Source organism: Halichoeres trimaculatus, unplaced genomic scaffold (genome assembly GCF_033239565.1).
Source record: "Halichoeres trimaculatus isolate MK-OKI-2021-1 unplaced genomic scaffold, fHalTri1.1 fHalTri1_scaffold_14, whole genome shotgun sequence".
NCBI classification, from domain to species: Eukaryota; Metazoa; Chordata; class Actinopteri; order Labriformes; family Labridae; genus Halichoeres; species Halichoeres trimaculatus.
In genome coordinates, this window is record NW_027437192.1 from 29,913,700 (window position 1) to 30,038,553 (window position 124,854).

Consider the following 124,854-nt stretch of genomic DNA (forward strand, 5'->3'; position numbering starts at 1 on the left):
TTTTGGGTTCAATCACGGGTCCAGCTGCGCGTAGTCTTATGTGTTGAGACTAGAACATAATAGAATGTACTTTATTAATCCTCAAAGGGAACTTCCGAGTCTCAGCAGCAATACAAAAAGTATATATTGCACAATTCCAATAATATATAAGAATAATATAATAGGTGTCAACTAGAAATAAAAGTCCATCAGAGACGACAGCTTGTCCATCATTCTCCAGTCAGCCTCCACCTCCACAGGGTTCAGGACTGAGCTTCTTCACCAGTCTGTTCAGTCTTGCTCTCCTGTATCTGGTCCACTTGCAGAAGATGAAATCCCTCTCATGTGGATTTGGTGTTTGGTGTTAGCTCATTTAGCTATTTCTGAGAATAGCTTGATGCTACTCTCGTACTGGGTTAGCACGGCTAGCTCGTCATATTGGAGATTAAATTCCCCATAACCATGGATAGAAGGACAGGTCTACGTCGTCTCCTCTTAGCTTCGCTCGCCTCCTTCTCCTCAGCCTGCAGGGAACTTCAGACCTAGCATCAGTTAGCATGGACATGCTACAGGCTACTGAAGTCTTCAGTATTTGAAAAACAAAGAAAGAAAGAAAAAAAGAAAAAAAACTTGGACAAGGTTTCAAATTATGTGTGTTGGAGTATTCTCAGGATAAGAACGCAGGCTGCTTTTAACGGCTTGTTCAGGAAGTCACACAAGAACTCAACAGGACCAACAATGTCTAAAACAAAACAAAAGAAAGTGTTATATCAGCCTTTTTTGTTTTCGTTTTTTTTTTTTTTCATTTGAAAAAAAAAACAGTAAACTGACATTTGATCTTATGGATTTTCAGTAATATATGACCCAAAATGCAGTATTTTTAATGTCAAATGGATTTTAATGTATGACTGAATCAGTGTGTAGACATATGAATAAGCTTAAACAACAAATTCATCTTTATTTTCAATCAAAAATATTTTTCAAATGCAAGGTGAAGTTTGAAGAACCCTAGTGCATTTCTACCAGGAAATATTCACAAGGACCAACCAATACATCAACACTTTAAAGGACTTTGTGTAAAGGTGAGTGTGATGCTGCTTCTAAGTACATGCTACAGGTCCCTTGCACTTATACCACATTGACAAAAATAATGGTATCGATAGAATAAAGGTGCAGCCTCAGAGTAAGAACAGGAACACTCATATCTTTCTCTGAATCTCTTGTGCCTAATGTCTTTAATTTATGTGCAGTTTACATTCAGTGCATTGCCTTGTCCTGTTTAACAAATATTCTTAAAAATTCTAAATAAAGTTCATTTGACACGTTATTCACCTGTGGCTGCTCAAACCTGTGAATTATTGTCTTAATTTTTAGGGACTTACAAACTTCACTTACAAACTGCATAAGGCCCCTTTAATAATACACTTTTTGTATCATAGTGCAAAACTCAGGATTACTCACCCATGCTCTTATATAAGTGCTCAGACTTAATCATATATGCACATTACACATTTGACTGTAAATTAATTAGCTTACATGACTGTTCCTGTATCTTAGAATCATGAAACATGTTGACTCACATCAGGAGCCTTGCAACATAGATTGGAGCAATATACTTAGTGTAAAACCTAACAGGGGTTACAGTCAGGTGACCAGGTGCTTACAAGCCACATGTGGGACAAGGAGCATAAGTGTCTGGGACAACGCTAAAACATAGGCTAAATGTTTAAATAATTTCAGTCTAACTCTTACACATAGAAACACATGTATTCACTCAAAAAAGGAACATTGGTGTTTGTTCAATCAGCATAAATAAAACATGTAGCTTCTACTAGATTATTTCATGTTCAGTGGTTAAACATGATCAAAACATGTTGTTTCAGCATGATGTGCAAAATTGTGAAAACAACAAAATCACTTTATGTTAACTCAACCTAATTGGTTTAGGTAGGAATCCCATCTGCAACACCTCTCCAGAGCAGGAGGTGGCAGTAATGTGCAATAGGCCTTATTCATCAGAGAGCAGAGCCAGAGGATAACACTGTAAAAAAAAGTCTGTCAATCAGTTGAAGTGATGTAATTTTTTTAATCAATCCAACTCAATATTTAAGTTAAGGTTTCCAATGTATTTTTGTGGTCCATATCAACATGAAATTCTGTATTGCTACAAGTAATAATAGAAGTAGTTGGACCAACTTAAATTATTTAACATGGGTTTAGTTGTGATCTCTTAAGAAATTTGAGTAAAACCTACTATGTGTATTTGAGTTACAACAACGAATGTTATTAATTTGAAATAACTTAAAGATAACATGTACATTAAGATTAAATAAATTATCTAGATCTAGATAAAGATATTGTGTGCAACTGCTAAAATTAATAAAATTGGGTAATTCAACAACAACAACAAAAAAAAAATCAGTGAACTGATAAAAAGAAGCAGTTTGCCCAACTTAAATTAATTGCTTCAATCAGTAACACCTAAATTAATCAAGTTCTTTGAAATGAAATTAACATATTCAATTAACACAACTTAATAAGTCAAATTAATTAAATATTTTAATTCTTCTCAAATCAATATTTTGCATTAATCCAACATAAAATTTTTTAGTTGTTTCAACTCAATAATCTGCGAAACCCAAAAGGAAAAACCATGGGTGAGGAGGGAACACTGTGGATATGAGACCCTGATGCACATTAAGATACCACGCAGGGACAGTGTGTCTGTGCTCCATTGCATGGACCAGCTGCCTGTCTGTGGTCCACTGTGCTGGCTAGCTGTCTGTCTGTCTGTCTGGCTGTCTGTGCTCCACAGTACAGGCTGCTTGGCTGTGCCCCATGGCATTGGCTACCTGGCTGTGCTCCACGGCATAGGCTGCTTATCCTGGCTGCCTGGCCATCTGTGCTCCATGGCATAGGCTGCTTGTCCTGGCTGCACGGCCATCTGTGCTCCACTACAGTGAGGGCTCCAATTAAAATACTCTCTCAGTAATGGTAAAGTTGAATATAACTGAAGACAAAACCCAGTTAGTCATTTCTGATCATAATTTCAGCCCATCAACACATCTCATTTATTAAAATATAAAATATTAAACATGCTTCAAGGTACACAGTCCATGCCACAGGGCACAGACAGCAGGTCCATGCCATGTGGAGCATGGAAAACCAGTGCCCTTGGCCGGTTAACATCTTACTGTACAGCTGAGTCTAATATCCACTGCACTCCCTCCTCACTCATGGTTTGGAATGAGTCAATTCGATAACTCAATATAATTTAGTTCAATGAACATGGATTTAGTTGTGATCTCTTAAGAAATTTGAGTAAAATCTACTATGTGTATTTGAGTTACAACAACGAATGATATTAATTTGAAATAACTTAAAGATCACATGTCGTTAAGATTAAATAAATTATCTAGATCTAGATAAAGATATTGCGTGCAACTGCTAAAATTAATAAAATTGGGTAAATTCAACAAAACATTTTTTTCAGTGTTGAGACCAAACTAATAAGTGTGAATAACAGCAATCTGATTTGATTCCACACAGTTTACACGTTTGTTTTTGTTTTCCACATTTTTCCCAATTCATGAAACAAGGCAAGACTGACAACATTTTAACCTTCTGAGCGAGCCGTTTCTTAAAGGTTTTACATCATGCCACGTGTCGCTTCTCATCATACTCATCTCCTTGCGTGGTGGAGAAATCAACTGATCAAGTTCCTGTAACACTCACTGTGAATCACCCTGCACTGGTTTTAACCTTCAGTAAACATGTTCCCATGGCTGCTTCATGTGGAGAGCTAAGGTGATACCAGACGCTACAAATAGATCTTTGTTGTGTAATTTGCACAGCCAATGCTTTGATCCCCACATCAACTGGATTTTGTTTTTCAACCGGAGTTTTCCATCCATCAGGCCAAATAGTACCAGGCTGTCCATTAAGGTGCTTTTCACATTAGGGGGCGTCACCTTATGCATTGCTGTAATTGGTAACCCAGGATCTTGTGCACTGGAAAATATTCTGTGTTAATTTTCTTAATGTGACATTTTTCTGTAATTAATGAATCAGTCCTAATTAACACATTAAAGTCCCAGCCCTAATTTAAATACATCCACATCTTTTGGATTGGTTTTAACTACTCTGCCAATGATTAGGTTAGGCTCTGCTGTTCCAAGGTACTTCCCCATAATCCCACAGATTCAGGGATTTCTACAACATATGAGTGTGTCGAGGTTTGGAAATCTACTCATAATTAATCTAAACCTCCTCCATTGTTACTTAATATCCCTGTTGATATGGGAAAGCAGAACACCTTTTTTGTTTTTGCACAGATATCTTGAAGTTAAGGGTGAGTCTTATCATCAAACTAGGGAAAGGAGTTTGATAATTTGTCAACTAAATATGGGTCACATTCTTGTCTTGTCTTGTCTTGTCCTTCTCCTTCTCCTCGGCCCTTAAAACAGAGGGCCAAGGAGAAGGAGTAAAACAACATCTCTTAGAAACAAGATGTCACCCGATTACTGCTACGTCATCACCCCTAGACGCTTGCTGGCTGTTGTAGACAGAGCGACTGTTTATTCATTTCCAAACCAAACACATTTTTGCAAAGTGATGGTAAACTGATGTCAGATGAGGGTGACAAACCCACAGCAAACAGACTTTACTATGATGTACTGCATTGCATGAGTGAGGAGACAGCTAAGTTATAAAACATTAAGGTACTCAGAAGCTATAGTATGCTTCTGAATACCGTGGCCTTCGCTTTTTCATAGCTTATGTAGCTGATGCAGCTCCTGAATGCAGCCTATCTGTCCAATTGTTCATGAAACACAGCCCACTGCAGTGAAGTCCATCCACTGCGAACCTGTCACCGTGGTCTGACCTTGGTGTGGCCGTTATTAGCTATAGCTGTAGCTAAGGCTATAGCAGCAATAGGCAGATCATTATAACAAGTGATTTTAAAATAAAATCAACCGTTCAAACCATGGCTAATATTAATGTGAAGTAGCAAAGGATTAAATATCTGTTATTATATCTGTTATAAAACGGTTGCTAGGCGCTACCCAAGTAGCTGCCTGTTGCAGCAGCTCTCTCGTCTTTGTCCGTTTCTTGTAATTTTTTCGTCTCTTTTTCGTCATCTTTGTATTTGGAGTGGATCATCACTTTGTATGGTTCATCGTCGATCACGGACACCAAACTTTTTGTGGCTTTGGCGGTATTTTACTACTTTTCTCCTGTGTTTGTCTGGAGATCCTACATGTAACCATGGCTGCATTGTTTACATGCGAAATTAGCTATTAGCAGCCTGTAGCATGTCAATGCTAACTAGTGTAGGGCTTGATGATTTCCCTCAAGCTGAGGAGGAGGCTGGTTCTCGGATGTGAGCTGGGAGGTGACGACGTGGACCTGTCCTTCCATCCATCGTTGTTGGGAACGTGGGATCTCGCTCCAGGGGATGGATGAGCTAGCCGTGCTAACCCAGCGGCATTGTGCTGTTCACGGACGTGGCTGACGGAGCAGACATCGGATGCCGCGACACATCGGAGGAGCTTCGCCTGCTGTGAGCAAACAGGATCCAGGAGAAAGAGACTGAACAGACTTCTGGGGAGGCTCAGTCCTGGACCCTGTGGAGGTGGAGACTGGCTGGGATGGAGAGTGGTGGACGAGTGGTGGACGGGATGTCGTCATCTAATTTCTTATGGACCTTTTTGCACTTTCTATACTCTTTCTTACTTTTGTTTTCTTAAATGCTGCGGTGACTCCTGAATTTCCCCTCGGGGATAAATAAAGTATTTTCTATTCTATTCTATTCTATTCTATTCTATTCTATTCTATTCTATTAAATTTAAAAAATGATATGAAATTTGTCACACTCCTTGGTTTCAAGGGAGGTGTCAGTTTGGGACACCCCTTTACTATACGTTCACGTGCAAAACCAAGGGCTAAGGAGTAAGACGAGGGCCAAGGGGGAGAATTCGGATTAGCACTGATTTGATTTGTCAATCAAAAATGATAATGTTTTTTTTCTGTTTTTTCTTAAAACAGTGCATTTGAAAATATATGGATAATAATAATATTTACATTCTTGATTCAGGGGCTTGTACATTCAAGTGGATTAATCATTACAGAAAAATAGGAAAAGATTTTGGTAATGATCAATATACTCTTAATTTTGAGCAGCCGGGGCAATCACTTCACTCTGGGTGGTGGTTTAATACATGTGTTAAGCTCTGTACATGCAGGTATGGTAGATTATGCTAGTTTGCTTTAGTTAATTAGCAAACATCAACATATTTACCGAAGCCATGATTGAAAACATTTAATGTGCCTTTTTTTTTCTTGAGATACAAAGTTCATGACTTATTTCTGTTATGACTTTGAAAAAATGAAGCTCGTTTTTCAGAGATGAGTTGATAATTTTCAGGCAAGACTCAAATCAGTAGGTTGATGACAATCAGTCCCACTGGCAAATTGTCTTTGGAAAACAATCTTTATTTTTCTAAGTTAAGAAAAAACTGAAACTAGCTTGTCAATTTAAGAAAAAAAAGAGAACAACAGAAAGAAACTAATCCCAAGTAAAAGGAGAAAGTAAAATGTATTTAATCATGATCATTCTGCCTAAATCGACATTTGGGATGATACGAGCCTTAACCCGTTATGCCCCACTGGCAATAATTGTTGCCGAAGTGTATTACTGTCATCTTCTACTCACAGTAAAAAAAATCTCAATGTTACTGACTTTCCACTTATACACTAGTAGACAACTCAAACAAAGACTCTGGTTTATAAAAAATAGTTTCCAAGTGGTTCCTGTCACATGACATCACCTGCTTCCTGCTCCCTCTGGTGGAAAACATGGTGGATGCAAATCGTTGTGTAAAGAGCCAATTTTCTTGAATTTCTTAAGGTTTTTCCCCCAAACATATTGATAATTATTAATTAATTTAGGTCTCTAGTGTAACCCTCCACCAAAAAAAAATTGTACCTGGGATGAATATATTTTTGTTCATGGGCTTATTTCTGTGAATGGCAACAAAAGTTGCTGGTGGGCACATAGCTAGTAGCTAACTGAAGGAAAACATTTTCAGCAGCATTGTTCATAATTTATTTATTAGGTGCAATTTTCTTGACACACAAGTTGAGACACAGCCAATGCCCACACCTGCCCTTTGGGCATAAATGGGTTAATAAAACTGTTCTTTAAGTACTGTAGCAACCCTGTTAGGCTTTAATTATCATTCAACTAAAATTAAAAAAAAAAAAAAAAGTGATGGCTAAAAAGTGTTTGAAACATTTGCATCAGTGGGAAAGGTGAAGCTCCTCCAGTTGGAGAAGAGGATCAGCTGTTTTTAAACTTAGACTAATTGATGCTTTGCTCGGCAGAGTGGTCGCTGTGTGACATTTCGGATTCAGCTCCTCAGGCTCAGTTCAGTGATGTCAGATTTTAGACTTTTCAACTCTCCGAGCCCGGCCTGCACTCTCTCCCCCTCAGATGCACTCAGATTAGTTTTGACATTTCTCTCAGAGCAGCCGTTGTCGTCGTCAGCAGCAGCATCAGCAGCGGTGTTTAACCGTGTCTCCTGAATAGCTCTGGACAGCGTATCTGCTTGATGAGGAGATACTAATATGATAACAGACCACCCAAAATGAGGTACATCACTTACCAAAAGGCTTTCAGCTCAGTTGCATTACATGATACAGATCAGAGACATGGCATCCCCCTGCTGCTGTAATTATGCACCACAATGGTGCCAATGCATTTAAAGCAGGCCCATTATTACGACTGACAGTGGATCCGTCTCATCATCACTTATTCAGTGCAAGGCAATTTTCCAAGGCTTTCCCAGATGGTTGTCAATTTTATGCAAAAAGATAAAGAGATTCAGTTCAGCCAAGCTCAAACTGATATATCTTCCAGACATAGGGTGGAAAGGGAAAGTATGGGGTCCTGGTCTCATGTCTGCCTGACAAAGTGACAAAGAAAAATACATGTTTCTCAGATATATTTTTCAAGGAGGACGACAAAACATCCCAGCTGGCTTTTATAGAACCATTTATTCCACTTTAACATCGCCCACACTTTTAAGGGTCACTTAGGTTGCCTTAAAAGTGGCCATTAGCAGGGCTTTCAGAGACAGGGACCTCTTGTAGGAGGAGCACCACTTGATACAAAGAGCTTTCGTCTCCTGATCTGTCTGTCCAAATGCAGAGTTTCAGCACTAAAAACAAACATATCACGCAGGGTTAAATTAGAATGTGTCCAGATAACAAAGCGCGACTTGTTTTACATTCATTAACACCACAAGCATCAAGTGCATTCAGCACTCATGTTCAACAGCCTATTATTATTATAAGCACTTGCTCTCACAATAGGATGCTTGATGATTTGTATAAAAACCTGACAGTGAGTCTTGCTGTGCCATTCATGCACGTCTTCTCATTTTGCCAGCCTTACAACTGTGATTTGTTTGTTTGTTTGTTTTTCCACGGTTGCTTTTACTATTTGATTGGCCGTTTTTGAATCCATTTGTGTCAGACATGTTCGCCTAAAAGCCCATGATGAATAGGTTGGATCTGACCTGACTGAACCGCAGCCTCACAGAGTGTCAGTTGACTGACATCCAGTGCTGTGAACTAAAATGCACTTTCAGGAGTGTTATGGCTTTTCTCCTCTATCTTTTCTGAAGTTAATGGCTCAATTGATGCTGTTAAAACACTTTAAACTGTTAGCAGTTCAATTATGTTCTCTACATACATGCAGGCCTCATCTTCTGGTTCTTTTCAGAGTTATACACGTAAAACCTTTTTTTTCTTTGTTGGCAGATTTGACTTTGGTGTTGTCTGCAAAAACTTGACCATGTTTGGTCTGTGTTAGCTCTGCAATTCACTTGCGATTTCTGTTTGATCAGAATTTTTCCTTTAACTCTTAAATCCAATCACAGAACCTACATCAACAACCTTTTTTTTACTTTCGAATAACTATAAAAATTGGACACATCTTGTTTTAGAGTGATGGCAGAAAAACCTGCCCATGCTTTGGTTACCTCTTTTTTTTATCTGGTTGTCCTAATAAGTGTTTGGAAAATAACTTGTAAAAGGTAATAAGTCATAGTCATGGCTTGACATTATTTTTTTTGCTCACCAGCCACTGTGGCTAGTGGTTCCCCAGACTTACTAGCCACTCAGGATTTCCCCTAGCCACAATTTTGTTTTTGGATCATAATGTTTAAAATGATTAAAGTGAATGATGTCATGGTAAAGTTTACTTAAAATAGATTTACAACCTTTTCATTATGAACAAAACCAAGGAGGTGGTTGTGGACTACCGGAGGAGCAGGAGGTCCCCTGTCCTCGTCATCATCCAGGGGGAGGAAGTGGAGAGGGTGGACTCGTATCGATACCTTGGGGTCCACATCAACAATAAACTGGACTGGTCTCACAACACAGTTGCCCTCTTCAGGAAGGGACAGAGCAGACTGTTATTCCTGAGGAGACTCAGGTCGTTTGGCGTCTGCAGCAGACTCATGAAGACCTTCTACCAGTCTGTGATGACCAGCCCACTCTTCTTTGCGGGGGTGTGCTGGTGGGGTGGCCTCAAGACTGGTGAGGTCAACAGGCTTAACAAACTGGTGAAGAAGGCCCGTTCTGTTGTGGGACTTCAACTGGACACTCTGGAAAAAGGGAAATCATAGACAACTCCTCTCACCCTCTCCACAACAAGCTGTGGGACATGGGCAGCTCGTTCAGCCAGCGCATCATCCCACCCAAAAGCAGAACTGAGTGATTCAGGCGCTCTTTTGTGCCCACCGCCATCAGACTATTGAACAGCAGCAGAGGCCACAGTACATCATTGTACTGACCTCCACTAATCGATGTTTATGGCGATAATACACTGCTCTGCACTTTAATATTTAATATATACTGTGTACAACTGTATTGTTACGCTGTCAATGCTCTGTCAATACTATCTATACTCTGTTGCACTGTAATATTTACTGTAATTACTGTTTAAAACTCTAAATCACTTTAAATCACGGTCACTTTTTTGCCTTCTCTGCACTGCTCTGCATAACTCACTTGCCCTGAACTGTATTACATTATCCACTGCTGTGAATAGCTCACACTGTTGCTGCTACTGTATGGTCATTGCTTTCAATTTTGTTTTGTTTATTTCATGTTATCCTTGCTTTGTCCGAAACTAACTATGTGTAATTTTATTTTATTTTACTCCAATGCATGCTGCTACCCTTGTACCTGCCCTGTACTGCTGCAATACCTGAATTTCCCCTCTGGGGATCAATAAAGGATTATCTTATCTTATCTTATCTTATCTTATCTTATCTTATCTTATCTTATCTTATCATCTTATCTTATCTTTTCAAATGTAAATGACCCCGGTGCACACTCAAATCAAGACCACATAAATCAGGTATTCAGCTCTGAAATGGTTGTGTTCCTTTAATATGAAAATATGCAGACTATTAAGACAAAGTAATTAAAGGAGGAGTTTATTATTGTATTCAGTGAAAGTTGTGAAGGTTTAAGATTAAATGAAAAAAAAAAAACTAAATTGAAAAATCTAGCTAGAAACACTGTCTGCTTTAATGTTTATTTACATCAGTAATTTTTCAGTAATAAACTCATTACCATACTTAATGGACTACAAGTCACTTTGTAGTATAATCATGCATTTTTTGGGAGTCGTATCAGTCAAAAAAATGTGTCATGAAGCCGAAAACAATACTTATAAGTCACACTGGACAATAAGTTTCATTTATTTAAAATGATTGGGTTTGTTTACAGTATTTCCAGAGTGAGCTTTATAAATATAACTTTGATAAATATTTGTAAATTAGGAGGTTTAAATATTGTTCCTACAGCTCCTCCTATCTGTGACCAGATTCTCTTCTCTACATGTGCTTCTTGCTGTGTGAGTGTGAGCTTCAATGAGCTCCATCCTATAAATTCCCTCACCTTTAAAATGTTATAGAAGTTTTGGTGTTAGTTTGTGTCTTGAATCCCGGAATCTGTTTACAATAGAAAGCAAAAAAGACGCGAGTGAACTTTTAAATCATGTTATCACGTGCTGTCAGGCTGTCCAGGACGGAGGCTAGAGATTAAATCTGGGCGCTTGTCAGCTGAAGACTTTGCGAATGGACCAATGAGCTAGCACTGTGTCCAGGCAGTGCTCATGGGAGTTGTAGTGTCGTAGTCAAAAGGTGTAGTATTTCAGAAAGAGTTGAATTTTCATAGGTCTGTAATGTGTAACATTAGTGAATCCTGGTTATGTCCTGCCAGTTATCAACCAATCAGAGCTAACGTAACCTCACTCTTCATTTGTGAGTGAGAGGCCTCCAAAGATGATCCAAAAATGATGGCCTCCAAAGTGGAGGCCAGCATCTGTCACTCTGATCACCCACTTCACACCATCATAGTCCAGAGAATCAGCAGCAGGGCACGTCTTACCTCTGTGCGCTGCAGGACCGAGAGATACCGAAGATCGTTCCTCCCTGCAGCCATCAGAGTGTACAATTCTTTGCTTGGAAGAGAGCCCAAACAACTTGAATTTCCCTCCGGGGATCAATAAAGTATATCTTATCTTATCTTATCTTATCTTATCTTATCTTATCTTATCTTATCTTATCTTATCTTATCTTATTTTATTGATAGACTCTCAAGTTTGAACAGACCACTGCAGAATAACTGCTGACTGTGGGTTGGAATCAACATTAGCACAAACAGTTTTGCTCCCGTGTTAGCCTTTAGTTTGTGCTCTATCTGTCGCCTGTTTCTCTTTCTTCTGCTCTTCTGTCCTTTTTCTGTCTGACAGTTAGGCTCCAGTGTCCACCATCACTACAAAATTAATCATAGAAATTGTTTTCAGCAGAGAAAAACACAGATCTCTCTTCTCACTATTACACTTCATCATCCTGCATGGTGTCGCCATAGAGACTTAGACATGCTGTCAGTGTAGCAACCTGACCGAGAAGCTACAAAGTAGCATTTTAAAATAACTTTCATTGTCACTGATACAGTAGAGGGCATATATCTAGAAGGCAAACTTTTTAAGATCACTTAGAAACTCCTCACAGGGACTTTAAGTTGGCTCAGAAATAGAAAAATGTATGAAGCTACTTTGATCATGTAGTTGTAGCTTATCTTGCTACATTTCTGTGGATAAACCTTCAGTGTAGTGAAGCTTGATTCAACAGAGTAGCTTGTAGCTTTGCTCACTACACTTTCCAAGTAGCTTGTTGGAAGAGTGATTAACTGAGAAAAAGTAATAAATGATTGCATCTGTTCTTATCTTCTTTATTTAATTTACTTTATTTTTTTTCCTGTAATGTTGATATTTTGTTGAGATCCTACATGTAACCATGACTGCACTGTTTACATGCGAAATTAGCTGTTAGCAGCCTGTAGCATGTCAATGCTAACTAGTGTAGGGCTTGATGATTTCCCTCGAGCTGAGGAGGAGGGGGTGAGGACGACGTGCTGGTTCTCGAATGTGAGCTGGGAGGTGACGACGTGGACCTGTCCTTCCATCCATCGTTGTTGGGAACGTGGGATCTAGCCCCGGGGGATGGACGAGCTAGCTGTACTAACCCAGCGGCATCGTGCTGTTCACGGACGTGGCTGACGGAGCTGACATCGGACGCCGACCCCAAATTGGAGGAGCTTCGCCTGCTGTGAGCAGACAGGATCCAGGAGACAGAGACTGAACAGACTGCTGAAGAAGCTCAGTCCTGGACCCTGTGGAGGTGGAGACTGGCTGGGCTGGAGAGTGGTGGATGAGTGGTGGACGGGATGTCGTCATCTAATTTCTTATGGACCTTTTTGCACTTTCTATACTCTTTCTTACTTTTGTTTTCTTAAATGCTGCGATGACTCCTGAATTTCCCCTCGGGGATAAATAAAGTATTTTCTATTTCTATTTCTCTATTTTCTCGAATGACCATGAGCCAAACTTCAGGGCCTTTTTAAAACATGTGGTTTCTCTCATGATGGACTTCTTTAAAAGACATGATGATTTGTTACAACATCACACACTTCTCAATGGATGAATTAAATCACCATATTTTTAACGTTAAAAATGTCTGTGAAAGCTGCTAAGTTGAAAATAAACAACTCATCTGCAGGAATCTTTGAAATGTTTATTTTCATATCACTGCTCTCCTTGTGACTTCACAGACTGAGTTTCTTCTTTTTCTGGAACTTTACACACTGACACTGTCTCACAACACAGCAGGCTTCTCAAACATCTGCAAGTCTTCCAACCTCCACAGCTTGTCACAACAACTTTATTGGAAAATTTGTCTGAAATTTTGAGGATTTGAGGATTTTCAGAGGGAAGATAAGGACAAGGTGAGAAGTTCCTTCTGAAACACCAGAAGAAAAGACTCCTGGTGAAGGGAATACACCCCATCCCACGGACCCCAGTAGTAACAACATACATGAATTTCCCTCCGGGGATCAATAAAGTATATCTTATCTTATCTTATCTTATCTTACAGGGAGATGTGAGGAAGAGGAGTGCCACTAACGATGGAGACAGAGCTCAAAACAACCCAGGCACTACTCCTCAGGCATAGTTTTACACAGCAGTACACCTGAGGAGAGTCCCAGGACCCAGGGGTCCAAGAGCAAGGCGGGTGAGACCTCTTAAGTCCTAGAGAAGAGGTCAAAGAGCAGCTGCCCATTGCTCCCAAATAGTGTAATCCAACTGATTTTTTCCCTCGTCCTGTATGCCCAGCTTCAGCGAGTCCAGACTCAAAGACAGACGTGAGCACTAACGAGGACATTGCTCTGGTCAGCCGTGATTTTGGCAGAATCTCAAAAGAAGAGGAGATGATTTACAGATTGTCCTCCTAAGGAAAAAGGAGTAGATGTAAGCTGCAAATTCTGATCCCAAAACATTTAAATTTTTTTGTGATGCTAACAAAGATTGAGATAAGGGCTGGGAGATTATGTAAAGAATTCAAAATCACAGTTAAATGAACCTTTAACTTTGATTTCAGTGAATGCACGATTAACCTGCTCTGAATCAGTTTAACCTGAAAATATTTAGAAAAAATGGAAACAAGAAACTGAAATCAACGTGATATAATGAACAGTTAAATGTTTATCGATCATCTCTATTTTTTGGTGGACATCATCCTTGTTGTAGTGGGTACAAGCTGCTCACGTTGTGCTGACATTCCGTATTTCAGTTTTCCTCCATGAAGTCTTTGGTCTGAGGCCAGCAAAATCGAACCGTAGTTTAAAAGCAACTACATTATCTACGTGTGTCAATCAAACTATGCACTATGTTCCCGATCTCGCTAAGCTGTTTACCTCACATGAATCATAACAGTCCAATCTTGCGCTTACTGAGCTCACAATCCGATTTCTGAGTTTGCATGTAACCGTGCTGTGTGTAGCGGACTGGATGAGACAGTGTCATGTAGCTACTTCTTCTTTTTCTGCTGGTTTTCTGGCAGCCTTCATGCTTTGCAACATCTGGCTGCCTGTGGTTTACTTAAACAACCAGTAATGTATTTAAGGGGATGATGTATCAGTAGAAAGACGATAACATGGGGAAAAACCAAAACAACAGATACAGCAGCTAGAAGCTCTTAATGTTAGTTTTGAGTATTTTTTGATTAATCTCCCAGCCCTATGTGAAATAGATCTGAAAGTTTAAAGTTCTGTTCTGTTTTTTGTTTTGTAAGTACATCTGTGAAGAGGATGTGAACTGTGAGCGAGTGGTCAGTGTTTGAACCTTATTTTCAACAGAAGCTAAGATCTAAAAGATAAAAACTTTAACCACTGCCCTGTACTCTCAATTATACTGTAGATTTTCAAACACATGCAGACCATATTTTCAACTCTGTCTCTTAAAAATGATGTCTATTCCCCTCAGCACTTGAGAGCAGGTCATTCTGTCTCTAAGCTGCTGGATGCACTAAGAGATCCTTCACTTCCTCTGTCTTTGTTTGTTTTGTTGTAAATGTGCAACAAAAATGTGTACAACATCATCATCAAGGTGGCTTTTTTGTTAAAAATAACACATTGAATAAAAAAGGGGCTTCCTGGAGGAGCTAGAGGCAAAGGCGTGAAATATTTTTTGTGCATTGTTTTGTCCTGTGCAAGCTTCTGTTTTCATTTGTTTTGGTCAGTACCACAGCTGGAGAGTAGAATATGATACACTTTTAACAAGAATTTCTGATGATAGACTTAAAGAAATTCAAAATTTTTAAGATGAATTTTACTGGAATCCTGCAGCAATATTTGGTTCAATGTGAAAATATACCCCCCCCCGGTAGGCAGCATGTCAGCCGGATGCTGATAACCCCAACAGTTACATAATAGGGTGACACCATAGTGCGACACAGTGTGCCTTGCTAATAAATCCAATTAAGAAGCCAAAAGAAAACCATTTATGTATTTTCACAATTTTTCTGTGTCCATTGAGGAAACTGACCTCTTTTGACTTCTGTTGTGGCTGCACTTCTGTTTTGTTTTTTGCTTTGGTGTTGTGGCTTTTGCAAATCATGCAACACCTACCAGCCACCGCATATAATGGGCTAAAAACTAGTTCAGTAATTTACTTTTGATCTAATCGTCTTCACTCACTGTTTTTTACTCCATTTCTGCTTTTTGAATCATGTGATTTATCTGTGCAAGTGAAAAATGGAACCGCTTGGATAGAAACCATGTTTAAGAAGACACATTATTGCTAAATGAAGAAAATGTGTATTTTGAAGGATTTCATTAAGTGTTACCTCTACAAAGCTGTATTGATTGAAGCAGAAGTTAAAATAAGTACTGTCTTTACTGACTTTGTCTTTTACTCCATTTCTGCGTTTCTAACCATGTGTTTCTTTCTGGGAGTGGAAAATGGAACCGCTTGGATAAAAACTGTGCTTCAGAAGACACATTATTGGTAAATAAAGAAAATTAGCACTATGAAGGATTTCATGAGATGAAACCTCTACAAAGCGGTGTTGATTAGAGTAGAAGTTAAAATAAGTATTATCTCTACTGACTTTGTCTTTTACTCCATTTCTGCTTTTTTAAGCATGTGATTTATTTGTGGGAGTGGAAAATGGAACAAGAGAGACATAGGGACTTAGTCGGCGTCGGCAGTGATGTGGACGCTATACAGGTCCAACGTGGCGAAGGGAAAGTTGAGCCAGAAGGTGAGACTCTCAGTTCATCAGTCAATCTATGTTCTGGCAGTGGTCAGGTACTGAGGGCACTGGTCTTCACTGATGGCCAAGCTGCCCCGGGACACGGACCAGTGACAGTGTTACCCTCCACAGCTGAAAGTCACCCGCAATTGGCGGGTTGGCGGGTGTTTATGTCAGGCCCTGGTTAAAGGTTATAATTGTATAGGGGTTTAACAAATTATAAAAAGAGTTTAATTTTTAATGGAAAAATACAAATTTCAAATTCAATTAAAAAATTATTCAATAAAAAAAATAGATTCATTTTCAAAAGATCAAATTCCATTACACATCATGCTTCCCTCAAATTCAATATTTTAATTCAAATTCAGTTTTTGGTGGCACAAATATGACTTTATACCCGTTCTCTAAGAAATGTCTGTAATGTGTAACATTAGAGAATCCTGGTTATGTCCTGCCAGTCATCTACCAATCACAGCTAACGTAACCTCACTCTTCATTTCATTGATAGACTCTCAAGTTTGAACAGACCACTGCAGAATAACTGCTGACTGTGGGTTGGAATCAACATTATCACAAACAGTTTAGCTCTTGTGTTAGCCTTTAGCTCAGACTCTATCTCTCTCTTGTATATCTTCTTCTGCTCTCCTGTCCTTTTTCTGTCTGACAGTTAGGCTCCAGTGTCCACCATCACTACAAAATTAATCACAGGAATCATTTTCAGCGGAGAAAAACACAGATGTCTCTTCTCAGCTCTAAACTTCATCATCTGGCATGGTGTTGCCATGGAGACTTGGACATGCTCTGAGTGTAGCAACCCGATCAGGAAGCTACAAAGTAGCATTTTAACATAACTTTCATTGTCACTGATACAGTAGAGGGCATATATCTAGAAGAGAGACTTTTCAAGATCACTTAGAAACTCCTCACAGGGACTTTAAGTTGGTTCAGAAAAAGAAAAAAAAATGTTAAGGCTACTTTGATCATGTAGTTGTAGCTTATCTTGCTGCATTTCTGTGGATTAACCTTCAGTGTAGTGAAGCTTGATTTAACAGAGTAACTTGTAGCTTAGCTCACTACATTTTCCAAGTAGCTTGTTGTAAGAGTGATTAACTGAGAAAAAGTAATAAGCAATTGCATCTGTTCTTATCTTCTTTATTTAATTAACTCTATTTTGTTCCTGTAATGTTAATATTTTCTCAAATGACCATGAGCCAAACTTCAGGGCCTTTTTAAAACATGTGGTTTCTCTCATGATGGACTTCATCAAAGGACCTGATGATTTGATACAACATCACACACTTTTCAATGGTTGAATTAAATCACCATATTTTTAATGTTAAAAATGTCTGTGAGAGCTACAAAGTTGAAAATAAACAACTCATCTGCAGGAATCTTTGAAATGTTTATTTTCATATCACTGCTCTCCTTGTGACTTCACAGTCCAAGTTTCTTCTTTTTCTGGAACTTTACACACTGACACTGTCTCACAACACAGCAGGCTTCTCAAACATCTGCAAGTCTTCCAACCTCCACAGCTTGTCACAGCAACTTTATTGGACAATTTGTCTGAAATTTCGAGGATTTGAGGATTTTCAAAGTGAAGATAAGGACAAGGTGAGAAGTTCCTTCTGAAACACCAGAAGAAAAGACTCCTGGTGAAGGGAATACACCCCATCCCACTGACCCCAGTAGTAACAACATACAGGGAAATGAGAGAAAGAGGAGTGCGACTAATGATGGAGACAGAGCTCAAAAAATAGCCAGGCACTTCTCCTCACAGATCGTATTTTAAGGCAGTACACCTAAGGAGAGTCTCAGGACCCAGGGATCCTGGGACGGAGGTGAGTGAGACCTCTGAAGTCCTAGAGAAGAGGTCAAAGGGCAGCTGCCCATTGCTCCCAAATAGTGTAATCCAACTGTGTTTTACATCGTTCTGTATGCCCAGCTTCAGCGAGTCCAAACTCAAAGACAGACGCGAGCACTAACAAGAATGATGCTCCAGTCAGCCGTGATTTCACCAGCATCTCAAAAGAAGAGGAGATGATTTACAGATTGTTCTCCTCAGGAAAAAGGAGTACAAGTAAGCTGCAAATTCTGATCCCAAAACACTTATTTCTTCTTTATGATGTTAACAAAGATTGAGATAAGAGCTGGGTGATTATGGCAAAAATCAAAATCACAATTTAATGAAACGAAATAGATCTTAAAGTTGAAAGTTCTGTTCTGATTTTTGTTTTGTAAGTACATCTGTGAAGAGGATGTGAACTGTGAGCGAGTGGTCAGTGTTTGAACCTTATTTTCAACAGAAGCTAAGATCTAAAAGATAAAAACTTTAACCACTGCCCAGTACTCTCAGTTATACTGTAGATTTCCAAACACATGCAGACCATATTTTAAACTCTGTCTCTTAAAAATGATGTTTATTCCTGTCAGCACTTGAGAGCGGGTCTTTCTCTCTCTAAGCTGCTGGATGCACTAAGAGATCCTTCACTTCCTCTGTCTTTGTTTTGTTGTAAATGTGCAACAAAAATGTGTACAACATCATCCTCGAGGTGGCTTTTTTGCTAAAAAGAACACATTGAATAAAAAAAGGGGCTTCCTGAAGGAGCTAGAGGCAAAGGCGTGAAATATTTTTGTGCGTTGTTTTGTCCTGTGCAAGCTTCTGTTTTCATTAGTTTTGGTCAGTACCAAAGCTGAAGAGTAGAATATGATACACTTTTAACAAGAATTTCTGATGATAGACTTAAAGAAATTAAAAGTTTTAAGATGAATTTTACAGGAATCCTGCAGTATAATTCGGTTTTACGTGCAAATATGGTGTCCTGTAGGAGTCAGCCCATTTGCAAAAGCAACAACACGAAAACAAGCACAACAATATAAATGCAAGGACCCAACAGAAGTACAGCCACAATATAAATTCAGAGGTCAGTTATGCCAGTGTTCACTAAAAAAGTGAACGCCCCTTGTGTTTGGCGGCGTGTTAGCCGGATGCTGATAGCCACACCAGTTACATAATAGTGTAATGAAAATGATGGAAGTTGTAATTTTGTATCCACAAGCGGCAGACTGATGCATGACATGCTACCCATACTCAGCACCGGCGTGTACCGTGGTGAGCAGTATATGGTGTGTAGAGAGATAACTGACAACATAACATCCGTTATCTACAGCTAGGCTAACAATGGAGTTTAGGCTACGGTCACACATGCTACCCATACTCAGCACTGGCATGACATTATTCTTAATAATAATAATAATAATAATAATAAATTTTATTTGTATTGCCCTTTACATCAAAAGATCTCAAAGGGCTTCCAAGTAAAAAAAAAAAAAAAAAAAAAAAAAAAGACAGCATTTGCGAATGTGTGATTGTGATCTAAACTCCATTGTTAGCTCAGCTGTAGATAACAGATGTCATGTTGCCTATTTTTAGTAAACAGGATTACGGTAAAACGCAACATCAAACTAAACGAGTGTAGCTCTACATGCTCGCACTATACACCGTGTACTACTTGCTACTGCACACGGAGTGATTCTCGCTACACACCATGTACACAGAGTAGCACTCGCTATACACCATACACTGCTGCCGCGGTACACACTCGCTTCACGCCCTGTACTGCTCGATACTGTCTCTCACTACACAATGTGGCTAACACCAGGCTGCTAACATTACAACGTTACGTTCATGGCACCATTTACAAGAAAATAATAAAATACTTATAAAATTAAAAACCAAGTCACTTACTTATCCAACAGCAGCAAGGCAACATCTGTTTCTGCCCTCAGCCCAATTTCTGCCTTCAAGGCTCTTCACCGAGGAAAAGCCACGCCAATACAAATCCGCGTTTGCCTTCTCCGTCAGTCACTTTCCTTCTTCGCTAGCAATATTTCAGCCGAACATCCAGGCCTTTTTTTGTGGTAGGATCCACTCCTGGACTGTGTTTCGGCCATTTCTTTGGCTTCTCCGCCATGTCACTTCCTTGTTCTGCCTGCGCTCTGCTTGTTGCTACGAGACTTTTCACTCATCCTCCCCCTCCCTTCTTGTTGTGACGTAAAATGCGTAATTTCCTGCGCACCAGTACAGGAATGTCACCGGTCGACAAGCAACGCAAAAATTAAACATATTCAAAAATCCTGCGAGATGTTAAAGGAGCTGATCGGCTCAATCTGCATTGTGTCATCTCCTATAGTAGTGGCTTGGCTGAAACTGACATTCACGGACATGTAAAGTAACGCACTTTTAGTTTAAAAAAATGGTGAATGATTGTTAATTTATTAGCTTCAGCACTGATAAATATGGATATAATGCTAACATTATGATATGACTAAATAAAGCTAAATATAAAGCTGCGTTTCCACACAGTAGTCCCGTTTTGAGCTGTTCAGTTTGGTATGGGTTAGCTTAGTTAAGCTTGATCCTGTTTGTTTTTCAATAGCCAACTGTGCCCCCTTGTGGTTGGCGGTGTGTTAGCCGGATGCTGATAGCTGCACCAGTAACATTATAGTGTGAGGAAAAAGTGCAGCACAGTGTACCCTGCTAATAAATCCAATAAAGAAGACAAAAGAAAACCATTTATGTATTTTCACAATTTTTCTGTGTCCGTTGAGAAAACTGACCTCCTTTGACTTCTGTTGTGGCTGTACTTCTGTGTTGTTTTTGTTGTTTTTTTTTGCGTTGGTGTTGTGGCTTTTGCAATTCATGCAACACATACCAGCCACTGCATGTATAGGACTAAAAACTCGTTCAGTCATTTTTTTTTAATCTAATTGTCTTTAGTCATTTTTTCTTTTACTCCATTTCTGCAGTTTAAACCATGTGGTTCTTTTCTGGGAGTGAAAAAATGGAACCCCTTGGTGAAAACGGGTCTCAAGAAGACACATTGGTAAATAAAGAAAAATACGTATTTGGAAGGATTTCATTAAGTGTTACCTCTACAAAGCTGTATTGATAGAAGCAGAAGTTAAAAATAAGTATTTTCTTTACTGACTTTGTCTTTAACACCATTCCTGTGTTTTTACCCATGTGGTTCTTTTCTGGGAGTGAAAAAATGGAACTGCTTGGTGAAAACGGGGCTCAAGAAGACACATTGGTAAATAAAGAAAAAATATGTATTTTGAATGATTCCATCTACAAAGCTGTATTAATTAAAGCAAAGTTAAAATTAGTATTGTCCATACTGAACTTGTCTTTTACTCCATTTCTGCCTCTTGAAACCACGTGGTTTTTATTCTGGGAGTGGAAAATGGAACCACTTGGTGAAAACAGGGCTCAAGAAGACACATTGGTAATTAAAGAAAAAATAAATATTTTGAATGATTTCATGAACTGTAATCTCCACAAAGCTATATCAATTAAAGTAATAGTTTAAAAAGATATTGTCTTGAATCACTTTGTCTTTTACTCCATTTCTGCCTCTTGAAACCATGTGACTTATTTCTGGGAGTGGAGAAAGGAACCGCTTGGTTAAAATGGGGCCAAAGAAGACACAATGGTAAATTAGGAAAAATGTGTTTTTTGGAAGGATTTTATCAAGTGTCACCTCAACAAAGTTGTTTTGATTGAATCAGAAGTTAAAACAAGTATTGTCTCTACTGACTTTGTCTTTAACTCCATTTCAGCATTTTTAACCATGTGGTTCTTTTCTGGGAGTGAAAAAATGGAACCGCTTGGTGAAAACAGGGCTCAAGAAGACACATTGGTAAATAAAGAAAAATATGTATTTTGAACGATTTCATGAACTGTTCCCTCCACAAAGCTATATCAATTAAAGTCAAAGTTATAATAAGTAATGTCTCGACTAACTTTGTCTTTTACTCCATTTCCGTGTTTTTTTTTCTATCATGTGACCTATTTCTGGGAGTGGAGAATGGAACCGCTTGGTTAAAATGGGGCCCAAGAAGACACAATGGTAAATAAAGAAAAATATCTTTCGTGTGAGTGTCACCTCAACAAAGCTGTTTTGATTGAAGCAGAAGTTAAAATAAGTATTGTCTTCACTGACTAGGTCTTTAACTTCATTTCTGTCTTTTTAACCATGTGATTATTTTGTGCGAGTGGAAAATGGAACCCCTTGGTGAAAACGGGGCTCATAAAGACACATTGGTAAATGAAGAAAAATACATATTTTAAAGGATTCATGAAGTGTTACCTCTACAAAGTGTATTGATTAAAGCTGAAGTTTGTCTTTTATTCCATTTCTACTTTTTAAACCATGTGGTTTTTTTTCTGGGAGTGGAAAATGGAACCGCTGGCGAAAACGGGGCACAACAATACATATTGGTAAGTAAAGGAAAATTCATATTTTGAAATATTCCATAAAGTGTTACATCTAAAAAGCTGTACTGATTAAAGCAGATGTTAAAAAAGTATTGTCTTTACTGACTTTGTCTTTAACTCCATTTCTGCTTTTTAAACCATGTGGTTTTCTTTCTGAGAGTGGAAAATGGAACCACTGGCAAAAACGGGGCACAACAATACATATTGGTAAGTAAAGAAAATAACATATTTTGACATATTCCATGAAGTGTTACCTCTAAAAAGTTGTTTAAGTTAAAGTTGATGTAAAATATGTATTGTCTTTACTGACTTTGTCTTTAACTCCATTTCTACTCATTTCACCACGTGTTATTTTTCTGGGAGTGGAAAATGGAACCACTGGCGAAAACGGGGCACAACAATACATATTGGTATGTAAAGGAAAATACATATTTTGAAGGATTTCATGAAGTGTTACATCTACAAAGCTTTATAAGTTAAAGCATATGTTAAATATGTATTGTCTTTACTGACTTTGTCTTTTATTCCATTTCTACTTTTTTTAACCATGTGGTTTTTTTTTCTGAGAGTGGAAAATGGAACCGCTTGGTGAAAAGGAGCTCAAGGAGATGCAATGGTAAGAAGAGAAAAAAACATATATTGAACAAATTCATGAAGTGTTGCCTCAACAAAGCTTTAAAAGTTAAAGCAGATGTTCAAAAAGTACTGTCTTTACTGACTTTGTATTTTACTCCATTTCTGCTTTTTTAACCATGTGGGTTTTTTTTCTGAGAGTAGAAAATGGAACCGCTTGGTGAAAAGGAGCTCAAGGAGATGCAATGGTAAGAAGAGAAAAAAACATATATTGAACAAATTCATGAAGTGTTGCCTCAACAAAGCTTTAAAAGTTAAAGCAGATGTTAAAAAAGTAATGTCTCAACTGACTTTGTCTCTAACCCCATTTCTGCTTTTCAAATCATGTGATTTATTTGTGAGTGGAGAATGGAACTGCTTGGTGAAAACGGGGCTCAAGAAGACACATTGGTAAATAAAGAAAAATACATATTTTGAAGGATTCCATGAAGTGTTACCTCTACAAAGCTGTATTGATTAAAGCAGACGTTAAAATAGTATTGTCTTTACTGACTTTGTCTTTTACTCCATTTCTACTTTTTTTAACCATGTGTTATTTTTCTGAGAGTGGAAAATGGAACCGCTTGGTGAAAAGGAGCTCAAGGAGATGCAATGGTAAGAAGAGAAAAAAACATATATTGAACAAATTCATGAAGTGTTGCCTCAACAAAGCTTTATAAGTTAAAGCAGACGTTAAATATGTATTGTCTTTACTGACTTTGTCTTTTACTCCATTTCTGCTTTTTTAACCATGTGGTTTTTTTTCTGGGAGTGGAAAATGGAACCGCTGGCGAAAACGGGGCACAACAATACATATTGGTAAGTAAAGGAAAATACATATTTTGAAGGATTTCATGAAGTGTTACATCTACAAAGCTTTATAAGTTAAAGCAGATGTTAAAAAAGTACTGTCTTTACTGACTTTGTCTTTTACTCCATTTCTGCTTTTTTAACCATGTGGTTTTTTTTCTGGGAGTGGAAAATGGAACCACTGGCTAAAGGAGCTCAAGGAGATGCAATGGTAACAAGAGAAAAAAACGTATATTGAACAAATTCATGAAGTGTTGCCTCAACAAAGCTTTAAAAGTTAAAGCAGATGTTTAAAAAGTATTGTCTTTACTGACTTTGTCTTTTACTCCATTTCTGCTTTTTTAACCATGTGTTTTTTTTTCTGGGAGTGGAAAATGGAACCACTGGCTAAAGGAGCTCAAAGAGGTGCAATGGTAACAAGAGAAAAAAACGTAAATTTAAAAAATTCATGAAGTGTTACATCTACAAAGCTGTATAAGATAAAGCAGATGCTAAATATGTATTGTCTTTACTGACTTTGTCTTTTACTCCATTTCTACTCATTTCACCACATGTGACTTATTTCTGGGAGTGGAAAATGGAACCGCTGGCGAAAACGGGGCACAACAATACATATTGGTAAGTAAAGGAAAATTCATATTTTGAAATATTCCATAAAGTGTTACATCTAAAAAGCTGTACTGATTAAAGCAGATGTTAAAAAAGTATTGTCTTTACTGACTTTGTCTTTAACTCCATTTCTGCTTTTTAAACCATGTGGTTTTCTTTCTGAGAGTGGAAAATGGAACCACTGGCAAAAACGGGGCACAACAATACATATTGGTAAGTAAAGGAAATAACATATTTTGACATATTCCATGAAGTGTTACCTCTAAAAAGTTGTTTAAGTTAAAGTTGATGTAAAATATGTATTGTCTTTACTGACTTTGTCTTTAACTCCATTTCTACTCATTTCACCACGTGTTATTTTTCTGGGAGTGGAAAATGGAACCACTGGCGAAAACGGGGCACAACAATACATATTGGTATGTAAAGGAAAATACATATTTTGAAGGATTTCATGAAGTGTTACATCTACAAAGCTGTATAAGTTAAAGCATATGTTAAATATGTATTGTCTTTACTGACTTTGTCTTTTACTTCATTTCTGCTTTTTTTAACCATGTGGTTTTTTTTCTGGGAGTGGAAAATGGAACCACTGGCGAAAACGGGGCACAACAATACAGAATGGTAAGTAAAGAAAAATACATATTTTGAAGGATTCCATGAAGTGTTACATCTACAAAGCTTTATAAGTTAAAGCAGTTGTTAAAAAAGTACTGTCTTTACTGACTTTGTCTTTTACTCCATTTCTGCTTTTTTAACCACATGTGGTTTTTTTTTCTGGGAGTGGAAAATGGAACCACTGGCTAAAGGAGCTCAAAGAGGTGCAATGGTAACAAGAGAAAAAAACGTAAATTGAAAAAATTCATGAAGTGTTACATCTACAAAGCTGTATAAGATAAAGCAGATGCTAAATATGTATTGTCTTTACTGACTTTGTCTTTTACTCCATTTCTACTCATTTCACCACATGTGACTTATTTCTGGGAGTGGAAAATGGAACCGCTGGCGAAAACGGGGCACAACAATACAGATTGGTAAGTAAAGGAAAATTCATATTTTGAAATATTCCATAAAGTGTTACATCTAAAAAGCTGTACTGATTAAAGCAGATGTTAAAAAAGTATTGTCTTTACTGACTTTGTCTTTAACTCCATTTCTGCTTTTTAAACCATGTGGTTTTCTTTCTGAGAGTGGAAAATGGAACCACTGGCAAAAACGGGGCACAACAATACATATTGGTAAGTAAAGGAAATAACATATTTTGACATATTCCATGAAGTGTTACCTCTAAAAAGTTGTTTAAGTTAAAGTTGATGTAAAATATGTATTGTCTTTACTGACTTTGTCTTTAACTCCATTTCTACTCATTTCACCACGTGTTATTTTTCTGGGAGTGGAAAATGGAACCACTGGCGAAAACGGGGCACAACAATACATATTGGTATGTAAAGGAAAATACATATTTTGAAGGATTTCATGAAGTGTTACATCTACAAAGCTGTATAAGTTAAAGCATATGTTAAATATGTATTGTCTTTACTGACTTTGTCTTTTATTCCATTTCTACTTTTTTTAACCATGTGGTTTTTTTTTCTGAGAGTAGAAAATGGAACCGCTTGGTGAAAAGCAGCTCAAGGAGATGCAATGGTAAGAAGAGAAAAAAACATATATTGAACAAATTCATGAAGTGTTACCTCTACAAAGCTGTATTGATTAAAGCAGACGTTAAAAAAGTATTGTCTTTACTGACTTTGTCTTTTACTCCATTTCCATTTTTTTAACCATGTGTAATTTTTCTGAGAGTGGAAAATGGAACCGCTTGATGAAAAGGAGCTCAAGGAGATGCAATGGTAAGAAGAAAAAAAAACATATATTGAACAAATTCATGAAGTGTTGCCTCAACAAAGCTTTAAAAGTTAAAGCAGATGTTAAAAAAGTACTGTCTTTACTGACTTTGTCTTTTATTCCATTTCTACTTTTTAAACCATGTGGTTTTTTTTCTGGGAGTGGAAAATGGAACCGCTGGCGAAAACGGGGCACAACAATACATATTGGTAAGTAAAGGAAAATTCATATTTTGAAATATTCCATAAAGTGTTACATCTAAAAAGCTGTACTGATTAAAGCAGATGTTAAAAAAGTATTGTCTTTACTGACTTTGTCTTTAACTCCATTTCTGCTTTTTAAACCATGTGGTTTTCTTTCTGAGAGTGGAAAATGGAACCACTGGCAAAAACGGGGCACAACAATACATATTGGTAAGTAAAGAAAATAACATATTTTGACATATTCCATGAAGTGTTACCTCTAAAAAGTTGTTTAAGTTAAAGTTGATGTAAAATATGTATTGTCTTTACTGACTTTGTCTTTAACTCCATTTCTACTCATTTCACCACGTGTTATTTTTCTGGGAGTGGAAAATGGAACCACTGGCGAAAACGGGGCACAACAATACATATTGGTATGTAAAGGAAAATACATATTTTGAAGGATTTCATGAAGTGTTACATCTACAAAGCTGTATAAGTTAAAGCATATGTTAAATATGTATTGTCTTTACTGACTTTGTCTTTTATTCCATTTCTACTTTTTTTAACCATGTGGTTTTTTTTTCTGAGAGTGGAAAATGGAACCGCTTGGTGAAAAGGAGCTCAAGGAGATGCAATGGTAAGAAGAGAAAAAAACATATATTGAACAAATTCATGAAGTGTTGCCTCAACAAAGCTTTAAAAGTTAAAGCAGATGTTCAAAAAGTACTGTCTTTACTGACTTTGTATTTTACTCCATTTCTGCTTTTTTAACCATGTGGGTTTTTTTTCTGAGAGTAGAAAATGGAACCGCTTGGTGAAAAGGAGCTCAAGGAGATGCAATGGTAAGAAGAGAAAAAAACATATATTGAACAAATTCATGAAGTGTTGCCTCAACAAAGCTTTAAAAGTTAAAGCAGATGTTAAAAAAGTACTGTCTTTACTGACTTTGTCTTTAACTCCATTACTGCTTTTCATTTTCTTTTTTTCTGAGAGTGGAAAATGGAACCGCTTGGTGAAAAGGAGCTCAAGGAGATGCAATGGTAAGAAGAGAAAAATACGTATATTGAACAAATTCATGAAGTGTTACATCTACAAAGCTGTATTAATTAAAGCAGACGTTAAAAAAGTATTGTCTTTACTGACTTTGTCTTTTGTTTCATTTCTGCTTTTTTTAACCATGTGGTTTTTTTTCTGGGAGTGGAAAATGGAACCGCTGGCGAAAACGGGGCACAACAATACAGAATGGTAAGTAAAGGAAAATACATATTTTGAAGGATTTCATGAAGTGTTACATCTACAAAGCTTTATAAGTTAAAGCAGATGTTAAAAAAGTACTGTCTTTACTGACTTTGTCTTTTACTCCATTTCTGCTTTTTTAACCACATGTGGTTTTTTTTTCTGGGAGTGGAAAATGGAACCACTGGCTAAAGGAGCTCAAAGAGGTGCAATGGTAACAAGAGAAAAAAACGTAAATTGAAAAAATTCATGAAGTGTTACATCTACAAAGCTGTATAAGATAAAGTTGATGTAAAATATGTATTGTCTTTACTGACTTTGTCTTTTACTCCATTTCTACTCATTTCACCACATGTGACTTATTTCTAGGAGTGGAAAATGGAACCGCTGGCGAAAACGGGGCACAACAATACAGATTGGTAAGTAAAGGAAAATTCATATTTTGAAATATTCCATAAAGTGTTACATCTAAAAAGCTGTACTGATTAAAGCAGATGTTAAAAAAGTATTGTCTTTACTGACTTTGTCTTTAACTCCATTTCTGCTTTTTAAACCATGTGGTTTTCTTTCTGAGAGTGGAAAATGGAACCACTGGCAAAAACGGGGCACAACAATACATATTGGTAAGTAAAGGAAATAACATATTTTGACATATTCCATGAAGTGTTACCTCTAAAAAGTTGTTTAAGTTAAAGTTGATGTAAAATATGTATTGTCTTTACTGACTTTGTCTTTAACTCCATTTCTACTCATTTCACCACGTGTTATTTTTCTGGGAGTGGAAAATGGAACCACTGGCGAAAACGGGGCACAACAATACATATTGGTATGTAAAGGAAAATACATATTTTGAAGGATTTCATGAAGTGTTACATCTACAAAGCTGTATAAGTTAAAGCATATGTTAAATATGTATTGTCTTTACTGACTTTGTCTTTTACTCCATTTCTACTCATTTCACCACATGTGACTTATTTCTGGGAGTGGAAAATGGAACCGCTGGCGAAAACGGGGCACAACAATACAGATTGGTAAGTAAAGGAAAATTCATATTTTGAAATATTCCATAAAGTGTTACATCTAAAAAGCTGTACTGATTAAAGCAGATGTTAAAAAAGTATTGTCTTTACTGACTTTGTCTTTAACTCCATTTCTGCTTTTTAAACCATGTGGTTTTCTTTCTGAGAGTGGAAAATGGAACCACTGGCAAAAACGGGGCACAACAATACATATTGGTAAGTAAAGGAAATAACATATTTTGACATATTCCATGAAGTGTTACCTCTAAAAAGTTGTTTAAGTTAAAGTTGATGTAAAATATGTATTGTCTTTACTGACTTTGTCTTTAACTCCATTTCTACTCATTTCACCACGTGTTATTTTTCTGGGAGTGGAAAATGGAACCACTGGCGAAAACGGGGCACAACAATACATATTGGTATGTAAAGGAAAATACATATTTTGAAGGATTTCATGAAGTGTTACATCTACAAAGCTTTATAAGTTAAAGCAGATGTTAAAAAAGTACTGTCTTTACTGACTTTGTCTTTTACTCCATTTCTGCTTTTTTAACCACATGTGGTTTTTTTTTCTGGGAGTGGAAAATGGAACCACTGGCTAAAGGAGCTCAAAGAGGTGCAATGGTAACAAGAGAAAAAAACGTAAATTGAAAAAATTCATGAAGTGTTACATCTACAAAGCTGTATAAGATAAAGCAGATGCTAAATATGTATTGTCTTTACTGACTTTGTCTTTTACTCCATTTCTACTCATTTCACCACATGTGACTTATTTCTGGGAGTGGAAAATGGAACCGCTGGCGAAAACGGGGCACAACAATACAGATTGGTAAGTAAAGGAAAATTCATATTTTGAAATATTCCATAAAGTGTTACATCTAAAAAGCTGTACTGATTAAAGCAGATGTTAAAAAAGTATTGTCTTTACTGACTTTGTCTTTAACTCCATTTCTGCTTTTTAAACCATGTGGTTTTCTTTCTGAGAGTGGAAAATGGAACCACTGGCAAAAACGGGGCACAACAATACATATTGGTAAGTAAAGGAAATAACATATTTTGACATATTCCATGAAGTGTTACCTCTAAAAAGTTGTTTAAGTTAAAGTTGATGTAAAATATGTATTGTCTTTACTGACTTTGTCTTTAACTCCATTTCTACTCATTTCACCACGTGTTATTTTTCTGGGAGTGGAAAATGGAACCACTGGCGAAAACGGGGCACAACAATACATATTGGTATGTAAAGGAAAATACATATTTTGAAGGATTTCATGAAGTGTTACATCTACAAAGCTGTATAAGTTAAAGCATATGTTAAATATGTATTGTCTTTACTGACTTTGTCTTTTATTCCATTTCTACTTTTTTTAACCATGTGGTTTTTTTTTCTGAGAGTAGAAAATGGAACCGCTTGGTGAAAAGCAGCTCAAGGAGATGCAATGGTAAGAAGAGAAAAAAACATATATTGAACAAATTCATGAAGTGTTACCTCTACAAAGCTGTATTGATTAAAGCAGACGTTAAAAAAGTATTGTCTTTACTGACTTTGTCTTTTACTCCATTTCCATTTTTTTAACCATGTGTTATTTTTCTGAGAGTGGAAAATGGAACCGCTTGATGAAAAGGAGCTCAAGGAGATGCAATGGTAAGAAGAAAAAAAAACATATATTGAACAAATTCATGAAGTGTTGCCTCAACAAAGCTTTAAAAGTTAAAGCAGATGTTAAAAAAGTACTGTCTTTACTGACTTTGTCTTTTATTCCATTTCTACTTTTTAAACCATGTGGTTTTTTTTCTGGGAGTGGAAAATGGAACCGCTGGCGAAAACGGGGCACAACAATACATATTGGTAAGTAAAGGAAAATTCATATTTTGAAATATTCCATAAAGTGTTACATCTAAAAAGCTGTACTGATTAAAGCAGATGTTAAAAAAGTATTGTCTTTACTGACTTTGTCTTTAACTCCATTTCTGCTTTTTAAACCATGTGGTTTTCTTTCTGAGAGTGGAAAATGGAACCACTGGCAAAAACGGGGCACAACAATACATATTGGTAAGTAAAGAAAATAACATATTTTGACATATTCCATGAAGTGTTACCTCTAAAAAGTTGTTTAAGTTAAAGTTGATGTAAAATATGTATTGTCTTTACTGACTTTGTCTTTAACTCCATTTCTACTCATTTCACCACGTGTTATTTTTCTGGGAGTGGAAAATGGAACCACTGGCGAAAACGGGGCACAACAATACATATTGGTATGTAAAGGAAAATACATATTTTGAAGGATTTCATGAAGTGTTACATCTACAAAGCTGTATAAGTTAAAGCATATGTTAAATATGTATTGTCTTTACTGACTTTGTCTTTTATTCCATTTCTACTTTTTTTAACCATGTGGGTTTTTTTTCTGAGAGTGGAAAATGGAACCGCTTGGTGAAAAGGAGCTCAAGGAGATGCAATGGTAAGAAGAGAAAAAAACATATATTGAACAAATTCATGAAGTGTTGCCTCAACAAAGCTTTAAAAGTTAAAGCAGATGTTCAAAAAGTACTGTCTTTACTGACTTTGTATTTTACTCCATTTCTGCTTTTTTAACCATGTGGGTTTTTTTTCTGAGAGTAGAAAATGGAACCGCTTGGTGAAAAGCAGCTCAAGGAGATGCAATGGTAAGAAGAGAAAAAAACATATATTGAACAAATTCATGAAGTGTTACCTCTACAAAGCTGTATTGATTAAAGCAGACGTTAAAAAAGTATTGTCTTTACTGACTTTGTCTTTTATTCCATTTCTACTTTTTTTAACCATGTGTAATTTTTCTGAGAGTGGAAAATGGAACCGCTTGATGAAAAGGAGCTCAAGGAGATGCAATGGTAAGAAGAGAAAAAAACATATATTGAACAAATTCATGAAGTGTTGCCTCAACAAAGCTTTAAAAGTTAAAGCAGATGTTAAAAAAGTACTGTCTTTACTGACTTTGTCTTTTATTCCATTTCTACTTTTTAAACCATGTGGTTTTTTTTCTGGGAGTGGAAAATGGAACCACTGGCTAAAGGAGCTCAAGGAGGTGCAATGGTAACAAGAGAAAAAAACGTAAATTGAAAAAATTCATGAAGTGTTACATCTACAAAGCTGTATAAGATAAAGCAGATGCTAAATATGTATTGTCTTTACTGACTTTGTCTTTTATTCCATTTCTACTTTTTTTAACCATGTGGTTTTTTTTTCTGAGAGTGGAAAATGGAACCGCTTGGTGAAAAGGAGCTCAAGGAGATGCAATGGTAAGAAGAGAAAAAAACATATATTGAACAAATTCATGAAGTGTTGCCTCAACAAAGCTTTAAAAGTTAAAGCAGATGTTAAAAAAGTACTGTCTTTACTGACTTTGTATTTTACTCCATTTCTGCTTTTTTAACCATGTGGTTTTCTTTCTGGGAGTGGAAAGTGGAACCACTGGCGAAAACAGGGCACAACAAAACAGAATGGTAAGTAAAGAAAAATACATATTTTGAAGGATTTCATGAAGTGTTACCTCTACAAAGCTTTATAAGTTAAAGCAGATGTTAAATATGTATTGTCTTTACTGACTTTGTCTTTTACTCCATTTCTGCTTTTTTAACCATGTGGTTTTTTTTCTGGGAGTGGAAAATGGAACCACTGGCTAAAGGAGCTCAAGGAGATGCATTGGTAACGAGAGAAAAAAACGTAAATTGAAAAAATTCATGAAGTGTTACATCTACAGAGCTGTATAAGTTAAAGCAGATGCTAAATATGTATTGTCTTTACTGACTTTGTCTTTTACTCCATTTCTACTCATTTCACCACGTTATTTTTCTGGGAGTGGAAAATGGAACCGCTGGCGAAAACGGGGCACAACAATACATATTGGTAAGTAAAGGAAAATACATATTTTGAAGGATTTCATGAAGTGTTACATCTACAAAGCTTTATAAGTTAAAGCAGATGTTAAAAAAGTATTGTCTTTACTGACTTTGTCTTTAACTCCATTTCTGCTTTTCTAACCATGTGTTTTTTTTCTGGGAGTGGAAAATGGAACCACTGGCTAAAGAAGCTCAAGGAGATGCAATGGTAACAAGAGAAAAAATGTGTATTGAACAAATTCATGAAGTGTTACATCTACAAAGCTGTATAAGTTAAAGCAGATGCTAAATATGTATTGTCTTTACTGACTTTGTCTTTTACTCCATTTCTACTCATTTCACCACATGTTATTTTTCTGGGAGTGGAAAATGGAACCGCTGGCAAAAACGGGGCACAACAATACATATTGGTATGTAAAGGAAAATACATATTTTGAAGGATTTCATGAAGTGTTACATCTACAAAGCTGTATAAGTTAAAGCAGATGTAAAATATGTATTGTCTTTACTGGCTTTGTCTTTTATTCCATTTCTACTTTTTTTAACCATGTGGGTTTTTTTTTTCTGAGAGTGGAAAATGGAACCGCTTGGTGAAAAGGAGCTCAAGGAGATGCAATGGTAAGAAGAGAAAAAAACATACATTGAACAAATTCATGAAGTGTTGCCTCAACAAAGCTTTAAAAGTTAAAGCAGATGTTATAAAGTACTGTCTTTACTGACTTTGTATTTTACTCCATTTCTGCTTTTTTAACCATGTGGTTTTTTTTCTGGGAGTGGAAAATGGAACCACTGTTGAAAACGGGGCACAACAATACATATTGGTAAGTAAAGGAAAATACATATTTTGAAGGATTTCATGAAGTGTTACCTCTACAAAGCTTTATAAGTTAAAGCAGATGTTAAAAAAGTACTGTCTTTACTGACTTTGTCTTTTATTCCATTTCTACTTTTTAAACCATGTGGTTTTTTTTCTGGGAGTGGAAAATGGAACCACTGGCTAAAGGAGCTCAAGGAGGTGCAATGGTAACAAGAGAAAAAAACGTAAATTGAAAAAATTCATGAAGTGTTACATCTACAAAGCTGTATAAGATAAAGCAGATGCTAAATATGTATTGTCTTTACTGACTTTGTCTTTTACTCCATTTCTGCTTTTTTAACCATGTGTTTTTTTTTCTGGGAGTGGAAAATGGAACCGCTGGCAAAAACGGGGCACAACAATACATATTGGTAAGTAAAGAAAAATACATATTTTGAAGGATTCCATGAAGTGTTACCTCTAGAAAGATGTTTAAGTTAAAGCAGATGTAAAATATGTATTGTCTTTACTGACTTAGTCTTTTTCTCCATTTCTACTCATTTCACCACGTGTTATTTTTCTGGGAGTGGAAAATGGAACCACTGGCGAAAACGGGGCACAACAATACATATTGGTATGTAAAGGAAAATACATATTTTGAAGGATTCCATGAAGTGTTACATCTACAAAGCTGTATAAGTTAAAGCAGATGTTAAATATGTATTGTCTTTACTGACTTTGTCTTTTATTCCATTTCTACTTTTTTTAACCATGTGGTTTTTATTTCTGAGAGTGGAAAATGGAACCACTTGGTGAAAAGGAGCTCAAGGAGATGCAATGGTAACAAGAGAAAAAAACCTGAATTGAAAAAATTCATGAAGTGTTGCCTCAACAAAGCTTTAAAAGTTAAAGCAGATGTTATAAAGTACTGTTTTTACTGACTTTGTCTTTTACTCCATTTTTACTCATTTCACCACATGTTATTTTTCTGGGAGTGGAAAATGGAACGGCTGGCGAAAACGGGGCACAACAATACATATTGGTAAGTAAAGGAAAATACATATTTTGAAATATTCCATGCAGTGTTACCTCTACAAAGCTGTAGAAGTTAAAGCAGATGTTAAAAAAGTATTGTCTTTACTGACTTTGTCTTTAACTCCATTTCTGCTTTTTTAACCATGTGGTTTTCTTTCTGGGAGTGGAAAATGGAACCACTGGCGAAAACGAGGCACAGCAATACATATTGGTAAGTAAAGGAAAATACATATTTTGAAATATTCCATGAAGTGTTACCTCTAGAAAGCTGTTTAAGTTAAAGCAGATGTAAAATATGTATTGTCTTTACTGACTTTGTCTTTTACTCCATTTCTACTCATTTCACCACGTGTTATTTTTCTGGGAGTGGAAAAAGGAACCACTGGAGTAAAAGGGGCACAACAATACATATTGGTAAGAAAAGGAAAATACATATTTTGAAGGATTCCATGAAGTGTTACCTCTACAAATCTGTATTAGTTAAAGCAGATGTTAAAAAAGTATGGCCTTACTGACTTTGTCTTTTATTCCATTTCTGCTTTTTTAACAATGTGGTTTTCTTTCTGAGAGTGGAAAATGGAACCACTGGCGAAAACGGGGCACAACAATACATATTGATAAGTAAAGGAAAATACATATTTTGAAATATTCCATGAACTGTTACCTCTACAAAGCTGTATAAGTTAAAGCAGATGTTAAAAAAGTACTGTCTTTACTGACTTTGTCTTTTATTCCATTTCTACTTTTTAAACCATGTGGTTTTTTTTCTGGGAGTGGAAAATGGAACCACTGGCTAAAGGAGCTCAAGGAGATGCAATGGTAACAAGAGAAAAAAACGTATATTGAACAAATTCATGAACTGTTACCTCTACAAAGCTGTATGAGTTAAAGCAGATGTTAAAAAAGTACTGTCTTTACTGACTTTGTCCTTTACTCCATTTCTGCTTTTTTAACCATGTGGTTTTTTTTCTGGGAGTGGAAAATGGAACCACTGGCGAAAACGGGGCACAACAATACATATTGGTAAGTTAAGAAAAATACATATTTTGAAGAATTCCATGAACTGTTACCTCTACAAAGCTGTATTGATTAAAGAAGACGTTAAAAAAGTATTGTCTTTACTGACCTTGTCTTTAACTCCATTTCTGCTTTTCATTTTCTTTTTTTCTGGGAGTGGAAAATGGAACCGCTTGGTGAAAAGGAGCTCAGAAGATGCAATGGTAAGAAGAGAAAAATACGTATATTGAACAAATTCATGAAGTGTTGCCTCAACAAAGCTGTATAAGTTAAAGCAGATGTTAAATATATATTGTCTTTACTGACTTTGTCTTTTACTCCATTTCTGCTTTTTTAATTATGTGGTTTTTTTTCCGGGAGTGGAAAATGGAAGCACTGTTGAAAACGGGGCACAACAATACATAATGGTAAGTAAAGAAAAATACATATTTTGAAGGATTTCATGAAGCGTTACTTCTACAAAGCTTAATAAGTTAAAGCAGATGTTAAAAAAGTATTGTCTTTACTGACTTTGTCTTTAACTCCATTTCTGCTTTTTAACCATGTGGTTTTTTTTCTGGGAGTGGAAAATGGAACCACTGGTGAAAACGGGGCAAAACAATACGTATTGGTAAGTAAAGAAAAATACACATTTTGAAGGATTCCATGAAGTGTTACCACTAGAAAGCTGTATTGATTAAAGCAGTCGTTAAAAAATTTATTGTCTTTACTGACTTTGTCTTTAACTCCATTACTGCTTTTCATTTTCTTTTTTTCTGAGAGTGGAAAATGGAACCGCTTGGTGAAAAGGAGCTCAAGGAGATGCAATGGTAAGAAGAGAAAAATACGTATATTGAACAAATTCATGAAGTGTTACATCTACAAAGCTGTATTAATTAAAGCAGACGTTAAAAAAGTATTGTCTTTACTGACTTTGTCTTTTGTTTCATTTCTGCTTTTTTTAACCATGTGGTTTTTTTTCTGGGAGTGGAAAATGGAACCACTGGCGAAAACGGGGCACAACAATACAGAATGGTAAGTAAAGAAAAATACATATTTTGAAGGATTTCATGAAGTGTTACATCTACAAAGCTTTATAAGTTAAAGCAGATGTTAAAAAAGTACTGTCTTTACTGACTTTGTCTTTTACTCCATTTCTGCTTTTTTAACCATGTGTTTTTTTTTCTGGGAGTGGAAAATGGAACCACTTGCTAAAGGAGCTCAAGGAGATTCAATGGTAACAGGAGAAAAAAACGTATAATGAACAAATTCATGAAGTGTTACATCTACAAAGCTGTATAAGATAAAGCAGATGCTAAATATGTATTGTCTTTACTGACTTTGTCTTTTACTCCATTTTTACTCATTTCACCACGTTATTTTTCTGGGAGTGGAAAATGGAACTGCTGGCGAAAATGGGGCACAACAATACATATTGGTAAGTAAAGGAAAATACATATTTTGAAATATTCCATGAAGTGTTACCTCTAGAAAGCTGTATGATTAAAGCAGATGTTAAAAAAAGTATTGTCTTTACTGGCTTTGTCTTTTACTCCATTTCTCCTTTTTTAACCTTGTGGTTTTTTTCTGGGAGTGGAAAATGGAACCTCTTGGTGAAAAGAAGCTCAAGAAAATGCATTGGTAAGTAAAGAAAAATACATATTTTGAAGGATTCCATGAAGTGTTACCTCTAGAAAGCTGTATTGATTAAAGCAGAAGTGAAATAAGTATTGTCTTTACTGACTTTGTCTTTTACTCCATTTCTGCTTTATTAACCATGTGGTTTTTTTCTGGGAGTGGAAAATGGAACCGCTTGGTGAAAAGGAGCTCAAGGAAATGTCATGGTAAGAAGAGAAAAATACGTATATTGAACAAATTCATGAAGTATTTCCTCTACAAAGCTGTTAAAGTTAATTCAGATGTTAAATATGTATTGTCTTTACTGACTTTGTCTTTAACTCCATTTCTACTCATTTCACCACGTGTTTTTTTTTCTGGGAGTGGAAAATGGTACCTCTTGGTGAAAAGGAGCTCAAGGAAACGCAATGGTTAGAAGAGAAAAATGCGTAAATTGAACAAATTCATGAAGTTTTTCCTCTACAAAGCTGTAAAAGTTAAAGCAGATGTTAAATAAGTACTGTCTTTACTGACTTTGTCTTTTGTTTCATTTCTGCTTTTTTAACCACGTGTTTTTTTTTCTGGGAGTGGAAAATGGAACCACTGGCGAAAATGGGGCACAACAATACATATTGGTAAGTAAAGAAAAATACATATTTTGAAGGATTCCATGAAGTGTTACCTCTAGAAAACTGTATTGATAAAAGCAGACGTTAAAAAAAGTAATGACTTTGTCTTTTACTCCATTTCTGCTTTTCAAATCATGTGACTTATTAGTTGGAGTGGAAAATGGAACGAGAAAGACAGAGGGGACTTGGTGGCGTCGGCAGTGATGTGGACGCTAAACCAGTCTGTTGTGGTGAAGGGAGAGTTGAGCCCGAAGGCAAGACTCTCAATGGGTTGGTCAATCTACGTTCTGGCAGTGGTCAGGAACTGAGGACTCTGGTTTTCACTGATGGCCAAGCTGGCCCCAGGACATGGACCCAGATAAGTAGGTGAAGATGGATGATTTATTTATTTTAACTGTTTTATGAACTTTTATCTTACTTTTATTTTTATATTTACCATCATTTTAATTTTATTTATACCAACATGAGTTACTGTGAATTGTCTATTCTTTTGTGCTCTTTAATAGAAATAACAATCTTGTTATGAGGCAGGAAATCATCCTACATTTCAACCCTTTTCAACACTGTCTTTTCTGATATGCACTCAAAAAACATCTTTCACTGTGACATCAAACCTCAGATCATCCTTGTTTATCGGGCGCGGGATGAAATGAGAGCGTGTTTCAGGACACGCATTCACCAAGTTTTCAAAGGATCTTTTGCTCATGCATTTTTTTTCTTCTGCCTTCCTTCTCCTATGTTTATCTGTTGCTGTATGTACCAGGTACCCTGTCATACGCCACTCTAGAATGGTTTCTTGGTTGGCCATACAACGCCCGTCCTACCACGGTTTGGCAGCTGGGGCTATTTTTAACCTGATACTTCCTGGACACAAGTCTTTTAACACCGAGGAGTTTGTCAACAAAGAGCTTTGAATCAACAGCCAGCTATCCACAGGTATACTACTGCTCACATTCACCAGATACATCCAAACATGTTCTCATGTATAAAGTTCCTCAAATGGAAACATATTTTACTGGGATTTTTTATTTCACTGACTCACTGAACCTCATCTTTACACCGCCATGTTCTGCATCTTCTCTTGATTTCCTTCTAGTGCTGAACATGTGCTTGGAAACAAGTTCCGTGATGCGTGCCACCCTGGAGGAGCTGCGGCAACATGCTGCCCTGAGCTCACAGAGCAGCTAAAGGGCTCCTTTGTAAAAAAAAAAAAAAAAAAAAAAAAAAAGAAAAAAAACAAAAAAAACAAAGAAAATAAATCTTTCATCCTTTAACATGTTAATTTCAATGTGAAATTTGATTATGACTACGTCAAAATCTGTCTTTGAGTAATATGGTAACTGAGGTCAATAAACATGCAGGTTAAATAAGAAACAATTGTAGCTTAACAGCAGGGGGGACTGTGCCACAGTTTAAGTCTATTTTCAGAAAGGATCCCGACATGGATGTGCATAAAATCAAGTGAACAGCAGTGCAGGTTTGATGACAGCAAATGCCTGGAAAAAAATAATTGCCCCCTTATTTTTTTTAAATAATAAGATGGAACTGAGGCAGCCATTGATCCAGCCCCTCTTTGCTTGGTTCTAAATTGCACGTTTTCAAGCTAGTAAGAGTGTGTCAAAAATAAGCTAACTACAACAAAACAACAATGCGACCACTGTCAGTAGATTTTATGGTTGCAAAGGTTTAAATTATTAACTTCAAATATTCCTCTATTTTAATGGTTTGCAGTTGTTACAACAACAACAAAAAAAAAAGTCTGTCACTGACAACACTACATTTAAATGGGCATTGTGACCCAGCATTTACACTCACCAAAGAAAACAACATAGTATCAGCTTGAAATAAATTGATTTTTAAATGTCCCAAAATGGAGACAGTATTAGCCTTTTCATGGGCTTAAATGTGATGATTCTTTTTTCATGCCCCGCCTAATAAAATATATTTTTCTTGGATTTAAGTTGAATTAACCCAAAGGGACCTGCTCAATATGATGATAGTAAATAGTCAAATGACCAACCCACAGTCAGCAGTTTTTTCTGCAGTGGTCTGTTCAAACTTGAGAGTCTATCAATAAATGAAGAGTGAGGTTATGTTAGCTCTGCTTGGTGATGTTGGAGTTGGTAAGTGAGCTCTGGTAGGACATAATGGATTGATTTTTTTTTAATTATTATTCTTTGGGAATGAAAAAAACATTATTATTATTATTATTATTATTATTATTATTATTATTAACATGGCAGCTATTTTGCACTGACTGAAGGGCTCTTGCAATTTTGTTGCACATATTTGACAAATAAAGTAATTTTCTATTCTATTCTATTCTATCATCATCATTATTATAATAATAATAATTATTATTATTATTAATATTATTATTATTAGTAGTAGTATTATAATAATTATTATTATTTTGGATGTTGTTTCTGAAGTTATAGACTTTTACCCACTCTAGTGGACTACATGCAACTGAGCATTCCCCACTATGCACCAGAGGGTTAATATGTAAAATAATAACATGTGTAATATTGATTTTATTTATTTCATGAGAGCCTCTGGTCCTCACAGTGTCTGCTGATGAGAATTTAGCCTTTGGGCAAATGTAGTGGATGACCCCAGCTATAAATTCTGGCTGCTTCTACAAAAGTCAGTGCCTCAGTTTTTCCACCCGGGTCAGAAAAGTGTAGCTTCAGCTAAAATATATTCAGTCCACTCCAGTCAGACCCTTCAGCCTTCTCCATCAGCCTGTATAATGACAACAGTAACAGGGTAAAAACCAGCATGTGCGACAGACCTGTGTACAAGTGTACATAATTTATAAGAACAGAGCAGCATTTGTTATTTTAGCCGTGCTTCATGATGAAGGACTCTGCTGGAACTTTATATTGATGCCATCACGCTATAAGACGTGATACCCTTTGCTTTGATTTATTAGCTACTCTTCAGTGTTACTGTACCCACGTTTGAGAGGTACATACTGGTCACAGCACCGTATTGATTCTTCTACAGTTAAATGGATGGCTTTGTTTAGCGGTGAGAAAGTGAGCAATTTTAACTCGCACTAGCAAGCTGTTTAATAGTCCCAAATCTATATTTCATTAAAATGATGACACATTGCACCCCTAGCCCTCTCCTAACTCCTGTTCTATTGATCCCCAACTGTTTGGGTCTTGTAGAGAATAATAAATCGTCCCGGGCTCCCTTTTTAAACCCTCACCTTCTATTATACATGTAATGAAGCACAGGAATTACTCGGTGACATGAGGGAATATGAGGTCACCCTGCCATGAATCTTTATCACTCAAGATGTGTTATAGAGCAATTTAGTCCTCATCATTGCCATGCGCAGCAGATGGACTGTAAACACCATCTAGAATGTTCTCACATGACATGCTGTACGTTCTCCAACAGAAGAGGAGAAGCAAGAGAATCCATCTTACTTAGCTGCTCATGGTTCCCCAATTCTTTGTGGATAACAGCCGAGAGCGGCGCAATCAATAGTATTTTTCACTCACACTTCTGCTCGCACATGCTCGGAGCAATCGGGGTGAAAATCCTTTCTTTGTAGGCTCACAATGTGTCATCGTTCATGAAAAGATGACCTTTACCATCCCTAAACAGCACGTAGCAGTAAGCTGGAGCAAAAAAAAAAAAAAAAAAAAGGGGCCATACTTTTCCTGCCTCTCTTTTCTTTCATTTTATTTTCACACAATTAAACCGAGTAAAGGGCCAGAGCAGCTCGAAATGGGATGAGAGCGCTGCAGTAATGGGAACCTGTTGTGTTTATGATGAATACTGGCCAATCTGTCTGCCTCTGGAGGGTAAACACGTTCGACATTTGGTGTTGACCTTATCCCTTCTATTAGGCGGCTTGTTTTTCTGACAGAGATGGATAAGGGCGCTTTCTCTCATTTCATCATATAGAATGATGCTGGTTAACAAGGTGTCCTTGTTAGGTCAAAGCACATTCACATTTACATGTTTCACTGGGACTGTCATACCGGAGGTGAGACTATAATGAACAAGAGCTGCTCTGACTGCTGGTTTACTGAGACAATGAGGCCGTATCATTTGAAATGTCAGCGTGTAATGATTCCAAGGAGCGCTATACAACATTTTCTTATAACTGAATTTCAATCTTTACCTACTGCTGCTCATAAACACAACACAGGTTCACTTTAAGCAGACACCTGAGAGTGTTTATTCGCATTTGCATCGAGAGACCCTAACAGATGAAATACACCAGATGTGTCTCAAGTCAATCTGTTGACTTTCACAGGATCTGTTCTGTTGCAGTACATCTGCGTGACTGGTCTGTCATGTTGCAGGAAATACGCAAACATCCTATTTGTTACTGGACGCAGAGCTGAGACACTTAATTAAGTGTAGGGAGCAGGACAAAAAGTCTTGACCAGAGACAACCTTAAAACACCCATTGACTTTCAAAATAAAACAAAAGTTGTCAAAATCAGTTGGTATTTATTTTCACTACAACGACAAACAGACATGATTAGTGGAGCTAGACCAGGATTTAACAGGTTTGAGGTTTTGCAGCCCAACATGAATGGAGAAAGGCTTACTAATGAAGTGGGGAATTTTGCCGATAGGTGCTGCTCAAAGCGTGCCAAACCCATATTTGGCAGTGTTTATCAGACCTTAAACCCATGCCAGCCAATTAGAGTCAACTCCAGTCATTCAGCTATGAAGTTTCAAACCAAAAACCCTGTTTCCCGGCATCTACCAAAAGTATGAAACATTTCTGGAATCTTAACTCCTAAGTTTTCAGAAGACATCATTTTCAGAGATGTTCAACTGCAGTTAGATGACAGGCCCAAATATAAAATTGATGTGATTTCCCAGATACTTGGCTATGCGTGGACATGGCCTTGGATTCACGTGGCGCAGATCTGGGTGTAAAAATGAGCTTACGGCAACGTACATGTGTGATTTATATAACATGCGTACCAGGGTCAATCAGGGCGTATGCCTGATCAGGTGTTGATGAATGTGGGGCCTGAAAATAATGGTAATTAATTTGAATAACACGGCCCTCAATATTCAAGGTTCAGCTGGCCGAATCCACGCAATTTACGACATGGAGGGATGAATTATGGGAAAAAGGAATCTTCTCCATGCTGGAGATCAACAACGCCATAGCAACAGAGGTAGAAAGGAAATGACACCAGGTTGTTTGGCAGCCAGAAAAGTGGAGTCAGACCAAGTCTGAAAAAAACTTGCATGCAAGGAAATCACTGCAGTGTTACAGCAGCATGGACGTGACAAACTTAACTACAGCAGAGTTTTAAACCTTTAATTCTTCATTTATACCTTAATTAATCCGTGATATCAGACTATTACAGGGTATATGCTGATATCCTGAGGTTAAATTCAATACCTTTAAAGACTTTTTAAAAAACTTTTCAAAAAAGTCTTAAGAGCTTATCGAGACAATAAACTGTTTTTAGCAAGCGATCTTTGACAGTTGTAGTTTGCATTTTAACATAAATGAGGTAAACTGAGAAGAAATAAAGCTTGAAGGAATAAATGAAACTAAAGGCAGGTTAATTGACATTAACATTCTCACAAAAAGTAACAGTGGTTATTCAAGGCCAACTTGCAGAAAAAAAACAAAACAAGAATTTTATTTCATCATTGTCAAAATTTAGAACATGTGCTCAAGATGGTGTGATTTGCTTTCTATCATCGCTACATACTGACGGCTGCTAAACTACTCTACAAACGGAGTTTGTTGTCATATTAGCCTATGGATATGTTGGGCTGCTAGCACTACACATAGCTGGTGCCTCACAAAATTACAACTTTGCTTGTTGTCACGTCTCAAACAACAGCGCTACATATCTGTATTGGTAAATACCTTATCTCATAGCGTTGTATCCAGTAAAAAGGTGATTTGAACAAAGGAAATTTGTTCCAAGACAATTGAGATCAGAGGAAGCTTTCTCTAAATCGTAGGAATCGAAGATCTCAGGTCGTCAAAAGTCTGAGAAATTTTTTCGGGAGGCTGGAGAAACTCGTATGATCTAGAGCAGGGGTGTGCAAATAATTTTTACCAGGGGCCACATGAGGAACCTGAATTGTGTCAGAGGGCCACCAACTTTTTTTCACTCAAAAAAGGAACACTGGTGTTTGTTCAATCAGCATAAATAAAACATGTAGCTTCTACTAGATTATTTCATGTTCAGTGGTTAAACATGATTAAATCATGTTGTTTCAGCATGATGTGCAAAATTGTTGAAACAACAAAATCACTTTATGTTAACTCAACCTAATTGGTTTAGGTAGAAATCCCATCTGCAAAACCTCTCCAGAGCAGGAGGTGGCAGTAATGTGCAATAGGCCCTATTCATCAGAGAGCAGAGCCAGAGGATAACACTGTAAAAAAAGTCTGTCAATCAGTTGAAGTGATGTAATTTTTTTAATCAATCCAACTCAATATTTAAGTTAAGGTTTCCAATGTATTTTTTTGGACCATATCAACATGAAATTCTGTATTGCTACAACTAATAAAAGAAGTAGTTGGACCAACTTAAATTATTTAACATGGGTTTAGTTGTGATCTCTTAAGAAATTTGAGTAAAATCTACTATGTGTATTTGAGTTACAACAACAAATGTTATTAATTTGAAATAACTTAAAGATAAGATGTACATTAAGATTAAATAAATTATCTAGATCTAGATAAAGATATTGCGTGCAACTGCTAAAATAAATAAAATGGGGTAAATTCAACAAAACATTTTTTTCAGTGTTCCATCGTAAAAAGCTCTAAATTAAATATTTTGAGTAGCTGGAACTGATAGTCAGAAGAATAAAGCACTCTGTAAATGTTTATATTAGGTTATGTAAAATTGTGGTGTATAGGTCAAGTAGAAAACAAAACAATTATTGAATCCTAAAATGAAAGAGAAAATGTCTTGAGTTTTCGTCTTTGTCAATATCTGTCATACATGAACTCACTTTTACCGATTGAGAGTGCTGGCAGACTGCCAAAACTCCTGAATATGGAGGGAGTCTCCAATTTTTTAAACCCTTTCTCCCGCTGTTCTACTGGCTTGTGATTTCTCCTGATTGTTCCCCAACTTTAAGTAAGTTTCTGTGATATCTGATATATTTTTTAAGTCAAATCAATTCCCGTACTTGGGCGTTATATCGAAAACTCAGAAACCATCCACCCCTCTCTCTTAGTTGGTTTGATCCAGAGACGCTGCAGGAGACCTCAGAGACAGAGACAGATAACTGTGCAGCACTTATTGATGAAGAGTTTATCAGAGCCTTAGCTGTTTTCTGTCTTTCTTTTTTGGAGTTGACATGACATGTCGTGAGTTAAACTAACGTAGCTCTGCTCTAACGTAGCATCCTCTTCAATTAGGAGAGTTTAGAGCATCGTGAATCATATAGTGAGAAGGCTGACTCTAAAATAGTGAAACGCGTATCGTTGTAAAGTTCTGTTGTCTCTGGTGTGTGATGCGCATACGCACTGCGCGTGTACGTGACGGCACTCTCGCTTCAAAACAGTAGAGTTCAGGTGGAGGAGACAGACTGAGCCAGTGGTGGAGAAGGAGAATTCAATCCACAATGTCTTGTTCAGTGCCTGTGATAGATGGAGTATTAAGACATATGCACCCGCACGAGTTTTATGTTTATGATTGGCCTCACACGGGCCGGACATGGACGTACAAAGGGCCGGATGTGGCCCGCGGGCCGTAGTTTGCCCAGGTCTGATCTAGAGTGAAATATTTTGAGATGCTAAGGCTTTTTCTAGATCCTCACACTGGTCTGTGATGAGTGCGACGAGCAGAATGATCGTCCAATCACCAGGTGTGGTTATTTTTGAAGGTTCAGACCCTAAAACATTTTCCAACCAGATAGACTTTTTCTGTGGCAGATATTTGGAACTGTCTGTCTTTGGAGTCAAAGCTTGAACACCAATGAAATTTAATACCTCATAACATTAGGGTTAAGACTTTTTAATACTTTTTAAGGGCCTTAATTTTCCCACAACTGATTTCTCAACTTTTAATACTTTTTAAGACTCCACAGACACCCTGTATTAGAAGCCACAATATTATTGATTGTTTCTGTTCAGGTCCAGAAATGTGGAAAGTTGTCTTTTAAAAATGTGTTTGAGCTCTGAAAGAAGCTGCAGATTCCAGCTTGAACTTGTCACAGACTGAGGAGGGAGTGGAGCTTTCACCGGGTCTACGTCAGTTTCAGGCAGAAGTGACGGAGGGACAGACCAACCTGCAATGTGTCAGATACAGATTAAACACTTACAATAATGCAAACTAGTTCAGCTATAAGCTGATCTCATTAACTTCATTTGGGGTCGTTTTGGTGCCTGGACAAGAAGTGTGTTGATCATGCACAATTACACACGGGTAGACGGGAGTTTTATGATTATTCGTACCACGAGGAGAGCAGATCGGTTGTGATCTCATGTAAATGAACATTTTGTTAATAGCTAGTCACTTTTTCACTCACAGTTCACGTTTATTTGATAATATTATGAGGAGTGAAATAATAATCTTCACAGTGAATCCTGTAATTAATACAGCTTCCTAAAAAAATCAAGGCTAAAAGTTCGATCCAGTGTCGTCTGAATGTTCTCTGCTGAGACTTCAATATGGACATGGGTGTGTATTAAAAACTGATGCCAGCTTTCCTTGTTTTTTTTGTGTTGTTGTTGTTGTGTTTTGTGTCTTTAATCTTTTCAAAGTGAACCAATAAAGGAAACACGTTTTAAATATGGAGAAATCCGCTGACAGTTTGCACTGCTCTTTCATAGCGATGTATTTTACAGATTGGCAGAAGAAGAGTGAGATGTTAGAAACATTCTTGCTGTCATGTCTAAATAAACAATCTAGTTATTAAACTAAGAACATCAGTTTCTCTGTCTGAAAATGTTTAGTGCTCATATGATCTAATAATTCTCCTCCACTGACGGATTTTCCTCACTGTACTGCATTCCCCACTGACATGAAATTTGTGTACACAAACTCAGACCTGGCATGGGATTTGAGCATACCTGACGCCCACATTCAGATTGATAAATGCTGAAAAGATGAGTGCTGCTGCTTACACAAAGTCAAACCGTGAATAAAGAGATGTCTCATCATACCAAACACACTGCTTGATTGACAATTGGGCTTTGGGAGGCACAGTTTAGAAACAATGCAGCAAGATGCTAATCAGGAATAGCACATGGGATGTGTTGCACACAGTAATACACTGTGTGAAAACAGTTTCATGATCTAAACCACTGACAGGATGAGTATTTAAACTATCAGTACTTTGAAAAAAATGCACAACAGAAACAATTTTTCATTCCAATTTTACACATGAAAAAATGGATCCAATAGATGTTTTGTGGTTTAAAACATTTAGGCAGCTTATTGATGGGCTCATGTATCCCATACATCCTAAAAGCTTTAAAAAAAAAAAAAAAAAAAGCTGTCCTTCTGATCTAGGAAAAAATTTCAGTATGCAGTGGGCCAGTCTACCTCACATTCTGTTTCCCACAAAGCACACAGCTAATGCTCTTCACCTAAACAGATGGAACCCAGGTTTAGGTACCCAGTGGATCGAGTCAGGAGTACAACTACAATACAGCAACATAATGTCAGACCAACGCGAGATAAAAGTGAAGTGATGTGAAAGAAACACCAGTAAATCGTTCACTTTTTGTCATAAAAGAGGTGTTTGCTCCTACAAAATTCATTTAAGTCCACAGGAACCACTTGTTGACTCTTTAAAACCAAACGTGGATTATATCAACGCTGTTTTCCCACCAGCAGAAAAAATAAAATTCAATCTGTTCCAGATGTATTTTTGATAAACGATATAACTTTCAGAGTAACATTAGAAATCAAATAATGTTATATACTCCTGTGCCTTCCCACATTTTTGATTCATAAAAACAGGACCCTGAAATCTCTCCCTAAAATTGTAGTTTTTCTTAATGTAGCATACTACAAAACAGACCCTACAGAACAGTCATACAGACTACAGACTACATTTAAGGCGGTACAGACTACCTACCAAATTTGCATGTAGTAGATGGTTTGGAAAACATACAAAAACCCAGTAAACACGAAGGGACCCAACAGGATGTGATGTTGTTAGAAGTCAGTCAAAAATGAATTATCAAAAGGTCAAAGGGAGCCTCGACACTGTCACTGAGCCGTCTGTGTTCCCACCACATTTGTTCTGGTTCCTGCCGAGACAGACACCTGCTGGTCTTTGAAGGAGCTTGGGGGAAACTCCAAAAAGGGAAATAGTAAAAAAGCATAAGCGTGATCATATGTGGTGGACAAAAGGAAGGTCAGTTTAATGATTTCAAATATTAACATTTCAAATTCAATAAAATATGAATTCTCTTTATGTTTTAATGTCTTATTTAAAACAGGAAGTTACTTTACATGTTTTTATTTTTTATTTTTGTTTATTTATTTATTTATTTATTTATTTTTTGCCAAAAAGACTGCAGGTTGTTAAGACACCCTAAAATACCTGTAGTTTAAAATTTGGTAAAGACAGTTACTATGAGGGGTTTCTTATGACGGCATGAAATTTGAACACTGTGTGAGGGGTATTCAAGCATTGTTATTTTAAGGTAACAGTACAAGAAAGGAAGATGACTTGTTTTCAAAGCAAATCACAGCCACATGACTGTCTTTAGAAAATGTTCACAAAACATTTTCTGTCATTAGACCCATGGATTTGTGGTCCTGCTGCAAGTCCCACTTTGTTTAAAGATTACAATGCAGCACAGCTTTCTTCCAGAGAAACTTAATCACTTTGGCGTTTCTAATCACCTTACAGGGAGTCTTTTGACAGCAACCTCAGAAACATACAAACAGCTGTTCAGTCATGCTATACATACTGAAATCATACCACCAGAATAAGCTTGAAGCTATCATTTGATGACACTGAAACAGTTTTTCATGCTTTTATTGCCCCTTTTAACCATAATTAATAAACCATAAAGAGTGCATCTCTTTCTACAAGAATTAATAATGAGTCTTTATGCATGCACCTCGCTGCCTGAGCCTGGAGTACATATCCTAACTTTCTGTCCCCTCACCACCCCATGCACAGGCCTTGGTTCCTAAGATAGGAACTTGTTAGGCAAAGCAATGCATGTTGAGCCAAAAATTAACTAACAGTAAATTCAAAAGAGCACAAAAGTGTTTCATAACAACAAAAGCAACAACAATAAAATGCTTCAGCATTTGGTGCATCACATGGTGTCTTCCCAAACACTGTGTGGAAATTTATTTTCACAATAAAAAAGGAATATCATCACAGCATGGTGCACACAAAGTACTAGTCCTGGAGTAATAGTTATAAAAACTAATGACAGAAGACAGTATTTTTGGTGTATTTTTTTTTTCTCCAAAGCTAAAAATAATCTATATATGTCTACTTATTATGGTGGTTGGCTGTGTTCACATCATGTAGGCTGTGGTTTCTGCTTTATTCTTGCTTCTCTTGTACCCCTCTGAGCGTGTGAAGCTCACTGAATCATAAAACTCCTTCCCTTGTCAGTTCATAGACTCTGAGCCCCTACGAGAGCGCATTACAAGGCCTGTGCTTCCATCTGAACCCTGGCTCTGATTACAGAAAAGAGCAGGTGTGAATTAAACGGGTGCAACAGGATAGCTTCCTGTGAATAAATGCATTTTGATTATGAGCAAACATTGCCCTCCTTTGGCCCTCATTATGCAAATTAGGAATTGTATTTTAGGGGAAGGGAAGGGATGGAGGGCGAGGGTGATTTGTTTGCAGGAGGATTTGGAGCAGCCTGGCAGTCATATGCTGTTGATTAACGGACTAATGGACAGGCAGCAGAGTGGGGTGAAGTAATTTCATACCAATCACTATTCATTACTTAATGAGAGATGATGACTCGGGGCACTCTCGAGCTCCAATGGCAGCAAAAGGCAAAGTTGATGAATTGTAATAAAAAAATCATATCATTATTTACCTCTTTAAATTCACCAGGGCGAAGGAACTCAATTAAGAGGCACACGGGAGAAATGATAGAGACGTTTTTTTCAGAGAGACAATCATTCATCATGACCTAATAGGATTTTTGTTTACAGCTCAGGCCATCAGAGCAGCCGCTCTCTTTACCTGTTGAAGCAAAGCATAATCAAATCAGATCCAGCATACAATATTTTCTGCCTTTGTGATGTTGTTCAGCTCCACGTTTACTCGGTAGATGAATGAACCAGAAAGAGTGAAACTAGTTTATCATGTCTCTTCATTAAATTGTACAGGATTTTGTTTAAATGGCACATGAGTGAAGCAGCTAGACTCTTGAAGCAGTGATGCAAGGTAACATTGATTTGGTGATGAATTAGTCTCAGCTTCATGACTTAATAAATGGTGAAAGGTTAAATTTCAGGTCACAAAATATTGTATTAATATAATGAGTACATTCTTTGTCATGCATTGGTCTTCTGAAAAATTAATGACTATGAAATTTGGAATGTGAGTAGCACTTTTAGTAACTTTTTGTTATCCAAGGAGGATTTTACTGCATGTGGATGGTGAAGAAAAAGCAAGTGAGACCAGTCCACCAGTAGCATTTCAAGAAAAAGAGTCATGCACTTGGAGTGACTCTACAACTAAAGTATAAAATTGTGAAATAAAATTTGAGAAGTACTGGTGGTGTACTGGACCCACCTAATACCTCCCCAGAGAGCCAAACCCACCCTGTGAGGGAACGAATCAAGTGGCCCAAGATGGGCGATACCAAGGAATGGTACCAACTAGACCAAGATCTCGACAAAGTGCTAGAAGCCACACAAGCAGGGACAGCTGAGCAGAAGGTCAATACTCTCACAACAATAACGTACAATCTGGCAAGGGAGCGTTTTGGAATGGAGGAAAAGAAGGTTAACATCAAGACTGCACACCAACCAAGCAGAAGAGAAAGGGAAATCCATCGTTTGAGGGGAGAAATCAAAACGCTCAAAAAGCGGTTTAAAAGAGCCTCAATCGATGAAAGGGAAGGCATCAAGGATCTGACAAGTCAACTCCGAGAACGTCTCTGCAGACTCCGAAGAGCAGAAAGCATTCGGAAAAGGAGGAAGGATAGGGAGAACAAAAGAGCTCAGTTCACCAAAGACCCCGATTCACCAGAACACTGCTGGGTGAAGCAAAATCTGGACGGCTAATCAGCCCCAGAGAAGATGTGGAGGCGTTCTTGAGGGAGACCCACAATGACACCTGTAAAAATCAGGCCCTGGATGCCCACCCTAACATTGACAGCATTGACGAACCTGGAAAAGAGCTCAACATCAGCGAACCATCCTGGAAGGAAGTCCAAGAGGTGGTGAAGAAAGCCAGAACAGGATCTGCCCCCGGTCCAAGCGGTATACCCTACAAGGTATATAAGCAATGCCCAATGCTCCTCAGGAGGCTGTGGAAGGTGTTCCAGAGGATCTGGAAGAAGGGCGTCATTCCATCATGCTGGAAAAAGGCAGAAGGCTGTTTTGTGCCAAAAGAAGATAACTCCTCAACCATAAACCAGTTTAGAACAATCTCACTATTAAGTGTAGAGGGAAAAATCTTCTTTTCTGCACTGGCCAAGAGGATGACCTCATATATGACAGAGAACGGATACATTGACACTGCTATCCAAAAAGGTGGGATCCCAGGCTTCTCGGGGTGTCTGGAACACACTGGAGTTCTCAGTCAGATGATCCGGGAGGCCAAAGTCAACAAAGGCAGCTTGACTGTTGTCTGGCTGGATTTGGCCAATGCCTTTGGATCAATCCCTCACGCCCTCATCCATGCAGCACTAGACCATTACCTCATCCCTCAGCACATCAAGGGAATGATCACCAGCTACTTTGGCGGAATCCAGCTACGATTCAAAACAGCCCAATTTACAACACAGTGGCAAGCCCTGGAAAAGGGAATCGTGACTGGCTGTACAATCTCCCCTATCCTCTTCATCATGGGTATGAACCTCCTAATAACAGCCGCCAGGAAGGAAGCTCGAGGCCCAAAAATGGAATCGGGCATCTGACAACCCCCAATAAGAGGTTACATGGACGACCTTACAGTGACGACCACAACCCATGTGGAGGCGAGGTGGGTGCTAACAGTTCTGGACCAAATGGCAACATGGGCCAGAATGAAGTTTAAGCCAAAGAAATCCAGAGCAATGGTGATCAGGAAAGGTAAACTGACCAACAGGGTCAAGCTGCAGGTGCAGGGAGAAGTGATTCCATCAATAGAGGACAATCCAATCAAGTGCCTTGGGAAGTGGTTCAATGATTCACTTACCGACAGGAACAGTGTCTCCAGTACAGAAAAGCAGACAGAGAAATGGCTGAGGAGGATTGAAAAATCAAGGCTCCCAGGGAAGTTTAAAGCATGGCTTTATCAGCATGGCTTGCTGCCAAGGCTCATGTGGCTGTTGACTGTCTATGAAGTCCCGATGACAAGCGTGGAAGGAGTGGAGAGGAAGATCAATAAGTACCTCTGAAAATGGCTAGGAATCCCGCCAAGCTTCTCATCAGTAGGCCTGTATATAAGATCAGGGCAGCTCCAACTTCCTCTGTCATCCGTGGTGGAGGAATTTAAGGTAGCCAAGTGCAGAGTCGTAATGACATACAGAGAGTCCCAGGACGAACAAGTCAGACATGCAGGCATCCCTACAAGATCTGGACGCAAGTGGACAGCTGACTCGTCTGTTGCACAGGCTGAAAGCATACTGAAGCTACGTGACATCATTGGAACGCCATGCACAGGAAGACAGGGTCTTAGAACTTCCCACATCCAGCAATGGGGGAAGGCAGGAACCAAGGACCGAAGAGCCATGATCCAGGAGGAAGTGCGAGGCCTGGAGGAGGAAGGTCGAAGGGCAAAAGCAGTGGAGTTAGCGTCCCAGGGAGCATGGACCAAATGGGACCTACCCAAGAGGAAGATCACATGGGGAGATCTATGGAGACTGGAACCTTTCCGCATCTTCTTCCTGCTAAGATCGGTATATGACACACTACCAACACCGACGAACTTGCACAAATGGGGCTTGAGGGAGGACCCATTGTGCAAGCTTTGCGGGGAGAGGGGAACCATGGCGCACATCCTGTCAGGGTGTAAAACAGCACTCGCCCAAGGAAGGTACAGGTGGCGCCACGACAAGGTGCTCACAACACTCACTAACACATTGGAGCAGGAGAGATGCAAGAAACGGCAACCACATGGGAAAAAAACACCATCTATCAAGTTTGTTCGGGAGGGACAAAAGCCACCACCCACAGTAACAACAAGAAGCAACCTGCTACAGATGGCCCAATCATGGGAAATGAAGGTAGACCTTGGGGGAAGACTGCAATTCCCCCAGGTTGTCCAGACAACCCTGAGGCCAGATGTGGTTTTGTGGTCAGGAGAGGCAAAGAAGATCATCCTCATAGAACTTACAGTCCCATGGGAAGAGGGTTGTGAGCAGGCGTTCGAGAGAAAGAGGACCAAATACCAGGATCTCCTGCATGACTGCAGGGGGAAAGGATGGCAGGCATGGCTGTTCCCAGTCGAGGTCGGCTGTAGAGGATTCCCTGACCAGTCAGCATGGAGGATGCTCACAGCCATTGGAATAACAGGGCGAGAGAGGAAGACAGCAGTTCGCAGGATGGGGGAGGCAGCAGAGAGAGCCTCTTGCTGGTTATGGAGCAGGAGAGAGGAGCTTAGCTGAAAGCCAGGAGGAGGAGATGGGCCGTGATTTGGCCACAACTGCCGGCCCGCCAATGGGAGGGTGTTGTGGTTCAGGGTCGAAACACCCCATGATCTTGGTTACCACCTGACAACATCAAGTCCCCCTGGCCAAGGCTACATTCACCAAAGTGAATGGAGGAGAAGCATCTTTGGATGTAATTATAATCTCGTGTGATTAAATGCATTCTGCAATTTAATCATGCCATGTGCAAGATCAGAGACCTCATTAAATATGTCTTAAGGTAAAGATTGGAAAAAAAAAAGAGTATAATTATCTGCCTATAGCGGTGCCTGCTCGTCCTTTCTTGGCAGTCGGAGAGGAGCCCGGCCCGCTCTCCAAGCCATCCCGACTTGACACACCTCCTGGGCTCGACAGAGACGGCGTGTGTCTTTTGTGATACTCGAGGGCAACAGAGGTGGGGCATTTGCCCCAAAATGCTTGGCAAGAGCAGGCGCTGTGGCTTAGTTGGTCAAAGCGCCTGTCTTGTAAACAGGAGATCCTGGGTTCAAATCCCAGCGATGCCTTGCTCTTTGCCAGCCACACCTTCACTATGTCAAAACTGGGGACTGGACCGTTTGTTGGGTAGCCCTCCATCGGAGGCTTGCAGAGGTCGTCGGGGGCGGCTTTAAGAAGAGGCCCCGTCTCTCCTGGGGAACCAGGTTTTCCTCAGCAAGGTCTATCAGGGGCTCTGCAGGGTCAGAGCCAGCGACAAAGCGCACACCGCAAGGCTTTTGCTTTTTACTGGTCGGTCGGAGGGACAACCCCGGGCCTGTGGATAAGTCGGACTCCCTTGGGGGGACCCAGCGAAGGCCTCAGAAGGTGTGGCTCGTAATGCGTCACGTGGCAGAGTTTTGAAAAAAAGAGCCCCGCAGTGTCTTGGCTTGGCCACCCAGGGGCCCAGCAGCCGTGCACGTCTCTGTGGCGCAATCGGCCAGCGCGCTCGGCTGTTAACCGAGAGGTTGGTGGTTCGAGCCCACCCAGGGACGAGCGGTATTTATCCCAGCGTGCTCAGTGCTGGAGGCTGGGCACCAGAGCCTTTTCCTCTCAAGAAAGAGTCTTGTGTCTTGAGAGTCGGCGGCCCGCCTGGCCCAACAGGACCTCGCAGTCATGTCCACTTTGTGTCTTGGCCCCTCTATCTGCACAGTGCCAGGGACAAAGTGGTGTGGCTCCTGTGTTGGCCAAGGCCTGCCAGCTCTGTGCTTTCCCTCTCTCGCTCTCCTGTGCAGTCCTGGGCTTGTTCAGGACTTTTGCTTTCCTTGTCTTTGACTCCACTGAGGAGGGAAAGAAAGATGTACACAAGCTGATCTGATTGGAGTCTCTAGTGTCAAGCGTGTCAGACATTGCTGGAGACCAGCAACTTGTGGCGCCGTGGCTTAGTTGGTCAAAGTGCCTGTCTAGTAAACAGGAGATCCTGGGTTCGAATCCCAGCGGTGCCTGCTCGTCCTTTCTTGACAGACGGAGAGGAGCCCGGCCCGCTCTCCAAGCCATCCCGACTTGACACGCCTCCTGGGCTCGACAGAGACGGCGTGTGTCTTTTGTGATACTCGAGGGCAACAGAGGTGGGGCATTTGCCCCAAAATGCTTGGCAAGAGCAGGCGCTGTGGCTTAGTTGGTCAAAGCGCCTGTCTTGTAAACAGGAGATCCTGGGTTCAAATCCCAGCGGTGCCTTGATCCGTGCTCTTTGCCAGCCACGCCTTCACTATGTCAAAACTGGGGACTGGACCGTTTGTTGGGTAGCCCTCCATCGGAGGCTTGCAGAGGTTGTCGGGGGTGGCTTTTAGAAGAGGCCCCGTCTCTTCTGGGGATCCAGGTTTTCCTCAGCGAGGTCTATCAGGGGCTCTGCAGGGTCAGGGCCAGCGACAAAGCGCACACCGCAAGGCTTTTGCTTTTTACGGGTCGGTCGGAGGGACAACCCGGGCCTGTGGATAAGTCGGACTCCCTTGGGGGGACCCAGCGAAGGCCTCAGAAGGTGTGGCTCGTAATGCGTCACGTGGCAGAGTTTTGAAAAAAAGAGCCCCGCAGTGTCTTGGCTTGGCCACCCAGGGGCCCAGCAGCCGTGCACGTCTCTGTGGCGCAATCGGCCAGCGCGCTCGGCTGTTAACCGAGAGGTTGGTGGTTCGAGCCCACCCAGGGACGAGCGGTATTTATCCCAGCGTGCTCAGTGCTGGAGGCTGGGCACCAGAGCCTTTTCCTCTCAAGAAAGAGTCTTGTGTCTTGAGAGTCGGCGGCCCGCCTGGCCCAACAGGACCTCGCAGTCATGTCCACTTTGTGTCTTGGCCCCTCTATCTGCACAGTGCCAGGGACAAAGTGGTGTGGCTCCTGTGTTGGCCAAGGCCTGCCAGCTCTGTGCTTTCCCTCTCTCGCTCTCCTGTGCAGTCCTGGGCTTGTTCAGGACTTTTGCTTTCCTTGTCTTTGACTCCACTGAGGAGGGAAAGAAAGATGTACACAAGCTGATCTGATTGGAGTCTCTAGTGTCAAGCGTGTCAGACATTGCTGGAGACCAGCAACTTGTGGCGCCGTGGCTTAGTTGGTCAAAGTGCCTGTCTAGTAAACAGGAGATCCTGGGTTCGAATCCCAGCGGTGCCTGCTCGTCCTTTCTTGACAGACGGAGAGGAGCCCGGCCCGCTCTCCAAGCCATCCCGACTTGACACGCCTCCTGGGCTCGACAGAGACGGCGTGTGTCTTTTGTGATACTCGAGGGCAACAGAGGTGGGGCATTTGCCCCAAAATGCTTGGCAAGAGCAGGCGCTGTGGCTTAGTTGGTCAAAGCGCCTGTCTTGTAAACAGGAGATCCTGGGTTCAAATCCCAGCGGTGCCTTGATCCGTGCTCTTTGCCAGCCACGCCTTCACTATGTCAAAACTGGGGACTGGACCGTTTGTTGGGTAGCCCTCCATCGGAGGCTTGCAGAGGTTGTCGGGGGTGGCTTTTAGAAGAGGCCCCGTCTCTTCTGGGGATCCAGGTTTTCCTCAGCGAGGTCTATCAGGGGCTCTGCAGGGTCAGGGCCAGCGACAAAGCGCACACCGCAAGGCTTTTGCTTTTTACGGGTCGGTCGGAGGGACAACCCGGGCCTGTGGATAAGTCGGACTCCCTTGGGGGGACCCAGCGAAGGCCTCAGAAGGTGTGGCTCGTAATGCGTCACGTGGCAGAGTTTTGAAAAAAAGAGCCCCGCAGTGTCTTGGCTTGGCCACCCAGGGGCCCAGCAGCCGTGCACGTCTCTGTGGCGCAATCGGCCAGCGCGCTCGGCTGTTAACCGAGAGGTTGGTGGTTCGAGCCCACCCAGGGACGAGCGGTATTTATCCCAGCGTGCTCAGTGCTGGAGGCTGGGCACCAGAGCCTTTTCCTCTCAAGAAAGAGTCTTGTGTCTTGAGAGTCGGCGGCCCGCCTGGCCCAACAGGACCTCGCAGTCATGTCCACTTTGTGTCTTGGCCCCTCTATCTGCACAGTGCCAGGGACAAAGTGGTGTGGCTCCTGTGTTGGCCAAGGCCTGCCAGCTCTGTGCTTTCCCTCTCTCGCTCTCCTGTGCAGTCCTGGGCTTGTTCAGGACTTTTGCTTTCCTTGTCTTTGACTCCACTGAGGAGGGAAAGAAAGATGTACACAAGCTGATCTGATTGGAGTCTCTAGTGTCAAGCGTGTCAGACATTGCTGGAGACCAGCAACTTGTGGCACCGTGGCTTAGTTGGTCAAAGTGCCTGTCTAGTAAACAGGAGATCCTGGGTTCGAATCCCAGCGGTGCCTGCTCGTCCTTTCTTGACAGACGGAGAGGAGCCCGGCCCGCTCTCCAAGCCATCCCGACTTGACACGCCTCCTGGGCTCGACAGAGACGGCGTGTGTCTTTTGTGATACTCGAGGGCAACAGAGGTGGGGCATTTGCCCCAAAATGCTTGGCAAGAGCAGGCGCTGTGGCTTAGTTGGTCAAAGCGCCTGTCTTGTAAACAGGAGATCCTGGGTTCAAATCCCAGCGGTGCCTTGATCCGTGCTCTTTGCCAGCCACGCCTTCACTATGTCAAAACTGGGGACTGGACCATTTGTTGGGTAGCCCTCCATCGGAGGCTTGCAGAGGTCGTCGGGGGCGGCTTTTAGAAGAGGCCCCGTCTCTTCTGGGGATCCAGGTTTTCCTCAGCGAGGTCTATCAGGGGCTCTGCAGGGTCAGGGCCAGCGAAAAAAGCGCACACGGCAAGGCTTTCGCTTTTTACGGGTCGGTCGGAGGGACAACCCGGGCCTGTGGATAAGTCGGACTCCCTTGGGGGGACCCAGCGAAGGCCTCAGAAGGTGTGGCTCGTAATGCGTCACGTGGCAGAGTTTTGAAAAAAAGAGCCCCGCAGTGTCTTGGCTTGGCCACCCAGGGGCCCAGCAGCCGTGCACGTCTCTGTGGCGCAATCGGCCAGCGCGCTCGGCTGTTAACCGAGAGGTTGGTGGTTCGAGCCCACCCAGGGACGAGCGGTATTTATCCCAGCGTGCTCAGTGCTGGAGGCTGGGCACCAGAGCCTTTTCCTCTCAAGAAAGAGTCTTGTGTCTTGAGAGTCGGCGGCCCGCCTGGCCCAACAGGACCTCGCAGTCATGTCCACTTTGTGTCTTGGCCCCTCTATCTGCACAGTGCCAGGGACAGAGTGGTGTGGCTCCTGTGTTGGCCAAGGCCTGCCAGCTCTGTGCTTTCCCTCTCTCGCTCTCCTGTGCAGTCCTGGGCTTGTTCAGGACTTTTGCTTTCCTTGTCTTTGACTCCACTGAGGAGGGAAAGAAAGATGTACACAAGCTGATCTGATTGGAGTCTCTAGTGTCAAGCGTGTCAGACATTGCTGGAGACCAGCAACTTGTGGCGCCGTGGCTTAGTTGGTCAAAGTGCCTGTCTAGTAAACAGGAGATCCTGGGTTCGAATCCCAGCGGTGCCTGCTCGTCCTTTCTTGACAGACGGAGAGGAGCCCGGCCCGCTCTCCAAGCCATCCCGACTTGACACGCCTCCTGGGCTCGACAGAGACGGCGTGTGTCTTTTGTGATACTCGAGGGCAACAGAGGTGGGGCATTTGCCCCAAAATGCTTGGCAAGAGCAGGCGCTGTGGCTTAGTTGGTCAAAGCGCCTGTCTTGTAAACAGGAGATCCTGGGTTCAAATCCCAGCGGTGCCTTGATCCGTGCTCTTTGCCAGCCACGCCTTCACTATGTCAAAACTGGGGACTGGACCGTTTGTTGGGTAGCCCTCCATCGGAGGCTTGCAGAGGTCGTCGGGGGCGGCTTTTAGAAGAGGCCCCGTCTCTTCTGGGGATCCAGGTTTTCCTCAGCGAGGTCTATCAGGGGCTCTGCAGGGTCAGGGCCAGCGAAAAAAGCGCACACGGCAAGGCTTTTGCTTTTTACGGGTCGGTCGGAGGGACAACCCGGGCCTGTGGATAAGTCGGACTCCCTTGGGGGGACCCAGCGAAGGCCTCAGAAGGTGTGGCTCGTAATGCGTCACGTGGCAGAGTTTTGAAAAAAAGAGCCCCGCAGTGTCTTGGCTTGGCCACCCAGGGGCCCAGCAGCCGTGCACGTCTCTGTGGCGCAATCGGCCAGCGCGCTGTCAGGTTCAAATCGACATCCATTCAAAAAGAGAACTCGAGTCAAGAAAATAAGTTTTCCAATGGTTTTACTTGCAAGGAGTACAGGCCATACAACAAACACAGAGTGTGAAGCACAACACTGCACTTTGGAGCATGACGCTGCACTGAAGAATACAGAGACAGACAGCGCTTATAAAGAGACACATTTTGATTACAAGTGTATGTGTGTGTGTGAATGTGTGTGTGTGTGTGTGAATCATATCTCTTCCCCCCCCTTACTGCCGGGAACAGAAAGTACAAATATGGAAAGATGGGTTTTGCATACCGAAACTCAACAGTTTAAAAACAGGATGGGAGTGCAAGTGATAGCGAGTTACAGAATTAAAAAGGTCATCTCGTACTGTCCTTGGCACAAAGCTGGAGAAATGAAAAAGGCCAAGCATGATTAAAGATATACAACTTTCACATTTCCCTCCTGTTTTTCATTTTGACAGCATTTCATCAGTTATGTGTTTCTTGTCACAACACTTTCAACACATACATCATTAAGCTTTGTCAATTAATAAACAGGGGGTCACAATTTCTTTCTTCTTTGGGTAATGGTTGATAAGCATGAGTCTGGAGAAGGAGCTGGTTCTGCACGAAAGTTGCACCAACCACTTTAATCATCATGGAATGCAAAAAGGGAAAATACATGATGTGAACAGACGGAACAAAACCAAGACAACAAGTACAGGTGTTAAACATTTGAGCAGAACCTGCCACCAGTTACCACTCGTAATCCAGGAAAAGGGGGTCCCATGGGCTAGTAGCTCCGTGAGTGTGTCCTTTGACATACGTTTGTAAGGCGGTCAAGTTCTGGAGTGCTTGGTGAATAATTCCTCCATCGCCAGTCTCATCTGGAATGTAAGTGCAACAGGTGTCACCTATGATGGCACAAACGCCACCGTTGGCAGCTGTGACAAGGTCCAAAGCCAGGCGATTTCTTTTGACATTCCACGTGTGATGGCCATGGTGTAGTTGATCAATCTCATGATGGCGAACCTGTTCACCTCGATCTCATTCAACGCTGCTCCCACTCCTACCCAGGGAACTAATTGGAGACCGAACTTCTCCAGGTGGGACCAGATACGTTCTTCTTTTGGGATCTCTGAAATGTCTGGAACTGAGCGATGGTGTCTTCTGTTATTTGAGGAAAGGTGTTGATGAGTGGAGGTCATGATGAAGGTGTAAACACTACACCAGGCAGGGGTAAGGATTAATTACCCGGCGGCCAGGCCATTAGGTCCTTCAGTCCAGAGCAGTTGCTGCCTGTTATGGGACTGCGGTTGGTGGAGTTCAGTGGTGTGCTGAAGTCAGCATTGGATGCTTTCTTCCCAAACCCAGGATGCGTCGACAGTCCTATCAGGCACAAAGCTTTACCCAAATTGAGGACATAGGGCCAAATACCAGGTGTGTGTGCTGATTGGGGCAAATGAGTGCACACATAACAATTTGTAAGATTTCTCATCTGAGCGGTGTAGTTGGCATACTTCCACCAGGTGTTAGCAGCGTATGTGTGGGGTATGGGGTCACCGCGACCTTTTCTCTCGACCTTGGAGTCTTGTAGCAACCAACACGTAGCTCCTCCTAAAATCAAAATCAGACACACAGCCACAGCACAGCAGCCTTCTGCGCACCAACGGAAGCCGCGCCTCCGCGGTCTGTCCTCGGTCAACAGAGGCATTGCTGTTCCACTACAGAGCCACCAGAGGGCCTCCGCTAATCAGGTAGGGATCTGTTGGTTTCTTCACAGCCGTTGAGACGAATCACCACTAAAAGGTGAAACCCCTTTGTAGGCTGACTTCCCCACTACCTGTCTGGAGGCTCCAGCACTCTCTGTAGTTTACAGTGGCTGAGGTGTATCCAACTGGGTCTCTGCGATCTTTACAGCCGTGGGCGTGGTCAGCAGGACCTGGAACGGGCCTTCCCACCGTGGACTGGACCAAGTTTTCCTTTTTATGACTTTAATGAACACCCAGTCGCCCGGAGACACCTTCATTGGTTCCTGTGAAGAGACAGAATCAGATGGCAGTAAATTTGCTTTGGACACTGCTTTGCTTTCAAGCATCTTTCTCATGTAGTCTGCTAGCGTTTCTTCTTCCTCTGATTTGTCTAAATCTTCAGAGAATACAGGTAATCTATAAGGTCTTCCATACAGGATCTCAAAAAGGCTAAGGCCACTTTCTCCTGGCATAATCCTCATATACAGTTTAACCAGGTCAAGGCATTCTGGCCAGGGTCGTCCTGTTTCTTCCATACACTTCTTTAGTCTGCCTTTTACTGTTCCATTCGTTCTCTCTACCAACCCTGCACTTTGTGGGTGGTAGGCACAATGATGTTTCAGATTTATTTGCAAGTTTTCAGTCAACTTATTTACAATGTTATTTACAATGTTATTTACAATGTTATTTACAAAATGAGAGCCATTATCGCTGTAAATGGTCTCTGGCATGCCATAGTTGGGTACTATGGTCTTACATATGGCTTTTGCCACTGTCACTGCATCTGCTGTTTTTGCTGGGACAATCTCAACCCATTTTGAGAATGCGTCTACAAGTACTAGACAATACTTATAAGTACCACTTTTGTTCAGTTCTATGAAATCCATGTGCAACGTTTGAAAAGGATATTCTGGTCTGGGAAATTTCCCTCGTTTGGGTCTGATATTTCCTTGTGGGTTATGTCTGACACACGTTTCGCATGCTTTGCAAAAAATTTTTTGAAAAGGAATTAAATCCTAATGTATAAAAATGTTGGTTTATTACTGATACCATCCCTCCTGTTGAGACATGGCAAGGCCCATGGCTCAAAATAGCTGCTGCTTTGTACAGTAATTTTGGTAAAATGGATTTTCCATTAATCACGTATAGGTCACCTTGAACCGTGCATGCTTCTTTTTCTGTTTTAGGAGCACTGTTCTGCATGTTTTGGAGAATTGTATGGTCAATTGGTTTAGTTTCAGTGATAACATAAATGTCAGATGTTCCATATGTGCCTTGTGCAGCTGCTTTAGCTGCTGTATCAGCATCTCTGTTTAGCAAAGAAAATTATTGTGGAGAAGACATACTGGCTGTCTGTGAAAAGATTAACCTCTTTTCCTTCGGCCAGGATGCATGCTCGGGTCAGAGCAATAAGTTCTGCTGCTTGGGCTGAGTGCTTTGGGCTTATTTGTTTAGCCTCGATGATATGACCATCTTGGTCCACTACAGCATAGCCTGACAGTGTTTTTCCTTGTTCATTTTTAGAGCACGAGCCATCAACATACCAAGACAGAGAGTTAGGTAAGGGCGTATCTAGGAGGTCTGGTCTTGGCAGTTGGAGCTGCTCAGTGTCATCTACACAACTGTGTGGAGCTCCGTCCTCTTCTGTAGGTAACAGTGTAGCAGGGTTGAGAACAGTACAGCGTTTAATGGTAATGTGAGGTTGTGATAAGAGAAGTGCAGTGTATGACAGTTGTCTAGCAGGCGACAGAAAGTTCATCTTAGTTTGTAAAAGCAAGACATCCACTGCATGTGGAACTAGCAGAGTTAGAGAATGAAATAACACAATATCTGCTGTCATTTGTACTGCCATAGCTGCTGCACACACTGCTTGTACACATGGTGGTAAAGAGGCTGCAACAGGGTACAATCTTTTTGAAAAGAACCCTAGAGGTTTGTTTTTCATCCCGTGCTGCTGAAGTAATGCTGACGTCATAAAACCATTTTTGCAGTCCACTGTCTGGGTAAAGGGTTTGGAATAGTCTGGTAATGACAGCACAGTACTGGATGCAAGTTCTTGTTTTAGCTTATCAAACTGATCACTAGCCTCTCGCGTCCGTATCACTTTGTCTGACATAGCCAAAGGCTGGCCATGTATGAGTTGCAAAAGAAGGTCAGTTTTCTCTGCATAGTGGGGAATCAAACCTCTGCAATAATTGCATTATCCCAGAAAAGCCATCATTTGTTTCTTTGTCTGTGGCTTGGGAATGTCAACAATAGCCTGTTTGCGGGACGACTGAACTCTTCTCCCTTCTGCGGACACAGAATGACCCAAATAATCTACCTGTTTTTTCACCCATTGTAGCTTCTGCTTTTTAACTTTGTTTCCTGTTTTGCTGAGATGTAACAGCAGAGCGAGAGAGTCAGTCCTGCATTTGTCTTCTGTTTCAGATGCAACTAATAAATCATCAACGTAAGTGAGGATCTGACTCCCACAGGGAGTTTGGAATGTGGACAAACATGCAATTATAGCTTGTGTGAAAATGGTGGGGCTGTCTGCGAAAATTTTATTATTATTATTATTATTTTTTTTTTTTATATGATTTCCTATTTAATCCTTCCCCAGGCTACCCCAGGGGGTCTGGAATGCTTTTCCTGCTTTCCTGTCCATTTAACCTGTATATATCCATCAGGTCTAAAAAGCTTTCTATCCATCTTTCTAGATCCTTTCTAACGTCAGGCAACGCTACACAAACTTTCTTAACTTTACTGGGTTGCCATGGCCTAAATACATATCTGTACCTTGGCTCATCTCCTTCTTTTACGCCCCGTTTGTTCTTCACTATCTTTTTGCTAACGTAACTCCTTGTCCTCTTTTACTCTGCTTCTGTTCCTGTATTGCCCTTCGTCTTTTCTCTGCCTCATCATGCCACACCCTGGCTGCAGCCAACTCTACCTCCTTTTTTGTTCTCGACTTCCCTGTCTTCATGGCTACACTCACTTCTAACATTCTGACAATTTTCCCTGTCTCTTCTATTTTCAACCTTCCTGAAACATCATATTTCTTTTTCCATCTTCCCATTTGTCTTATTCCTTATTTGTTTACTATTCATTATTTACTTATTATTGTTATTTTTATTTATTTATTTATTCATTCATTTATTTATTATTTATTTATTCATTATTTATTTATTTATTTATTTCGTCCGGACATCTCTTTTCTAATAGCATAATGCATATATTTTTCATCTCCTTGTGCCTCCGGGCCCTTGGAGGACTTACCACAACTATAACAATTTCCCATTATGACAACGTTGTTTCCCTTAATCCAGAGGTTTCATGAACTACTTCAACAGACTACTGGTTTGCGTTAACACAGTTAGGTTTCCACCAGTACTGCTGCTTCATTCAAGAAACGTAGCATTCATTTCTCAACTCTCATACACACATTCATACAGCAAACTTTTCTCAAAAGTTTCTTCTGCAGGTATCACAATTTCAAACAGTCTCTTTCAAGGACTATTTTAACACTAGACTCTTCAAGGACTAGGTTCTTGGTGAACTCTACAAGGATCACCGTATGCACTTTAACTCTAGACTCTTCAAGGACTAGGTTCTTGGTGATCTTCTACAAGCATCACCGTATCCACATGAGTATCATACTCACATCATATAGTGGTTATTTTGTTGACTCGGTTCGTCCTCCTCGGATCCCGTCAATCCAGTCCTGGCGTGTGGAGAAAACACCTATTTGCCGGCCTGGCGAAGAATGTCACCTCCCAGGACTTTCTTTCAGCACTGTCCTATGCAGGCTGGCCGTCGACGGGCTTCGGCTGGTCTTCCCCCCACGTCAGAAAATGAATCTATTGGGATCCGGGTCACGGCACCAGAGTAAATGTCAGGTTCAAATCGACATCCATTCAAAAAGAGAACTCGAGTCAAGAAAATAAGTTTTCCAATGGTTTTACTTGCAAGGAGTACAGGCCATACAACAAACACAGAGTGTGAAGCACAACACTGCACTTTGGAGCATGACGCTGCACTGAAGAATACAGAGACAGACAGCGCTTATAAAGAGACACATTTTGATTACAAGTGTATGTGTGTGTGTGAATGTGTGTGTGTGTGTGTGAATCATATCTCTTCCCCCCCCTTACTGCCGGGAACAGAAAGTACAAATATGGAAAGATGGGTTTTGCATACCGAAACTCAACAGTTTAAAAACAGGATGGGAGTGCAAGTGATAGCGAGTTACAGAATTAAAAAGGTCATCTCGTACTGTCCTTGGCACAAAGCTGGAGAAATGAAAAAGGCCAAGCATGATTAAAGATATACAACTTTCACAGCGCTCGGCTGTTAACCGAGAGGTTGGTGGTTCGAGCCCACCCAGGGACGAGCTGTATTTATCCCAATGTGCTCAGTGCTGGAGGCTGGGCACCAGAGCCTTTTCCTCTCAAGAAAGAGTCTTGTGTCTTGAGAGTCGGCGGCCCGCCTGGCCCAACAGGACCTCGCAGTCATGTCCACTTTGTGTCTTGGCCCCTCTATCTGCACAGTGCCAGGGACAAAGTGGTGTGGCTCCTGTGTTGGCCAAGGCCTGCCAGCTCTGTGCTTTCCCTCTCTCGCTCTCCTGTGCAGTCCTGGGCTTGTTCAGGACTTTTGCTTTCCTTGTCTTTGACTCCACTGAGGAGGGAAAGAAAGATGTACACAAGCTGATCTGATTGGAGTCTCTAGTGTCAAGCGTGTCAGACATTGCTGGAGACCAGCAACTTGTGGCGCCGTGGCTTAGTTGGTCAAAGTGCCTGTCTAGTAAACAGGAGATCCTGGGTTCGAATCCCAGCGGTGCCTGCTCGTCCTTTCTTGACAGACGGAGAGGAGCCCGGCCCGCTCTCCAAGCCATCCCGACTTGACACGCCTCCTGGGCTCGACAGAGACGGCGTGTGTCTTTTGTGATACTCGAGGGCAACAGAGGTGGGGCATTTGCCCCAAAATGCTTGGCAAGAGCAGGCGCTGTGGCTTAGTTGGTCAAAGCGCCTGTCTTGTAAACAGGAGATCCTGGGTTCAAATCCCAGCGGTGCCTTGATCCGTGCTCTTTGCCAGCCACACCTTCACTATGTCAAAACTGGGGACTGGACCGTTTGTTGGGTAGCCCTCCATCGGAGGCTTGCAGAGGTTGTCGGGGGTGGCTTTTAGAAGAGGCCCCGTCTCTTCTGGGGATCCAGGTTTTCCTCAGCGAGGTCTATCAGGGGCTCTGCAGGGTCAGGGCCAGCGACAAAGCGCACACCGCAAGGCTTTTGCTTTTTACGGGTCGGTCGGAGGGACAACCCGGGCCTGTGGATAAGTCGGACTCCCTTGGGGGGACCCAGCGAAGGCCTCAGAAGGTGTGGCTCGTAATGCGTCACGTGGCAGAGTTTTGAAAAAAAGAGCCCCGCAGTGTCTTGGCTTGGCCACCCAGGGGCCCAGCAGCCGTGCACGTCTCTGTGGCGCAATCGGCCAGCGCGCTCGGCTGTTAACCGAGAGGTTGGTGGTTCGAGCCCACCCAGGGACGAGCTGTATTTATCCCAGCGTGCTCAGTGCTGGAGGCTGGGCACCAGAGCCTTTTCCTCTCAAGAAAGAGTCTTGTGTCTTGAGAGTGGGCGGCCCGCCTGGCCCAACAGGACCTCGCAGTCATGTCCACTTTGTGTCTTGGCCCCTCTATCTGCACAGTGCCAGGGACAAAGTGGTGTGGCTCCTGTGTTGGCCAAGGCCTGCCAGCTCTGTGCTTTCCCTCTCTCGCTCTCCTGTGCAGTCCTGGGCTTGCTCAGGACTTTTGCTTTCCTTGTCTTTGACTCCACTGAGGAGGGAAAGAAAGATGTACACAAGCTGATCTGATTGGAGTCTCTAGTGTCAAGCGTGTCAGACATTGCTGGAGACCAGCAACTTGTGGCGCCGTGGCTTAGTTGGTCAAAGTGCCTGTCTAGTGACCAGGAGATCCTGGGTTCGAATCCCAGCGGTGCCTGCTCGTCCTTTCTTGACAGACGGAGAGGAGCCCGGCCCGCTCTCCAAGCCATCCCGACTTGACACGCCTCCTGGGCTCGACAGAGACGGCGTGTGTCTTTTGTGATACTCGAGGGCAACAGAGGTGGGGCATTTGCCCCAAAATGCTTGGCAAGAGCAGGCGCTGTGGCTTAGTTGGTCAAAGCGCCTGTCTTGTAAACAGGAGATCCTGGGTTCAAATCCCAGCGGTGCCTTGATCCGTGCTCTTTGCCAGCCACGCCTTCACTATGTCAAAACTGGGGACTGGACCGTTTGTTGGGTAGCCCTCCATCGGAGGCTTGCAGAGGTCGTCGGGGGCGGCTTTTAGAAGAGGCCCCGTCTCTTCTGGGGATCCAGGTTTTCCTCAGCGAGGTCTATCAGGGGCTCTGCAGGGTCAGGGCCAGCGAAAAAAGCGCACACCGCAAGGCTTTTGCTTTTTACGGGTCGGTCGGAGGGACAACCCGGGCCTGTGGATAAGTCGGACTCCCTTGGGGGGACCCAGCGAAGGCCTCAGAAGGTGTGGCTTGTAATGCGTCACGTGGCAGAGTTTTGAAAAAAAGAGCCCCGCAGTGTCTTGGCTTGGCCACCCAGGGGCCCAGCAGCCGTGCACGTCTCTGTGGCGCAATCGGCCAGCGCGCTCGGCTGTTAACCGAGAGGTTGGTGGTTCGAGCCCACCCAGGGACGAGCTGTATTTATCCCAGCGTGCTCAGTGCTGGAGGCTGGGCACCAGAGCCTTTTCCTCTCAAGAAAGAGTCTTGTGTCTTGAGAGTGGGCGGCCCGCCTGGCCCAACAGGACCTCGCAGTCATGTCCACTTTGTGTCTTGGCCCCTCTATCTGCACAGTGCCAGGGACAAAGTGGTGTGGCTCCTGTGTTGGCCAAGGCCTGCCAGCTCTGTGCTTTCCCTCTCTCGCTCTCCTGTGCAGTCCTGGGCTTGTTCAGGACTTTTGCTTTCCTTGTCTTTGACTCCACTGAGGAGGGAAAGAAAGATGTACACAAGCTGATCTGATTGGAGTCTCTAGTGTCAAGCGTGTCAGACATTGCTGGAGACCAGCAACTTGTGGCGCCGTGGCTTAGTTGGTCAAAGTGCCTGTCTAGTAAACAGGAGATCCTGGGTTCGAATCCCAGCGGTGCCTGCTCGTCCTTTCTTGACAGACGGAGAGGAGCCCGGCCCGCTCTCCAAGCCATCCCGACTTGACACGCCTCCTGGGCTCGACAGAGACGGCGTGTGTCTTTTGTGATACTCGAGGGCAACAGAGGTGGGGCATTTGCCCCAAAATGCTTGGCAAGAGCAGGCGCTGTGGCTTAGTTGGTCAAAGCGCCTGTCTTGTAAACAGGAGATCCTGGGTTCAAATCCCAGCGGTGCCTTGATCCGTGCTCTTTGCCAGCCACGCCTTCACTATGTCAAAACTGGGGACTGGACCGTTTGTTGGGTAGCCCTCCATCGGAGGCTTGCAGAGGTCGTCGGGGGCGGCTTTTAGAAGAGGCCCCGTCTCTTCTGGGGATCCAGGTTTTCCTCAGCGAGGTCTATCAGGGGCTCTGCAGGGTCAGGGCCAGCGAAAAAAGCGCACACGGCAAGGCTTTTGCTTTTTACGGGTCGGTCGGAGGGACAACCCGGGCCTGTGGATAAGTCGGACTCCCTTGGGGGGACCCAGCGAAGGCCTCAGAAGGTGTGGCTCGTAATGCGTCACGTGGCAGAGTTTTGAAAAAAAGAGCCCCGCAGTGTCTTGGCTTGGCCACCCAGGGGCCCAGCAGACATGCACGTCTCTGTGGCGCAATCGGCCAGCGCGCTCGGCTGTTAACCGAGAGGTTGGTGGTTCGAGCCCACCCAGGGACGAGCTGTATTTATCCCAGCGTGCTCAGTGCTGGAGGCTGGGCACCAGAGCCTTTTCCTCTCAAGAAAGAGTCTTGTGTCTTGAGAGTCGGCGGCCCGCCTGGCCCAACAGGACCTCGCAGTCATGTCCACTTTGTGTCTTGGCCCCTCTATCTGCACAGTGCCAGGGACAAAGTGGTGTGGCTCCTGTGTTGGCCAAGGCCTGCCAGCTCTGTGCTTTCCCTCTCTCGCTCTCCTGTGCAGTCCTGGGCTTGCTCAGGACTTTTGCTTTCCTTGTCTTTGACTCCACTGAGGAGGGAAAGAAAGATGTACACAAGCTGATCTGATTGGAGTCTCTAGTGTCAAGCGTGTCAGACATTGCTGGAGACCAGCAACTTGTGGCGCCGTGGCTTAGTTGGTCAAAGTGCCTGTCTAGTGACCAGGAGATCCTGGGTTCGAATCCCAGCGGTGCCTGCTCGTCCTTTCTTGACAGACGGAGAGGAGCCCGGCCCGCTCTCCAAGCCATCCCGACTTGACACGCCTCCTGGGCTCGACAGAGACGGCGTGTGTCTTTTGTGATACTCGAGGGCAACAGAGGTGGGGCATTTGCCCCAAAATGCTTGGCAAGAGCAGGCGCTGTGGCTTAGTTGGTCAAAGCGCCTGTCTTGTAAACAGGAGATCCTGGGTTCAAATCCCAGCGGTGCCTTGATCCGTGCTCTTTGCCAGCCACGCCTTCACTATGTCAAAACTGGGGACTGGACCGTTTGTTGGGTAGCCCTCCATCGGAGGCTTGCAGAGGTCGTCGGGGGCGGCTTTTAGAAGAGGCCCCGTCTCTTCTGGGGATCCAGGTTTTCCTCAGCGAGGTCTATCAGGGGCTCTGCAGGGTCAGGGCCAGCGAAAAAAGCGCACACCGCAAGGCTTTTGCTTTTTACGGGTCGGTCGGAGGGACAACCCGGGCCTGTGGATAAGTCGGACTCCCTTGGGGGGACCCAGCGAAGGCCTCAGAAGGTGTGGCTTGTAATGCGTCACGTGGCAGAGTTTTGAAAAAAAGAGCCCCGCAGTGTCTTGGCTTGGCCACCCAGGGGCCCAGCAGCCGTGCACGTCTCTGTGGCGCAATCGGCCAGCGCGCTCGGCTGTTAACCGAGAGGTTGGTGGTTCGAGCCCACCCAGGGACGAGCTGTATTTATCCCAGCGTGCTCAGTGCTGGAGGCTGGGCACCAGAGCCTTTTCCTCTCAAGAAAGAGTCTTGTGTCTTGAGAGTGGGCGGCCCGCCTGGCCCAACAGGACCTCGCAGTCATGTCCACTTTGTGTCTTGGCCCCTCTATCTGCACAGTGCCAGGGACAAAGTGGTGTGGCTCCTGTGTTGGCCAAGGCCTGCCAGCTCTGTGCTTTCCCTCTCTCGCTCTCCTGTGCAGTCCTGGGCTTGTTCAGGACTTTTGCTTTCCTTGTCTTTGACTCCACTGAGGAGGGAAAGAAAGATGTACACAAGCTGATCTGATTGGAGTCTCTAGTGTCAAGCGTGTCAGACATTGCTGGAGACCAGCAACTTGTGGCGCCGTGGCTTAGTTGGTCAAAGTGCCTGTCTAGTAAACAGGAGATCCTGGGTTCGAATCCCAGCGGTGCCTGCTCGTCCTTTCTTGACAGACGGAGAGGAGCCCGGCCCGCTCTCCAAGCCATCCCGACTTGACACGCCTCCTGGGCTCGACAGAGACGGCGTGTGTCTTTTGTGATACTCGAGGGCAACAGAGGTGGGGCATTTGCCCCAAAATGCTTGGCAAGAGCAGGCGCTGTGGCTTAGTTGGTCAAAGCGCCTGTCTTGTAAACAGGAGATCCTGGGTTCAAATCCCAGCGGTGCCTTGATCCGTGCTCTTTGCCAGCCACGCCTTCACTATGTCAAAACTGGGGACTGGACCGTTTGTTGGGTAGCCCTCCATCGGAGGCTTGCAGAGGTCGTCGGGGGCGGCTTTTAGAAGAGGCCCCGTCTCTTCTGGGGATCCAGGTTTTCCTCAGCGAGGTCTATCAGGGGCTCTGCAGGGTCAGGGCCAGCGAAAAAAGCGCACACGGCAAGGCTTTTGCTTTTTACGGGTCGGTCGGAGGGACAACCCGGGCCTGTGGATAAGTCGGACTCCCTTGGGGGGACCCAGCGAAGGCCTCAGAAGGTGTGGCTCGTAATGCGTCACGTGGCAGAGTTTTGAAAAAAAGAGCCCCGCAGTGTCTTGGCTTGGCCACCCAGGGGCCCAGCAGACATGCACGTCTCTGTGGCGCAATCGGCCAGCGCGCTCGGCTGTTAACCGAGAGGTTGGTGGTTCGAGCCCACCCAGGGACGAGCTGTATTTATCCCAGCGTGCTCAGTGCTGGAGGCTGGGCACCAGAGCCTTTTCCTCTCAAGAAAGAGTCTTGTGTCTTGAGAGTCGGCGGCCCGCCTGGCCCAACAGGACCTCGCAGTCATGTCCACTTTGTGTCTTGGCCCCTCTATCTGCACAGTGCCAGGGACAAAGTGGTGTGGCTCCTGTGTTGGCCAAGGCCTGCCAGCTCTGTGCTTTCCCTCTCTCGCTCTCCTGTGCAGTCCTGGGCTTGTTCAGGACTTTTGCTTTCCTTGTCTTTGACTCCACTGAGGAGGGAAAGAAAGATGTACACAAGCTGATCTGATTGGAGTCTCTAGTGTCAAGCGTGTCAGACATTGCTGGAGACCAGCAACTTGTGGCGCCGTGGCTTAGTTGGTCAAAGTGCCTGTCTAGTAAACAGGAGATCCTGGGTTCGAATCCCAGCGGTGCCTGCTCGTCCTTTCTTGACAGACGGAGAGGAGCCTGGCCCGCTCTCCAAGCCATCCCGACTTGACACGCCTCCTGGGCTCGACAGAGACGGCGTGTGTCTTTTGTGATACTCGAGGGCAACAGAGGTGGGGCATTTGCCCCAAAATGCTTGGCAAGAGCAGGCGCTGTGGCTTAGTTGGTCAAAGCGCCTGTCTTGTAAACAGGAGATCCTGGGTTCAAATCCCAGCGGTGCCTTGATCCGTGCTCTTTGCCAGCCACGCCTTCACCATGTCAAAACTGGGGACTGGACCGTTTGTTGGGTAGCCCTCCATCGGAGGCTTGCAGAGGTCGTCGGGGGCGGCTTTTAGAAGAGGCCCCGTCTCTTCTGGGGATCCAGGTTTTCCTCAGCGAGGTCTATCAGGGGCTCTGCAGGGTCAGGGCCAGCGAAAAAAGCGCACACGGCAAGGCTTTTGCTTTTTACGGGTCGGTCGGAGGGACAACCCGGGCCTGTGGATAAGTCGGACTCCCTTGGGGGGACCCAGCGAAGGCCTCAGAAGGTGTGGCTTGTAATGCGTCACGTGGCAGAGTTTTGAAAAAAAGAGCCCCGCAGTGTCTTGGCTTGGCCACCCAGGGGCCCAGCAGCCGTGCACGTCTCTGTGGCGCAATCGGCCAGCGCGCTCGGCTGTTAACCGAGAGGTTGGTGGTTCGAGCCCACCCAGGGACGAGCTGTATTTATCCCAGCGTGCTCAGTGCTGGAGGCTGGGCACCAGAGCCTTTTCCTCTCAAGAAAGAGTCTTGTGTCTTGAGAGTCGGCGGCCCGCCTGGCCCAACAGGACCTCGCAGTCATGTCCACTTTGTGTCTTGGCCCCTCTATCTGCACAGTGCCAGCGACAAAGTGGTGTGGCTCCTGTGTTGGCCAAGGCCTGCCAGCTCTGTGCTTTCCCTCTCTCGCTCTCCTGTGCAGTCCTGGGCTTGTTCAGGACTTTTGCTTTCCTTGTCTTTGACTCCACTGAGGAGGGAAAGAAAGATGTACACAAGCTGATCTGATTGGAGTCTCTAGTGTGAAGCGTGTCAGACATTGCTGGAGACCAGCAACTTGTGGCGCCGTGGCTTAGTTGGTCAAAGTGCCTGTCTAGTAAACAGGAGATCCTGGGTTCGAATCCCAGCGGTGCCTGCTCGTCCTTTCTTGACAGACGGAGAGGAGCCCGGCCCGCTCTCCAAGCCATCCCGACTTGACACGCCTCCTGGGCTCGACAGAGACGGCGTGTGTCTTTTGTGATACTCGAGGGCAACAGAGGTGGGGCATTTGCCCCAAAATGCTTGGCAAGAGCAGGCGCTGTGGCTTAGTTGGTCAAAGCGCCTGTCTTGTAAACAGGAGATCCTGGGTTCAAATCCCAGCGGTGCCTTGATCCGTGCTCTTTGCCAGCCACGCCTTCACTATGTCAAAACTGGGGACTGGACCGTTTGTTGGGTAGCCCTCCATCGGAGGCTTGCAGAGGTCGTCGGGGGTGGCTTTTAGAAGAGGACCCGTCTCTTCTGGGGATCCAGGTTTTCCTCAGCGAGGTCTATCAGGGGCTCTGCAGGGTCAGGGCCAGCGAAAAAAGCGCACACGGCAAGGCTTTTGCTTTTTACGGGTCGGTCGGAGGGACAACCCGGGCCTGTGGATAAGTCGGACTCCCTTGGGGGGACCCAGCGAAGGCCTCAGAAGGTGTGGCTTGTAATGCGTCACGTGGCAGAGTTTTGAAAAAAAGAGCCCCGCAGTGTCTTGGCTTGGCCACCCAGGGGCCCAGCAGCCGTGCACGTCTCTGTGGCGCAATCGGCCAGCGCGCTCGGCTGTTAACCGAGAGGTTGGTGGTTTGAGCCCACCCAGGGACAAGCTGTATTTATCACAGCGTGCTCAGTGCTGGAGGCTGGGCACCAGAGCCTTTTCCTCTCAAGAAAGAGTCTTGTGTCTTGAGAGTCGGCGGCCCGCCTGGCCCAACAGGACCTCGCAGTCATCTCCACTTTGTGTCTTGGCCCCTCTATCTGCACAGTGCCAGGGACAAAGTGGTGTGGCTCCTGTGTTGGCCAAGGCCTGCCAGCTCTGTGCTTTCCCTCTCTCGCTCTCCTGTGCAGTCCTGGGCTTGTTCAGGACTTTTGCTTTCCTTGTCTTTGACTCCACTGAGGAGGGAAAGAAAGATGTACACAAGCTGATCTGATTGGAGTCTCTAGTGTCAAGCGTGTCAGACATTGCTAGAGACCAGCAACTTGTGGCGCCGTGGCTTAGTTGGTCAAAGTGCCTGTCTAGTAAACAGGAGATCCTGGGTTCGAATCCCAGCGGTGCCTGCTCGTCCTTTCTTGACAGACGGAGAGGAGCCCGGCCCGCTCTCCAAGCCATCCCGACTTGACACGCCTCCTGGGCTCGACAGAGACGGCGTGTGTCTTTTGTGATACTCGAGGGCAACAGAGGTGGGGCATTTGCCCCAAAATGCTTGGCAAGAGCAGGCGCTGTGGCTTAGTTGGTCAAAGCGCCTGTCTTGTAAACAGGAGATCCTGGGTTCAAATCCCAGCGGTGCCTTGATCCGTGCTCTTTGCCAGCCACGCCTTCACTATGTCAAAACTGGGGACTGGACCGTTTGTTGGGTAGCCCTCCATCGGAGGCTTGCAGAGGTCGTCGGGGGCGGCTTTTAGAAGAGGCCCCGTCTCTTCTGGGGATCCAGGTTTTCCTCAGCGAGGTCTATCAGGGGCTCTGCAGGGTCAGGGCCAGCGAAAAAAGCGCACACCGCAAGGCTTTTGCTTTTTACGGGTCGGTCGGAGGGACAACCCGGGCCTGTGGATAAGTCGGACTCCCTTGGGGGGACCCAGCGAAGGCCTCAGAAGGTGTGGCTCGTAATGCGTCACGTGGCAGAGTTTTGAAAAAAAGAGCCCCGCAGTGTCTTGGCTTGGCCACCCAGGGGCCCAGCAGCCGTGCACGTCTCTGTGGCGCAATCGGCCAGCGCGCTCGGCTGTTAACCGAGAGGTTGGTGGTTCGAGCCCACCCAGGGACGAGCGGTATTTATCCCAGCGTGCTCAGTGCTGGAGGCTGGGCACCAGAGCCTTTTCCTCTCAAGAAAGAGTCTTGTGTCTTGAGAGTCGGCGGCCCGCCTGGCCCAACAGGACCTCGCAGTCATGTCCACTTTGTGTCTTGGCCCCTCTATCTGCACAGTGCCAGGGACAAAGTGGTGTGGCTCCTGTGTTGGCCAAGGCCTGCCAGCTCTGTGCTTTCCCTCTCTCGCTCTCCTGTGCAGTCCTGGGCTTGTTCAGGACTTTTGCTTTCCTTGTCTTTGACTCCACTGAGGAGGGAAAGAAAGATGTACACAAGCTGATCTGATTGGAGTCTCTAGTGTCAAGCGTGTCAGACATTGCTGGAGACCAGCAACTTGTGGCGCCGTGGCTTAATTGGTCAAAGTGCCTGTCTAGTAAACAGGAGATCCTGGGTTCGAATCCCAGCGGTGCCTGCTCGTCCTTTCTTGACAGACGGAGAGGAGCCCGGCCCGCTCTCCAAGCCATCCCGACTTGACACGCCTCCTGGGCTCGACAGAGACGGCGTGTGTCTTTTGTGATACTCGAGGGCAACAGAGGTGGGGCATTTGCCCCAAAATGCTTGGCAAGAGCAGGCGCTGTGGCTTAGTTGGTCAAAGCGCCTGTCTTGTAAACAGGAGATCCTGGGTTCAAATCCCAGCGGTGCCTTGATCCGTGCTCTTTGCCAGCCACGCCTTCACCATGTCAAAACTGGGGACTGGACCGTTTGTTGGGTAGCCCTCCATCGGAGGCTTGCAGAGGTCGTCGGGGGCGGCTTTTAGAAGAGGCCCCGTCTCTTCTGGGGATCCAGGTTTTCCTCAGCGAGGTCTATCAGGGGCTCTGCAGGGTCAGGGCCAGCGAAAAAAGCGCACACCGCAAGGCTTTTGCTTTTTACGGGTCGGTCGGAGGGACAACCCGGGCCTGTGGATAAGTCGGACTCCCTTGGGGGGACCCAGCGAAGGCCTCAGAAGGTGTGGCTCGTAATGCGTCACGTGGCAGAGTTTTGAAAAAAAGAGCCCCGCAGTGTCTTGGCTTGGCCACCCAGGGGCCCAGCAGCCGTGCACGTCTCTGTGGCGCAATCGGCCAGCGCGCTCGGCTGTTAACCGAGAGGTTGGTGGTTCGAGCCCACCCAGGGACGAGCGGTATTTATCCCAGCGTGCTCAGTGCTGGAGGCTGGGCACCAGAGCCTTTTCCTCTCAAGAAAGAGTCTTGTGTCTTGAGAGTCGGCGGCCCGCCTGGCCCAACAGGACCTCGCAGTCATGTCCACTTTGTGTCTTGGCCCCTCTATCTGCACAGTGCCAGGGACAAAGTGGTGTGGCTCCTGTGTTGGCCAAGGCCTGCCAGCTCTGTGCTTTCCCTCTCTCGCTCTCCTGTGCAGTCCTGGGCTTGTTCAGGACTTTTGCTTTCCTTGTCTTTGACTCCACTGAGGAGGGAAAGAAAGATGTACACAAGCTGATCTGATTGGAGTCTCTAGTGTGAAGCGTGTCAGACATTGCTGGAGACCAGCAACTTGTGGCGCCGTGGCTTAGTTGGTCAAAGTGCCTGTCTAGTAAACAGGAGATCCTGGGTTCGAATCCCAGCGGTGCCTGCTCGTCCTTTCTTGACAGACGGAGAGGAGCCCGGCCCGCTCTCCAAGCCATCCCGACTTGACACGCCTCCTGGGCTCGACAGAGACGGCGTGTGTCTTTTGTGATACTCGAGGGCAACAGAGGTGGGGTATTTGCCCCAACATGCTTGGCAAGAGCAGGCGCTGTGGCTTAGTTGGTCAAAGCGCCTGTCTTGTAAACAGGAGATCCTGGGTTCAAATCCCAGCGGTGCCTTGATCCGTGCTCTTTGCCAGCCACGCCTTCACTATGTCAAAACTGGGGACTGGACCGTTTGTTGGGTAGCCCTCCATCGGAGGCTTGCAGAGGTCGTCGGGGGTGGCTTTTAGAAGAGGCCCCGTCTCTTCTGGGGATCCAGGTTTTCCTCAGCGAGGTCTATCAGGGGCTCTGCAGGGTCAGGGCCAGCGAAAAAAGCGCACACGGCAAGGCTTTTGCTTTTTACGGGTCGGTCGGAGGGACAACCCGGGCCTGTGGATAAGTCGGACTCCCTTGGGGGGACCCAGCGAAGGCCTCAGAAGGTGTGGCTTGTAATGCGTCACGTGGCAGAGTTTTGAAAAAAAGAGCCCCGCAGTGTCTTGGCTTGGCCACCCAGGGGCCCAGCAGCCGTGCACGTCTCTGTGGCGCAATCGGCCAGCGCGCTCGGCTGTTAACCGAGAGGTTGGTGGTTTGAGCCCACCCAGGGACAAGCTGTATTTATCACAGCGTGCTCAGTGCTGGAGGCTGGGCACCAGAGCCTTTTCCTCTCAAGAAAGAGTCTTGTGTCTTGAGAGTCGGCGGCCCGCCTGGCCCAACAGGACCTCGCAGTCATGTCCACTTTGTGTCTTGGCCCTTCTATCTGCACAGTGCCAAGGACAAAGTGGTGTGGCTCCTGTGTTGGCCAAGGCCTGCCAGCTCTGTGCTTTCCCTCTCTCGCTCTCCTGTGCAGTCCTGGGCTTGTTCAGGACTTTTGCTTTCCTTGTCTTTGACTCCACTGAGGAGGGAAAGAAAGATGTACACAAGCTGATCTGATTGGAGTCTCTAGTGTGAAGCGTGTCAGACATTGCTGGAGACCAGCAACTTGTGGCGCCGTGGCTTAGTTGGTCAAAGTGCCTGTCTAGTAAACAGGAGATCCTGGGTTCGAATCCCAGCGGTGCCTCCTCGTCCTTTCTTGACAGACGGAGAGGAGCCCGGCCCGCTCTCCAAGCCATCCCGACTTGACACGCCTCCTGGGCTCGACAGAGACGGCGTGTGTCTTTTGTGATACTCGAGGGCAACAGAGGTGGGGCATTTGCCCCAAAATGCTTGGCAAGAGCAGGCGCTGTGGCTTAGTTGGTCAAAGCGCCTGTCTTGTAAACAGGAGATCCTGGGTTCAAATCCCAGCGGTGCCTTGATCCGTGCTCTTTGCCAGCCACACCTTCACTATGTCAAAACTGGGGACTGGACCGTTTGTTGGGTAGCCCTCCATCGGAGGCTTGCAGAGGTCGTCGGGGGCGGCTTTTAGAAGAGGCCCCGTCTCTTCTGGGGATCCAGGTTTTCCTCAGCGAGGTCTATCAGGGGCTCTGCAGGGTCAGGGCCAGCGAAAAAAGCGCACACCGCAAGGCTTTTGCTTTTTACGGGTCGGTCGGAGGGACAACCCGGGCCTGTGGATAAGTCGGACTCCCTTGGGGGGACCCAGCGAAGGCCTCAGAAGGTGTGGCTCGTAATGCGTCACGTGGCAGAGTTTTGAAAAAAAGAGCCCCGCAGTGTCTTGGCTTGGCCACCCAGGGGCCCAGCAGCCGTGCACGTCTCTGTGGCGCAATCGGCCAGCGCGCTCGGCTGTTAACCGAGAGGTTGGTGGTTCGAGCCCACCCAGGGACGAGCGGTATTTATCCCAGCGTGCTCAGTGCTGGAGGCTGGGCACCAGAGCCTTTTCCTCTCAAGAAAGAGTCTTGTGTCTTGAGAGTCGGCGGCCCGCCTGGCCCAACAGGACCTCGCAGTCATGTCCACTTTGTGTCTTGGCCCCTCTATCTGCACAGTGCCAGGGACAAAGTGGTGTGGCTCCTGTGTTGGCCAAGGCCTGCCAGCTCTGTGCTTTCCCTCTCTCGCTCTCCTGTGCAGTCCTGGGCTTGTTCAGGACTTTTGCTTTCCTTGTCTTTGACTCCACTGAGGAGGGAAAGAAAGATGTACACAAGCTGATCTGATTGGAGTCTCTAGTGTCAAGCGTGTCAGACATTGCTGGAGACCAGCAACTTGTGGCGCCGTGGCTTAGTTGGTCAAAGTGCCTGTCTAGTAAACAGGAGATCCTGGGTTCGAATCCCAGCGGTGCCTGCTCGTCCTTTCTTGACAGACGGAGAGGAGCCCGGCCCGCTCTCCAAGCCATCCCGACTTGACACGCCTCCTGGGCTCGACAGAGACGGCGTGTGTCTTTTGTGATACTCGAGGGCAACAGAGGTGGGGCATTTGCCCCAAAATGCTTGGCAAGAGCAGGCGCTGTGGCTTAGTTGGTCAAAGCGCCTGTCTTGTAAACAGGAGATCCTGGGTTCAAATCCCAGCGGTGCCTTGATCCGTGCTCTTTGCCAGCCACGCCTTCACTATGTCAAAACTGGGGACTGGACCGTTTGTTGGGTAGCCCTCCATCGGAGGCTTGCAGAGGTCGTCGGGGGCGGCTTTTAGAAGAGGCCCCGTCTCCTCTGGGGATCCAGGTTTTCCTCAGCGAGGTCTATCAGGGGCTCTGCAGGGTCAGGGCCAGCGAAAAAAGCGCACACCGCAAGGCTTTTGCTTTTTACGGGTCGGTCGGAGGGACAACCCGGGCCTGTGGATAAGTCGGACTCCCTTGGGGGGACCCAGCGAAGGCCTCAGAAGGTGTGGCTCGTAATGCGTCACGTGGCAGAGTTTTGAAAAAAAGAGCCCCGCAGTGTCTTGGCTTGGCCACCCAGGGGCCCAGCAGCCGTGCACGTCTCTGTGGCGCAATCGGCCAGCGCGCTCGGCTGTTAACCGAGAGGTTGGTGGTTCGAGCCCACCCAGGGACGAGCGGTATTTATCCCAGCGTGATCAGTGCTGGAGGCTGGGCACCAGAGCCTTTTCCTCTCAAGAAAGAGTCTTGTGTCTTGAGAGTCGGCGGCCCGCCTGGCCCAACAGGACCTCGCAGTCATGTCCACTTTGTGTCTTGGCCCCTCTATCTGCACAGTGCCAGGGACAAAGTGGTGTGGCTCCTGTGTTGGCCAAGGCCTGCCAGCTCTGTGCTTTCCCTCTCTCGCTCTCCTGTGCAGTCCTGGGCTTGTTCAGGACTTTTGCTTTCCTTGTCTTTGACTCCACTGAGGAGGGAAAGAAAGATGTACACAAGCTGATCTGATTGGAGTCTCTAGTGTCAAGCGTGTCAGACATTGCTGGAGACCAGCAACTTGTGGCGCCGTGGCTTAGTTGGTCAAAGTGCCTGTCTAGTAAACAGGAGATCCTGGGTTCGAATCCCAGCGGTGCCTGCTCGTCCTTTCTTGACAGACGGAGAGGAGCCCGGCCCGCTCTCCAAGCCATCCCGACTTGACACGCCTCCTGGGCTCGACAGAGACGGCGTGTGTCTTTTGTGATACTCGAGGGCAACAGAGGTGGGGCATTTGCCCCAAAATGCTTGGCAAGAGCAGGCGCTGTGGCTTAGTTGGTCAAAGCGCCTGTCTTGTAAACAGGAGATCCTGGGTTCAAATCCCAGCGGTGCCTTGATCCGTGCTCTTTGCCAGCCACGCCTTCACCATGTCAAAACTGGGGACTGGACCGTTTGTTGGGTAGCCCTCCATCGGAGGCTTGCAGAGGTCGTCGGGGGCGGCTTTTAGAAGAGGCCCCGTCTCTTCTGGGGATCCAGGTTTTCCTCAGCGAGGTCTATCAGGGGCTCTGCAGGGTCAGGGCCAGCGAAAAAAGCGCACACGGCAAGGCTTTTGCTTTTTACGGGTCGGTCGGAGGGACAACCCGGGCCTGTGGATAAGTCGGACTCCCTTGGGGGGACCCAGCGAAGGCCTCAGAAGGTGTGGCTCGTAATGCGTCACGTGGCAGAGTTTTGAAAAAAAGAGCCCCGCAGTGTCTTGGCTTGGCCACCCAGGGGCCCAGCAGCCGTGCACGTCTCTGTGGCACAATCGGCCAGCGCGCTCGGCTGTTAACCGAGAGGTTGGTGGTTTGAGCCCACCCAGGGACAAGCTGTATTTATCACAGCGTGCTCAGTGCTGGAGGCTGGGCACCAGAGCCTTTTCCTCTCAAGAAAGAGTCTTGTGTCTTAAGAGTCGGCGGCCCGCCTGGCCCAACAGGACCTCGCAGTCATGTCCACTTTGTGTCTTGGCCCCTCTATCTGCACAGTGCCAGGGACAAAGTGGTGTGGCTCCTGTGTTGGCCAAGGCCTGCCAGCTCTGTGCTTTCCCTCTCTCGCTCTCCTGTGCAGTCCTGGGCTTGTTCAGGACTTTTGCTTTCCTTGTCTTTGACTCCACTGAGGAGGGAAAGAAAGATGTACACAAGCTGATCTGATTGGAGTCTCTAGTGTGAAGCGTGTCAGACATTGCTGGAGACCAGCAACTTGTGGCGCCGTGGCTTAGTTGGTCAAAGTGCCTGTCTAGTAAACAGGAGATCCTGGGTTCGAATCCCAGCGGTGCCTCCTCGTCCTTTCTTGACAGACGGAGAGGAGCCCGGCCCGCTCTCCAAGCCATCCCGACTTGACACGCCTCCTGGGCTCGACAGAGACGGCGTGTGTCTTTTGTGATACTCGAGGGCAAAAGAGGTGGGGTATTTGCCCCAAAATGCTTGGCAAGAGCAGGCGCTGTGGCTTAGTTTGTCAAAGCGCCTGTCTTGTAAACAGGAGATCCTGGGTTCAAATCCCAGCGGTGCCTTGATCCGTGCTCTTTGCCAGCCACGCCTTCACTATGTCAAAACTGGGGACTGGACCGTTTGTTGGGTAGCCCTCCATCGGAGGCTTGCAGAGGTCGTCGGGGGCGGCTTTTAGAAGAGGCCCCGTCTCTTCTGGGGATCCAGGTTTTCCTCAGCGAGGTCTATCAGGGGCTCTGCAGGGTCAGGGCCAGCGAAAAAAGCGCACACCGCAAGGCTTTTGCTTTTTACGGGTCGGTCGGAGGGACAACCCGGGCCTGTGGATAAGTCGGACTCCCTTGGGGGGACCCAGCGAAGGCCTCAGAAGGTGTGGCTCGTAATGCGTCACGTGGCAGAGTTTTGAAAAAAAGAGCCCCGCAGTGTCTTGGCTTGGCCACCCAGGGGCCCAGCAGCCGTGCACGTCTCTGTGGCGCAATCGGCCAGCGCGCTCGGCTGTTAACCGAGAGGTTGGTGGTTCGAGCCCACCCAGGAACGAGCGGTATTTATCCCAGCGTGCTCAGTGCTGGAGGCTGGGCACCAGAGCCTTTTCCTCTCAAGAAAGAGTCTTGTGTCTTGAGAGTCGGCGGCCCGCCTGGCCCAACAGGACCTCGCAGTCATGTCCACTTTGTGTCTTGGCCCCTCTATCTGCACAGTGCCAGGGACAAAGTGGTGTGGCTCCTGTGTTGGCCAAGGCCTGCCAGCTCTGTGCTTTCCCTCTCTCGCTCTCCTGTGCAGTCCTGGGCTTGTTCAGGACTTTTGCTTTCCTTGTCTTTGACTCCACTGAGGAGGGAAAGAAAGATGTACACAAGCTGATCTGATTGGAGTCTCTAGTGTCAAGCGTGTCAGACATTGCTGGAGACCAGCAACTTGTGGCGCCGTGGCTTAGTTGGTCAAAGTGCCTGTCTAGTAAACAGGAGATCCTGGGTTCGAATCCCAGCGGTGCCTGCTCGTCCTTTCTTGACAGACGGAGAGGAGCCCGGCCCGCTCTCCAAGCCATCCCGACTTGACACGCCTCCTGGGCTCGACAGAGACGGCGTGTGTCTTTTGTGATACTCGAGGGCAACAGAGGTGGGGCATTTGCCCCAAAATGCTTGGCAAGAGCAGGCGCTGTGGCTTAGTTGGTCAAAGCGCCTGTCTTGTGAACAGGAGATCCTGGGTTCAAATCCCAGCGGTGCCTTGATCCGTGCTCTTTGCCAGCCACGCCTTCACTATGTCAAAACTGGAGACTGGACCGTTTGTTGGGTAGCCCTCCATCGGAGGCTTGCAGAGGTCGTCGGGGGTGGCTTTTAGAAGAGGCCCCGTCTCTTCTGGGGATCCAGGTTTTCCTCAGCGAGGTCTATCAGGGGCTCTGCAGGGTCAGGGCCAGCGACAAAGCGCACACCGCAAGGCTTTTGCTTTTTACGGGTCGGTCGGAGGGACAACCCGGGCCTGTGGATAAGTCGGACTCCCTTGGGGGGACCCAGCGAAGGCCTCAGAAGGTGTGGCTCGTAATGCGTCACGTGGCAGAGTTTTGAAAAAAAGAGCCCCGCAGTGTCTTGGCTTGGCCACCCAGGGGCCCAGCAGCCGTGCACGTCTCTGTGGCGCAATCGGCCAGCGCGCTCGGCTGTTAACCGAGAGGTTGGTGGTTCGAGCCCACCCAGGGACGAGCGGTATTTATCCCAGCGTGCTCAGTGCTGGAGGCTGGGCACCAGAGCCTTTTCCTCTCAAGAAAGAGTCTTGTGTCTTGAGAGTCGGCGGCCCGCCTGGCCCAACAGGACCTCGCAGTCATGTCCACTTTGTGTCTTGGCCCCTCTATCTGCACAGTGCCAGGGACAAAGTGGTGTGGCTCCTGTGTTGGCCAAGGCCTGCCAGCTCTGTGCTTTCCCTCTCTCGCTCTCCTGTGCAGTCCTGGGCTTGTTCAGGACTTTTGCTTTCCTTGTCTTTGACTCCACTGAGGAGGGAAAGAAAGATGTACACAAGCTGATCTGATTGGAGTCTCTAGTGTCAAGCGTGTCAGACATTGCTGGAGACCAGCAACTTGTGGCGCCGTGGCTTAGTTGGTCAAAGTGCCTGTCTAGTAAACAGGAGATCCTGGGATCGAATCCCAGCGGTGCCTCCTCGTCCTTTCTTGACAGACGGAGAGGAGCCCGGCCCGCTCTCCAAGCCATCCCGACTTGACACCCCTCCTGGGCTCGACAGAGACGGCGTGTGTCTTTTGTGATACTCGAGGGCAACAGAGGTGGGGCATTTGCCCCAAAATGCTTGGCAAGAGCAGGCGCTGTGGCTTAGTTGGTCAAAGCGCCTGTCTTGTAAACAGGAGATCCTGGGTTCAAATCCCAGCGGTGCCTTGATCCGTGCTCTTTGCCAGCCACGCCTTCACTATGTCAAAACTGGGGACTGGACCGTTTGTTGGGTAGCCCTCCATCGGAGGCTTGCAGAGGTCGTCGGGGGCGGCTTTTAGAAGAGGCCCCGTCTCTTCTGGGGATCCAGGTTTTCCTCAGCGAGGTCTATCAGGGGCTCTGCAGGGTCAGGGCCAGCGACAAAGCGCACACCGCAAGGCTTTTGCTTTTCATGGGTCGGTCGGAGGGACAACCCGGGCCTGTGGATAAGTCGGACTCCCTTGGGGGGACCCAGCGAAGGCCTCAGAAGGTGTGGCTCGTAATGCGTCACGTGGCAGAGTTTTGAAAAAAAGAGCCCCGCAGTGTCTTAGCTTGGCCACCCAGGGGCCCAGCAGCCGTGCACGTCTCTGTGGCGCAATCGGCCAGCGCGCTCGGCTGTTAACCGAGAGGTTGGTGGTTCGAGCCCACCCAGGGACGAGCGGTATTTATCCCAGCGTGCTCAGTGCTGGAGGCTGGGCACCAGAGCCTTTTCCTCTCAAGAAAGAGTCTTGTGTCTTGAGAGTCGGCGGCCCGCCTGGCCCAACAGGACCTCGCAGTCATGTCCACTTTGTGTCTTGGCCCCTCTATCTGCACAGTGCCAGGGACAAAGTGGTGTGGCTCCTGTGTTGGCCAAGGCCTGCCAGCTCTGTGCTTTCCCTCTCTCGCTCTCCTGTGCAGTCCTGGGCTTGTTCAGGACTTTTGCTTTCCTTGTCTTTGACTCCACTGAGGAGGGAAAGAAAGATGTACACAAGCTGATCTGATTGGAGTCTCTAGTGTCAAGCGTGTCAGACATTGCTGGAGACCAGCAACTTGTGGCGCCGTGGCTTAGTTGGTCAAAGTGCCTGTCTAGTAAACAGGAGATCCTGGGTTTGAATCCCAGCGGTGCCTGCTCGTCCTTTTTTGGCAGACGGAGAGGAGCCCGGCTCGCTCTCCAAGCCATCCCGACTTGACACGCCTCCTGGGCTCGACAGAGACGGCGTGTGTCTTTTGTGATACTCGAGGGCAACAGAGGTGGGGCATTTGCCCCAAAATGCTTGGTCAAAGCGCCTGTCTTGTAAACAGGAGATCCTGGGTTCAAATCCCAGCGGTGCCTTGATCCGTGCTCTTTGCCAGCCACGCCTTCACTATGTCAAAACTGGGGACTGGACCGTTTGTTGGGTAGCCCTCCATCGGAGGCTTGCAGAGGTCGTCGGGGGCGGCTTTTAGAAGAGGCCCCGTCTCTTCTGGGGATCCAGGTTTTCCTCAGCGAGGTCTATCAGGGGCTCTGCAGGGTCAGGGCCAGCGAAAAAAGCGCACACGGCAAGGCTTTTGCTTTTTACGGGTCGGTCGGAGGGACAACCCGGGCCTGTGGATAAGTCGGACTCCCTTGGGGGGACCCAGCGAAGGCCTCAGAAGGTGTGGCTCGTAATGCGTCACGTGGCAGAGTTTTGAAAAAAAGAGCCCCGCAGTGTCTTGGCTTGGCCACCCAGGGGCCCAGCAGCCGTGCACGTCTCTGTGGCGCAATCGGCCAGCGCGCTCGGCTGTTAACCGAGAGGTTGGTGGTTCGAGCCCACCCAGGGACGAGCGGTATTTATCCCAGCGTGCTCAGTGCTGGAGGCTGGGCACCAGAGCCTTTTCCTCTCAAGAAAGAGTCTTGTGTCTTGAGAGTCGGCGGCCCGCCTGGCCCAACAGGACCTCGCAGTCATGTCCACTTTGTGTCTTGGCCCCTCTATCTGCACAGTGCCAGGGACAAAGTGGTGTGGCTCCTGTGTTGGCCCAGGCCTGCCAGCTCTGTGCTTTCCCTCTCTCGCTCTCCTGTGCAGTCCTGGGCTTGTTCAGGACTTTTGCTTTCCTTGTCTTTGACTCCACTGAGGAGGGAAAGAAAGATGTACACAAGCTGATCTGATTGGAGTCTCTAGTGTCAAGCGTGTCAGACATTGCTGGAGACCAGCAACTTGTGGCGCCGTGGCTTAGTTGGTCAAAGTGCCTGTCTAGTAAACAGGAGATCCTGGGTTCGAATCCCAGCGGTGCCTGCTCGTCCTTTCTTGACAGACGGAGAGGAGCCCGGCCCGCTCTCCAAGCCATCCCGACTTGACACGCCTCCTGGGCTCGACAGAGACGGCGTGTGTCTTTTGTGATACTCGAGGGCAACAGAGGTGGGGCATTTGCCCCAAAATGCTTGGCAAGAGCAGGCGCTGTGGCTTAGTTGGTCAAAGCGCCTGTCTTGTAAACAGGAGATCCTGGGTTCAGATCCCAGCGGTGCCTTGATCCGTGCTCTTTGCCAGCCACGCCTTCACCATGTCAAAACTGGGGACTGGACCGTTTGTTGGGTAGCCCTCCATCGGAGGCTTGCAGAGGTCGTCGGGGGCGGCTTTTAGAAGAGGCCCCGTCTCTTCTGGGGATCCAGGTTTTCCTCAGCGAGGTCTATCAGGGGCTCTGCAGGGTCAGGGCCAGCGAAAAAAGCGCACACCGCAAGGCTTTTGCTTTTTACGGGTCGGTCGGAGGGACAACCCGGGCCTGTGGATAAGTCGGACTCCCTTGGGGGGACCCAGCGAAGGCCTCAGAAGGTGTGGCTCGTAATGCGTCACGTGGCAGAGTTTTGAAAAAAAGAGCCCCGCAGTGTCTTGGCTTGGCCACCCAGGGGCCCAGCAGCCGTGCACGTCTCTGTGGCGCAATCGGCCAGCGCGCTCGGCTGTTAACCGAGAGGTTGGTGGTTCGAGCCCACCCAGGGACGAGCGGTATTTATCCCAGCGTGCTCAGTGCTGGAGGCTGGGCACCAGAGCCTTTTCCTCTCAAGAAAGAGTCTTGTGTCTTGAGAGTCGGCGGCCCGCCTGGCCCAACAGGACCTCGCAGTCATGTCCACTTTGTGTCTTGGCCCCTCTATCTGCACAGTGCCAGGGACAAAGTGGTGTGGCTCCTGTGTTGGCCCAGGCCTGCCAGCTCTGTGCTTTCCCTCTCTCGCTCTCCTGTGCAGTCCTGGGCTTGTTCAGGACTTTTGCTTTCCTTGTCTTTGACTCCACTGAGGAGGGAAAGAAAGATGTACACAAGCTGATCTGATTGGAGTCTCTAGTGTCAAGCGTGTCAGACATTGCTGGAGACCAGCAACTTGTGGCGCCGTGGCTTAGTTGGTCAAAGTGCCTGTCTAGTAAACAGGAGATCCTGGGTTCGAATCCCAGCGGTGCCTGCTCGTCCTTTCTTGACAGACGGAGAGGAGCCCGGCCCGCTCTCCAAGCCATCCCGACTTGACACCCCTCCTGGGCTCGACAGAGACGGCGTGTGTCTTTTGTGATACTCGAGGGCAACAGAGGTGGGGCATTTGCCCCAAAATGCTTGGCAAGAGCAGGCGCTGTGGCTTAGTTGGTCAAAGCGCCTGTCTTGTGAACAGGAGATCCTGGGTTCAAATCCCAGCGGTGCCTTGATCCGTGCTCTTTGCCAGCCACGCCTTCACTATGTCAAAACTGGAGACTGGACCGTTTGTTGGGTAGCCCTCCATCGGAGGCTTGCAGAGGTCGTCGGGGGTGGCTTTTAGAAGAGGCCCCGTCTCTTCTGGGGATCCAGGTTTTCCTCAGCGAGGTCTATCAGGGGCTCTGCAGGGTCAGGGCCAGCGACAAAGCGCACACCGCAAGGCTTTTGCTTTTTACGGGTCGGTCGGAGGGACAACCCGGGCCTGTGGATAAGTCGGACTCCCTTGGGGGGACCCAGCGAAGGCCTCAGAAGGTGTGGCTCGTAATGCGTCACGTGGCAGAGTTTTGAAAAAAAGAGCCCCGCAGTGTCTTGGCTTGGCCACCCAGGGGCCCAGCAGCCGTGCACGTCTCTGTGGCGCAATCGGCCAGCGCGCTCGGCTGTTAACCGAGAGGTTGGTGGTTCGAGCCCACCCAGGGACGAGCGGTATTTATCCCAGCGTGCTCAGTGCTGGAGGCTGGGCACCAGAGCCTTTTCCTCTCAAGAAAGAGTCTTGTGTCTTGAGAGTCGGCGGCCCGCCTGGCCCAACAGGACCTCGCAGTCATGTCCACTTTGTGTCTTGGCCCCTCTATCTGCACAGTGCCAGGGACAAAGTGGTGTGGCTCCTGTGTTGGCCAAGGCCTGCCAGCTCTGTGCTTTCCCTCTCTCGCTCTCCTGTGCAGTCCTGGGCTTGTTCAGGACTTTTGCTTTCCTTGTCTTTGACTCCACTGAGGAGGGAAAGAAAGATGTACACAAGCTGATCTGATTGGAGTCTCTAGTGTCAAGCGTGTCAGACATTGCTGGAGACCAGCAACTTGTGGCGCCGTGGCTTAGTTGGTCAAAGTGCCTGTCTAGTAAACAGGAGATCCTGGGTTCGAATCCCAGCGGTGCCTGCTCGTCCTTTCTTGACAGACGGAGAGGAGCCCGGCCCGCTCTCCAAGCCATCCCGACTTGACACGCCTCCTGGGCTCGACAGAGACGGCGTGTGTCTTTTGTGATACTCGAGGGCAACAGAGGTGGGGCATTTGCCCCAAAATGCTTGGCAAGAGCAGGCGCTGTGGCTTAGTTGGTCAAAGCGCCTGTCTTGTAAACAGGAGATCCTGGGTTCAAATCCCAGCGGTGCCTTGATCCGTGCTCTTTGCCAGCCACGCCTTCACTATGTCAAAACTGGGGACTGGACCGTTTGTTGGGTAGCCCTCCATCGGAGGCTTGCAGAGGTCGTCGGGGGTGGCTTTTAGAAGAGGCCCCGTCTCTTCTGGGGATCCAGGTTTTCCTCAGCGAGGTCTATCAGGGGCTCTGCAGGGTCAGGGCCAGCGACAAAGCGCACACCGCAAGGCTTTTGCTTTTTACGGGTCGGTCGGAGGGACAACCCGGGCCTGTGGATAAGTCGGACTCCCTTGGGGGGACCCAGCGAAGGCCTCAGAAGGTGTGGCTCGTAATGCGTCACGTGGCAGAGTTTTGAAAAAAAGAGCCCCGCAGTGTCTTGGCTTGGCCACCCAGGGGCCCAGCAGCCGTGCACGTCTCTGTGGCGCAATCGGCCAGCGCGCTCGGCTGTTAACCGAGAGGTTGGTGGTTCGAGCCCACCCAGGGACGAGCGGTATTTATCCCAGCGTGCTCAGTGCTGGAGGCTGGGCACCAGAGCCTTTTCCTCTCAAGAAAGAGTCTTGTGTCTTGAGAGTCGGCGGCCCGCCTGGCCCAACAGGACCTCGCAGTCATGTCCACTTTGTGTCTTGGCCCCTCTATCTGCACAGTGCCAGGGACAAAGTGGTGTGGCTCCTGTGTTGGCCAAGGCCTGCCAGCTCTGTGCTTTCCCTCTCTCGCTCTCCTGTGCAGTCCTGGGCTTGTTCAGGACTTTTGCTTTCCTTGTCTTTGACTCCACTGAGGAGGGAAAGAAAGATGTACACAAGCTGATCTGATTGGAGTCTCTAGTGTCAAGCGTGTCAGACATTGCTGGAGACCAGCAACTTGTGGCGCCGTGGCTTAGTTGGTCAAAGTGCCTGTCTAGTAAACAGGAGATCCTGGGTTCGAATCCCAGCGGTGCCTGCTCGTCCTTTCTTGACAGACGGAGAGGAGCCCGGCCCGCTCTCCAAGCCATCCCGACTTGACACGCCTCCTGGGCTCGACAGAGACGGCGTGTGTCTTTTGTGATACTCGAGGGCAACAGAGGTGGGGCATTTGCCCCAAAATGCTTGGCAAGAGCAGGCGCTGTGGCTTAGTTGGTCAAAGCGCCTGTCTTGTAAACAGAAATCCTGGGTTCAAATCCCAGCGGTGCCTTGATCTGTGCTCTTTGCCAGCCACGCCTTCACCATGTCAAAACTGGGGACTGGACCGTTTGTTGGGTAGCCCTCCATCGGAGGCTTGCAGAGGTCGTCGGGGGCGGCTTTTAGAAGAGGCCCCGTCTCTTCTGGGGATCCAGGTTTTCCTCAGCGAGGTCTATCAGGGGCTCTGCAGGGTCAGGGCCAGCGAAAAAAGCGCACACCGCAAGGCTTTTGCTTTTTACGGGTCGGTCGGAGGGACAACCCGGGCCTGTGGATAAGTCGGACTCCCTTGGGGGGACCCAGCGAAGGCCTCAGAAGGTGTGGCTCGTAATGCGTCACGTGGCAGAGTTTTGAAAAAAAGAGCCCCGCAGTGTCTTGGCTTGGCCACCCAGGGGCCCAGCAGCCGTGCACGTCTCTGTGGCGCAATCGGCCAGCGCGCTCGGCTGTTAACCGAGAGGTTGGTGGTTCGAGCCCACCCAGGGACGAGCGGTATTTATCCCAGCGTGCTCAGTGCTGGAGGCTGGGCACCAGAGCCTTTTCCTCTCAAGAAAGAGTCTTGTGTCTTGAGAGTCGGCGGCCCGCCTGGCCCAACAGGACCTCGCAGTCATGTCCACTTTGTGTCTTGGCCCCTCTATCTGCACAGTGCCAGGGACAAAGTGGTGTGGCTCCTGTGTTGGCCAAGGCCTGCCAGCTCTGTGCTTTCCCTCTCTCGCTCTCCTGTGCAGTCCTGGGCTTGTTCAGGACTTTTGCTTTCCTTGTCTTTGACTCCACTGAGGAGGGAAAGAAAGATGTACACAAGCTGATCTGATTGGAGTCTCTAGTGTGAAGCGTGTCAGACATTGCTGGAGACCAGCAACTTGTGGCGCCGTGGCTTAGTTGGTCAAAGTGCCTGTCTAGTAAACAGGAGATCCTGGGTTCGAATCCCAGCGGTGCCTGCTCGTCCTTTCTTGACAGACGGAGAGGAGCCCGGCCCGCTCTCCAAGCCATCCCGACTTGACACGCCTCCTGGGCTCGACAGAGACGGCGTGTGTCTTTTGTGATACTCGAGGGCAACAGAGGTGGGGCATTTGCCCCAAAATGCTTGGCAAGAGCAGGCGCTGTGGCTTAGTTGGTCAAAGCGCCTGTCTTGTAAACAGGAGATCCTGGGTTCAAATCCCAGCGGTGCCTTGATCCGTGCTCTCCGCCAGCCACGCCTTCACTATGTCAAAACTGGGGACTGGACCGTTTGTTGGGTAGCCCTCCATCGGAGGCTTGCAGAGGTCGTCGGGGGTGGCTTTTAGAAGAGGCCCCGTCTCTTCTGGGGATCCAGGTTTTCCTCAGCGAGGTCTATCAGGGGCTCTGCAGGGTCAGGGCCAGCGAAAAAAGCGCACACGGCAAGGCTTTTGCTTTTTACGGGTCGGTCGGAGGGACAACCCGGGCCTGTGGATAAGTCGGACTCCCTTGGGGGGACCCAGCGAAGGCCTCAGAAGGTGTGGCTCGTAATGCGTCACGTGGCAGAGTTTTGAAAAAAAGAGCCCCGCAGTGTCTTGGCTTGGCCACCCAGGGGCCCAGCAGCCGTGCACGTCTCTGTGGCGCAATCGGCCAGCGCGCTCGGCTGTTAACCGAGAGGTTGGTGGTTCGAGCCCACCCAGGGACGAGCGGTATTTATCCCAGCGTGCTCAGTGCTGGAGGCTGGGCACCAGAGCCTTTTCCTCTCAAGAAAGAGTCTTGTGTCTTGAGAGTCGGCGGCCCGCCTGGCCCAACAGGACCTCGCAGTCATGTCCACTTTGTGTCTTGGCCCCTCTATCTGCACAGTGCCAGGGACAAAGTGGTGTGGCTCCTGTGTTGGCCAAGGCCTGCCAGCTCTGTGCTTTCCCTCTCTCGCTCTCCTGTGCAGTCCTGGGCTTGTTCAGGACTTTTGCTTTCCTTGTCTTTGACTCCACTGAGGAGGGAAAGAAAGATGTACACAAGCTGATCTGATTGGAGTCTCTAGTGTCAAGCGTGTCAGACATTGCTGGAGACCAGCAACTTGTGGCGCCGTGGCTTAGTTGGTCAAAGTGCCTGTCTAGTAAACAGGAGATCCTGGGTTCGAATCCCAGCGGTGCCTCCTCGTCCTTTCTTGACAGACAGAGAGGAGCCCGGCCGCTCTCCAAGCCATCCCTACTTGACACGCCTCCTGGGCTCGACAGAGACGGCGTGTGTCTTTTGTGATACTCGAGGGCAACAGAGGTGGGGCATTTGCCCCAAAATGCTTGGCAAGAGCAGGCGCTGTGGCTTAGTTGGTCAAAGCGCCTGTCTTGTAAACAGGAGATCCTGGGTTCAAATCCCAGCGGTGCCTTGATCCGTGCTCTTTGCCAGCCACGCCTTCACTATGTCAAAACTGGGGACTGGACCGTTTGTTGGGTAGCCCTCCATCGGAGGCTTGCAGAGGTCGTCGGGGGCGGCTTTTAGAAGAGGCCCCGTCTCCTCTGGGGATCCAGGTTTTCCTCAGCGAGGTCTATCAGGGGCTCTGCAGGGTCAGGGCCAGCGAAAAAAGCGCACACGGCAAGGCTTTTGCTTTTTACGGGTCGGTCGGAGGGACAACCCGGGCCTGTGGATAAGTCGGACTCCCTTGGGGGGACCCAGCGAAGGCCTCAGAAGGTGTGGCTCGTAATGCGTCACGTGGCAGAGTTTTGAAAAAAAGAGCCCCGCAGTGTCTTGGCTTGGCCACCCAGGGGCCCAGCAGCCGTGCACGTCTCTGTGGCGCAATCGGCCAGCGCGCTCGGCTGTTAACCGAGAGGTTGGTGGTTCGAGCCCACCCAGGGACGAGCGGTATTTATCCCAGCGTGCTTAGTGCTGGAGGCTGGGCACCAGAGCCTTTTCCTCTCAAGAAAGAGTCTTGTGTCTTGAGAGTCGGCGGCCCGCCTGGCCCAACAGGACCTCGCAGTCATGTCCACTTTGTGTCTTGGCCCCTCTATCTGCACAGTGCCAGGGACAAAGTGGTGTGGCTCCTGTGTTGGCCCAGGCCTGCCAGCTCTGTGCTTTCCCTCTCTCCCTCTCCTGTGCAGTCCTGGGCTTGTTCAGGACTTTTGCTTTCCTTGTCTTTGACTCCACTGAGGAGGGAAAGAAAGATGTACACAAGCTGATCTGATTGGAGTCTCTAGTGTCAAGCGTGTCAGACATTGCTGGAGACCAGCAACTTGTGGCGCCGTGGCTTAGTTGGTCAAAGTGCCTGTCTAGTAAACAGGAGATCCTGGGTTCGAATCCCAGCGGTGCCTCCTCGTCCTTTCTTGACAGACAGAGAGGAGCCCGGCCCGCTCTCCAAGCCATCCCGACTTGACACGCCTCCTGGGCTCGACAGAGACGGCGTGTGTCTTTTGTGATACTCGAGGGCAACAGAGGTGGGGCATTTGCCCCAAAATGCTTGGCAAGAGCAGGCGCTGTGGCTTAGTTGGTCAAAGCGCCTGTCTTGTAAACAGGAGATCCTGGGTTCAAATCCCAGCGGTGCCTTGATCCGTGCTCTTTGCCAGCCACGCCTTCACTATGTCAAAACTGGGGACTGGACCGTTTGTTGGGTAGCCCTCCATCGGAGGCTTGCAGAGGTCGTCGGGGGCGGCTTTTAGAAGAGGCCCCGTCTCCTCTGGGGATCCAGGTTTTCCTCAGCGAGGTCTATCAGGGGCTCTGCAGGGTCAGGGCCAGCGAAAAAAGCGCACACGGCAAGGCTTTTGCTTTTTACGGGTCGGTCGGAGGGACAACCCGGGCCTGTGGATAAGTCGGACTCCCTTGGGGGGACCCAGCGAAGGCCTCAGAAGGTGTGGCTCGTAATGCGTCACGTGGCAGAGTTTTGAAAAAAAGAGCCCCGCAGTGTCTTGGCTTGGCCACCCAGGGGCCCAGCAGCCGTGCACGTCTCTGTGGCGCAATCGGCCAGCGCGCTCGGCTGTTAACCGAGAGGTTGGTGGTTCGAGCCCACCCAGGGACGAGCGGTATTTATCCCAGCGTGCTTAGTGCTGGAGGCTGGGCACCAGAGCCTTTTCCTCTCAAGAAAGAGTCTTGTGTCTTGAGAGTCGGCGGCCCGCCTGGCCCAACAGGACCTCGCAGTCATGTCCACTTTGTGTCTTGGCCCCTCTATCTGCACAGTGCCAGGGACAAAGTGGTGTGGCTCCTGTGTTGGCCCAGGCCTGCCAGCTCTGTGCTTTCCCTCTCTCCCTCTCCTGTGCAGTCCTGGGCTTGTTCAGGACTTTTGCTTTCCTTGTCTTTGACTCCACTGAGGAGGGAAAGAAAGATGTACACAAGCTGATCTGATTGGAGTCTCTAGTGTCAAGCGTGTCAGACATTGCTGGAGACCAGCAACTTGTGGCGCCGTGGCTTAGTTGGTCAAAGTGCCTGTCTAGTAAACAGGAGATCCTGGGTTCGAATCCCAGCGGTGCCTGCTCGTCCTTTCTTGACAGACGGAGAGGAGCCCGGCCCGCTCTCCAAGCCATCCCGACTTGACACCCCTCCTGGGCTCGACAGAGACGGCGTGTGTCTTTTGTGATACTCGAGGGCAACAGAGGTGGGGCATTTGCCCCAAAATGCTTGGCAAGAGCAGGCGCTGTGGCTTAGTTGGTCAAAGCGCCTGTCTTGTGAACAGGAGATCCTGGGTTCAAATCCCAGCGGTGCCTTGATCCGTGCTCTTTGCCAGCCACGCCTTCACTATGTCAAAACTGGAGACTGGACCGTTTGTTGGGTAGCCCTCCATCGGAGGCTTGCAGAGGTCGTCGGGGGTGGCTTTTAGAAGAGGCCCCGTCTCTTCTGGGGATCCAGGTTTTCCTCAGCGAGGTCTATCAGGGGCTCTGCAGGGTCAGGGCCAGCGACAAAGCGCACACCGCAAGGCTTTTGCTTTTTACGGGTCGGTCGGAGGGACAACCCGGGCCTGTGGATAAGTCGGACTCCCTTGGGGGGACCCAGCGAAGGCCTCAGAAGGTGTGGCTCGTAATGCGTCACGTGGCAGAGTTTTGAAAAAAAGAGCCCCGCAGTGTCTTGGCTTGGCCACCCAGGGGCCCAGCAGCCGTGCACGTCTCTGTGGCGCAATCGGCCAGCGCGCTCGGCTGTTAACCGAGAGGTTGGTGGTTCGAGCCCACCCAGGGACGAGCGGTATTTATCCCAGCGTGCTCAGTGCTGGAGGCTGGGCACCAGAGCCTTTTCCTCTCAAGAAAGAGTCTTGTGTCTTGAGAGTCGGCGGCCCGCCTGGCCCAACAGGACCTCGCAGTCATGTCCACTTTGTGTCTTGGCCCCTCTATCTGCACAGTGCCAGGGACAAAGTGGTGTGGCTCCTGTGTTGGCCAAGGCCTGCCAGCTCTGTGCTTTCCCTCTCTCGCTCTCCTGTGCAGTCCTGGGCTTGTTCAGGACTTTTGCTTTCCTTGTCTTTGACTCCACTGAGGAGGGAAAGAAAGATGTACACAAGCTGATCTGATTGGAGTCTCTAGTGTCAAGCGTGTCAGACATTGCTGGAGACCAGCAACTTGTGGCGCCGTGGCTTAGTTGGTCAAAGTGCCTGTCTAGTAAACAGGAGATCCTGGGTTCGAATCCCAGCGGTGCCTGCTCGTCCTTTCTTGACAGACGGAGAGGAGCCCGGCCCGCTCTCCAAGCCATCCCGACTTGACACGCCTCCTGGGCTCGACAGAGACGGCGTGTGTCTTTTGTGATACTCGAGGGCAACAGAGGTGGGGCATTTGCCCCAAAATGCTTGGCAAGAGCAGGCGCTGTGGCTTAGTTGGTCAAAGCGCCTGTCTTGTAAACAGGAGATCCTGGGTTCAAATCCCAGCGGTGCCTTGATCCGTGCTCTTTGCCAGCCACGCCTTCACTATGTCAAAACTGGGGACTGGACCGTTTGTTGGGTAGCCCTCCATCGGAGGCTTGCAGAGGTCGTCGGGGGTGGCTTTTAGAAGAGGCCCCGTCTCTTCTGGGGATCCAGGTTTTCCTCAGCGAGGTCTATCAGGGGCTCTGCAGGGTCAGGGCCAGCGACAAAGCGCACACCGCAAGGCTTTTGCTTTTTACGGGTCGGTCGGAGGGACAACCCGGGCCTGTGGATAAGTCGGACTCCCTTGGGGGGACCCAGCGAAGGCCTCAGAAGGTGTGGCTCGTAATGCGTCACGTGGCAGAGTTTTGAAAAAAAGAGCCCCGCAGTGTCTTGGCTTGGCCACCCAGGGGCCCAGCAGCCGTGCACGTCTCTGTGGCGCAATCGGCCAGCGCGCTCGGCTGTTAACCGAGAGGTTGGTGGTTCGAGCCCACCCAGGGACGAGCGGTATTTATCCCAGCGTGCTCAGTGCTGGAGGCTGGGCACCAGAGCCTTTTCCTCTCAAGAAAGAGTCTTGTGTCTTGAGAGTCGGCGGCCCGCCTGGCCCAACAGGACCTCGCAGTCATGTCCACTTTGTGTCTTGGCCCCTCTATCTGCACAGTGCCAGGGACAAAGTGGTGTGGCTCCTGTGTTGGCCAAGGCCTGCCAGCTCTGTGCTTTCCCTCTCTCGCTCTCCTGTGCAGTCCTGGGCTTGTTCAGGACTTTTGCTTTCCTTGTCTTTGACTCCACTGAGGAGGGAAAGAAAGATGTACACAAGCTGATCTGATTGGAGTCTCTAGTGTCAAGCGTGTCAGACATTGCTGGAGACCAGCAACTTGTGGCGCCGTGGCTTAGTTGGTCAAAGTGCCTGTCTAGTAAACAGGAGATCCTGGGTTCGAATCCCAGCGGTGCCTGCTCGTCCTTTCTTGACAGACGGAGAGGAGCCCGGCCCGCTCTCCAAGCCATCCCGACTTGACACGCCTCCTGGGCTCGACAGAGACGGCGTGTGTCTTTTGTGATACTCGAGGGCAACAGAGGTGGGGCATTTGCCCCAAAATGCTTGGCAAGAGCAGGCGCTGTGGCTTAGTTGGTCAAAGCGCCTGTCTTGTAAACAGGAGATCCTGGGTTCAAATCCCAGCGGTGCCTTGATCCGTGCTCTTTGCCAGCCATGCCTTCACTATGTCAAAACTGGGGACTGGACCGTTTGTTGGGTAGCCCTCCATCGGAGGCTTGCAGAGGTCGTCGGGGGTGGCTTTTAGAAGAGGCCCCGTCTCTTCTGGGGATCCAGGTTTTCCTCAGCGAGGTCTATCAGGGGCTCTGCAGGGTCAGGGCCAGCGACAAAGCGCACACCGCAAGGCTTTTGCTTTTTACGGGTCGGTCGGAGGGACAACCCGGGCCTGTGGATAAGTCGGACTCCCTTGGGGGGACCCAGCGAAGGCCTCAGAAGGTGTGGCTCGTAATGCGTCACGTGGCAGAGTTTTGAAAAAAAGAGCCCCGCAGTGTCTTGGCTTGGCCACCCAGGGGCCCAGCAGCCGTGCACGTCTCTGTGGCGCAATCGGCCAGCGCGCTCGGCTGTTAACCGAGAGGTTGGTGGTTCGAGCCCACCCAGGGACGAGCGGTATTTATCCCAGCGTGCTCAGTGCTGGAGGCTGGGCACCAGAGCCTTTTCCTCTCAAGAAAGAGTCTTGTGTCTTGAGAGTCGGCGGCCCGCCTGGCCCAACAGGACCTCGCAGTCATGTCCACTTTGTGTCTTGGCCCCTCTATCTGCACAGTGCCAGGGACAAAGTGGTGTGGCTCCTGTGTTGGCCAAGGCCTGCCAGCTCTGTGCTTTCCCTCTCTCGCTCTCCTGTGCAGTCCTGGGCTTGTTCAGGACTTTTGCTTTCCTTGTCTTTGACTCCACTGAGGAGGGAAAGAAAGATGTACACAAGCTGATCTGATTGGAGTCTCTAGTGTCAAGCGTGTCAGACATTGCTGGAGACCAGCAACTTGTGGCGCCGTGGCTTAGTTGGTCAAAGTGCCTGTCTAGTAAACAGGAGATCCTGGGATCGAATCCCAGCGGTGCCTCCTCGTCCTTTCTTGACAGACGGAGAGGAGCCCGGCCCGCTCTCCAAGCCATCCCGACTTGACACCCCTCCTGGGCTCGACAGAGACGGCGTGTGTCTTTTGTGATACTCGAGGGCAACAGAGGTGGGGCATTTGCCCCAAAATGCTTGGCAAGAGCAGGCGCTGTGGCTTAGTTGGTCAAAGCGCCTGTCTTGTAAACAGGAGATCCTGGGTTCAAATCCCAGCGGTGCCTTGATCCGTGCTCTTTGCCAGCCACGCCTTCACTATGTCAAAACTGGGGACTGGACCGTTTGTTGGGTAGCCCTCCATCGGAGGCTTGCAGAGGTCGTCGGGGGCGGCTTTTAGAAGAGGCCCGTTCTCTTCTGGGGATCCAGGTTTTCCTCAGCGAGGTCTATCAGGGGCTCTGCAGGGTCAGGGCCAGCGACAAAGCGCACACCCCAAGGCTTTTGCTTTTTACGGGTCGGTCGGAGGGACAACCCGGGCCTGTGGATAAGTCCGACTCCCTTGGGGGGACCCAGCGAAGGCCTCAGAAGGTGTGGCTCGTAATGCGTCACGTGGCAGAGTTTTGAAAAAAAGAGCCCCGCAGTGTCTTGGCTTGGCCACCCAGGGGCCCAGCAGCCGTGCACGTCTCTGTGGCGCAATCGGCCAGCGCGCTCGGCTGTTAACCGAGAGGTTGGTGGTTCGAGCCCACCCAGGGACGAGCGGTATTTATCCCAGCGTGCTCAGTGCTGGAGGCTGGGCACCAGAGCCTTTTCCTCTCAATAAAGAGTCTTGTGTCTTGAGAGTCGGCGGCCCGCCTGGCCCAACAGGACCTCGCAGTCATGTCCACTTTGTGTCTTGGCCCCTCTATCTGCACAGTGCCAGGGACAAAGTGGTGTGGCTCCTGTGTTGGCCAAGGCCTGCCAGCTCTGTGCTTTCCCTCTCTCGCTCTCCTGTGCAGTCCTGGGCTTGTTCAGGACTTTTGCTTTCCTTGTCTTTGACTCCACTGAGGAGGGAAAGAAAGATGTACACAAGCTGATCTGATTGGAGTCTCTAGTGTCAAGCGTGTCAGACATTGCTGGAGACCAGCAACTTGTGGCGCCGTGGCTTAATTGGTCAAAGTGCCTGTCTAGTAAACAGGAGATCCTGGGTTCGAATCCCAGCGGTGCCTGCTCGTCCTTTCTTGACAGACGGAGAGGAGCCCGGCCCGCTCTCCAAGCCATCCCGACTTGACACGCCTCCTGGGCTCGACAGAGACGGCGTGTGTCTTTTGTGATACTCGAGGGCAACAGAGGTGGGGCATTTGCCCCAAAATGCTTGGCAAGAGCAGGCGCTGTGGCTTAGTTGGTCAAAGCGCCTGTCTTGTAAACAGGAGATCCTGGGTTCAAATCCCAGCGGTGCCTTAAACAGAGCTCTTCGCTGTTTTTTTTTTTTTTTTCGTCTGGATATCAGGTTTTTTCAACCAGGGCCATTCAGAATCTTTACCCTTGCCCTTTATGTTCAGTACTGGAAAGCATTATACCAAATTTTTATCATGAAAATTATCTATTCATTTTACTTTTTGCTGCATTAAGTTTTAACTGTAGCTGACATTGGTTTAAAAGGTTTTAGCTTAAGCGTTAATATTTGGAAATGCATTATCGATGAAAAAAAAAGTCCTTTGTTCCGAGATCAATGATTAGGTTTTTCATCTAATAATGCATTGAGATTTAAAGTCAAGGTGACCTTTCCTGAGTAGAATGAAAAATTCCATTGCTTTTCCTTCTATCAAAGTTTTGTCACATACAATTTTTCTCATGAAAGGTTTTCCTGGTGACTGTATTCTGCTTATTTGCAGGGTGCAATAAAGATGTGTATTATCTCTCTCCCATCCTTTTAGGACAAATGTGGTAGATTTCATGAGATTTAAAGGAGCTTTGATTTTCACTTTCTGCAGGTTTACATCAGAGCTAAGAATATCTCAAGCCACTCCACACAGATGAAGTGCCCAAGTGCATATGGTCCAATAATCTAATCCATATGGCTGAAGTTATTCCTCATGTAAACATCCAATTAAATATGCTCTCTCATTCTCCTCGCAGTGTTGATCTATCATTACTGAACAGGTGCTGTTTGAATAGGGAACTGTGTAAATTTGGGAGCTTGCAGAATCTCTCTTCTCCCTCGACAGTTGATGTGCGTGTTTGTGCATGTGTCGGTCTGAAAAAGTGAAAGTACGAGAGGGAACCAAGTTATATTTCAGATCACTTCTCCAAAGCAGAATATTCCACAGTGGGAGCAGCGCTACGCCCACACCAGATTGATTTTTGTCATCAGTACATCACACTGCAGCCTCAGTAAATCTAAATTATGCTGCAACAATATTAGCCTCACAAGACCCCCAACTGTGTTGCCAACAGCCTCACACTTCTCAAGTCTTTCATGTCTGACGATAATGATGAGGATGGGCATGCTTCACCCACCTCATGGGTCAGTATTTTCTTTGCAGGAGACAAAGCTGCTTCAGTACCATCAGAGCAATGCATGTAGAACATGAGAGATCATTGGCATGTAACTGTATGTTTGCTCCTGCTCAGCATTATGTAAAACCATAAAACTGTATATTTTTAAAGTCTCTGTTGATCTACTTGAAGATCTTTGGCTTTAACCCAGCTGATAGGAGCTGAATGAGCTCAGTGCGGCTGGAAAGGTAACACTTGTCACTTACTCACACGGTACCTTTTTTTCTATACTGGAAAATAAATGCAGGAAGCTTAGGGCTAAAATTTCTGCAGCCACTCAATTCATGAAAGCTAAAACTCTACTCTACTTTAAATCAATCAGTCTGCACCAGTTAATCCACAAGTCAAGATAATAGATGCACCAAAGTGGCTAAATTCCAAATTCGGAGCTCCCTTAAGACGCTGTGAGGAGTTTCTAAGTGGTCTTGAAAAAGTCTCCCTTCTAGATATCTGCCAGATCATAACCCACACTTTAAAATGAGACTACCAGCACCAGTATAGATTTTTCTAAATGCTACTTCTTAGCTTCCCAGTTGAGTTGAGCAGGACCAGATTGACTGAGACCCCGTTTACACGGAGACTCCCGCAACGATTCTTCCTTTGCGTTTTCAAAAGCCACCCGCGTTTACATGAGGACGTCGTGAAAACGATCCGCGTTCATACGATTCCAGGAGGAGAAGTCTCCTCTTCTGTTCTTTCTTTTTCTGCCGTTTTGTTGTGTGAGACGGTCGGGAATCCAACCATAACGCGCATTACCGCCACCTACTGGCTCAACTGGAAATGTGGCTGAGCGCGGAGCCTTCACCTAAAACTGTGAGTGCGCATGCGTTTCACCCTGAGACGCTCCGCTCTGTGTTTACACGAAGCTGGATGGAGGAGCGGATTCAGATCTTTCCACTCTGGGGAGCGTTTTCAAAAGTTTGCGTTTTCACTGAAAACGCAACGTGGTCTCGTCTAAACGGAAGGCCAAAATGCAACGAAATGTTTGCGGAATCAACCGTTTTCGGCGTCGTGTAAACGGGGCCTGAGTGTACGTCGAAGTCTCTATGACAACAGCATGTTGGCTGATTTAGTAACAAGAAGACAGATCGGTGTTTTTTTCAGCTGAAAATAATTTCTGTAGTTAATTTTGTTGTGATGGTGGCCACGGGAACCTAACTGTTGGACAGAAAAAGGACAGAAGAGCAGAAGAAAGATAAACAGGAGAGAGATAGAGTACAAGCTAAAGGCTAACACAGGAGCTAAACTGTTTGTGCTAATGTTGATTCCAACCCACAGTCAGCAGTTATTCTGCAGTGGTCTGTTCAAACTTGAGAGTCTATCAATGAAATGAAGAGTGAGGTTATGTTAGCTCTGATTGGTAGATGACTGGCAGGACATAACCAGGATTCACTAATGTTACACATTACAGACTTGTCTTAGAGCACCGGGCTGCCAGTAGTGCTAGATATAACAATCTACCAAACTAGGGTACAAACCCACAAAGTTTGCTTGTTGTCATGTTTCAAGCAACAGCAGGAACTGTTGATAAATCCCTTACCTCGCTGCGTTGTTTCCAGTAAAATTTGTTTTGCTCAAAGAGAAGCAGCAATGAAGGGAAGAGCTGGGGCCTGTAGTATGAACAGGATTAACACATCCAGGATCTCTCTTGCTTACTTGGGTTGACTTAACCAGACAGTCCCAACTCTGATAAGCAGTACTACTGGATATCAGTAAGGGAAGCCAGGGTTTTTGAGTCTCCATCAGTGCGTGATGATATAAAGAGGGTGAAGTTTGCAGTGTCTGACCAATCACACACATAGAGAAATGTGAAAAACCCTTGCAGAGAAGTGTACTATGTACCAGAGAAGCAGACAGTTGTTCCTTGGAAATACACACAATCCAAACACATCATCCAGGCCAAAAGCAACAATGTTGCCCTAGCAATTGCCAGCTCTGTTAACGCGTTAATTTGTGAGATTATACAATATTGTCCAGTCACATCAATAAATAAATAAATAAATGCATAAAAATGGATCAAAATTCTTCTTCATGTGAGTTGAGTCCAGGTCGAGTTCTCAGTACCTTAGCCCAAGTCCCAGAGAAGTCTTCAGAGCAGGTCACAGGAAACTCTCCCAGTGGACGTTGAAGTCTCTAAATTTGAGTATCTCAAATAATTTAATGCATGGAGCCAAGACCCAGGACGAGGAAAGCTGCTGTTTGACTCCAGATTATTGTCCATGTACACCTGGACTGACTGTGTGAGACAGTTTTGATGTGGAGAAAACACATTCAGTAAATTAACATTAGTGTGTGTTGATCTGAGTTTTACAGTGTGTCAGTTCAGTTAAGAGTCTCTACCAGAAACCTTGGCTGAATCACACAGACTGTTAGTATAAAAGCTGCAATAAATGTTTCATTAGGCCAAACTTCATCAAACTTACCAGAATATTCTCTATGTGCAGAACACACCTGCAGTCAGAATTCATTCACGTTACTGAACTGGTCTGTGTGATGATGAACGTTTGTGAAGTTAGAAACAGATCACACCAGAAATCACATCATGGAACTGTTGTTTGAGTGAGGCTTCAGAGGCTAACGCTGTTGTTATTTAGCAGCTAGCTGATGACAATGTTATCAACAGTCAGAGTAACAACAGCATCATCATCCACTTGCTTCCCCTGAGTGAATCCTGGATGGATGCAAACAAACATGTCAGCTGTAGCCTGAAAACTAATCTGTTGATAGAAGCTTAGACCAGAAGAAAATAAAAATAAAGAAAGGTTAAGAAAAGAAAAAAAACCACCCATCAATAAATGAGCCTGACCCCAGGCTCACACTGAATCTGGTGCGGGTCCGGTGCGGCCTCTGCATGTAATCCGTATCATTAAAATCACTGTTGTAGGCTCACATTAGCCCCACGCGGTGCAAGTCCGGTTGCAGGAGCCGTACGGCACAACGGAAAGAATCCGCAACAAGTCTATCTTTTCCGGACGCCGGACAGGGTCTGTGTCAAGCTGAATGAAATATGACGAGCTATACAGGAAAAGAATTGCCGGGTGGCATGAAGATCCGTTGTTTTTTAAAATAAAATTAGTGAACTAACTAATGTAACTTGACTCCTCTTTGACAGCACTGTCGCTAGTAGTAAATGTAAACATTACATCACACCCGGTGACACGAAGTCACATTTTGAGAACAAGGGACGACGAGAGACTCATCCTTGAAGTGGAAAGTCATCCTATTTTATATGACACATCCCGTACTATTATAAGAATAATTCAAGAAAAGAAAAAAGTAACGTTAAAAATAATAAACATTAGAGGAATAAAGCTCTCGTGCAAGTCCAGACAAGAACCTGAACCTACGTGAGCTTCTACTCTCGCGAGTGCCCTTTCCGTACCCTACACTGGAGCCAGCCGCAGCCTCCATCTGGAGCTGATGTGAGTGGCAGCTTGCGGAAAATCCGCACCGTATCTGGACTGCAACCGTACCGGAGCCAATGTGAGCAAGGCGTAAGTCTTCCTCCAAGTCCTTGTGCAGCCAGAGCTCGAATCAGAGTCTAAGTCTGATTCATAAGTCCACAAGTCCCAGTTGAGTCAACAGTCTAAGTCCTGGACTAGAATACTACAACACTGCCAGAGAGGTCACAAACACTTTGAGAGGTGAAGGCAAAAAAAATTCTTCAACTAAGTTAAGATGGTGATACTATCTATGAAGGTTAAAAACAACCATGTCAGGAGATGGACAGCATTAACTAAACACACGTGAATCTAAATACTCACTGTTTTTTCAAGCTTGCTTTGACTGTCGTTGTGTTGATCTGTCACAAAAGACAACAGGACAGGACAACAACTGTCAGACAACTTACAAAAGTTTTTAAAAACTAGTTTTCAGGAGAGTCCAGTAATTCAATATGAGACATCACCTGAAAACTATGACTATATCCTCTGATTAATCTCAGAACACCATTACAGTTAGGTCATTTTGGACCGAAACGTGACCACAGTGAGCGAAGGTCCATTTCTCAATGGATTTGTCACCCAGAATGGCTCAGAAACAAATGTAGCTGGGGTGTATTTTTTTGAAATGGCAGGGAAATTTTTCAGTCCAAAATCCAAAATGGCTGTCATGGAAAAGGTCATTTTAAAGGCTCGACCTACAATGGTGGACAATACATGTTTTCAGGCCTTATCTTTGTTACACTTTTGGTGTTTTTAGGGTTTTTGGGGGGAGTTTTTGCTATTTGGGGGGCTTTTTTTTCTGTTTGTTACAGTCTCTATAAGGTTAAAATGGAAGCTCTGCTCATGATGAACTGAATAATATACAGTTAAAGTTCACAGAAATAACATCTGAAGTCAATAAAGCAGATGTTTATGTGTAAAAAACACTTGTTGATTACCCATTTCCCATTCAAAAGGACGATGGGACAATGACTTTTCAGGTCTATATAACGTTTTTTTTGGGGGGCTATATTGAATTCTTTTGCAGTGTCACACCAATGGAAATAAATAGATTCCTTTATTTTGCTCCCATTTAAATGAATGGAGATTAACCATCACCATGGAAACAAATGAAACAAAGACATATGTGTGACGTCACAAAAACACTGGCCATTTTCAAATTCACCTACCACATACTGTGTATGACAGTAGTATGTAGTAGGCACTGCGTACTGTCTACTACACTTGAATTTAGTATGTACTATGACTGTTCTGTTAGGTTTATTTTGTAGCAAAGCAGAAATAGGATTTATCTTATTTTTTATATGATTTATTTTCCAAACTCAATTTTAATTGTACAAAACAAACCATCAGTAGTCATCATGTTGACATTTCACTTATTAGCCTGCAAAAATATTGCCAGAGGCAGCATTTTATATGAAAAAGTCAGTGGTGGAGAATACTCATTGTTTCGGAGAGGTAATGTGAGACCTTTGCTCATGTTTCGGTCATGTTTTGGTCCAAAATGACTCAACTATAACATCTTTCTATCCTGGTGTAATCAGGCCTGGATATTAAATATTGACACAGAAATGCTTAATTTGTGATCTCTTTATGAACCCTGAGCAGAGGGTAAACTCCACTACACTGACTCTTAAAACTGTGTGTTAGTTAAGCACTGCTCCTCTCTGCCCTACGATAACCTTTTAGGAACAGCATCACCATCCTGCATGTAAGTACAACTTCCTGACATCCTGGCCCTGTTGAGCAATAAAAAATGCATCACCATTGATCCCTGCCCTGTTGTAAATCTGGCGCACTGTCAACCCTCCTGAAGAAACCTCCTCATTTATTCCAGTTATTCATTCTTTGTCCTACCTGGTCACCATTAAAATGTGATGCCAACAGTTAGATATCTCGACATCAAACGCACCGGCACCGCTTCTACTCAAATGAGACGAGGCTCCCTTTCAATTAAAACAGACTCCTGACTGTTCTTTGTTGGGTTTCCTATGTTCACTGAAATCCCGTAACCCTTTCATCAACTTCTCATTAATTCACCTCTCACATTTCTTGCTCTTCATCCGTCTTTCTTTCTGTGCTGTTTTCCAGCTTCTACAGCAACCTTACAGCAGCGTGCTTTCACAATCCTGCTACGTTAGCTCCTCCTCCACCTGCAGGTTTCTCTGCTTGAAGCGAGAGTTAGCATGAAGCCCTGCAAAAAGAGGAAGCCAGAATCGCTCTCCTTGCTTTAAAATTCATAAAGTGGTCTTTGGCTCTTTCTTCAGCAGATTCCCTGCTGGATGTTCCCTTTGGGGCGGACTGAGGTTTTAGAACATTGAAGCCAATATCTCCATTTGATTCTTCTTACAAGTATTTCTGCCAACGATGCAATTTGTTCTCTCACAGACCAGCATCAAATGGCTAGCGAAGATGACATTTAAAGTAATCCAGGCTAAAAAAAAATAATAAAATCTTTTGTCTGGACCATCTTTACAGAGAATCCACATCTGCTAGTGATTAAACAGCTCAGTAGCTTCAGAAATTAGCTCAGAAATATATTACTTTTTATTAATAGACTTCTCCCTTCTTGTCTGAAGAGAGAAAACTATATCTCTGCAAAATGAAAGGGATGAATGGCCAACTTCTCAATTCAGTCCTGAAATTTAATCAAAATGCCAATTAAATGTATTAGCAGAGGGAGGCTACATGTTTGGAATTGATGGATCCCAGTTGCTCCTTTTCCTGCGTTCTTAATGAAACTGTAAAGCAAGTGGAGTCTTTTGAGGTTGACCTTCATCTGCTAATCTGCTAATTAACTTTGAATTAGACTTTGATGCTTAATTATTTACCTGCACGTGTGGAGCCGAGTATTCAAAGATTATGGGGGAGAGAGTGGTGAATAAGATGAGCAAATTTGTGTACCGTGTCTTATCGAGGGGTGCTGCTGACACGGCCACCCTGGCACAGCTACAGAAGCCCAGGCAGCTATTACTCCCATCCTCCCCCATCTGTCCCTCGATCCATCTAACGCCATCCCTCCCCCGCTCAGCCCTGACAAAACCACAGCACGAGGAGGAAAAAGTTCAGAGCAGAAAAAAAAACGGAAATGTTCTTGTTTTGTTTCTAATCTGGCCATGGTTTGTAAATATATATTGCTTTAAATGGATAAATAAGTCTGATTATTAAAAAAAAAAAAAAAAAAAACAAGGGGAAAGGGAAGAGAAATGGATCCCATCCACTCACTCTACATCATTTCCCCTCCTCCTTCTTTTATAACCTTGTTTATAAGTTTTACACCCAGCTCTCAGGACGCAACAAATGAGGGAGACGAGACCAAGAATTTACACACATCTCTGGTCTCTCACGCCCCCGTCCCAGCAGCAGCAGCACACACAGAAATGATGGGGCCAGTTCACAGGCTTTACTGGCCAGTCAGCCCATCAGCCAATCCTGTCCACAGGAACCTGCACAGACAGAGAAAGAGCAGCATCCGCCACATGATACATCATGATTTAAAGACATTGCCTGTAAAAGTTGTTGATTTTCTGCAGAATGTACAGAGCTCAACTTTCATACAAGTAACTTATTCACAGTCCAAATGTAGTTTAGAGAGAAGTTACCACACAAAAAAAAGACTTTGGTTTGGTTTGTGACCTTGACAGAAAATGTTAATCAGAATCAGAATTGAGTTTCATTGCCAAGTACATTTGCACATACTAGGAATTTTACTCGGTGTGTTGGTGCTAACACTTTACAAGAAAATAATATAAGAAATACTTTCTGCACACTCTGAAAAATGGAATATAGAAAAAGTTAAGATATAGAATATACACATATACAAAAATATGTTTAGAAAAATGGAATAAAATATGAACAAAGAATATTTATAGAAAAACAAAATAAGAATTAAAATAATAATGAGAAAACAGGATACAAGGTGCAATGTGGAGCTGTGCAGTTTAAAGTTAAAGTGGGTGTTAATGTAACATAATGTATATATAATTTAGATCATGACTCGTTTCAGCGCTTTAAATAATACATTGAAAGAGGAAAGCTGTAGCCTGAAAATGGACCTTGGGCCACAATTGGCTCAGGGCCATAAAAAGTCTCCTCCTGTATCTAGCAGAGCTTAATCCAACTGCCTTAGTTTACTTTGTTGGTACTTTTATATAATTTGTATTTCATGTTTTTTTGTACCTCAGGTCGGCCAAACAGCTGCTCCTGCAGGTGCTGAGGTCCAGGAAGAAGCTCAGAGGGGACAGGGCCTTCTCTAATGCTGCTCCCTGATTGTGGACCAGTCTTCCCCTGCACGTTAGAAAGGCCCTCTCACTGTTCACTTTAAAGAGCGCCTTAAAACCTATTTTCTCTGGCTTTTAACCTCAGCTGAACCTGGTTTCTTTGCCCAATCTTAATCCATTTTCTCTTCTTTCAGTTGATTTTAGCGCACTTTCCTTTAATGTATCTGTTTTTCTTATTTTCTTATTTCTATCATTTTTATCTACTTGTACAGTGCCTTGATTACAGCTGTGGTTGTTTTTTTAAAAGTGCTTTACAAATAAAGTTGTTATGGTATGGTATGTATTACTTGCTCTTAAGATCGCTACTTCATCCTTTTTATTATCTACAGTTTCTCTTTGATATTTATCGTTCTCAAAAACAGGACCCAGAGAGTAAAACTTCATGCCATCCACGCGTAAACATGTGCTAGTACGACAGTAAAGCTTCTAGTATCTTGAATCTTGTTTGGTTATTTAGTGGAGTTGCTCTTCTTCCCTCAGCTCAAATCTTGAGATAAGTCTTGACTTTCACCTTTTTTTATCTTTTAAGCAGTTGTGCAGCCTGAGGCTGGTGTTCATGCCACTACAGACCAGCTGCAGATCCAGGAGATGGGAGTTGGAGCAGTGATGTCTTTGAAACGGGCTAAAACTGTAGCGAGAAACACAAGTAAACAAGAATGCATTTTGAGGGCAAATGTAGCGCACAAAAACATCAGATTCCATCTTAGAGGAGCTGTGTGATGTTCAGAGGAGGATCACAGCAGCCCCTGACATCTGAAGATGCCGTCTAGATTCCCAAGAGTCCTCGCTCTGCTCCAGATCAGGCGGCAGATTCTGAGGGTGGGGGGAAAACATGCATGCGTAGGAATATGAGGGGCTATGATGTTGGATTTGGATGCATTTCAGAAAAGCACACCATATGCACTTGTCACTGAGTGGATAATCCCCAGATATGCTGGATCAAGGTTAATCTGTCGTTAAAAATGAAATGGATTCAGAACATATCAAGACACAATATCTCTCCCTCAGCATGTTTGTGGTTTTTGCCGATGCAGCACATTTCGCTGAAGGCTGAAAGTCATGATGGCTTACTTGAGAGTCCAGACATAAAGCCTTTATGGATATTTTCCCCTGCACAGAATATCCTCTTTCACCTTTCTTTCAGAGCTTTTCTTTGCATGATAGGAAGTGGACCTTTGTAAAGATTAACTATCATTACAGGGGATTACCATTTCTTTGCAAGCTGGGATCTTTTAGGATTACCAGGAGATTACTTCATATTTTTAAAACCCCCGTACCAGATCTGCCTTTATCTTTACCATCCGCCCGTTTTTTTTTTAGTAAGACACAGAATCTCCACCATCACGAGTGCTCCTCAGAGAGCTCATTTTTACACTCCTCACTTTATAAACTTGTTATTGATGTGTATCCATTGGAAGCAGTTCAGAGAACCTGGAGCTTGTTTTAAAGACTAAACGACTATTATAAGAGTAAATCCTTACATTTTTTATACTCATTAACCAAACAAGCATTAACATTCCCTGAAGACTCATATCCTGTGGCTTGTTCAGCGTCCCAAAGGCTTTGAAGGAGATAGAGTCGCTGCACAGTGTAGGAAAAAACACATCATTAACAATGCAGTGAGCTTTAATGAGTAACCGTGAAGGTCATGTCCCAATGATACAGTCATCATGGAGAATGTACATATTATGTGGATAATAGGGGGGATTAAAATGATTTATTAAAAGGAGTTTTTAAGCTCCGTTAAAATAAGAAGACAGCATAGCACAGGTTTTTATATTTTCTTTTTTATAAATTCATTTAACAAAACAATCAAGTGTTTATGGCTTGTTTTTTTTAGTAGAAATGTCTTATTAGACTTTAAGCAACATTCACCTGACAAGTGCTGCAAAAAAATCTAATTTGAGAAAATTTAAAGACAACAAGGGGCCTGAATTTTGTTTAAAGGGTAACAAAAAATTCTAAGTGGGGTAATTCATACTTACTTCATCTTAAGGCATGAAACTAAGTTAATTAGTTTAAACAACTAAATATTTGTAACATTTGCTGATTTTTTTTTCTTTGCAGTCAATGCAGGTGCCATTTTTGTCTTTTATATTTTGAAATAAGACATTTTTCTAAACTTGTCTGGTGAATGTGGCCTGTATTAATATAATTAATAATACATCACATTTATGAAGACAAGGTAAAAGTGCAGATTAAAAACAATGACAAATATACAAAATGGTGAGTTAAAAGTCAACAAGCAAAAAAAAAGGGAATCAAGAACAGTTAAAAAGTGCATGAACAAAGGAAGATTAAGGAGGATGTTACTTTACATGTGAATTTGAGAGAGATAACACGTTAAAAGTAGTGCAGAACAGTTTGTTATTGAGTCATGAAGGCAGCTGTCACTGATGTGTTGTTGGAGTAAGTTTGAAAAGAAGAGAAGCTTCTGTCCCCCCGCGTTCAGTGTTTGGTCCATCCGAGGTGTGGAGGGTGCAGGAGGTGGTGTAGGGGTGGAGCATGTCTTTAAGGTAAGAGGGGGCCTGGTTGTGGAGTGATTTATGGGTGAGGCTGTGGTTTCATTTAGATGTTTGAATCCTATCTGAAGTCTGTAGAGTAGTAACACAACAGCTATATGAATATTTCCGCCCAGCACAATCACAAAACCCCTCTCCCATCACCACCCTACGACCAGACTGGATTCAAACTATGAAGTTATAACGAAGTAAACAAGTGGTTTTAAAGAGCTAAGATTTCTTAATATGTTTGAACTCTTGGTCTGTGATGTTCTCAACAGCCTGTTTTGTCTGTTTGTAATATCTGTAAATCTCAGCTCAACAGTAAAGGCACACAGATGCTTCACTTAGCCTTAATTCAGAGGTGTGAACGTGAAAAAGAAACTAATTTCCTTGAGATTTTTCTCAGATGAACTGTGTTTGGTGTTGATTGGGCCTCTGCAGTCACAATGATCTCAAACTGAAATAGATTCAATCAAATGTATTTTTAACACACTGTAAATCCTTCAATATAAACCAAGGCCTTTTTTTGCTTTAAGTGTAGAAAGTGAATGGTCTTAAGACAGGGGGTTATTCTGCTTTCTTATACTGTAAACATGGAAATAAAGTAACATTGTGCAGATTTTCAAACCTCTACATAGTCTTATGTTGTAGAAATCCCTGAATCTGTCTGTGAACTGATCAATATGCTCCGTTGTAAAAGACACTTGCCAAAATGATGAGGTCATTACACACAGATCTGTCCATAGCTCTGCCTACGACAAGCCTCTAGAGGACTGGCCAATCAGAGGGGAGGGGTTTTATGACGCAGGGAGCCTTAACCCTGTAAAGCAGGGGTCCCAAAGCTTTTTCCTGTCAGGGACAAACAACTTTTCCCTTTTCTGATGGGGGACCAGGGTCAGTTTGTAAAAAAACGTGTGACGATCGCAAAGGTGTCCAGACGTAAATATTTATTGTTTCCCAGAAAGCCACGCATAACCAAATATTAATAACCCTTTCTGGGATCTTGACAGGAAAAAAAATCAGAAAATAAATAATAACTAAATAACCCTTTTCAGGTTTTTCACAGAAAAAAAGACCATTAAATATTAACTTTCTTGTAGACACCGCTGTTTGCAGCTCTCTCTCGTTAACTTCACTGTGAAAACCATATAGCTAGCAGGCTAAGAAACCAAACTAAGTGATACAACACCTACCAGCACGATACATTTCACTACCAGTATGGTTGTATAACAGGATTTTTTTTAAGGGAGGGGTTTCAGATATGGTACAAATTGCAGAAGGGTGGAGTAGAAAGTTATGTTCTATGCATGTGTAAGTCTCGATCACATGACCAGACTGAAAAAAAAGAATCATAATTTGCCTCTGGTATTGTTCAGGGGGTCGGGGAAAATGTGGAGGCAGGCCATATCCAGCCCCCGGGCCATAGTTTGGGGACCACTGGTTCAAAGCATGTTGCTGGATGTGATACATTCAGGGACCGTCGGAAATTTGAAAATCTGACGAGAACACCACTTTTTTCATGTAGGACAAACGGTTTGTAAATGCTAGACATTTGAAAATAAGTGCGTCTTTGAACGCCTCGCGGGTTTGGGATCCAGATTAATCTGTGTTAATTTTTAAGACGCGTTGATTTGCAGTGTAATTAATTAATCTAATTAACACGTTAAAATGACAGCCCTTATATATATATATATATATATATATATATATATATATATATATATATATATATATATATATATATATATATATATATATATTTAATTCTTTTTTTTTTTTTTGGATACTGAGATGTTTATGAACCCCTTTAACAAAACCCACAAAAATAATTGCTATATCATTTTGTCATTTTGTTCATGATGTATATTTTTTGGTATTACATTTGATAAATTGAATGGTTTGGCAACTTCTTTATAGATTTTAGTAAATCTGCATTCTTTTAATGCAGCAAATACTACGTTTTAAAAACGAGTGACAATTTAATGAGAGCATCTGTTTTGAACAGGGCCAAAATACAACTTCATCTGCTTGAAGTGGTATCATAGTCCTGAAAGGGGAATGATATTTATTTATTTATTTATTTATTTATTTATTTATTTATTTATTTATTTATTTATTTCAGTTTTTTGAATAGATTTTCAAGGGAATAATTAATCATGTTGAGATACTCAAATATGAAACGTTCAGAAATATAGGGTTCAAGAAACAGCAGCTACAAAGACGGAGGCTGATATAAGTGTTTTCTAAAACACCAGTTTGTGAATAAAAAAGGGAATTCCTTATAGCTGTAAGTCATGTGAAGCTACTAGCTGTAAAAAAAAAAAAAAAGCACAACACCCCCTCTTTAAATGAAGTCCAGACTGATATAGGAAAACCTTTTATATTAAACTCTCTCTTTATTTGAGTGTGTAATTGTACAAATCTCAGTGCAAAGCGAGGGCCTGGTTTATTAAAGAGTTGCTTAGTTTTGCAAAGCCCTAGAAAGGGTTTATTACACCAAAAACTACACTGTGTGAGTGGATAGTGCTACTGCACCATGTTTGCAAACACTGAAATGAGCCATTTATGCTTTCATTTTAAGCAAAATATGCCCTTTTCTATGCAAATAAGCCTTCCTGCTAAGCTAATTCACAAACACTGGAGCTTACATTTACGGGCAGTAACAGAGAAATGTTTATAATCTGCCTGAAGCTGCTGGGAATTATGTTAGAGTGGATTATGACAAGTTTCCCACCTTTGAATGAGAAATTTCTCTTAAACTCAAGTCTGGGTACAATCAGCCTGAGACAAAACCTCCACACGTCCAGGCTGCAAAATCTGTAACCTAGGCAAGTTTTATGTCTAACTTTTGGTGAAAATGTCTTGTAGAATTAAAATGAGCAGTATTGGTCTGAGTTGCTTGTAAATGGTTAAAATCAGGTTCTGTCCTTGGCCCTGTCCTGTTCTCCATTCACATGCTGCCTTTAGAAAGAATGATTCAGAATTACAATATCTCATTTCATTGCTATGCAGATGACTCTCAGCTCTATCTACCCATTCACCCCAATAACTATTCAGGTCCCTTAGAGCTCGATAAATTTCTGGAGGATATCAGGGTATAGATGGCTAACAACTTCTTGCAGTTTAATGATGATAATACTAATATAGTTTTTCTAGCCACCAACACCATCCTGCAGTCTCTCAGTCACTAATCAGAAAAAGTAACACCTCATGCAAAGAGCCTTAGAGTAATAATTGATAACTTAAAGTTCAACAAACAAATTAGCTATGTCAGTTTCTTTCAGCTCAGGATCATATCAAAATCAGACTGTTTCTGTCACATAATGATCTGGAGAAAGTCAGCCATGCCCTGATATCCTCCAGGCTCGACTACTGTAACTCCCTACATCTTGGAATTACAGCTTGTTCAGAATGCTGCAGCACTGTTGCTTCACAGGCGTAAAAAATGGATCATATAACACTTTTTCTAGTATCACTGCATTGGCTTCCTGTTCAGTTTAGAATACACTTCAAAATTCTTCTGCTTGTATTTAAGGCTGAGCACAGCACTGCTCCCAGCTACATCACTGAGCTAATATCACCATACAACACAGCAAGGCCCCTCTGATCATCATATCAAGGACTCCTTACCGTACCAAGGTCTGGAAACAGGGTCTTTTCTGTCGCTGCACCGAGGCTGTAGAACAACCTCCCATTTCATATTGATTCTTCCAGCTCTTTGGACTATTTTAAAAACAGCTAAAAACTCACTTTTATTCTCTTGCCTTCTCGTAAGGTAATTCTGTTTTATCTGAATCAGGTTGTAGCTTCTTTGCTAACGTGTTGTTGGAGTTATTATTTGTGTGAATGTTGCACCTATGTCTGTCTATGAGTGTATGTTGTTGGCTGTTGCATCTGTTCTCTGTGGTCTTCCGGGCTCTCCATTCAGTAGTGACAAAGTTGGTGTTCATTGTATCCATGCTGCCTGCACAAAATCCTGGGCCCTGTTCTACGAAGCAGGATTACTGCCTAGCGAGGTAGCTTTGAGGACAGGTTCTGGATTCCCTGTTCTATGACACGGGATCACTCCTCAGCGAGGCGAGTCTCTATGGCAACACATGCTGAACGGCTAACCTGCTCCGGGGTAGGTTAGGTTCCAGATTGAACTCACGGACTATTAAAACCCCGCCCACTGACCAATGAGCCCTCACGAAAAAATGGCTTGTCTGTTCTTAGAGGATCTCGTGGACATCGGAGCTCACATTGTCCGAGGAGCACTCTGGCGCGCGAGAGTTTTCAGGGACCGACCCACTCTCTTTTTCGGATGACCACCTTTATGAAAGTTACCGGTTTTCCAGGGAGGGGTTGGTAGTACATGACACTTTCTACAGGTAGTTAAAGGGAATGAAGAACTCTCATTGCCGTAATAAGATCTTCAATGCCAACACTTCTGTTCCATGACAATATTTTATTGCCCGTATTAAAATTGTGACAGGAATTCATGTAGGGCTCATGTGGGCTACATATCACACAAAAAATGTAAACACGATAGGAATGAACAAATGAATAAATTCATCTAAGAAATAAATTCGGTACGTTGCATGTTACAGTAAAAGTGCATGGTGAACAGTGCTATTTCGGGATGATGGCACAAAAGATTTTATTTGCACTACACCACTACACTTACGCATTTAGACTGTCAGCAATTTTCTGCCAGCACTCCTTCCGTGCTTTAACAGTGGCGACGGTGTTGCTTTTAACGTTAATTACATGTTTCAGCTCGTCATACTTCCTCATGATCACCTCCTGCTCCTCCTGTGTGAAGTATGCGCTCCTTCTCTCTCCGGCCTGCTCTGACACTCCAGACTGCTCCATGTTCGCAATTGGTCAGATGCAGCGGGCTCCGCCTTATATGCGTGCACGCGCTCATTGCCTAGCTGGATCCACTTATCAGGTTGATAACCTGCGTCGTAAAACCGTGTAGCGAGACTGCCGGCTACCGCGCTCAGTTCTGCGAGGTAGCTCCAAGGCTATCTCGCTAGGCTGAACTTGCTTCGTAGAACAGGGCCCTGTTCTGGCTTTTTTTGTTTGTTTGTTTGTTTTGTTTTGTTTTGTTTTGTTTTTTCCCATTTTTTTTCCCATTATTTTCTTTTTTTTTTGTTGTTTTTTTGTTTTTACAGTTTTTTCCTGTACAGCACTTTGGCACAAACTATGTTTGTATTTAAAGTGCTCTATAAATAAATTTAGGTTAAATCTGCCACTGAGAAGAAAAAAATGCATGGGGGACCAGATATGGTTGTAACACTGGGCAAGTTGTAACACCACCAATTCCACCTATCAGGGATGAGATAGGAGTCATATGATCATTTCACCCTGATCACACATAGTAACTGTCAGGGCTGGAAACAGCTGCATGCAGATTCTATGGAGAAAAAACTGATTTTGAGGTATGAAAGTAAATTTTTGGACTTAGACTATATTTTGGTTAGTACATCTATTCCAGATAAAACCATTTGACTTATATCAGAATAAACTCTAGTTTCTCTGGCAAAATGTGATGCATTCTCCCTATGCTAATTTTAACCCACTATTTTAATACAGCTTGTTAAACACTGGCTGACAGGGTGGGGTGGGTTGTAACACATCTGTAAAAGGTGTTACATCTCCCATGTACAACTAAGAACATTTTCTTGGTTTTAATGATGCGACATAACGGCAAGGCAGTGGAAAAGAATGACTGACAGAAGAGTGCCTACAGAGGTTTTTTAAAAAGTCATAATGAAGTCATAAAGAGCAGTAAGTCAGTCAGATCAGTCACGAAGGAACATGGGATCTGCCATGTTCCTACAAACCACTGCAGAAGCTGAGAGTCCAGTGATATCCCAGTGTAGGTTACTGGAGCAGCAGCAAGGTTTTCTCTCAGGGACTGGAGGAAATGTTGCTCCTCAAAGAAGAAAAAGTTTTTTGTTAGACCTACGTGTTCTTCACCCAGCTACACTGTAGTGTTTGAACATACATACTGGTGAGGATGAATTCTTGAGTCAAACAGGAAGTGAGTTGTGGTCAGACACAGAAAGAGACATTTTTCTGGATTGTTCTATTTCAATGAACCCTCTTTTTAAAGGGATGTGACTTCTGTTTTTGCTTTTTTTATTTTGGATACTGAGGTGTTTATTAACCCCTTTAACAAAATCGAGAAAAACAATTGCTATATCATTTTGTTCATGTTTTTTTTTTTTGTATTACATTTAATAAATTGGATGGTTTGGCAACTTCTTTAATGATTTAAGGGAATGTGCATTCTTTAAATGTCGCAAATACTTAGTTTTAAAAACAAGTGACAAATTAAGGAGAGCATCTGTTTTGAACAGGGCCAAAATACAACTTCATCTGCTTGAAGTGGTATGATAGTCCTGAAGGCAGAAGGATATTTATTTATTTATTTATTTATTTATTGCAGTTTTTTGAATAGATTTTTTAAGGAAATTATTTAACATGTTGAGATACTAAAATATGAAATGTTTGGAAATTTAGGGTTAAAGAGACAGCAGCTAAAAAGACGGACGCTGAAATAAGTGTTTTCTAAAACACCAGTGTGAAAAAAGGGGAATTCTTTGAAGCTGTGAGTCATTGTGAAGTTACTAGCTTTTTTCTTTTTTTTTCTTAAAAAGCACTACACCCTCTCTTTAAATATAGTACAGACTGATATAAGAAAACCCTTTATATCAAACTCTCTCTTTATTTGAGGGTGTAATTGTACAAATCTCAGTGCAAAGCACTGTTACAACTTGTCAAACTGTTACAACTTCCCCCATGTTACAACCAACCTCTGTATTAGGGATGGTTGTAACAAAGGGCCACGTGTATTTAACATCACCTGGTGAGCTCTGTGATAATCTTGCAGAGCTTTGAGTTAGTGCCAATTGTAGTAAACGATTGTGGGTACATTGCATTTAGGTTTGAGAACTCAGACTCAAAAATTCAGTGAGTTAGAGGAGTTGAAGCAAAAAGCCTTACAACCATACCCGGATTCCCCTACTTGTAAAATGTTTTGAAATAAGATTTTTTCTTTTTTTCTTTCGTTTTCTTTTCTTTTTTCTCATGAAAAACATTTTTTTTTTCCTTTTTTTTTTCCTTTTTTTTTTGCTAGAAGGTGAAAAAAAATGTTTTTCATGAGAAACTAAACGGCTGCATTCTTACATCAATAACTTATTAGAAGCAGTTCAGGCATCTTTTTTTTAGGTGAATACAGCTTAAAAAAACACACTTTTGACTAAAAAGAAGACAAACACTTGCTTAGATTTCACTTTTTGCAATGTAAGCTGCACTATCATGCATGACAGACTGTTCTAGGCGTCTGTTTACCATCTGAGTGAGCTATTTTTGCTTGTAAGCTCCAGGAAGTAAAGTGTCATAACCTGTGAAAATAGCCTCACATCTGTCCGTCCAGCTCATCATACATGTGGGTAGAATTTATCTCCATGTAGCTCCACAGTGTGATATCAGCCTTCTAATCAGATTATTGGAAACTATGCAGAGAAGCACAACTCCAGAAATATCAACAACATTGTTGAGGGTAGTATTTATCATCTCTTTTTCTCTTATCTTATCATCTCTCTGTCTCTGTTTCTCCCCCTCCCTCCTCTCTCCTCTCTGACAGCCTGTCATCCCCCGCAGATATATCTGGTTTCAGGATTCACTGACCTCTGCAGTTACAGCCCACCACAGCCGAGAAATGATATGGATGTGGCTGTTGAAGTGTGTTCACCAGCAATGCTTCAAAATTGTACGGTTTGTTGGGATCACCTTCGGAGGTTGACTCGCTATTATCCAGCACCAGAGAGGTTAGTCACCTTGAGGAAAGGTGAAACGTAAAGTTCAGCTAATGGACTCGCTGGCCTCCGATGAGACGGCCTTTATGTATTTTTTTTTTTAATCTAACCTTTATTCTCCCCTTTTGTAAAGCACAAGTTTTCCTTGTCCTCTAACCACTTACTGTAGAGACGAGGAGACATCTTGACACATCACTGCCAGTGCGGATGCTACAGTAAATGTTAAATGTCTGTGGATCGATACGCTGGCCCACAGCTCTGCACAGTACCAGGTCTCTCACAGTGCTCTGCTCATTAGAGATGTGTCTGACCTATAGGCTTACAGCAGCTCGCTGGCAGATAGCAGATAGAGATACCTGTGCGCCTGCTCTGGATACACACAAACACACACTTATATTCATCTGCAGCTCATCTGTGCAGCCTTTAAATCTACCTCAACGCGACGCAATACGACTTTTAATCAGAATAAAAGACACAATGCTTCTTACATCACTAACAAACTCATATCACTGACAAAATGGCTTCATTGCTGATCTTTTCTAATGAAGGTGGAGGAGAGGAGGACAGAGAGCAGGAGCACCATCTGCTGGAGAGCAGCACCAACACTAACAGGGGAGAATGAGAGGAATGAGAAATTAAAGTCTGCAGAGCATGAATGTAACCTGCAGGAAGGATGTCAGCATTTCTCTGACGAAATCTAATCCTGACAGAAAGCTGAAATGACTTCTTCTGAATTACAAAAAAGAATTATATTCCGGTCTTAAAAGTGACTACAGTAAATATATTTCACAATGTGAAACAGACACTCATTTGGAGCAGACATGTATTTTTCATTCAGCAGTGAGAGATATATCTTTCACTTAAAGGAATATAAAGCAAGCTGATGGTGCTCTGTATGAACAGCAGCTGAGCTCCTTTTTTCTGTCAGAAACTTGACAAGTTGTCCACAGAGCAGCTGGTTGGTGTCATTTAAAAGTTAAAGTAGATTTTTTTATTTCATTAAAACTCGGTTAACCATTTAGCAGACGGCTCAGTTTAACACAGATGTATGTGTTGTTCAGTCAGCTGAAGTCTGCTGGTTTCTTTCTTCTTTCTTCTGTCACATTCATCAACAAAGACATGATTTTATCGAGAGGGGAACATTTCATTATGTAAAAATGACCGAGGGCCAGCAGCTCTCACAGACACATGTAACAACTGTTTTAATTGACATCTGAATGCTCTGTTTGTTATCTGTGTCTTTTAGTGATTTCTGTAAAAATCAAACACTCAATGTGCTCAAACATCCTTGTTGCATCATCACACCCTGATGAAATCAAAGCTCACCTGTTTCCCAGGTGTTTCTTGATACCCCATAAAAAGTGATCAGTTTTTGCAGGGTTACATGCTGCATAATCCAGTTTCAAACAATTGTGAAAGTGTGCTATACCACTGAAAAAGCACATCAACAAACCGGGATCTCTTACACCAGGACTATTCCATTAATAATTTGGCTGGGCTGGATTTTCAGACTAAGGTCATGAGCTGGGCCGCACATTTTTAGCAGCAAAGTCCAACTGCTGTGATCCTCTCCTTAGCTATGCTGGTCTGCTTTAGTGTAGTTCAGCTCTGGTTGTAAGACGCAGTCAAACTCTGAATTTTAGCTGCACCCTCAACTGATCTCTCCGGAAAGTTTGTCTGAGACACAACATGTTTTTTGGGGTGAATAATAAAATTAAAAAATTAATACTTTCCAGTCCACGCAGGATTAAAGAGATGACTTTTTTTTTTTTTTTTTTGGGTTAGAAAGAGTCATGCCATTTTCCCCTGTGTAGGACTGCTAATGTTATGTTTTCAAATGCACCTGCCCAATGACACAATGCATTATGGGTTAGTTTCTGGATTATGATAGGTATTGAAGTCAATATTTGTAACAGTGTTGAATTTTTGTAAGAACTTGTCAGTGTAGGTAAAAAAAAAAAATGTCTTCGGACCCCAAAAGTCCCAATCATTCAGCATCTGCTTTCAGGCTACTCAAGGGTTCCTTTTGGGCTAGTTCGGGCTAATTGAACAGAGCTGTCGTACACCAATAAAAATCAGCTATTTTCTCCAATACCCCCACCCATTTATTTTTAAGCTTAATTCTGATATAACTGTGACATGTTTATCTCCTCATAGTGTGTAACCATAAAAAAAGTAATAAAAAAAACATTCAAAACCCACTCCGGAACCAACATTTACTCAAAGCTTACAAAATGAGTTACTTTGAAAGTGTAAGTACAACCTAATTCTGTCATTGCAAAAAAACTACATATATTTATTACTGCACAGTTATGGCATAAACATCAGTAAACTCTGCTTCTGACCAAGGAAAATGTTCTCCGTTAGGGGGCGATCTAGGGAAAATATGTCAGAATGTTTTTATGGCAGGATCAGGATCAGGATTTGATCAGGATTGGTTTTCATATTCCGACTATTTTGACCTGAAAACAACATTTGTTTTCCTAAATATTTCCAGTTCTGCATTCAGAACTCATTTTATTCAACATCTCATAACTTCAATCTCATGTTCTGTACTTGTTTTTTTTTTTTTTTTTTTTTTACTTTAACATTTTCACATTAAATCCATTTTTTTTAAAGGAATCAGGAGTTGTAGGAGTTGAAATTCTGCAAAATGTTCAGAGCTTTAGCTTCATACAAGTAGATAATGCACAGTCCAAATGTAAATAAATTATTAGAAAGACTTTGGTTTGGTTTGTGACCTTGACAGAAAATGTAAAGTTATACCTTATTTAGAACACGATTAATTTCACTACTGTTAGTAATACATTATTAGATGAAAATGGACCACAGGCCTTACTTTGGACATACCTTGCTTAACCTAAAGTCACAAAAGACAAGAGGTCCACTGGTGTTCTTGATAAGACGCTTCAGTATTTTTATTCAAATACAAACAAATAAAAATCAGGAGGTGGATCTTAAGGATAAAACCAAAGAAAACAATATAAAAAAAAAAAAAAAAAAAAAAAAAAAACGATAATAAAAATAATACATCTTTTAGGGGATTGTCTTTAAATGTTAATGATTCCAGAGTCAGGAGTGGTTTTATAATCGGTCAGAGCTGCAGCTGAACCTTTTCTGACATTACAGCTTTTAGAGGCTTTTGAATGGGGTCTCATGAATGTAGAATGTGATCACAGTCAGGGGTGAAAGTACTTTTTAATTCTGCCTCTTCAATGCTTTATATTGCTCAATCTCTACTCAGCTTTATGCCTCCTCGTGTGAAGCAGAAAGAAACCAAAAGTACAGTAACTCTGAATCATTGTTCTGCTCATTTTTCTTCTATGAAAGCTGTCACTTTGACAGTTTTTCCTCCATTTCCTCCCTGAAAGGGAGACTCAAACACAGTCACAGGTTTTTAAATCAAGCTGTCGACCAACCACAGTGGGTTTATTATTAGTCCTGTCCTGGTAGAAAGGAGATTAATTTAAAGTCTGTAATCTTCAGGGACACAAATTAGTGTCCCTGAAGATTACAGCAAACACACCCCTTCACATGACGGAAGGGGTGTATGCAGACGGATGTGTATGCACAGTTCAGGTGACTCTCTTATCCTCATCAGAAAAATCCTCTAACAGCTTACACATGTAGTAGATGGCAGTCAGCCAACGTGTTTTCTTGCTGAAAGTTCAACCATCACTGGTTTCGACTGGCCTTTTGGTACCATCACTGAACCTTTAAAGACCAGGCAGTACCAGGCCATCCTGGCCTACTTTCACCCCATGATAGCATTTATTTGAGTGATCATGACAGCCTTTAAGTGTTAAGCCCTGTTTTCACCCAGTGATCCAGTACAGATCAGCACAGTTTGGTACGGGTTGGATTGGCAAAGCCTGATCTTGTTTGTGTTTCCACCAAGAGGCAGATAGGGTTTAGATAAAATCTATGTGGAAGTGGTAAAAGTTGCTGTTCATTGAGAAACTGTTTGAGGCTGGCTGCAAAAAGACCAGAAGTCACGTACACACCCAGCCAAAAATTAAAAACGAATATTTACAGCTGGTTTCCAAAACAGCTTGGGTCTGAGATGCTGTTTTCACTATCAGCACACACTGTATGGTGAGTGATTTTTTTTTCTAACTCAGCGGTTTAGTTATTAGGATAATTTGATTGTCCAATCAGAGACACAGCTGTGTCCTTGGATTGGCTTCATTTTAGGAACAGACAGGGGACGTCACAAAGACTAAGTCCATGTTTTATACAGTCTATGGTTGTCACACCTTAGCGCGGCCTTCTCGCAAGGCAGCATGCAAGCCGAATGCCGCATTGGCTACGTGTAGGCATGACAGTATAGCAGTGCAACACAGGGTACCCTGCTAATATATTAAATACTATAGGAGGTCTGCACCTCTGCTATCTACCATGGAATGCTGTTTAGTGATGCTATTTCAAAACAAAAAGAAATGTGTGTTCACGGAAAGTGATAATTCTTTCTACCAATCAAAGGACTGCAACGTTTCTAGCTCCACCTTCTGGGGCCACATTGGTATGTCTGTCGCCCCAACAGAAGGGCACCAAAAAGTGGGACAGTATTCTGTTTAAAAAAATGTAATTTTTCACAAAATGGTCTGTATTTTTTTTGCTTTTTTTCCTGTTTTCTCATAAAACAACAAAATGCTACTAGATTTAAAGAAATTTTCAGTAATGTTACACTGTCAAAAAAAAAAAAATCAGAATTTTTCGGTAATTAACCGTTAAGTATTTTTTCTGTTTTTCAAAAACATTATACTGAACTGTAAAATTACAGAAAATAACTGTAAAATGACATCCTGAATTATTTTTTTATTTTTTTATTTTTTGCAAGCTGAACCCTGTACCTCACTCATGGTTGCAATTCACTGATTTTTTTTTTTTTTAAAAAACTATAGAACAAAAGCAGTAAAAGCACTGGCAGCAAAGTTTCCAGACAAATACCATAGCATTACAGTCAAATTCTGTAACATAGAACTATGTGAGAAAAACTGTAAATTACAAAAATGAATTGTATTTTGATCAGAGACTTTTTTGAAAAAATAAAAAAAAAAAAATAAATAAATAAACCCCCCCAAACAGAACACACTGCCCTTTCCCTAAAAACACTTTCCTCTCATGCATCACTGGTCATTTTGTCCTCCATCAGTTTGTGTCCTAAATTTTACTATTTTCTTTTATTTCACAGAAAAGTCATTTTTATTGTAACAGTGCTTTTAACCATTAGTGAGGAGGACACACTGTGTCCACATGCCCAAGTTTAGTTCATGGAAATGCCACAAAATGCCTGTTGTACTGAGATGAACCGAGCTGAACCACTTGGTAGAAACGAGGGCCTTCAGTGTCAGCGTTAGCTCAAAGTCCAGAGCTGCTCACATTGCTGTGGACTTGCAGAAATGTAAATTGGCTCAGCCTGTCCTCATCCTGATGTCATCAAATATCAAGCCTCTTTCACGCCTCTCAGAGGCTCATACTCATGCAGAGAGTATCTCAAAGCAGCTCCATGACATGCACTGGGCCTTCAACCAGCTCAAACATAAACCCATCTGCAGCAGGATCAGTAGCTCGGAGCATCTGCAGAGAAGAAAGTCTGATACAGGTGATGGTTTTGGACATTAGCACAAAATATGCATGACTCACATTTAGAAAGCAGGGTGTTAGAGAGCTCTTCTCCTAAGCCTGAGAGCGAGTGCTCATCCTCATAATGTGTCAGAGGAGGAAAAAAGGGTTAGCATGTTAGCCTTTTTTACATTACAGGTCTGTGTTAGCATTTAGCTCTGAGACTTTGACTTTTGTTTGATGCTGAATTAATTGAGAGAGCTGATGTTTCATTCAGTTTGAATGAATACAAAGAGATTTTCCATTTCGTTGTTTCAAAACACTCTGATATTGAACAGAGGGCTTTAATTCAAAGCCAGAACAGAAAACAAAAAGGGAATTGATTTTAGGAAGCCAGAAATCAGTTACTGGAATAAATTTACAACCCTGTCATCCCCTGTTATGATCACTTGTTAACTGTGTTATTGAGCAGTGTCTTATATAAAAGGATTCCAGTCCTCACTGTCTGCTGGGCATAATAATTCACTTCTCTTGTATTTGAAAGTATGCACTTAGTGCCAGGGTGTTATTGTTCTCAGCTAAAACGTCCTCTCCAAGAAAAAAAATCCAAACAAACTGCTCCAACATGATTGTCCAGAAAGATCTGTAGCGGTTTCCTCTCCCCTGTGGCACCTTTTATGCTTCCAGATTAAAAAAAAACAATCCAAATAGATGGACGTCATCCAAAGCAGTGTTCAGAGTCCAGTTCTGCTGTGTTTGTGCCGCTTATCTGCCTGAAATTTAGGTGTGAAATCCTGCTCATCAGTGTCATGGGAGATAATGAGACCATGTGAGATCTTATTACCTTCCAGCTCCAACAGCTTCATGCAGCAATAATTACTCCCACTGGCGACTTGCTTATTGACGAAGCCTGCCCAAAGTATCACTCTGGGACTAATGGTTTCCCTCCTTCACAAGGCAAACAATGGAATGAACACCGCTTCAATCAAGTGTGAGTGATGGATTTAATGACAAAATCATTTTTCCTCCACTTTACGGCCGAAGAGAAGCGACACATGCAGAATAAGAAAGGTCTCGGAGGGGATGTGTTAGTGCGAGAGTCGAGCTGTAAACAACGGCGCTGCTTTTATTTGCTGTGATTTCATTGGATTTGATGATAAGTGAATGTGACCGACCAATTGCTGTTAACTTGCAGCAAATGAAATGCATTACTATGCGCGCGTGTGGGTCCCTCATCAGTTTTCAGCGACGGAGAGATGTCTGTAGGGTCGGGCTGGAAAAATGAGCTTTATTGATTTCAGCGAAGGGGGAAGAAAAGGTGGAGAAAGAGCCAGTGGAGGGACTTCAACAAGCCTCAGTTGGATCATGAGTTCAACATGCAGTGACAAATGGACGGTGGAATGAGAAAGAACACCCTGAAATCAAATTGAGTATGGATTGTTGGGGCCGGGATTTATAGCTCTGGGGTATCCCAAACCTGGAAGTCATAAATTGATGCAGTTGAAATGGGACGTCAGCGGGGGATTGCTGCTATGATTCGTTTACTGCGCGTGTCAAAGACGGACAATACAAATGGCGGGTCGTTGTTGTCCCACAACAGGGCTCGTTAATAGAATATACACAGACAGAAGTTAAAGACCGTGACAAATCTGCCTCCGTGGACTGTGAGGCAGGAAACAGCCACATATCTGCACTCAGCAGCACTCTGGGACTCTGACAGGGTGACAGCCTGGCTCACATCAGCGGAGTGTGGGGCTCTGGATCGGTCATTTAGGAGAAATTAGGCAACAGAAGTACAGTTGATTTATAACAGCTCAAATTTGGTTTGTGAAAAGTCATGCTGTCACTGGTAGAAAATTGTATGAAACTTGAGATGAGTTGTAATTTTCTAATTCTCAATTAATCGTTAAATAATACAAATACAGAGTACTTCATGTGAACATGATCTTATCTAGAACATGTATTTTTCCGGTTGTCACCCAGATGGTGATTTTAGGGCATCTGAAAGCAGTAAATTACAAAAAAAAACAAAACAAACAAAAAAAACAAGTCAAATTTCACCACAACAACATTAGGCATAGTAAGTATCCATTGGCAGTAAAGCAGATGTGGCACTGTGAGAACTGGAGAAACTTACCAAGACTTCTGCATCACCAAAAAGTTTGAA

General features: G+C 44.5%; 98 non-coding genes across 98 annotated transcripts; all 98 read left to right on the plus strand.

Annotated features, from left to right (window-relative positions):
- The first annotated feature begins 53,903 nt into the window (after window positions 1-53,903).
- On the plus strand, window positions 53,904-53,977 carry trnat-ugu (transfer RNA threonine (anticodon UGU)). The gene has a single exon. It is a non-coding gene; the product is annotated as a tRNA-Thr (tRNA).
- A 388-nt stretch (window positions 53,978-54,365) lies between these two features.
- trnan-guu (transfer RNA asparagine (anticodon GUU)) lies at window positions 54,366-54,439 on the plus strand. Its single transcript has one exon. It is a non-coding gene; the product is annotated as a tRNA-Asn (tRNA).
- A 376-nt stretch (window positions 54,440-54,815) lies between these two features.
- On the plus strand, window positions 54,816-54,889 carry trnat-agu (transfer RNA threonine (anticodon AGU)). The gene has a single exon. It is a non-coding gene; the product is annotated as a tRNA-Thr (tRNA).
- A 158-nt stretch (window positions 54,890-55,047) lies between these two features.
- On the plus strand, window positions 55,048-55,121 carry trnat-ugu (transfer RNA threonine (anticodon UGU)). The gene has a single exon. It is a non-coding gene; the product is annotated as a tRNA-Thr (tRNA).
- A 394-nt stretch (window positions 55,122-55,515) lies between these two features.
- Window positions 55,516-55,589, plus strand: trnan-guu (transfer RNA asparagine (anticodon GUU)). The gene has a single exon. It is a non-coding gene; the product is annotated as a tRNA-Asn (tRNA).
- Window positions 55,590-55,965: 376 nt separating this feature from the next.
- Window positions 55,966-56,039, plus strand: trnat-agu (transfer RNA threonine (anticodon AGU)). The gene has a single exon. It is a non-coding gene; the product is annotated as a tRNA-Thr (tRNA).
- Window positions 56,040-56,197: 158 nt separating this feature from the next.
- Window positions 56,198-56,271, plus strand: trnat-ugu (transfer RNA threonine (anticodon UGU)). The gene has a single exon. It is a non-coding gene; the product is annotated as a tRNA-Thr (tRNA).
- Window positions 56,272-56,665: 394 nt separating this feature from the next.
- Window positions 56,666-56,739, plus strand: trnan-guu (transfer RNA asparagine (anticodon GUU)). The gene has a single exon. It is a non-coding gene; the product is annotated as a tRNA-Asn (tRNA).
- Window positions 56,740-57,115: 376 nt separating this feature from the next.
- Window positions 57,116-57,189, plus strand: trnat-agu (transfer RNA threonine (anticodon AGU)). The gene has a single exon. It is a non-coding gene; the product is annotated as a tRNA-Thr (tRNA).
- Window positions 57,190-57,347: 158 nt separating this feature from the next.
- trnat-ugu (transfer RNA threonine (anticodon UGU)) lies at window positions 57,348-57,421 on the plus strand. Its single transcript has one exon. It is a non-coding gene; the product is annotated as a tRNA-Thr (tRNA).
- Window positions 57,422-57,816: 395 nt separating this feature from the next.
- Window positions 57,817-57,890, plus strand: trnan-guu (transfer RNA asparagine (anticodon GUU)). The gene has a single exon. It is a non-coding gene; the product is annotated as a tRNA-Asn (tRNA).
- Window positions 57,891-58,266: 376 nt separating this feature from the next.
- Window positions 58,267-58,340, plus strand: trnat-agu (transfer RNA threonine (anticodon AGU)). Its single transcript has one exon. It is a non-coding gene; the product is annotated as a tRNA-Thr (tRNA).
- A 158-nt stretch (window positions 58,341-58,498) lies between these two features.
- trnat-ugu (transfer RNA threonine (anticodon UGU)) lies at window positions 58,499-58,572 on the plus strand. Its single transcript has one exon. It is a non-coding gene; the product is annotated as a tRNA-Thr (tRNA).
- Window positions 58,573-65,490: 6,918 nt separating this feature from the next.
- On the plus strand, window positions 65,491-65,564 carry trnat-agu (transfer RNA threonine (anticodon AGU)). The gene has a single exon. It is a non-coding gene; the product is annotated as a tRNA-Thr (tRNA).
- Window positions 65,565-65,722: 158 nt separating this feature from the next.
- On the plus strand, window positions 65,723-65,796 carry trnat-ugu (transfer RNA threonine (anticodon UGU)). Its single transcript has one exon. It is a non-coding gene; the product is annotated as a tRNA-Thr (tRNA).
- A 394-nt stretch (window positions 65,797-66,190) lies between these two features.
- trnan-guu (transfer RNA asparagine (anticodon GUU)) lies at window positions 66,191-66,264 on the plus strand. Its single transcript has one exon. It is a non-coding gene; the product is annotated as a tRNA-Asn (tRNA).
- Window positions 66,265-66,640: 376 nt separating this feature from the next.
- On the plus strand, window positions 66,641-66,714 carry trnat-agu (transfer RNA threonine (anticodon AGU)). The gene has a single exon. It is a non-coding gene; the product is annotated as a tRNA-Thr (tRNA).
- A 158-nt stretch (window positions 66,715-66,872) lies between these two features.
- On the plus strand, window positions 66,873-66,946 carry trnat-ugu (transfer RNA threonine (anticodon UGU)). Its single transcript has one exon. It is a non-coding gene; the product is annotated as a tRNA-Thr (tRNA).
- Window positions 66,947-67,341: 395 nt separating this feature from the next.
- On the plus strand, window positions 67,342-67,415 carry trnan-guu (transfer RNA asparagine (anticodon GUU)). Its single transcript has one exon. It is a non-coding gene; the product is annotated as a tRNA-Asn (tRNA).
- A 376-nt stretch (window positions 67,416-67,791) lies between these two features.
- Window positions 67,792-67,865, plus strand: trnat-agu (transfer RNA threonine (anticodon AGU)). Its single transcript has one exon. It is a non-coding gene; the product is annotated as a tRNA-Thr (tRNA).
- A 158-nt stretch (window positions 67,866-68,023) lies between these two features.
- Window positions 68,024-68,097, plus strand: trnat-ugu (transfer RNA threonine (anticodon UGU)). The gene has a single exon. It is a non-coding gene; the product is annotated as a tRNA-Thr (tRNA).
- A 395-nt stretch (window positions 68,098-68,492) lies between these two features.
- On the plus strand, window positions 68,493-68,566 carry trnan-guu (transfer RNA asparagine (anticodon GUU)). Its single transcript has one exon. It is a non-coding gene; the product is annotated as a tRNA-Asn (tRNA).
- Window positions 68,567-68,942: 376 nt separating this feature from the next.
- Window positions 68,943-69,016, plus strand: trnat-agu (transfer RNA threonine (anticodon AGU)). The gene has a single exon. It is a non-coding gene; the product is annotated as a tRNA-Thr (tRNA).
- Window positions 69,017-69,174: 158 nt separating this feature from the next.
- Window positions 69,175-69,248, plus strand: trnat-ugu (transfer RNA threonine (anticodon UGU)). Its single transcript has one exon. It is a non-coding gene; the product is annotated as a tRNA-Thr (tRNA).
- A 395-nt stretch (window positions 69,249-69,643) lies between these two features.
- trnan-guu (transfer RNA asparagine (anticodon GUU)) lies at window positions 69,644-69,717 on the plus strand. Its single transcript has one exon. It is a non-coding gene; the product is annotated as a tRNA-Asn (tRNA).
- Window positions 69,718-70,093: 376 nt separating this feature from the next.
- trnat-agu (transfer RNA threonine (anticodon AGU)) lies at window positions 70,094-70,167 on the plus strand. The gene has a single exon. It is a non-coding gene; the product is annotated as a tRNA-Thr (tRNA).
- Window positions 70,168-70,325: 158 nt separating this feature from the next.
- On the plus strand, window positions 70,326-70,399 carry trnat-ugu (transfer RNA threonine (anticodon UGU)). Its single transcript has one exon. It is a non-coding gene; the product is annotated as a tRNA-Thr (tRNA).
- Window positions 70,400-70,794: 395 nt separating this feature from the next.
- On the plus strand, window positions 70,795-70,868 carry trnan-guu (transfer RNA asparagine (anticodon GUU)). Its single transcript has one exon. It is a non-coding gene; the product is annotated as a tRNA-Asn (tRNA).
- A 376-nt stretch (window positions 70,869-71,244) lies between these two features.
- Window positions 71,245-71,318, plus strand: trnat-agu (transfer RNA threonine (anticodon AGU)). Its single transcript has one exon. It is a non-coding gene; the product is annotated as a tRNA-Thr (tRNA).
- A 158-nt stretch (window positions 71,319-71,476) lies between these two features.
- trnat-ugu (transfer RNA threonine (anticodon UGU)) lies at window positions 71,477-71,550 on the plus strand. Its single transcript has one exon. It is a non-coding gene; the product is annotated as a tRNA-Thr (tRNA).
- A 395-nt stretch (window positions 71,551-71,945) lies between these two features.
- trnan-guu (transfer RNA asparagine (anticodon GUU)) lies at window positions 71,946-72,019 on the plus strand. The gene has a single exon. It is a non-coding gene; the product is annotated as a tRNA-Asn (tRNA).
- Window positions 72,020-72,395: 376 nt separating this feature from the next.
- On the plus strand, window positions 72,396-72,469 carry trnat-agu (transfer RNA threonine (anticodon AGU)). Its single transcript has one exon. It is a non-coding gene; the product is annotated as a tRNA-Thr (tRNA).
- Window positions 72,470-72,627: 158 nt separating this feature from the next.
- Window positions 72,628-72,701, plus strand: trnat-ugu (transfer RNA threonine (anticodon UGU)). The gene has a single exon. It is a non-coding gene; the product is annotated as a tRNA-Thr (tRNA).
- Window positions 72,702-73,096: 395 nt separating this feature from the next.
- On the plus strand, window positions 73,097-73,170 carry trnan-guu (transfer RNA asparagine (anticodon GUU)). The gene has a single exon. It is a non-coding gene; the product is annotated as a tRNA-Asn (tRNA).
- A 376-nt stretch (window positions 73,171-73,546) lies between these two features.
- trnat-agu (transfer RNA threonine (anticodon AGU)) lies at window positions 73,547-73,620 on the plus strand. Its single transcript has one exon. It is a non-coding gene; the product is annotated as a tRNA-Thr (tRNA).
- A 158-nt stretch (window positions 73,621-73,778) lies between these two features.
- trnat-ugu (transfer RNA threonine (anticodon UGU)) lies at window positions 73,779-73,852 on the plus strand. Its single transcript has one exon. It is a non-coding gene; the product is annotated as a tRNA-Thr (tRNA).
- A 395-nt stretch (window positions 73,853-74,247) lies between these two features.
- On the plus strand, window positions 74,248-74,321 carry trnan-guu (transfer RNA asparagine (anticodon GUU)). Its single transcript has one exon. It is a non-coding gene; the product is annotated as a tRNA-Asn (tRNA).
- Window positions 74,322-74,697: 376 nt separating this feature from the next.
- Window positions 74,698-74,771, plus strand: trnat-agu (transfer RNA threonine (anticodon AGU)). Its single transcript has one exon. It is a non-coding gene; the product is annotated as a tRNA-Thr (tRNA).
- A 158-nt stretch (window positions 74,772-74,929) lies between these two features.
- Window positions 74,930-75,003, plus strand: trnat-ugu (transfer RNA threonine (anticodon UGU)). The gene has a single exon. It is a non-coding gene; the product is annotated as a tRNA-Thr (tRNA).
- A 395-nt stretch (window positions 75,004-75,398) lies between these two features.
- Window positions 75,399-75,472, plus strand: trnan-guu (transfer RNA asparagine (anticodon GUU)). Its single transcript has one exon. It is a non-coding gene; the product is annotated as a tRNA-Asn (tRNA).
- A 376-nt stretch (window positions 75,473-75,848) lies between these two features.
- On the plus strand, window positions 75,849-75,922 carry trnat-agu (transfer RNA threonine (anticodon AGU)). The gene has a single exon. It is a non-coding gene; the product is annotated as a tRNA-Thr (tRNA).
- Window positions 75,923-76,080: 158 nt separating this feature from the next.
- On the plus strand, window positions 76,081-76,154 carry trnat-ugu (transfer RNA threonine (anticodon UGU)). Its single transcript has one exon. It is a non-coding gene; the product is annotated as a tRNA-Thr (tRNA).
- A 395-nt stretch (window positions 76,155-76,549) lies between these two features.
- trnan-guu (transfer RNA asparagine (anticodon GUU)) lies at window positions 76,550-76,623 on the plus strand. The gene has a single exon. It is a non-coding gene; the product is annotated as a tRNA-Asn (tRNA).
- Window positions 76,624-76,999: 376 nt separating this feature from the next.
- On the plus strand, window positions 77,000-77,073 carry trnat-agu (transfer RNA threonine (anticodon AGU)). Its single transcript has one exon. It is a non-coding gene; the product is annotated as a tRNA-Thr (tRNA).
- Window positions 77,074-77,231: 158 nt separating this feature from the next.
- On the plus strand, window positions 77,232-77,305 carry trnat-ugu (transfer RNA threonine (anticodon UGU)). Its single transcript has one exon. It is a non-coding gene; the product is annotated as a tRNA-Thr (tRNA).
- A 395-nt stretch (window positions 77,306-77,700) lies between these two features.
- Window positions 77,701-77,774, plus strand: trnan-guu (transfer RNA asparagine (anticodon GUU)). Its single transcript has one exon. It is a non-coding gene; the product is annotated as a tRNA-Asn (tRNA).
- Window positions 77,775-78,150: 376 nt separating this feature from the next.
- trnat-agu (transfer RNA threonine (anticodon AGU)) lies at window positions 78,151-78,224 on the plus strand. Its single transcript has one exon. It is a non-coding gene; the product is annotated as a tRNA-Thr (tRNA).
- A 158-nt stretch (window positions 78,225-78,382) lies between these two features.
- On the plus strand, window positions 78,383-78,456 carry trnat-ugu (transfer RNA threonine (anticodon UGU)). The gene has a single exon. It is a non-coding gene; the product is annotated as a tRNA-Thr (tRNA).
- A 395-nt stretch (window positions 78,457-78,851) lies between these two features.
- Window positions 78,852-78,925, plus strand: trnan-guu (transfer RNA asparagine (anticodon GUU)). Its single transcript has one exon. It is a non-coding gene; the product is annotated as a tRNA-Asn (tRNA).
- Window positions 78,926-79,301: 376 nt separating this feature from the next.
- On the plus strand, window positions 79,302-79,375 carry trnat-agu (transfer RNA threonine (anticodon AGU)). The gene has a single exon. It is a non-coding gene; the product is annotated as a tRNA-Thr (tRNA).
- A 158-nt stretch (window positions 79,376-79,533) lies between these two features.
- Window positions 79,534-79,607, plus strand: trnat-ugu (transfer RNA threonine (anticodon UGU)). The gene has a single exon. It is a non-coding gene; the product is annotated as a tRNA-Thr (tRNA).
- Window positions 79,608-80,002: 395 nt separating this feature from the next.
- On the plus strand, window positions 80,003-80,076 carry trnan-guu (transfer RNA asparagine (anticodon GUU)). The gene has a single exon. It is a non-coding gene; the product is annotated as a tRNA-Asn (tRNA).
- Window positions 80,077-80,452: 376 nt separating this feature from the next.
- Window positions 80,453-80,526, plus strand: trnat-agu (transfer RNA threonine (anticodon AGU)). Its single transcript has one exon. It is a non-coding gene; the product is annotated as a tRNA-Thr (tRNA).
- A 158-nt stretch (window positions 80,527-80,684) lies between these two features.
- On the plus strand, window positions 80,685-80,758 carry trnat-ugu (transfer RNA threonine (anticodon UGU)). Its single transcript has one exon. It is a non-coding gene; the product is annotated as a tRNA-Thr (tRNA).
- A 395-nt stretch (window positions 80,759-81,153) lies between these two features.
- On the plus strand, window positions 81,154-81,227 carry trnan-guu (transfer RNA asparagine (anticodon GUU)). The gene has a single exon. It is a non-coding gene; the product is annotated as a tRNA-Asn (tRNA).
- Window positions 81,228-81,603: 376 nt separating this feature from the next.
- trnat-agu (transfer RNA threonine (anticodon AGU)) lies at window positions 81,604-81,677 on the plus strand. Its single transcript has one exon. It is a non-coding gene; the product is annotated as a tRNA-Thr (tRNA).
- Window positions 81,678-81,835: 158 nt separating this feature from the next.
- On the plus strand, window positions 81,836-81,909 carry trnat-ugu (transfer RNA threonine (anticodon UGU)). The gene has a single exon. It is a non-coding gene; the product is annotated as a tRNA-Thr (tRNA).
- A 394-nt stretch (window positions 81,910-82,303) lies between these two features.
- On the plus strand, window positions 82,304-82,377 carry trnan-guu (transfer RNA asparagine (anticodon GUU)). The gene has a single exon. It is a non-coding gene; the product is annotated as a tRNA-Asn (tRNA).
- A 376-nt stretch (window positions 82,378-82,753) lies between these two features.
- Window positions 82,754-82,827, plus strand: trnat-agu (transfer RNA threonine (anticodon AGU)). Its single transcript has one exon. It is a non-coding gene; the product is annotated as a tRNA-Thr (tRNA).
- A 158-nt stretch (window positions 82,828-82,985) lies between these two features.
- trnat-ugu (transfer RNA threonine (anticodon UGU)) lies at window positions 82,986-83,059 on the plus strand. The gene has a single exon. It is a non-coding gene; the product is annotated as a tRNA-Thr (tRNA).
- A 394-nt stretch (window positions 83,060-83,453) lies between these two features.
- Window positions 83,454-83,527, plus strand: trnan-guu (transfer RNA asparagine (anticodon GUU)). Its single transcript has one exon. It is a non-coding gene; the product is annotated as a tRNA-Asn (tRNA).
- Window positions 83,528-83,903: 376 nt separating this feature from the next.
- trnat-agu (transfer RNA threonine (anticodon AGU)) lies at window positions 83,904-83,977 on the plus strand. Its single transcript has one exon. It is a non-coding gene; the product is annotated as a tRNA-Thr (tRNA).
- Window positions 83,978-84,577: 600 nt separating this feature from the next.
- On the plus strand, window positions 84,578-84,651 carry trnan-guu (transfer RNA asparagine (anticodon GUU)). Its single transcript has one exon. It is a non-coding gene; the product is annotated as a tRNA-Asn (tRNA).
- Window positions 84,652-85,027: 376 nt separating this feature from the next.
- On the plus strand, window positions 85,028-85,101 carry trnat-agu (transfer RNA threonine (anticodon AGU)). The gene has a single exon. It is a non-coding gene; the product is annotated as a tRNA-Thr (tRNA).
- Window positions 85,102-85,259: 158 nt separating this feature from the next.
- trnat-ugu (transfer RNA threonine (anticodon UGU)) lies at window positions 85,260-85,333 on the plus strand. The gene has a single exon. It is a non-coding gene; the product is annotated as a tRNA-Thr (tRNA).
- Window positions 85,334-85,728: 395 nt separating this feature from the next.
- trnan-guu (transfer RNA asparagine (anticodon GUU)) lies at window positions 85,729-85,802 on the plus strand. Its single transcript has one exon. It is a non-coding gene; the product is annotated as a tRNA-Asn (tRNA).
- A 376-nt stretch (window positions 85,803-86,178) lies between these two features.
- trnat-agu (transfer RNA threonine (anticodon AGU)) lies at window positions 86,179-86,252 on the plus strand. The gene has a single exon. It is a non-coding gene; the product is annotated as a tRNA-Thr (tRNA).
- Window positions 86,253-86,410: 158 nt separating this feature from the next.
- On the plus strand, window positions 86,411-86,484 carry trnat-ugu (transfer RNA threonine (anticodon UGU)). Its single transcript has one exon. It is a non-coding gene; the product is annotated as a tRNA-Thr (tRNA).
- A 394-nt stretch (window positions 86,485-86,878) lies between these two features.
- trnan-guu (transfer RNA asparagine (anticodon GUU)) lies at window positions 86,879-86,952 on the plus strand. The gene has a single exon. It is a non-coding gene; the product is annotated as a tRNA-Asn (tRNA).
- A 376-nt stretch (window positions 86,953-87,328) lies between these two features.
- trnat-agu (transfer RNA threonine (anticodon AGU)) lies at window positions 87,329-87,402 on the plus strand. Its single transcript has one exon. It is a non-coding gene; the product is annotated as a tRNA-Thr (tRNA).
- Window positions 87,403-87,560: 158 nt separating this feature from the next.
- trnat-ugu (transfer RNA threonine (anticodon UGU)) lies at window positions 87,561-87,634 on the plus strand. The gene has a single exon. It is a non-coding gene; the product is annotated as a tRNA-Thr (tRNA).
- A 394-nt stretch (window positions 87,635-88,028) lies between these two features.
- Window positions 88,029-88,102, plus strand: trnan-guu (transfer RNA asparagine (anticodon GUU)). Its single transcript has one exon. It is a non-coding gene; the product is annotated as a tRNA-Asn (tRNA).
- A 376-nt stretch (window positions 88,103-88,478) lies between these two features.
- On the plus strand, window positions 88,479-88,552 carry trnat-agu (transfer RNA threonine (anticodon AGU)). The gene has a single exon. It is a non-coding gene; the product is annotated as a tRNA-Thr (tRNA).
- A 158-nt stretch (window positions 88,553-88,710) lies between these two features.
- Window positions 88,711-88,783, plus strand: trnat-ugu (transfer RNA threonine (anticodon UGU)). Its single transcript has one exon. It is a non-coding gene; the product is annotated as a tRNA-Thr (tRNA).
- Window positions 88,784-89,178: 395 nt separating this feature from the next.
- trnan-guu (transfer RNA asparagine (anticodon GUU)) lies at window positions 89,179-89,252 on the plus strand. Its single transcript has one exon. It is a non-coding gene; the product is annotated as a tRNA-Asn (tRNA).
- Window positions 89,253-89,628: 376 nt separating this feature from the next.
- On the plus strand, window positions 89,629-89,702 carry trnat-agu (transfer RNA threonine (anticodon AGU)). The gene has a single exon. It is a non-coding gene; the product is annotated as a tRNA-Thr (tRNA).
- A 158-nt stretch (window positions 89,703-89,860) lies between these two features.
- Window positions 89,861-89,934, plus strand: trnat-ugu (transfer RNA threonine (anticodon UGU)). The gene has a single exon. It is a non-coding gene; the product is annotated as a tRNA-Thr (tRNA).
- Window positions 89,935-90,329: 395 nt separating this feature from the next.
- On the plus strand, window positions 90,330-90,403 carry trnan-guu (transfer RNA asparagine (anticodon GUU)). Its single transcript has one exon. It is a non-coding gene; the product is annotated as a tRNA-Asn (tRNA).
- A 376-nt stretch (window positions 90,404-90,779) lies between these two features.
- trnat-agu (transfer RNA threonine (anticodon AGU)) lies at window positions 90,780-90,853 on the plus strand. The gene has a single exon. It is a non-coding gene; the product is annotated as a tRNA-Thr (tRNA).
- Window positions 90,854-91,010: 157 nt separating this feature from the next.
- On the plus strand, window positions 91,011-91,084 carry trnat-ugu (transfer RNA threonine (anticodon UGU)). The gene has a single exon. It is a non-coding gene; the product is annotated as a tRNA-Thr (tRNA).
- Window positions 91,085-91,479: 395 nt separating this feature from the next.
- Window positions 91,480-91,553, plus strand: trnan-guu (transfer RNA asparagine (anticodon GUU)). Its single transcript has one exon. It is a non-coding gene; the product is annotated as a tRNA-Asn (tRNA).
- A 376-nt stretch (window positions 91,554-91,929) lies between these two features.
- trnat-agu (transfer RNA threonine (anticodon AGU)) lies at window positions 91,930-92,003 on the plus strand. The gene has a single exon. It is a non-coding gene; the product is annotated as a tRNA-Thr (tRNA).
- Window positions 92,004-92,161: 158 nt separating this feature from the next.
- On the plus strand, window positions 92,162-92,235 carry trnat-ugu (transfer RNA threonine (anticodon UGU)). The gene has a single exon. It is a non-coding gene; the product is annotated as a tRNA-Thr (tRNA).
- Window positions 92,236-92,630: 395 nt separating this feature from the next.
- Window positions 92,631-92,704, plus strand: trnan-guu (transfer RNA asparagine (anticodon GUU)). Its single transcript has one exon. It is a non-coding gene; the product is annotated as a tRNA-Asn (tRNA).
- A 376-nt stretch (window positions 92,705-93,080) lies between these two features.
- On the plus strand, window positions 93,081-93,154 carry trnat-agu (transfer RNA threonine (anticodon AGU)). Its single transcript has one exon. It is a non-coding gene; the product is annotated as a tRNA-Thr (tRNA).
- Window positions 93,155-93,312: 158 nt separating this feature from the next.
- Window positions 93,313-93,386, plus strand: trnat-ugu (transfer RNA threonine (anticodon UGU)). Its single transcript has one exon. It is a non-coding gene; the product is annotated as a tRNA-Thr (tRNA).
- A 394-nt stretch (window positions 93,387-93,780) lies between these two features.
- Window positions 93,781-93,854, plus strand: trnan-guu (transfer RNA asparagine (anticodon GUU)). Its single transcript has one exon. It is a non-coding gene; the product is annotated as a tRNA-Asn (tRNA).
- A 376-nt stretch (window positions 93,855-94,230) lies between these two features.
- trnat-agu (transfer RNA threonine (anticodon AGU)) lies at window positions 94,231-94,304 on the plus strand. Its single transcript has one exon. It is a non-coding gene; the product is annotated as a tRNA-Thr (tRNA).
- Window positions 94,305-94,462: 158 nt separating this feature from the next.
- Window positions 94,463-94,536, plus strand: trnat-ugu (transfer RNA threonine (anticodon UGU)). Its single transcript has one exon. It is a non-coding gene; the product is annotated as a tRNA-Thr (tRNA).
- Window positions 94,537-94,930: 394 nt separating this feature from the next.
- Window positions 94,931-95,004, plus strand: trnan-guu (transfer RNA asparagine (anticodon GUU)). Its single transcript has one exon. It is a non-coding gene; the product is annotated as a tRNA-Asn (tRNA).
- Window positions 95,005-95,380: 376 nt separating this feature from the next.
- On the plus strand, window positions 95,381-95,454 carry trnat-agu (transfer RNA threonine (anticodon AGU)). Its single transcript has one exon. It is a non-coding gene; the product is annotated as a tRNA-Thr (tRNA).
- A 158-nt stretch (window positions 95,455-95,612) lies between these two features.
- Window positions 95,613-95,686, plus strand: trnat-ugu (transfer RNA threonine (anticodon UGU)). The gene has a single exon. It is a non-coding gene; the product is annotated as a tRNA-Thr (tRNA).
- A 394-nt stretch (window positions 95,687-96,080) lies between these two features.
- Window positions 96,081-96,154, plus strand: trnan-guu (transfer RNA asparagine (anticodon GUU)). The gene has a single exon. It is a non-coding gene; the product is annotated as a tRNA-Asn (tRNA).
- Window positions 96,155-96,530: 376 nt separating this feature from the next.
- Window positions 96,531-96,604, plus strand: trnat-agu (transfer RNA threonine (anticodon AGU)). Its single transcript has one exon. It is a non-coding gene; the product is annotated as a tRNA-Thr (tRNA).
- A 158-nt stretch (window positions 96,605-96,762) lies between these two features.
- Window positions 96,763-96,836, plus strand: trnat-ugu (transfer RNA threonine (anticodon UGU)). Its single transcript has one exon. It is a non-coding gene; the product is annotated as a tRNA-Thr (tRNA).
- A 394-nt stretch (window positions 96,837-97,230) lies between these two features.
- Window positions 97,231-97,304, plus strand: trnan-guu (transfer RNA asparagine (anticodon GUU)). The gene has a single exon. It is a non-coding gene; the product is annotated as a tRNA-Asn (tRNA).
- A 376-nt stretch (window positions 97,305-97,680) lies between these two features.
- trnat-agu (transfer RNA threonine (anticodon AGU)) lies at window positions 97,681-97,754 on the plus strand. Its single transcript has one exon. It is a non-coding gene; the product is annotated as a tRNA-Thr (tRNA).
- Window positions 97,755-97,912: 158 nt separating this feature from the next.
- On the plus strand, window positions 97,913-97,986 carry trnat-ugu (transfer RNA threonine (anticodon UGU)). The gene has a single exon. It is a non-coding gene; the product is annotated as a tRNA-Thr (tRNA).
- Window positions 97,987-124,854: the final 26,868 nt, after the last annotated feature.